Source organism: Malurus melanocephalus, unplaced genomic scaffold (assembly GCF_030028575.1).
Source record: "Malurus melanocephalus ecotype Western Australia unplaced genomic scaffold, MMel_1.1 scaffold_14, whole genome shotgun sequence".
Classification (NCBI taxonomy): domain Eukaryota; kingdom Metazoa; phylum Chordata; class Aves; order Passeriformes; family Maluridae; genus Malurus; species Malurus melanocephalus.
The window spans coordinates 4,144,039-4,270,751 of NW_026623246.1; the positions used below are offsets into that span (position 1 = coordinate 4,144,039).

A 126,713-nucleotide genomic window follows, 5' to 3' on the forward strand; every position below is an offset into this window, starting at 1 on the left:
GACTGGCAAACAAAAGCCACAGCACAGACTGTCGAGAGACGCTCAGCAGGGCGTGCCACAGGGGGAAGCCGTGCAGAGCGCGGGCAAGCACATCCCCGTCAGCAGCGTTGCCCCTGTCCTGAGGCACACCCAGGAGCCTGCAGGGCCTCAGCCTTCCTCACAGGAGCAAGAAAGTTCTGCAGCCAACTTCAATCAGAYTGTGCTGAGACCCAGAGTGTCCAGAACAAGCAGCGTGAGCAGCATGGAAGAGATGGATTCTCCAGGCGGCTCTCCCAGCGAAGAAAGCCCACCCACAGAAAATATCGCCTTCATGATCACCAAAACAGCTGTCCAGGTGCTCTCGAGCGGGGAAGTGCACGACATAGTCAGCCGGAAAGGAGGAGATGTGCAGACGGTCAACATCGACGCCAGGAAGGATGTGGCATCGGAGCAGGGCATCCCTGAGAGCACAGACAGCGAGGAGCCGGTGGTGTGCCTGGACAAAAAACCCGTCATCATCATTTTTGATGAACCCATGGATATTAGGTCAGCGTACAAACGGCTTTCTACCATTTTTGAGGAGTGCGATGAGGAGTTGGAAAAAATGATGACGGATGAAAAGATAGAAGAAGARGAGGAGGAGGAAGAAAATGAAGCACATGAAGTCTCTGAGAGGCAGAAGGAAGAGTCACCGATAGCTCATGATGGAAAAGCAAACACAGAGCATTCAGCGGCTCACGGTCCCCAGGAGCCATGCCTGTTTAACCTTCAGTCTGACTCTGCAGAAAGCAGACCTCCTGCAGAGGAGGAAAGCACAAAGACAAATTTTCACAAATACCGTCAGATCTATGGGCTAAACTCAGAAGCAAACTCAGACTCTGCCGATCAGTTGGGAAGCAGACAGGATTCTAAGAAAAAATTTAAGTTTAAATTCCCTAAAAAGCAGCTGGCCGCTCTGACGCAGGCGATACGGACAGGAACCAAGACRGGGAAGAAGACCTTGCAGGTTGTGGTCTATGAAGAAGAGGAGGAAGATGGGACCCTGAAGCAGCACAAGGAAGCAAAGAGATTTGAAATCACTAGGTCTCAGCTTGAGGAGAGCGATAAAAATCCTTCTGGGAAGCAAGAGGGACCCTCTGGAGCTGCAGTGTYCCTGTCTAGGACTGATGAAATTCGACAGAGTACATACAGAACACTAGACAGCCTTGAGCAGACTATAAAGCAGCTGGAAAACACCATCAGTGAAATGAGTCCAAAACCTATCCCTGAAAACACATACACCTCTGAGGGAAGCACTGCCCCCTTCTCTGCCCACATAGTACCAGAGACCCCATCCCGAGAGCGTGTAGTGCTGGATGAGAGCCTTGCTGGCGTAGAGCCCCCTGCATCACTCCCAGCCACTTCACGTAAGGTACCTTAGTCCGAGAAATCAAACCTCCAGCTGCTTTCTAAAATCTGCAATAATCACCATTAAACAARAGGGTCTTGTGATTTGTTTGCTTCCTTTCAGGTGGCTTGTTGGGGCTCCCCACGAGGTGTCTAACAGCTAATAGACCATTGGTTTTTGGGGTTTTTTTAATCCTTGCTGCTGATTGGTGATGGGCCAATGCAGGGGAGCTGGGTCGAATAATCCGCTGTGTGAAATGACAAGCGTCACTGACATGAAATCCAGGCTGATCAGTAGCTGAGCAGTTTTCTCCATTTGATTCTGGAAATTAACACYTGCGGTGTGAAGCTCCTGAACTTTCCCTGCATGTAGTACTGTGGCTTTTTTTTTTGGCGCATGGTGTGCGGTCCTCTCTTCAAGCACTCAGGTACTGACCATGCCTTCTTCTCTCCCCTCCCTGCCCCTCCACTCGTTTCCACAGGGCTCCAGCTCCCAGACAAGCCGAATGCCAGTCCCCATGGCTTCAAAAACTAGACAAGGAAGCATGGAGAAATCAGGCAAACAGCACAAGCTGCAGGATCCACGCCAATACAGACAGGTAGTTTTACCCTAAACCCGGTGTTTGGATGGACATTTCATGTTGTTTGTTTATTTAAAAACTCCAGTAAGTGACTGAGATTATACCAAATATCGGATGCCTGAGGTCTAACTGGACGTCCTGGATCCTGGGGGCATGACAGTACTGATCTTTTCACCATGCTTGTGCATGCATGTCTGCAATAAAACACTTGCTGCTTTTTTTTTGGTTGGTTTTTGGGTTTGTTTTTTTTTGTTGGTTGGTTTTGNTTTTTTTTTTTTTTTTTTTTTTTTTTTTTTTTTTTTTTTTTAACTGTGTTATCCAGCTGTAATTTTAAGACGTCAACTACCTGTTTACTTTCCATTTGGTAAAAGTGGTGGTTCCTTAGGAGAACTGGGAATGCTTCTGTTCAGAGAGTCTTTACAGGAGGCCCTGGACACACTAACCTGCGGTGTGTAGGTGGCGGTGGGTGCGCGTTAACCCCAGCGGGACGTCTGTCACGCGTTAACCATGGCTGGTGTAGTGCCTGCGCTGTAACACGTAGGTCRCGCCTTCTCACCGCGCTCTCTCGGCTCTGTCTCTATGCACCCTCCCTTGGGCACTTCGGGTTTTCTACCAGGTCCAGTCCATGGCTGCAGGACTTAGCTCAGGCCTCGAACTGTTAGTTCTGATCCTCTGTAGGGCTGTTTCCCCAGGTCCTGTTGGTTTATCGTGTTACTAGCTTTCTGACAAACTGTCTCCTGACATCTTTATTTGCAGGCTAATGGAAGTGCTAAGAAAGCTGGTGGGGACTATAAGGCTACTTCTCCTACCCTACCCGCTTCTAAGATCCCTGCCTTTTCCCCCACTTCTGGGAAAAGCAGCTCAGCACCTGCTTCTAGCGGTGACAGCTCTAACCCTCTTAATCCACCTACTAAAACCTCCATTCCTTCCTCCTCCCTTCTCGGTCCCCAGGCAGGTCGCATCCCTTACTCTACCTCCCTCATCCCCTCTGTCTCTAACGGCTCCTCCAAGTTTCAGAGCCCCACTCACCCAGGGAAGGGTCACCACCTCTCGTTCTCGCTGCAGACTCAGAATGGCCGACCACTCCCTCCTTCCTCCTCTACCTCCCCRCCCTCCTCTATCTCCCCTCCCTCTCTGAGCCAAGGTATGAAGAGCATCAGGACAATCCACACCCCTAGTTTCAACAGCTACAAGGCACAGAACGGGAATGCCGGCAAGTCCGCCCCATCCACGGTCAAGGAGCCATCCTAAAGGCTAAGCACAGCACACCTGCCAGGTCACCAAGGCTTTTTGTTCACTTTCAAAGAATCCGCAGCCAATATTTTAACCAGGGAATGTAAACATTTCGCTGTATTGCTGGAGGCTTAATACTAATCACGTGCTAAATACTGAATTACTACACTAGGTTAGAGTGAAGCTTTTTGGAAAACTGTTGCTGTTGTAACGATAAAAGAGCATTTTCTTTCTATAGGCAGCACCTCTTACAAAAAGTGTGAAGGTGTGTGAGTGAACTTGACTGCGTGTGCACAGCGGTGTACTGAGCACGGAGAATTGTATGGTTAAAAATTTACTAAGTTGTTTTGTATAAAGCTATTTTTCATTATGGGTCTAGAAGTGAACAGAGATATACTAAAGTGTGATTATATTCAACTGTAAAACTGAAACTAAAGTATTTTTCTTTTATTTTGGTGTTATTTAGCTTTGTTACAGATTTCTATTTTTGTCAACAAATGTCATGGTTCCTTTCGAGATCTTTTTGCCAAAACATTTTGATACTATTGTAATGTACATTTGAAAGTAGTATGCTGGACAGTAAACCTCTGCACAAGAAACAGAACAAGACTGCTCTTATGTGTATGAGGCAACTCAACTTATTGCACTGCCATTCAGATTATATTTAAAAATTTGCCAGCCAAGGAGAAAAATAAATTGTTTTACACATATAGATAGTTGCTGATTACTTTTTTCTTAGCTAAATCCACCCTTTTTCCTTCAGTTTTATTTTACTGAGACCTGGTAGCCCATTAACGTATTGCATTGTGGATTTTRAAATGTACACTTCAGTACTGTTCTGTATACTGGCAAACTTTTGTAYATATCTATAAATACCTATAAATAAATAAATACTGTATGTGGCTGGGCACATAGAGTAGTTTTACCACACCAAAGTAAATTTTTATGCATGCTTAAAAATATATATGGGGAAGGGTTGAAAAAGATGGATATCAGTTAAATAGGAGAAGAGTGAGAAACTTGCATASCTAATGGTTTTGTAAATAAATTTATTTGTATAACACCATAATGTAATATAMAGAACTATGATAAGCAAAGATCTTTACAAAAATAAAGGGCTGCATGCTTATATATTTGTATTTTGTCACTAGTAACTTTCMAAATGGTCTCAATTAGCTGTTCAGCTGTTGGCCTGAGGGTGTTAAACCATTAGGAGAAAACCTGACTTTATTTTCYCCAGACTAAGGCCATATATATTTATTATAATGTGGTCTTTCAAATTTATATTAATAAAAGCTTATTGCTGGAACTCCAMGTTAGACAACCAGCAATCAAAGACAAACCATTGAGTGACTGAATGAGGTATCATCCCTTCCATCTTGAGGTATTCCTTGTTTTATTTCCCCTGTGAAAAGTGAAGTTTCTTGGAAGCATCMTTCCAAGGCAGTGCCCTGGGACGGTGCATCACAAGCAGCTGGAGAAACTAAACATTAACCCGTACCCCAGGAGTAGAGCACAGTCTGCCTCCAGTGGGATCGTGCCCAGTGCCATCCCCTCCTCTGGCACCGGAGCTTCAGTGCCGGGCTGAGCCGAGCCAGGACAGGCTGGGGCTCTCCAAGGCACAGCGAAGTGTGAGGGATGGTCAGAGTGCCCACACGGAACCCTGGAGCCAAGGCAGCTCCCTTCCAGCCAGGGTGGGACAGCGGGGACTGAGGGCTCCAAGGTCTGTGCTCTGCTTTCTCTCGCTTGGAGCGCAGGATTCCCTGGCCGTGGGTTGTTACCGAGTGCCCAACACAGAGCACACACAGGGCACCAGCAGGCTGGGGACCCTGCTCTGTCATCACACAGCCACAATGTGACCTCAGGCTAAATGATGGACAAGAGCAAGATCTGTCCTTAAACTGTTTGTCCGACATCTCCAAAGGACGGGAGCATGAGGTGTCCCCCATGAGCAAAGGCACAGGCAGGCACGGTCCCCAGTGGCTCTGGCCCTGCTCTCATGGCTGTTTCTCAGGGCCTGTTCAGATGAGGGGCTACAGCAGTACATTCTCTGTGTGTCACGGGTCAGTGGCTGTGCAGCTTACCAAGAACCCGGCACAGTCACTGGTGTGTGCGGGCAGGGTGTGCTCACAGCCGGTGCTCAGTGTGAAAATGGCCAGCGGGCAGCAGACACTGCACCCAGCTGAGGCCTCACCTGCTTTGAGACTGTGCTTTTGGTGCTCCTGCTCTGTGCCGGGGTGCAGCACCCACCATAAACCAACCACAGGCTCAGCCAGTCATCACCCCTGCACAGGCTGTGCTGCAGCACTGTCACCGGTCAGGCGGTGTTTATTTCCTCCCCATCCTGCTTGTCCAGCAATGCAGCTGTCAGGCTTTCACAAACACGGGCAGGGGAGAGCTGTACGCAAGCTGTAGCTCAGCACAAGGAACATCAAGTCTGCAAGTAAATTCCTTGCATGCAGAAGRAATCTGAACTGGACAGTAGTGAAAAGGATAGGTTTCCCACTGCTAACCAGTTATGAAAAGCAGTTTTGGTGGAGCTGGGTGCTGCTGAAGTTTGGGAGAAGCCATGGGCCAGGTACCACTGGAACAGAGGCTCAGCCCCGAGCCTCACTGCTCCAAAATGCAGCAGTGAAGCAGCTGGAAGGAGCTGGAAGGTGAGCAGAACCTTCCTGCTGTCTGTTGTAGTCAGAGCCAACCAAGGACCCCACAGCACAGAAAGCACCACGCCTGTGTCAGCCAACTCCTCCTGCAGGGAGGGACAGCAGCAGCACCAAAGTGACACAGCACAGAGCCCTGCACTGGGCAGGACACGGAGGTGGGAAGGCAGAGCCAAAGAGGCTGCACAGAGCAGGAAAAGGGACTGATGTGCAGGACATCTGAAGTGTACAGGRCCAAAATCCATCTGATCCCTGCAGACAGGCAGCCCTTCCTGCATGTCTGAAAACTCATGGATTCAATAGATGGTTGAGGCAGATTTTTACAGTCTCCTGCCTGGGAGCCACAGGTACCTGAACCACTTCAAGGATTGCAGGCCTGCTTGAAGCCATYCCCCCTCCCAGCCACGCCGAAACCCCTTTCCAAAGGCTGGCACAATTAATTGGTTGATTACCATCTAGATGTGAACAGTGTTATGATCTGGCTTTGGAAACAAAAACACAGCTTTTTGTAGTGAGGCCATTTCAAACCCTTTTGTCCTGCCTGAACAAAGTGGAGAGGTTGTCGGAGGCTGCGCAGGAACCTGAGGCCTTTATGTGCAGCTTGRCAAAGAATTATCCTTCAGCTCTGCAGCAGCATAAATTATGTTATGAAACTGTCTGTACTGTGGGCATGTCTTAATTCCACATCAACAGTGCTGTGAGTGATACTGATGGGGACCACAACAAGCCCTTTAAAGTCTTAAAAAGCAGTCGCAAAGCTCCTTGCAGCTACCACAATCCAGAAAAGGCAGCTTAAACGAAACCACTGATCACCAATGAAGCAGCAATTGCTGTTAGGAACCATTTAAAAAATCCAAACACTACATTGCTACACAGTTCATACTTAATTATTTCTCTACCAGATCTCAGCTTATCCTATCCCTAACCATTTGCAGCTTCACAGCTCCCAAGAGTCCTCAGACCAGAAGTACTTTCCAAGCCAGTCTGAATCCTTCTGATTAAATACAGAAACAAAGAAAGGACACAAATGGCAATGTTAGGAAATTCTGTTTAAACATTAAAAAACCCTTTTTGCTCTATGACCAAATACTGGCACAACTTGCCCAGGGGGGTTGTGGAGCTTTCATCCGTGAAAATATATTTAAAACCCAGCCCAGAGCAACCTGACCTGGCTGCATGGCTGAGCTGGGGGTAGACTCACTGATCCCTGCCCAAATCATCTGCTCTGCAATCCTGTGGAGCTGCCCATCCCMCTGAATCCAGCTTCCACAGAGAACACTGACACTAAGTGTCTACTTCAGGACAATCTATTGTGTGCAAACACTTCTGTTCTTGAGTCAGTCAATCAGACTGCCATCCTTCTCCTCCACAGGAGGAGGGGGAAACCAGCAAGAAAATAACAAAAAAATCCCCAAACCAGTAAAAAAGCACTGCAAATAAGGGTCTGGGGTAGTTGCTGTTACAATCAGAGCATAGCAATGACTTCTAAAAATGTCAATCTTCTCAGCTGCCACAATGGCTGAAATTTAAGGTGGTACCAAAAATCTTGGCAGTGTCCAAGAAGCAGGATTCGTGTTTTTCCAGCCTCAGAAATGCAGTCGCCCACTATTTTCTTCAGGGGTAGCTCAGTAACCTCTCCCAGATGCCCCTGGCAGATGCTCCCTGCATCTCTCCCCCTTCAGTCACGGGTTTCCCCTACAGGTTCCACACTACCATGCAACAGCAGAGAATACCAGGGAGGCTGATGAGGCTGAATAAATTTGTACTTGCACCGCTGTCAGCCAATACAAGTCATGTTTTCCATGTTTGTTTTCTAAGTCCCTGATTTTTCATAAGATCTTGTGTTCTTCGTTTAACACCATAGTGTGGTTAAGTGTGACAGCCATGTGTCTGGGTTCAGGAATAAAATCATCAATTATCTATAAATACAACAAAATGGAAATTAAACTATCAAAATGGCTGTCCAGGTAGAATAAGATGCAGACCTCCAGACCACCTCCCTAAGTACACTGCTTCACTGAAAAGATCTGTGACTCCCTGTGGATGCTCAGCACACTCTTGACAAGTTTCTGAGACCAGTGATGGGACAAAATGCAGCTCCAGTAWAAGACAAGGGGTACTCGCTGATGAAGCATTAGGGTCAACACAACACTATTGTGAAATCCCTTGGTCAAATACACTTTGCCATTACAACTGAAACAAAAATAATCCTTAGCTGCTCTGCCCTTGACACCCAATCCTCCTGACACTGCACACAAGACACTGCTAATGCACCCAACCTCCTGTCTGCTCTGAAAGAAAAAGACATTTTAGTTTGCACAGAGACCACAAGAACACAGCTCRTTTTTATGGGACCTGGTATTAGATGCACCCAATTATGTGGTKACAGCTTTCACAGAGGTCAGCTGCCATTTCCGGGACTTTTCTTCATGGCCAATTTTTATAATGATTTCTCACAAGGATCAAAACCCCAGCAGATCAAAGCACAGGATTGTTACAGTCCCTCTGGAAAGAAATGAGGTCTGCCTAAAAGCACATCAGCCTACACATCCCAGCAATACTGTTCCTTCTCCTCACAGTAACTGGCCGTGTGGGTAAAGGCTTAATCCTCTGCCAAGCAAGAAACAGTGTAAGACATGGGGACACCCCAAGTGATGAACAGCTGCTTTGTTTTCAAGAAGGTGTGCAAGAATATAGAACAAAAAAATACAATGGACAGAGCTCACACACAGGTGAGTTTTCAGGGTAGAAAAGCATCTTTTTAGTTAAAACTATAAAAAGTCCAAGACCCAAACTATAGTACTGGTCTGATTGGCAGACACTGATCTTCAGTCTGACTTCACAAACCTGTGCATTAAACATAAACCCACGCACTACATACCTTAGAATCAAATTAYGTATCAAGATGAAAACATTTAACCAACTGAATCCTTCTCACATGCTGACCTCCACAGTGTGGCCCCACAAATGAAAGACTAATGAGAAGTGTCCTTCATCCAGGAGCAACTGCCAGTTTTGTGATCTTGAGAAGGGTAGCTGACAGCAGCTTATAAACGTGACATTTCACAACCATTCACCAGAAAGAATGCCAATCACACAAAGAGTCACCAAAACGATTTTATTTCCAGTGTTTAAGTGGGTATGCACACAGGCATGATACAGGTTTGGATTCATTAGGTCTTCATGCAGAATTATATTCTCGATAAAAGAAACCAGTTCCATCCAGTATCCACTATCTACACGCCTATGTTACAACATTTATATCAAATCTGGTATCTGAAGAAAAGATACACATGTAATATGTACAGTTAAGTTACTTATTTTACAGAAAGATTAGAAATTCAAGTCACATAAAACTCAAAATCTGTATTAAAATTGGAAATATAAAACTCCAATATTTACTGGAATGCCTAAGGAATGGAAGCTCTGTAGCCACCTGTGTTAACATTTGTAAAATGTAATGAAACTCGTTAACAGTAAAATGCATTCATTTGTTTGTAATAAGTTTCTCTAATTTAGCAATATGGCACCCTAACAAACCAAATGAATTCATAATGAGGCACTTGTTAGTGACTAAACCAAAAGAACAATTTTCCTGCATACTAATGCCAGGCCAACTYTCAGTCAGAAAACCATGTATACACTACATAGCATGTCGCATCAGATGCTTTGTTCAACATTTGTATGCAGCCATCAAATATACTTTTTCTTAAAATATATATATATACTTTAACTTTAGTGTTCTTCTGGCTGTGGTAATGCACTGTGAAGACGTTCCACAGAGCACATTGATGAAACCAGCCCAAATGAAGGCTGCATAACAACAACAGTACAGGAAAAAAATATTTATATATGTACACACACACACACACGCACACACACACACACAGAGTTACTGGGAAGTGTAACAGTAAGTTAATGAATTGCTGCAGTGGACATATCTCCCCATTTCAAAGATACTGGTAGAATCGAGATCTGACCACTTGGGTCCCAGACAGTTTATGAGGATGGGCATCAACTGCTGGGCTGAAGTTGTTTTTGTTCACGTTCTGATAATTTTCACCGTTTACCTGGTCTGGTGGCTGAAATGGTCCCGAAGGTGGTGTTCTATTAATTGAAGTCAARCTGCTGGAAGAGCTGCCTTCATCTGCCTGCATCTCTGCAGATGAGGGCAGCTCTACCTTTGATACCTCTGCTAAGTTAGTGTTCTCAAGTCTGGGCTTTCCAGTTTCACCCGTATTAAGGTCAGTTGTGCTAGTGCGTAAACGTTCTCGTGCAAGCCAGTCCGAGATCGAGAGGTCCTGGGCTGGACATTTTGGCTTCAACCGAGTCACAGCTGAAAGCTCAGATTCTCTCTCTCTACTTTGACTTGGTTCTTGAGCTTTCCAAGCATTCAGGACACTTATTTCAGCGAAATCCCTCTGTCCCCCAAGTGTGTGCCTTCGCCTGATATTCTTTCTCTTTGCAGTCTCTGCAGAGTTGGCTTTTTGATTCCCAACTCCAAACATGTCATCAGCAGATGATTTGAGTCGCAGCTTTAACCTATCTGTAATCTTAAGTCTCCATGTAGGTTCTTGTTTGTCAGCCTCATTTTTGGCTGATGTAGCTAAACTGCTTGTAGATCTTCCTTTTTTCATKATGTCAAACATTTTGGTCACAGTAGGCAAGTCCTTCTCACTCTTTACATCCCCTGACCCCTCACTGTCCGTTTTGTGCCGAGCAGACTTTCTCCTGGAGAGTGTATCACATTCAATAAGTTTGTGTGAGCTAAAAAGTCTGCGACTCTCTAACTTTGGTGTGGAACTTCCCTCAGTACAACTTACTTCGCTTTCTTCGGAGTTCCTCCGACTGGTCTTTACCACTTCTGAAACTTTCCCTTTGGACAGCCTTTCGGCAGCAGCGCTGGTAGCAAAGACAGGGAAGTCACTTTCACTGTCCGTCTCCATAGGACGCCCTTCGCTGATCAATTCACTTCTTTCATCATCAGCTTCTTCTCCCTTGCTTTCTGTCACTGACTGCACCTCAGGGCTCAGCATACTGGCATCTAARCCAGTCAGATACATGGTAGATGAAGTAGTTGAATAATCTGAGGTGATGGAGCTGACATCWGCTGCTAAAAACTCATTGTGTTTAATTTCAGGGCTGGCTACTTTTTTGCATGAGTATCTGTGCTGGGAGGCCTGGGAGGAAGTGCTTAGCATAGTGCCAGAGTCAGACACTGTCTCCTCAACCTGGGAAGAAGATTGTGAAATAGGCATTTTTGGGTTATTTTTCTGCATGGTTTGCAGACAGTTGATATTCAATGATTTTGTACATTTTTCATGGTAAGGCAGTGAAGGTTCCTCTGTCAGGATATTTTCTTTCTTTAATGACTTCTTTTCATCCTTTACAACATTCACATCTTTTTTACTGCTGTTCTCTTTTTCCTTCAGGACAAACATCCTTTGTTTTCTCCCTATCTCTCTCTCTCTTTCATATTCCCCTTTAGCTGTGTCCTCTTTTGCTGTGTCACCACGAGATTGTTCTGCAAGCTCCTTCTTGAAAAACACATTATCCAACTCATCCTCTGAGCTACTTGGTTGTGGTTTCTCTTTAGTTTTTTTCCKCTTGCGACTAGCGGCTGCAAAAATGGAGGACACAAGCAGTTCCTTGCTATACTGATCCTTTCCAGAACCCCAAGAACCCTGTTAAAAAAATGGAGAGAGCAGAGTTAAAAACCAAAAAGAAACATTCATTAATCTGGGACAGTTTAAAAACATATCCTGAGCTTCACAGTAGAAAATGTGTTTTCATTCAGGAAATATTTACATGCTCTTTCTGTAGTTTAAATGACAGTGCCCAAGAAGTAAATTTTTATCCTGAGCATTCCTTATCTGAGTCCCTTCAACTTAACAAATACTAGTTTGTGTACACAACTATTTAGTTTTTTGACTGACTAATAAAGCAGGCCCCCCATTACAGTAAGAAAACCTTTTCAGGACTRATTTGCAACTACTTCACAGATGTGGCCCCAAGAGATTGGTTTCAATCCCTCCTTTCAAGGTCTTACATATTCAAAATGGCTAATTGCTCAGTTTTTCAGTTAATCTTTAACCTTTCACACTGAGATTGTAAATGGTATCAGTTAATCACTGCCAATAAAAACCAAGTTATTTGCAACTAGATTAAGTGTAGAAAATTACCAAATAAACTTTCTTATTTTAGAGGAATCTACCTTTAAAATGGTACAGAAGCAATAAAAAGACAAGCCAAATTATTCCATTTTATGAATTAAAAACTATTTTCAGTACAYTGACAAACATTACCACCTGGCCCCTTCAAAGCTGTGCACCTTTCCTACACATTGCCCCACTGTTACAGGCAGCATGACGTGGTGTCCTGGAAATTGGGCTATTTGAGGAAATGGCTCAGCCACCAAACATCCTCACAGAGCAGCTGTGTTGGCATCTCCCCAGTGAACCACAAGGATGCTCTGAGTCCTGTTCTCAGCTCCAGGCCTGGAATGCAGGCCAGCATAAGGCTGTGCCATGCACTCACCGAGGTCAGCTGTGTGCTGTCCTGTCACCCGTCACCCTGTGCTATAGACACCCAGTGTTAAACTACTGAACTACAGCCCGGGAGGCAAAGAATTGTCCACRTGGCAGATGAGAGYTTTGTCATTAAACTGAGGACTGAACAAACACCAACGTTCCAGCCTCATTCCCCTCCTTCACAAGCCTGTCCTCCCAAGCACAGCAATAATTCTGAGATTCTGCAGAGCAGCCTTTAACCACAGCCTTTGCCTTCCTCAAAAGAGGAGGAGCTATTGCCTCCTGAAGAACAGTAGGCTGAATTCTAAGTCTACTTTTGTCAGTGAAATAGAGAACCATAAATACTCTTGGTTACTATTATGTCCCCCTGTGCCAACAACAGGGAACATACTGTATATACATTTACCTCTACTAAATGAAGTGCAAAAAGGAGGTAARTGCCCTCAATTGTAAGAGCTTGGATCAAAGCTGTTGCTGTGTGCAGCTGACTGCTTTGGTAGATGCAGCTAACTGCACGAGTACTTTTGCAATGTCACACTTCAAAAATAGGTTATGAGAAAACAGTACTACCTCTTACTCAAGAAATTCTACATAAGCTCTACCGTACATCAGGGTATCAGTGATTTAATAAAGCAAGCACCTAACAAATTTCAGAAGCTTGTAGCTATATAATATCACAAAATTATTTACCTTAGATTTTGCTGAGTCACTAGTAGCTGAATCTGTGGAAAAATAAAAAAAAARTCCKCTCAGTTCTGYGCAACTTYTTTATTGTTGCTACAGACAMTGCTGGACTTATGAAAAGACAAGCACAGAACAAGATGTGAAGCAAATTAAAACCAGAACAGAGTGAATAGTCAAGAGCTCACAAAGATGCAAGCTGCACCACAGAAAGCCACCGCCATGAAAGGATGCTGTGAATTGTAGGCAGAATCAGCTCAATGATAGGAATGGCAAAGGAGCCCTGTTCTTCAAAATAAAAAACAGAAATACTAATGTTTATTCRATGCTTTAAGTATACAGCCCCTGCAAAACCGCAGCTGAGAGACCTTTTCAGGATGGCACTGTGTACTCTCCTGAGATTCAGGATACACAAAGCAAAATTGGGTGTCTGAGTACAGTTGGCTCCTAGGTACAAATCATGTTTCTTGTAGTTATACTCTTTTTGTGAGGTTTTTAATGGAATTAAGTCATATTTTGTGCGTAAAACCCCAATTATACATCTCTCTCCACCTCTTACTACATACAGGCAAAATTTTCCTTTTAAATTGTCTGGATGTCAGCAGCTACCAGTTTTGTACTTTCCCATAACAAGCGCTTTTATGAAATGAAAAATGGACACCATAGTTTCACTGTCTCGCAAAACCCAAGATTATACAATTATAAAGGGGGTAGGAAGGGGCTAGCACAATGACTAAAAAACATGAACTTGGGACTTTCTCCCTGGGAAGAAAGAGCTGAGCCCCCTGCCACACCCCTTTTTGACACATGGCTAAATGCTTTATGACTAGAAAGACTGGTAGACCATACCATGCTATTTCTCCTCAGGGTCTGCTTCAGAGATAACAAGAAACAGCAGAAAAACTTTTAAAAAGTAGCATTGATCTGTTTAAAATACTCTTAAAAGAAAATTTACAGCACAGATCAACTTGGGTTTTTTTCCATTTACAAGAAACGGGGGTTTCTGCAGACAAGGCAGCTACAGTGTGGGCAACAGTCCTCCTTCTTCCTACAGTTCCAGTTGTCCATCAGTGACATCACAGAATCCACTAATGACATCACCGTGTGATAGACTCCTCCCACTTCGCCTGTTACAACATCAGGACAAAGTGACTGTTTCAGTAAGTGCTGAACAACCCTTTGAAAACTGAAACAAAAGCTAGAGACGAGGGATAACATTCGTGGGATACAACATGCTGGGTTAGTGCAACAGTAGAGTGAAGGGAGGAGGGGAAAAATCACCAAAAAAGAGCCTGTAATGCTTATCCTTAGCCACAAAAGAGGATGGCATTTATAAACAGAAGGAAATCAGCTTTAGTATAAACATACTRCAACATACTTAGTGTCCATCACTTGACAGGAAAACACAACTCAGTTTTTTGCATTCCTAACACTGTGAAGGAGCAATATTAGAACACCACTTAAGATCAGTCTTTCTGCCATCACAACAAACCACTTTATAGCAGCGTATCTGCTYGGCCTCATAATGATGATTGCATGGGTTACTGTGAATAAATAAAATACTATGTGCAAACTTTATCTTTTAATGATTAAATTCCTGTTAGACAAAAAAGTTTTCCAAATTATATCATGCATGATTATCAACAGTTCAAGTCTTTAAGGATAAATGATCTTTTAAAAAGAGAAAAAAGCATTTTATTAGTAAAAGAAAATAGGAAGAGAGTTACAGTGAGTTAAGAGAGTAGGTTATTCTAGCCTATGGACTAACACTGTCCAGGCAAGATTACCTGATACGTCTCCAGGAGATACTCCCGTTCTTCCAATGTTGGTGAGTAAATGATCTATGTTTGGCACTGGCTGAGATTCTACAGTGTTTTCCTCCTGAACTGCTGTCTACAGTTAATAAACAAAGATCTCTTCATCATCGTTTCACAAATAGTTCATTACGATTCAACAGCATTTAGAAAACTGCATTATTCACCTGAAGAACACGAGGAAAGCGTGTCCTATTTTCCTTTATGGTTTTAAAACAAATGCATGGCTTGCTTTTTAAAAAAAAAATAGAATTCATTACTACAAGGTCTGGAAAACTAAAAAGGTGCTTCTGAAGAGCAAACCATACAGTGACATAGTAAGAAATACAGATATTCTAGAGGCAGCAGAAGCAGGTTCTAAACTAAGACAGTTAAAACACAAGCATTTATGCCATAATACTTACAAGAGGTTCTTCAGCATCATCTTCTGTGAAAAACCAGTCATGCTAAAAATTAAAATAAAAAAGGTGAAAACTCCACAGGAAATACAAAACCCAAATGTGGCACAATTGAACATGGGTGTTACTAAAAGTGAGAGTTTGATAGATAAATACCAGACCCAAACTGGCCCAATGAGAGAAAAGCTGGYTGATCTGTGTACGATCTTATTTTTTAAATAACGAAATGCATGCACTTACTTTTTGGATGAGTGTTTCTACAATTTTATACTGGTCTGGCATGTGCGTAACCATGTGTGTCATGTTATCATCAGATGTCCTCACAAGTGTTGGACCAAACACTATTGCCAGGTTTCTTGGTTCCATCTAAGAAATGAAATATTTCCACATCATACATTTACAATGAGAAAATACAGTAATATGTGCTAAGTACATTMATATAATACTGCTAACAAATATGAGAACCATTTTCAATAAGGACATTAAAAAGTTTTTTAAAAATATATTACTGACTCAGGTAGATGTTACACTACACCAAAAATCTCCTATATGCAGCTGCARTAAGTATATCCCACATTTCTGCAAATCTGAATTCCAACTTTCCTTAACCTGCTGCAAGCAAATGACTCCACAAGCACAGAAAACTCATGAACTCAGATATATCCTTTCCACTTTCAGGGARATATTTTCTTCTTTCCTCAAAGAAACATTGATGCTTGGAAACATTGAGAAACATTTAAATTTTTTTTTGTTTTGTAAAATGGCATTGATAGCTCACTGTTTTTTTTCCTGAAAATGGTTACATGACACACACAAAAAATTAAGCTGTATTTTATATACTGACAAAGACCTCATTCAATGTGCACCAACTTCGGAGGAGGCAGCAGAACAAATATCACAGACCCATAAAATCTACTTGTGAGACAGGCTCAGAGTTATGTGACCAGGTCAACACTTTAAAAGAGAATTAAGTACATGACTGATRTAACATCTCTCAAAAATAATTTCAAGAAACGGCAGCAGAACTTAACTTCCATTTTGGCTTATTTCTTTAATTCTGAGTTTACCATTCTGGTACAGAATAGACCAAGAATATACAGGAGGCGGGGTCTTAGTGCTTACCAGAAGTAAGTTGCAAACATGACAAAAGCCCTTAATGCTCTGACTTCAATTGTGTCATTTGACAAGTCACACTTGTAATCTCATTCATCTAGCATTATATGTCATATAATATTAATAGTTCTTAACAACATTTATACAGTCCACCAAAACCACAAAATGACCAAAAAAGCTTCCTTTAGGCACTGCACCTAAAAACTAAACTTACTATAATTTCCTTACATCAGCTGAAATTTCACTAAAGTTGAATGTGTTGAATTCTTTTTTTTTAACACAAATATTTTTCTTTCACATTTAACTTAAAGGTATTATTTGCAGAACCTACCATATTCACCTCAACGTATCTCTTAAATTATTCTAATATTTTAAATTATTTAAGATTTGCCACAGGCTYTTCCATATACCATCAGTTACATCTAATTTTTTCCTGTACCCTCCATAYTGGTAGCCAAGCCACCATGTTCCCTGAGGTAAACAACCATAAGCACACCCATATTATGGACAGCTTTGCACTCAACTACCCCTCCCTGAGAGCTGAAAAAGGGGACATGATTATTTGTATTTACTGTAGGGTTGTAGCATGCACAGAAGCACTTAACACAAACTACTTCTTTCCCACCCTATGGAAATGACAAAAAATTTATACTTAGTGGTGGAGAAAGTTGATCACTACCAGGTCTATCATCATTTAAAGTATGAATTTTCTTTCTTAAAACCAGCCAAAAAACATCTATAGGGTAATCAAATATTCAAGTAACTACAGGAAATCCTGGTCTTAAAAATTTTCAAGCATCCGGAAGCCAGGCTTCAAAGAAAGCTGATGTGACAACCTCTGTCAGCAAGTTTATTTACCTGTGCCCTGCCCAGGCACAATCTTACTGGTGTCTGGATTGAAGTACAGGAAATTTACAGACTTGGGACAAATTTAGGATGCAAGGAGTTATTCTCAAAAGAATGAATACCAGTTTGGATAAACTAAATTCACACTAAACAGGTGAATATTTTCCAGAAGTACTTAGCCTAACCCAAGAATCTTCTCCACACAGCAAAAGTCCCTAATTTCACCTACAATAATAAATTATCACCTTAATTGGAAATAATCCTGCACAAAAATAATATTTAATGAAACAAACCAAAATGCATTACATTTTTCTTTCTAATACCTTGTTCTTTTCTGAGTTCTCTGCTACTGTCTTCAGGTGTGCAGAAAGAAACTTGAGAGTCTCATAATGATGCTCAGGTAAATCATGGATCTGAAACAAAYAATCACTATTGAGAACATAAAACATTAAATGCTTATTTTATAGTGCACCTACAACACAGCTGATTTCAGTTTACCAGTCTCTTCAGTGTTTTCAGACGCTCAACAGGATCTTCTTTTCTATTGGCATCTATAAAATCTGCATATTTGTCTGTTAAAAAAGCAGAAATTAATCATACATATATATATGAGTTGTTATATCTATGTATGTGTGTATACACACCTCCATCTCCCAGCCCCACTCCCCCTTGAACACAAGCAACATAGATACAAGAATGACCTCTGGAAGTCATAAATTAGCCTATTATATTGCATGTATAYGAACAGAATGCCAGTAGGGGAAAAAAAGCCAGCTTTCATAGAATACTGCAATAAAGAACTGAAAATTTTACTCTTTTATTTGCATTTTCATAATCSCTTCACCATCAGAGAAATTCTATTCTAGCTGTCATTTTTAAGATGACCACCATGATTCCCCACTCTTTAAGAAAAATAACACTTATTGCAGAGTGGGGATGATTTCACCGAATTTTCTCTCAAATAATCTGAATGTTGTAAGACCACTGTTCAACAGCAGTTTTTAAAGACAAAACCATAATGAAACCAACCTACCATTGGTAAAGAGGGGCTCTGGGAGCTTTCGGAAGAAGGATTTCAGCAAACTGCTGATCACGTTCAGGTCACGCCATTTCTATGTGTKTAAAAGAAAAGGTCAGACATGCTTTATATTTCTATAATCACAACACAAGCACAAGTTTTGGGGAAAGCAGTATGACATTAGTGCAATCAAAGACTTACATCGTCATGAACATCAATGTCAGTCATTCCTTTGTTGAGCTCTTCCTGCATACTTGAGATGGCAGCGTTATTTCCAGGAACTCTGTAAATACCTGTGTACTCAAGACCTCTTTCTTCAACCAGTTTGCAGCATATATCAACAATCAGAGGAATATACTGAAGAAAAAGAGTTTTATGGATAAGTAATTGATTTTAAAAGTTATTTTACATTCATAGTAAAATAAAGAAAGAAAAACTCTACTTCCATACTTTGTTGGTATGAGCTGGGGGACAGTCATCTAGTCTRACACCAAATGTTCCAACAGCAGACGGCTTCTTTTCAAATGTCTTCCTCATAATGCTTGGAATGCCTTTTCTCCACGTCCCYTTGTCTTTTGGTGGACTTGTCTCATCTTTTTGTTGTTAGGATAGTGAAAAAAAGAAAATAAAGAAGGAAAATAAGAACATTTATSCCACAAAACTGACTGTAAATATAGGTAACAGATTTGCAAAGAGCAGGTGACAACTGCTGCATTTTAGCTTTTACCAGCCTGGTTTTATGCAACAACTCATTAAACATTAGTCTGTCTTAAACACAACTTCTGTTACTCTTCAGTGGTTCAAAAGATAAATCCGAACATTCTCATACCCCACACTTAGAAAAGCAAGTAGCTGGATGGTACTGCAGCATTGCAAGATGAAAGGGATAKAAACTACTAAATTTAAACTTTAAATTTATATTAACTACTAACTTTTAAAAAAAAATCTACATTTAGGAGCATAACACTAAGACTGCAATCACGCTGCTGTGTAAAATACCCATCAAACTCTAGCACAGCTTGTGACATCTGATGGAGTTGTTCAGATATTGGTTCAAATTTGCAGTGCCAGGAGATCAGACTTTCCCAGAACTCAGGAGGCATTAATTTTGCTCTGCAAAAAGTAATACAGGTTCACACCTGTATTTTAAAAATTAAGACAAAACATCTGTTCTTCTATAGTTTCGAAGCACTTGTGTGGAAAAATTTACCTTGTCACTTCCAAGTCAGCTGGTGACAAAGTATGAATTGCACATAAAATTATTTCCAAAGCTTGGCAAAACTTTGCTCACAAGAAGCGTAACACCTGTTTTTTTACTATTGTTAGCCCTACATGGAGCTGTAGGGAAAAAAAGCCACAAAAACCTCTTGAGAGGGGACTAAAATTTTAAGTTTCAKGGATCTGAGATGAAGTAGTTCCTAGAAATGAGTGACCAGAGCTACAGCTTTAAAAGGCCTGGCTAATACTTGGTTTGTTTCTGTATATTCATGAATTTGAAAATGCCTGAGAAGGGCACTCGATGGCCTTGCACTGGGGCAGAAGGGAACTGACRAAACACACAAAAGATACAAACCTTTAGTGAGCAGCTTCCTTTCAGACTCATCCTTAGGAGAATGCGGACTCTGAGTCCTCTGTTCTGCTTTGGTTCCAAGCAGAGTTTGTCTGATACTTAGACTCTGGCGAGGTGTTTTGGGAGATGGCTCTGTTTTGCTGCTTGAAGAACTGAACAAGAGATACTACTTCAGTCAAAAGCAGTTAAATAAGAACTCTTTAAAAATTACTGGCAATATATAATTCACCTACCTCATCATTGTACTGTACTCTTTAATCCTTCGACTAATTAGATCTCTACTAGTAACACCAGTATCCTATAATACAGATTGAGAAATACTTTATAATCTCATAAAATAGAATAAAAAAATTTTGTCCTTTCGGAATTACTATAAACTCATATAGGATTCATACATATATAATTCAACATTTCAGTCTACTTACAAAAGCCCCACATCTCCAACCTAACCAAACACCCTAACAGGCAGTTCTTGAGACCAGTAAAGAAAGAACATTTAAAAACCACAAGGATAACAAAAGTGAGCTATTTACGTTGTGTTTTTTTCGAAGCAATATGATCTGATTAAATCCTCCTAAACTGAAAGTAAGTTTAAACAGAAAAAAGGCAAGCCAACATACACTACTACTCTSAAGAATACAATCCTATGTGCACACAGTTCTCAGAAAATATATTTCTACTACAAATATAGCTGAAAAAGCCATGCATTCAAATCTGCTTTTTTGTCTATTTGTGTAATACTCTGGATAATTATTTTGAATCTTGAGCAGATGTGCATKACCACAGACATGAAACTATTCCCCTGTTGCTCATCACTGCAATGAAAATGCACTGAGGACAATATGGGCACAGATATTGATACCTTAGATTGTGTGCCTTTGGCAGTGAGCAGTAACTTATTCCATAGACTCATCAGCATTTAACAGAGAAACAGGCATCCTTCAAAGTTTCACTTTTTAACTACTGAGAAACTCATCATATTCTACTACTGCACACATCACCTTGCAATGCAAGTCTGAAGAGAGACCACACTCCTTCTAAACCACAATTATCCTTTAAAAAACATTAGGTATTTTTGGCAGATCAGTTTCCTATAATGTGTATCTTTAGTCAATCAGCAATGTCATTAACCAATTCATTTCAAAAGTCTATTCTCTAATTATGACTGTATCAACCTTTTTTTGAGCTCCATTAACTTACTCAGTTACCTTTGTTTCACCTCATTTTCTTTTAGATTTCTGTATACAATTTGGTCAATTGGCTAATTAAAAATTAATTCATCTGTTCAMGTACTAATTACAAGAAAATACATTTTTAATTAAAATACGAGAACTATGACTTCTGCTTTATATAGTACACAATTACCTCATCATTTAAGTTGCTGTTGTCTTGTATTGCTTTAATCCATGCTAACATATTATCTCTGTCCTCAGCTTGAAACAGATACTCGCGGTCTGATGTGGTGAGTCTAAATACATTTTTCCTCTTGGTTTCACAGTACGAGATGTCTATCAAGCAAGCATTGATGCTTATAGGTTGTTCTTCCTCAGAGAGTGTCACTTGTTCTTTTTTATCCTTGTACAAATAAAGCGAATGGCCTCGAAGAACAACATACAATTGCTTCCATGGCCGAATGCTCCCACCAACTCGCTGGAAAACAGCAACCCCTGTGTCAGTTTGCTTACTTGTTACACTCAATTGTTTCTGGATTACAAAAACTACCTCCAGAAGTTCTGCAGAGAAAGACTAGGCACATAGCTGGCAGAAAGATTACACAAAGTGGGACTCACTAACTGCTCTCCCTTAGAGGAGTGAATTGCTCCATAACCTGCCCTCCCAGACTCACTGAGTGTGATGACAGCAGCAAGAAACAGAATGTGACAATTTCTGGTCTGCTGTATAGGGAACTCTAGCCCACACCTTTTAGACTGCTTTCAAGTCAGAATGGCATTTTTACACCACTGCAATTCCAAACTCCCAATTTTCCTTAAGTGTTAGTCTGTATTTGTGTAGGAGGTTAATTTCAACTCAGTAACATTTACAAAAATTACAACTTTTTTCATTATTAGTAAACTACACCTACCAAGGGATTGATTCCTATTATTTAGTTAATAATAAGGAATTAGTTTACTTCAACAGATGCTTTGAAATGTGAAACTAAAACAGTTTGGAACGCAGTCTATAAAAGAAGCTGAAGAAATTACTCAAGTCAATTTTTAACAAGCCTAAAGTTTTGTCAGTCTTATTGATGATCTTAGCCCCTACAAAAAAAAAAAAAAATACCTGAACAGAAGGGCTTCAAGTTTCTTATCTTAGTTTGTCACCAACTTAGCATTTGTTCTAGGTTACAAAACCCAAAYATGATAGGTACCTTTCCTTTGTCTGTAAAAAGTTGACGAAAATGGAGCCATCCTTCTTTGGAGGCATCACCAAACACCTCTGAAGCAGAATCTTTTCGGGAACCAGAGTCTTCTGAAGATTTCTGGCTGTCTGGGGCCTAGAGAAAACATCACAGAAAAGAACCTATATTTCTCACTTTAAAAATATCCCCAGCAATATGCTCCTTGGAAAATATAATCTCCAAGGTTTACACACAACAAGAGTGACTTTACACATGRCAAGAATACTTTTGAGAAACTTCAGGAGTCTTAGACTCTCATTAGTGAGTTTTCACAAAAKTCCACCACATTTAATATGCTTTGTTAACAGAGATTGTGGGAAATGAAAATCAAGGACCATGTGATGAGTCCAGGAAAAAAAAAAAAGACCAAGTTTATTTATACGATGCACACATCAGCAATGCAATTACAATAARCTTCCTCTCTGTTTAGCACATCACTCTGTATATAGCTCATATAATTTGTCACAGCAGTATGGGTAACGTTTAGGAGTTGCTATGTATGTATATTTACCTACCTTAATCCCCTTTAAACTAGATACATGCTTAATGGATCTGTTGGAAGAAAAAACAAAAGTTAAAATGAGATTTTAGACACTTTGAAAACAGATGTCCAAATTAACTGATTTTTTTAATGAACTCACGATTTTCCCTCTTCTCTGTAGTCATCCAGTCCTTCATCATACGACTTTGATCTCTCAGTTTTTGTGGCAGGCTGGCTATCCAGGACGCTAGGCCGGATGGATTCTACAAACAAACAGAAATTTTTGAGTATGCAGGAACCTGACTCAGGTTTCTGCATACTCAATTTATCTCAAGCAACAAAGAGTTTACAGTTTTCACTCCTGATCTCCAGAGTGTGAAAGGAAAAAAGTTGCAAGAGAAAAAGAAYGAAATCAACGCTCACCATGATCATGTGAAAGTTGTCGCCGAATTAAAGGGATTGGAGATGTAGGACTGGGAGGAACAGTTGTTATAGCTGGTGCTTGAGAAGCAGATGCAGAAATAACAGCAGAAGCAGGAATGTGTGCAATATCATGGTCAATACTAGGACTAGTCGGTTCATCTACAAAGGTAATATGCCATATATTAACATATTAAACTCATTAATCAAACCAAACCAAACAGCTGTCTGAACTTCTCATTACCGGGATATCAGATATCTTAAAAACATCAAGTCATTCTAACAAATAAAAGGATCCAATTAACATACACTGTCAAATGGACTCTTTTTTCATGAAGAGAAGCCTGTTTCGTTTCATAGGAGTGTTAACTGGTCAACAGAGATAAAGGCAWAAAACATCATAGATGTTGTGCGTAAAGAAACAGGAATTATTTGCTAATCTCTCTTAACATTATTTGCAAGTCAAGTGTTTTTGTTTATATGCATAAGCAAAAACCACACATTGCATCAGTAAATCTGAACTCAAGAGATAGATAACTGCAATAAAATTGGGCACACGACTGAAAGCCATTTGGTTTAAACAAGTGGTCAAATAAAAGAGCCAAGYTACAACCAAACAAAAAAAGCACCTTAAGCAGATATCTAGCAATTCAAAGAACCAATCCCCCCATCCTCCACACGTTCAAACAAAGAAGCAAGTATTCAGACTTTTAAAAGATGGGACRACTACATACCAATCAGCTCTTCCACTAATTGTTCATAGAAATGATTGCATGCCATACATGCCCAGCACCTCTCAGTCTCAATAGCCACAAGGGTCATCACGAAAGATTCCAAAAAGCTTTAAATATTCTAGTATTTAACATGTTTCTTAAAAGATGGAAAAAGSCAAAAGATGCATTTTCCATCATTCCRTAAAACAAGCCATAATATCTTCTAGAACACATCACTAGTACTAGAAAACTCATTATACTTCATGGTCTGGTAGAGGAGGGGATGGAAAAGAAAAAAAAAATCAAGTCACGAGCAGGGGCTGAACTGTACTGCTGTAATGAATATGAATGTACTCTAGGTGCTAAGAATTGTAATATGCAGAGCTACTGAAAAGCCTATTGAAATCAATGAACACTCACAGACAGAGGTTTATTCTTTGCTTTGTGTGAACACAACTGCGTGTGCTGCATTGTGCTGTTCCAACAGTCACTAACAGTTCTGTTAAGGCAGCACTTGTACCATCAAAWTTTGGCCATGTACATTTAGAACAAGGCAATAAACAACATACAGGACAATTTAGCAATAACGTGTCTCTAAATTGTCTGAGGTGGAAAATAACTTTTGAAGTTAAGAAAGCWTATCCCAAAAAAACTAGCTGCAAACTAGAAACCTAAAGAAAAAGGAAAAGCAAAAGAATTCACACCAAACCATGACACTACAATTAAAAAATGTCCATGTTTTACTTGCATCCAAAGCGATGCATTAGAAGCATTTACAGATGACTTCAATATAACAACTAGGGCACAAGAACCTCAGCTGCACTTCCATTTCAAATCTACAGCAGCTCAATTTCCTATTGCCTTTTCTATCTGCTCAGCTTCCCTGAAACCAACATTGACTAAGCAATACAATCACTCGCTGTGCAATTGATTGATTTACAGCACACATTAAAATTGCTCAGGTTTAAGTTATTTATGTTTAACAGACATATCTCTAATGCCACAGTCTTTACTCCCAACAGTTATAAAAACACTAGCACTTGAAATAAATCTATGCAAGCTGTGAACACAAACATGCTTGGCAACACTATAACATTTCCCACAACRTTTAAGTCCAAGAATTCATATAAGGAAATACAGTTTTTTAGTCCTTGAAAGCAACAATATTATTCAAATCGTCACTACTTCACAGTGAATCTAATTCCCAGATGAATCAAAATTAAAGTTGTTTTAGAAATATGAAAACTTCAGAGGAACTGCAAATGACATTGGTACAGGAGKGCCATAACTATTCAATCCCTGAAGAGGTTAAAGGTCAGTTAATGGTAAGCTTTTACATAACATAAAGTGATTACATAGCAAATTGTGACATATGCCCACAGGAGTTTCTGCCTATTAATTTAATGCACTAGCAAATATCACTGCTGCTGTCCAATAAGAACCAAAACCTAAACAACTACAGATACTGCCTGTATTTTGATCTTCCTTTCAAGTGCTTGCAATATTTGTATACCTTTTCAGTTTCCTTGACTGACATATTTGCACTCCAAAACTCCTTGCATGGCACGTGAAAGGATGGGTTCAGCTCACCAAGCAATGAAAATGACTGGATCCAAAATGCAGCAAAGCACACAGAACAAATAAGCCAGAGGATAAACTACACAAAATAATTCTTTTTTTCAGTTTGCTACCTCAGATTACTGCTGTCTCTTTAAATATTTGCAACAAAAAGGTCAAAGGCTACGTAGAAAAGATTATTCTGGGAGGTACTGAAAAACACCTGGAGGACAATGCAGTCATTGGTCACAGCCAGCATGGCCTCATGAAGGGGAAGTCTTTTTAGTTGAACCCGATTTCCTTCTATAACAGGGTAACCCACCGAGCTGATCTAGGAAAGGCAGCAGATGTAACCATTTTGGACTTCAGCAAAGCTTTTGATAGTGCCTCTCACAGTGTCCTTCTGGAAAAGCGTCCAGCTMACAGCTGGATAACCCCATCACACAATGGGGGAGCAACAGGATCATGGGTTGGGCACAAGAGTTACAGTCAATGGGGGGACATCAGGCTGGTGACTGTCACTAGCAGGGCTCCACAGAGCTCCATCCTCAGCCCAGTTCTTGTCCACATCTTCATTTTAATGACTTAGACACAGAACTCAAGGAACACCAACTAAGTTTGCTGATGACAAGAAATTATGAAATTCCCTCAAGGAAGAAAGGCCCTGCRGAGGGACCTGGACAGAACAGAGGGCTGGGCAGTCAGTCATCAACCACATGAAATTCAACAAGGGCAAATGCCAGATTCTGCACCTGGGATGGGGCAACCCTGAGTGTGTGTATGGCCTGGGGAATGAGAGGTTGGAGAGCAGTGCCATGGAAAGGGAGCTGGGGGTCCTGGTCCATGGCAAGTTAAACATGACCCAGCAGTGCCCTGGTAGCCAGGAGGGCCAACCCTGTCCTGGGGGCATCAGGGACAGCATCGCCAGCCGGGCAAGGGAGGGGATTGTCCCGCTCTGCTCTGGGCTGGGGCAGCCTCACCTCGAGTGCTGGRGGYAKTTTTGGAYGYCGCCATACAAGAAAAATATAAGAGAGCATCCAAAGGAGGGCCYCAAGGATGGTGAAGSGTCTGGAGGGGAAAATGGGAGGAGCAGYKGAGGTCASTTGGTTTATTCAGCCTGGAGGAGACTGAAGGGAGACATCATAGTGWCCTTCAATATCCTCACAAGGAGAAGAGGAGGGGCAGGTACCAATCTCTTCACTCTTGTGASCAGTGACAGGACTCAAGGAAACAGCACAARGTCAAGTCAGGAGAGGTCACCTGTCACTTCTGGTTGCACATGAGCATGCAACTGGTCAACAGATGAAACTAATGATTTTCAGGAACAGCTTTTCAACGCAAAAACATTTATGGGGCTAAGACACCGAAAACTTGTAATAAATAGGCAATCAAACTAATGGATCCTCTGGCTGAGGCAGAGGAAAATTTATGTATCACAGTATGCTTGTATTGCTGTGCAAGTGGAGACTGGGAACCTACAAAGATAGGGAGAATCTGTACACAGCGTAGGTGAGCTGAAAAATACTGACTGCAAACACACAGGTTTACATGGAATGTGCTCAGAGGCTGAACCAGAGATGTCAAACTGAGGACTTCACGGGGGAGAAAGCATGACAAAGCAGAAATACTACACCCATTATGTGAATGAGGAACTAAGGAACAAGTTCCTTAGTTTATCAGATATTCAAAGGAATAGACACAAAATCACTGAAAAAAAAGCAGATCCATATTATAACCTATTAAGCTGCTACAATACAACTTTATCRTGATTAATGTAGCATTTCATGTCATTGTTTATTACATCTCCTGAACAGTCTCTTAAACATTCAGGCTTGAAAGGAACAACCTAAACATGAAAGGAGGCACTCAAAAGTAATTTAAATGAATCACAGAATTATTCAGGTGGAAGCAAACCAAGGAAGGTCTCTCAGGCTCACATTCTCCACAAAGCAGGATTACTGCTGAATTCAGACCACGTTGGTGAGGGCTCTTGTCCAACAAGAGCCAAATATAGGGGAAGAACTCCCTCAATATCCTGGCTGTGTTCTTGTATATTGATATAGACCAGTACAGTCTAGTTCGGTGTTGCCAAGTGTGATAYGCATATCCCATCTCCTCTCTAGGTCATGAATGTTAAACAAGATGGACCGTGAAGAATGCCACTTGTAACCAGCGTCCAGGCAGAATACGAACTCTTAGGCACTACCCTTCAGACCTGATAATCCAGTTTTCCTATGCATCCAGCAGTACCAGCCATCTAGAGTATGGCACAAGGATGGTGTCATTGAAGAGCTCAAACCTCTTGCTAAAGCCAAGACTGGTGACCACCTTGTGTCTTCCTCTCATTCACAGATCCATTCATCTCATTACAAAAGACAATCCCATTYGTCAAACACTTGGTAAATCCAAGCTATTCCAAATAACCTTCTCCTTCCTTTGCCCAGAAATTAGTTCCAAAAGGACTAACTCCATGAYTTTCCTAAGGAGTGAGATGAAGTCATATGACTGCCTTTCCTGAACTGTCATTCTCATCATTTTTCAAGATGGGTCTACCATTATCATTTTTCCAGTTACTAGGGACCTCTTCCAGTTCTCATAATCCTTCAAAGATAGACAGTAACCATGCAATGACACCAGCCAACTCTGTCAGCACCTTCAGATGCATTTCACTGGGCTGCATGGACAGGTATAGGCTGAGCTGCACTGGAGCTGTCTTAAGAATACCCTCTTTATCCAAATTGGTAATGACTGTGGGTTTTGTTTGTTTGCTTGTTGTSAAGCTTTGGCTGGTTTGTGGTTTCTTTTTTTTTGGTGCTGGTGGGGAAGCAAGGGACAGAGGTATTTAARAAAATGGCTTAGTTAACTGAATCATACACACATGGGAAACAAATTTACAGACAGACTTTAACACAGACACCATCAGGGATGCTTTAATAGGGRTTATTAACAGAGAAAGGTGATTTCTCCTCCAATCCACAGGGGTTCAGTCTGCCAAAGCTTTTCTTCACTGGCAGTAAAAAATTACTGGGGAAAAACAACTTCCCAAGGCTAAAGTCATCCTTCACATTTATTCCCCTTGAGACATGGCAGTCTTGCAAGCAATATTTCAACATCTCAAAAGACTGTAARAAGTAACTGTGTTATTTAGTAAATATATTGCAGACCACAGTAACATTTAAAACACTAACTGGGCATCTCAGTTTAAACAAACAATGTATGTTGGCTACAAAGCTTAATYCCACAAGTATGTACTTTATCAAAGACTATTATCTGATTCAAAGATTCAGATCATAAATATAACAACCGTGTAGTAACACACACTTAAACAGCTTTACATTTCWCATGAAAAATGCTCAGGCAGAATGCACTCCCAGAAACAAAAAAAWTGTTCAACATACCATTTCCCATACTGCATGCATTGAAGGAGATAACTGTATTACCTTATATAGTTACAGAAGCATTTAAATGGTATGTATTATTTTAATATTATTGGCTTTCTGACAACCATACCAAATTCTTKGATGAGGTATTTGCTTATAGATGCCCCTGTAGTATTTAATGCAATTTTGGCTACTCAAATCTTGTGTAAATGTAACAGTGATCGATTGTAAAAAGACCAGCCTTCTGCAGAAGGCTGGGGAAAGGTAGCTCATGCTGCGGTCTCCAAAGCAAAGGGCTGAAAGTGTCATTAAAAACATTATTTTCATTTAACTGAGGCACAAATGTCAAGGTTCCTTATAGACTCATATGGCATCTACCTGACAGCCATTACAGTATTATAACAATTGCCTATTTATTTCTTCAATAGTTCACTCAAACAGGCTATGGCTTTGGGAGGCAATTTAAGAATGAATCTTACATGTCAAATTAATTTGCTTATGTAAGAAAAGAAGGAACAAACAATCAAGTACTCATTAGTAGAATATAAAAAATCCTTATCTTCCCTTTATGGAAGGAATGACAGGATGTGCCAGTAACCCTGCAGCAGGACTGGCTTTAGAGGCATTGCCTTCCTGAATTTCAGCCCTTTGTCAACAACTGTTTTGCACTCCACATCCTTGGCCTGCCCAAGWACTCCATAGTACACAATATCACGACAGGCTCCGCACTGTCGTAGTGCACAGCAATACCTTGCTCTGAAGTGTTCTTCCTTTATACAGTAGATAAAAGCTTTAAAATGTTGTTCTATGTCTAATACCCACTYTGTGCCTCTCAGGTTAGATTTGCTCCAGCTTGCTATAGGCAGCAATTCCCTTTAAAGCACAGCCAYGCAGACCAGATGGCCCTTCCTTTACCTTGGCAGCAGGTGGGATGTGAGGGGTCGAGAAAAGGCTGCTGAGGCATAAGCAGAGCAAGGGAGAGCCCAGCAGGGGGACAGCRACTGCAGGGAAGTGGCACCAGCGAGAAGAATAAAGAAAGGAAGGAGAGAGCATGGACAAGGTAACAGAGGTTAGGGAAAGGATCCTCATACACACACAGACAAGGAAGTTAAAAAAAAAAAAAAAGTCTATCTCCAAGAAACCCCGGGTCTATCTCCAAGAAACCCTGGAAGAAGCTGCCATAAAAGTAAACACAGACACACTAACGTAGGCTGTTTTTCTTAAAAGCCTGTCAGGAAGATGAATAAAAATACCATGTATACAATTTCACCAGTAGTGAGGAGGCCAGAAACAACCAATAAACAAAAGTGAACTGTTGAATCAAAAATTAACTATATGAAACTAATACTGCTGTAATACAGGATCGCACAAAGGACTAWTAAATGCCCCACAGCAGTGATTTCTTTTTATAAATCTTACAGTAGAAGCTGCTCCATCTTACACTTAGGGTAAAGTAAGCAAGGGTAAAAAGCTSTGGTAGGCATAAACTCCCAAGGCTAAAACACGTGATTTGGAAAAAAAGATAACGCTATTCCCTGGATTCCTCATGACCTGTTACCTCATTTTTTTAAGAAAAGAATCTTTAAAAATATATTCTTTTGCTAGTTTTTAAGTACTTCTAGCACTGGTAGCACTAATTGTCTTTACAAAGAACTTCTTCACRCATCTACTTTACGTAATTATCCTCATGTGGCCAAAAGAATAGAATGGAAACATGTCTGCATGCTGAGCACATTCATTGCTCTAAGCCCCAGAAACACAGGACTGGAACAAGCCTCCTGAATCATCAAATCCAGTCCTCTGCTAATGCCCTCATGTAAATAATATGTTCGTTATACTGACTGAGTTTCACACAAACAGAAAAGGCTTCCCAAGGTTATTCTTCAYGTGAGACTATTTTGAAAACCGTATCTGTGAAAGTCTTTTGTTTATTTCAATGACAAACAAAAGTTTAACTATCTTTCTACACAAAGCAAAGGGTCCTGCTTGCCATATTTCCCCATCACACAAAGAAGCACAATTCTCAATACACTTATTTTTTTTTGCCAAGAACCCCGAAAGCATTCCCTCATTACTTGCAATTATTATTTGAAGTTMTAATGATACATTAAAGATGATTTATGCTTTGAAAATGTTACTCATTAAACAAATCTGATGCTTCTACTCAGTATTAAAACTCTTCTAAATGCTATGGATTATTGCTCTCAATTTTAAGTTTTAAATAAAAAATATTTTTGAGTTACAGAATTATTTGAATAGTATTTAAAACACTAATTTGTAATTTTGTGTTTTGGCCTCTATACTTCAGAATACCACAATGATTTAAAAATTGTTCTTTGGATAAGAAACACTGAAATGCTCAGCCTGGAGCAATAGTGATTTGGCAGGCCACACAGCAAAACCCTGGAAAAAAAATAGAAGACTGATGCTTATCTTAGAATCACTGATGACATGTTAAAAGCTGTTCCAATGCTATCACTATAATAATGGAAGAAACAGTCCTCAAAAATGAACATCTGCCAGCCCTAATCTCTACKGCAATTGCATTTATATTTTCATAGTTTGGAATAGCTAGGCAGTAACTGGTAGGAAAGAAAATTATCACAATTGCTGAAGATTTTCATCTCAACTGTTAGCAGTTTTTCCTTAAAACACACCATATCAACCATCTATATTCAGTCACCATTTGCCCTGAAGGTATCCACACATTGTGGCTTGTCAACCAAAAATCTCTGCTGGAGAARGCTGAGGTTTTGAATTTCTCTCTGCCTGATGCTTCTCTCTTCTAATAAGGAGAAAACAGAATGAGTACATTCTTTCAAATGAGAATATTTCTGCTTGTTTCCCCTAACTTTGCCTATTCCTACGATCATAACCTTTTCTATAGTGTGCTGTGCAAATRTATAAATTCATTCTTGTTTCAATTGTATCGAATGTCATTTTCCAAAATCACATTTGTCAATAGGTCATTTTCCAAGCCTCAGCAGCCTGCAGAGAAAGGCACTAAGATATRTAGGGAAGACATGGAAAGTATTGCACATACTCCACAAAGACAAGACAGTAAAGTCTTTGTACTTTCCAAGAAGTACTTGGAGTTACATGCATGACCTAGGATTTGAAGGTAAGTATTGATAAGGCAAACCCTATACACCCCTACTTCCAGCACTAGAAAAGATGATTGCAGTCACATGTACAATAAAGTCACCTGAAAAGTTTAATTAATATTAAATGGTTTAGAATGTTTCAACTCCTAATTTCTTAGTTAATGTACTTTAAAAAATACATAGTAACAAAAAAAAGAAAAAAAAGAAAAAAAGAAAACAGGGTTGAGCAGAACTCACTGGAAAGCCAGGTACATTTACCCTATCTGCTAATCAACAAGTACCCAAACACTTTTATTTATGACATGTTTATAGAAAAAATAGGTAATGAAATACAAAAAAAAAMCAAAAACCAAACCTAAACAAACAAACAAAAAAACCCCACAAAACCAAACAAATAAAAACCAAACAAAAAATACCAACTCCACCAAACCAGCATAATCAAACCAACTTTTTCTTTTTGAAAACTAGCATGAAGTTCAGCTTTTAAAGCAAGGGGATGCCTGATTACTAGCACAGAAATTGCTGTGCTGGTTTGCCTGCACCAAGGGCAGAAGCAACAGAGAAATTTATTGTAGGGGTGGTGAAGCACTGGAACAGGYTCCCAGAGAAGCTGTGGATGCCCCATCCCTGGAAGTGTTCAAGGCCAGGTTGGATGGGGCTCTGAGCAATCTAATGGAAGGTGTTCCCATTGATGGTCTTTAGGGACCCTTTTAACCCACACTACGAATTTRGACAGCAGGAAACACATTTTAGAAAAACACATACACACTCATATACAAAGGGACTAAATACCATGCAGTTTAAGCTGTGAAACTTCTGGCAAATCCTTGTTTAAATCAATACAGGGTATTGGATAACAAAATTTTACTGTCGTATGAAAGAGAATAGAGAAATTTATGGTGCACTTACAATCATGTTTGGCTCAAAGATGTTATAAAGTGCAAATAGTAGGAGAATAGAAGGTACCAACATTAAGCATCACCTATCTTTGTCCTGTTCCTGTACCTTTCCTTAGATATGAGTTTCAGTTTGAGGGAGAACACTCATGTAATTTTTACAACGTTTTGGTGTTATAAAAGTCTGGTCAGATATTTTTATCTGGCTAATCTTCTCTCAGGTAGTCACAAATTAATAGTGGAACAAAGTGGCCTAAAATTTTTCTAGGGTAAGGATGTACTAAATATTTTCAAAATGGGATCATACCTTTGAGGAAAAGCCTTTGCATGTAAGTGATGCTACCACATGCCTAAGAAATAAAGCTCTATAATAGGATGCCTATGAACTTGATCTTATTTTTAAAAAATGTTTAACTTCAAGATAATGTTTATTTAGGCTAAGGCTTTTAAAACATATCCATTTAAAACTAATTTTTACGTGACGAGCCACAGCGAAGTTGAAAAGAACACCCACCCGCCAGTGAAGACCAAAGCAGGAAGCTGGCCTGACAGCTAAACATGCTGCAATCAGGTTAAGCATTGAAGCAGCACCTCCATTTCACTCCTATGGGTAGTTCATTCAGCTCAATAGGGGAGTTGGATTAACCTCTTATACATTTCTTTTTACTCTACAGCAAGCAGTGTGAGAGGCAAAAAATATTTTCAACCTTATTGCAAAACTCAGACAAGGATACTAGACACTGATGTCTACAAAATGTATTAAACTAACTATATTCTGAATCAACATTTTCTCAACAGTTACAAAAAACATACAATGGTTTTGGTTGGAAGGAGCTCAAGCCCCTTGTCCATGGGCATGGACATGGGCATGGACATGTCCATTGTCATGCCCTGTCCATGGGCAGGGACACCTTCCACTAGACCAGGTTGTTCAGAGCCCCACCCAACCTGGCCTTAAATACTTCCAGGAACAGGCACCCACAACGACTCTGGGCAGCCTGTTCCAGTGCTTCACCACCTCACAGTAAAGAACATTCTAACATCTAATCTAAACAATAGTTTAAATCCATTGTCCCTTGTCCTGTCACCACACATTYTTGCAAAAATTCTCYCTTCATCTTTCTCATAGKCTCCCCAAAGCCTTCTCTTTTCCAGGCTGAACAAYYCCAACTCTCTCAGCCTTTCCTCACAGGAGAGGTGTTCCACCCCTCTGATAAACTTGGTGGCCTCCTCTGGACTTTCTCCAACAGGTCCATGTCCTCCCTGCTGGGGACCCAGAGCTGGATACAGCAGTGCAGGTGGGGTCACACCAGAGCGGGATAAAGGGGCTGAATCCCTTCCCTTGACCATCTGCCCACAGTACAGAAGTGGTTTAGTCACAAAATAGTGCTACAAAAGCCAACTGTTCATGGCTGAATTTCTACCAAAATATGTCCTGGCTGTATCTACTACTTCTAATAAGAAGAAAGTGGTGATAAAAATAGACACATCATGAAGTATTTTAAATGGCAGTAATAYGTAACCTTGGAAGATATTTGTACATCTCCCTCCAGTTTCTCCAAGTATCTACTTGGAGTACTTGGAGTACTACTCCAAGTATCTACTGTACAAATAACTTCAGTAAGTTTATTTATTAAATTAACTCTATCTAATAAAAAGCAAGAATGCAAAAAACCCAATTGTATTGATGTAAACAAAAGGGGAGTAAAGCAGCTGCCAATTCCAAGGTATGTCTTCATTCAAAGTGAGATCCTCTCAATCATCAGAGAGAAGGAAAAAACCAAAACAAAAAAAAAACCCTTAAACCAAAACATAAAATTGCCTGTGATTTTCCATCTGAAGAGTTAAAGAGCCTTTAACTGAATTTCAAAGCAGATCTAGGGTTTTATCCGCCTGATTAAGTACGGCTTTTAACAAGTGAAGTTGTAATTAGGCGTAATGATAGTAGAACAAGCAAAGTTAGAATAATGCATAAAAATTCTAACTTAAAAAGTGGTCCACTTCCATAACATTTCATGTTTTTCCTATTCAGAGAGGGTTACTTCCCCTTCAAGGTGCTAGAGAAACCCCAGCTCTTTCTACAGCACCTGTACCCATACAATTTCCTGCTAGGAAGACAGCCACAAGCACCATGCTGGCTCAGAGGGTGCCCAGGCTCTATAAGCACCAGTTTTCAGTATTTCTGGAACCTTCAGGAGGTTTCCTTCCAARAGGCTTATAAGAACTCAATCCCATGAGGTGTTACACCAAGAGGCTGCAATGGAGAGTTACAATTTTGTTCCTTCTGAACTGCTCAGCTGCTGCCAAATGCAGTGCACCTGACACGTTTAAGGCTTCTCTGAACTTTAATCAACACATCTCTCTAAAATATGGAAGCAAGTCACATACATAAAAGTTCATGGGAAATCTCTGTCAAAACCAAGATAGCAGATGGCACAGAAAAGGTTGGGCTTGACTTGACCTATCTTGGTCTGACTTTAACATGAYGTTTGAACTGTATGGAATTAGAAYACTCCCAGCAAATACAGTATGTAGCTATATCAAGAGCCCAACATGGTTTTTAGGCAGAGTATTAAAAAATCCTGCACAAAGATCAGTTACATGCATTACAAACTTGTGCTAATCCTTAAAGGAAGATTGGCTGGGTCTAAAGAAGAATCTAAAATTATACTGGATACTGATGCATCCAGTAATARCAATGAAAAAAATCTAAAACACTCCCATTCAAAATGGAAAACCCAACATAAGAGCATCTGCTATAGCTAAGAAAGCACTTTATAATGTCTTAGCAGTATTCTGTCAAAATAACAGAGTTATGGTATTGTTTCTATGATTTCCATTCTCTGATGAATACAAAACTTTTTCACTGTTTTTCGGTTATTCACTTTCAGCTAGTAGCAAATATTATAGATAATGCTAAGGGACAAAAAAATCACTGCTTCAGATCCCATTAGAAAGAATAGTTTTTCACATAGATGAGCTCAAGAATCAAAATTCAGGATTCAGTATTTWCTGAATACTTCTTATACAAAACTCGAGCACAGACAGCCAGGTACAAATCAACTCCTGTGGCAAATGATTCACAGACATCCAGACTATAAAGGATTAAATCAGCCACAACAAATGAAAATCCAACCCAACAACAACAGCAGGGTAAAGACAACAGAGGCATTGACTGAATAGAACAGAAATGCTTTGCCACTGTCCCTTCAGCAAGACACTAATTCATCACACATCCAAAATTCAATATAATTTTATATTTTTCTACTATTTCCATTCCTTTCTTTAGTTCTTTCCTTCTTCAGCCCCCTTCCTATAAATTCCCTATAATTCCAACCCTGTTTGTGCCACAGCACACAGGCAAATCCTTTTGCCTTCTCAAATTCTTCTTCCACAAACCCTTTCATTCATATCCACATTATCWTCTTTACTTACAAATCCACTTCTTTTTATTGCTATTGCTATTTCACCTGCAACAGCTTTCATCTATTCCGAATCTCAGAATGCTTCCACCATACCTATTCGGCTGAAAAATTTTTTTTTCCCCACAAATCACCCTTATATGGATTTGTATCTGTATTCTCTCTTTAGTAGATTCCAAATACATTCTATATTAGAGAAGTAAGAATATTTATAGGATACTGCAAATGCTAGTTGTCCATATACGTAACATCAGAACATTATACGGARTGATAACCAGATGCAGTTATGTAACACAGATTTATCCAGAGGGTTAAGGAAAACTCTAGAAAAATACTACATCACTGTAGGCTTTTTTACACTCATTCTCCAGGACCCCCAAAACAAAACAGAACATTCTGTCTTCCTCCACTGAAAAATATTTTTATTTTTACCAACCTAAAGTTATTCTAGATGAGAAAAATCTCCCATGCCCTTCAAACTCAGCGTTTACAGGAACAGCAGTCAGCTACCTGGCATGGTGTTCTTCATCACCTTTAGCACAGAAAAAACATCTGATATACACTGAAATAATAACTTAACTCACCAATAAATGGAATTGAAGCCAAAGAGTCACCAGGTGGGCTGGAACTTGATGCTTTCCTTTCCTCTATTCTTTTTATGTGCACTTCTCTCCGAGCATCGTTAGGTAACCAACAGGTAGTGTCTGAGGCTGCCTCTTGGTCATTTACAGCAAGAATGTAGGACTGATGCCTCAAAGGCTGRGGAGTTTGGTGGCCAGATGGTGATTTGTCCCGCATGACCACCATGTCTTTGTCATTTCCYTGAACATCCATTTGCAGACATTCAGACTCACGAACATCTTCCCTTTCAAAACCATGAATCTTTTGTCTGATGGAACCATCTACATTGTCAGAGGTAGTTGAACACTCACTTGCCGGCTGAACAAGTTTGGCGGAAGCTGGAGACAGAGAAGAGGGTGGGATAGTTTTACCAGTTTCCGTTTTGTGATCTGGGGCACCTTCAGCTCGGATCCTTGACTGTTGGTTTAACACACTGCTCTGATGCAAGTGATTTACTGTTCTTTGGTCTTTGCTGGCAATAACATCCAGGCCCTGGCTAAGAGGAATCGATGGTTTTGCTGCATAGGGTGCTGAGTTCTTCAGTGAGCTACTTTTAGAACTTCTGGCTGGTGTGAGAGACAACCTCTCTTGTGAAACAGCTGCAGGTTTTGAAACTCCCCCAGGAGTCTGCAAATCGCGAGAAGCCTGTAGCATTTTAATATCTGGGGAAACTTTCTGAAAGTGTGAACCAGGCAGAGAAGCTCTACTACCTGTTCTCCTGTTGTCTGAAATATAAGCACTCGGAGCAATAGGAAAATTTTGACCTCGAAGGGACATATGAAATGCATGTTGTCTAGATCGGTCATAAATACCTCGCCGATCATCTTGTTCACTAAACCCTGTCCATTTGTAAGTCTTTCTCCTATCTCCATTTGCATCTGCAATCATATTCTCAGAATGAAAATTTTCTAGCACTTCACCCTGTTTGCTGAGATAATCCCATGACCGAGCCCTGTGATTCCTAGCATTGACTGAAGGTGAAGTTAGAGTATCTTGTGAAGCACTTCGTGGCCATTCTTTCATCAACACRGGATCTTCAAGCCTTTCCTGGGATACACTTCTCTGCCGGATCTGGACAGACTGCGGAACCCTGTCATGAGAGGTGCTCCTGCGCCGTACCTGAGAAGCAGTGCGATTTGGCACCACCTGATTATACTCTGTTGTGTTCTGAGAAGCTGCCCTTAAACTATCTAACCTTTCCTGTATCGTTCGGGAGCCATACATGTGCATGCGCCTGTTATCAATGTACTCCTTGTAGGTTTTGTAGGTCTTCCAGTCTATATGCTGGTGGGAGGTTGGAGAGCTGTAGTGATTAGTAGAGACTGAGGGCGAGTCTGTGGCTTGAGTAGAAGGTCTAGTGCTTGGGATGCCTTCTGGACATACTACGTAATTTGAAGCTTTACTCGCTGTTCCAGTTGTATCARCTGGTCTTGTTATTGGAGTCTGGGGAAGTACAATGGCAGTGGACACTAGAGATGGTGGTGATGTGGTCCGTGCTTTTAGACTGGTTTGGTCTTTTAAGCCGTATCTTACTTCCTCTGTCCTGTGCGATGGACCGGCRTGATTATTTCTGCAAGACGGCAAATCTACAGCCTTCTCAGAAGGCACAATAACAGTCCTTACAGTTTCATTGCAAACGCACACGGCTGTGTTTGATTTTGCAATGTCTGTTGGTGATGGAGGCACTTGTATTTCCATTCTGTAGGCCCTCTCTGGCTGTGTCAATGCCCGGACTGGCCTACTGACTTGCTGTTTCCCCAGCAAGAAGTCAGAAGGTAGCTTGTCTCCAGCTTGTGCCTTAACAGAGGCTGCAGATGTCAGGCGTGGATAACATATTGGTGGTGGTTCAGGGATGTTGTGGGCATTACCACTGTAAGCTTCGTTGCCTTTCAGGTAGGCATCTTGGGAATATGCCTGTGGAGAGAAGATTAGGTGAGTGCTCAGTAGTGAGGGAAKGGAAAAGTTCACCATCAAGTACTGCATTATCAAGCTTCAAGCGAGGGGAACACAGGTTCAAAACTCACACTCCCTCTAATTTTATGCAAAATGTTAGCTGGAAAGATAAAAACAGCATTCCATCCCCTTAGTGAACACAAACAGTACAAGCAATATCATGACACACATTCCCTCCCTCAGCAATTAAAAACCTCAAGTGATGACCAATTCTAAGAAATACTGCAAGTAGGACASTGAGGCAGGTTTCTCAAAATCTATGAGCACAAAACGCATTATTTTCCTCTCCCTTAATTTTGCTTTTTAACACGTTMGTTCACATATTCTTCCCATTTAAGCTCCCATTGCTGGAAACTGGAATTTCACAGCAATCGACAGGTTAAAATGCTGCATAATAAATTCAACCAGCACTAGAAAATTCTCTATTCACTTCGGGTATAAAACAAGTCTGTTCGCTAAATGCAGTACATATGAAAAGTGCAGACAAATAAATGCACATACACACACACTCCTCTAAGATGTCTTCTACATAAAAGCTACTGTTCTGAAACATATAATGAATAAATTGAAGCAGTMACATATTGTTGTGAGCCAACACCCTATAAGTCATCTTATATTTTACAGAAGACAGCAATTACATGATACACAAATTTTACTGGAAAAAATATTAATGATATTTAGCATTTTTAACTTTGAGGTACAAATAGTATGAAAATTCATGCATATCCACTACTGTCCACGCACTACTGAAACCCAAACTGAAATCTCTAATTTCCTTAGTGCACTTTGCATCTTCATGCATAAAACCTGACTCCTAAGGAAAAAGACAGTTATGTTACACTTATTATGCTTCTGCAGCATTTCTAAAAAGCAGCATTTGTCATTGTGAAATTAACAGAACAGTCAAAATAAAAAATTGATGAGAAGCATACAGAATACTTTAACAATATTCTATTATTGAAAAACTTTAGCATGACTTTGTTCAGTTTGAACATAATGAAATAAAGAGCCAATGCAGAGCCTGCCAATGGAACAGACGATTAAAATAATTTCTCAGGGCTTTTACACGCTTAGGCGTGGTATCATATCACAGCATTTCCTGTTCAAATCATAACATGCTCAATTCCAGTCTATCAATGTGCTCTGTCTTAACAGTAGACAGTTATAAAAGCCCAAGTGCAGCCATAAAATTAACACAGAGCAAAGTACAGAGGAGGGCGAGGCATTTACAATACTGCTGCAATGTTACACCGAGCATTAGTGAAGTGCAGAATATTAAAGCACACCGAGAGAAAACAGACCAAATAACACAGGCACAAACCACAAACCAAGATATCAGCATTATGAAGAAAATTCAGCTCAGACTATCTAGCCCATTTCCAAACTTGCTGTTTCATATTCTTGCTTCTCACAAATCATTAAGAAAAACATGCCTTACAAAACCATCAGAGAAATGGCTACTGTACATTTCTTACCAGTGCTGTGACATCCTTTGTAAACTGCAGCTGGCAGAAAACAGGAAAACACAGTAAAAACTGCTTACAGATGTAAAGACAGAATTATCTTGTCATATTGATRTTGACTACAGCAAGCTAAAAATACAGCTACACTGATTTCACTGGAAGGTACCAACAGACATAAAGGGCAGTAGAGCATAAAAAATAACTTCACCCTCCTTGTGAGCATGTTCATCTCAGGCTTTTATTTGCTCCTTGCATTTATCCTGTGCCTTTGCAGAAAGCAAAATACATTTGTGCCATTTTGCCTTGGTGCATCCTTACAGCTGCCTGCAGAGAGCTCTGGCTCCGTGCAATGAGACTTCCCTTCCACTACAGCAACATTACTGTCTCTCATTTCCCTGGGCTGCTACCATCCAACCCTGCTTCCTGGTGACGAAACAACAGCTTTATTATGCATTTAAAACAGCACGCCCCTTCCTCACATATATCTGAACACGACCACAGACTGTCAGCTGACTGCAGCTGCTTTCACGCTGTACATCTGAAATTAGAGGAATGATGCTGCAGAAACACYCTCCTCATGTGATTTGTAATTTTTTTTGCTCCAGTCATAGTAAAAATCAGGACAGGCTTTCACTGACACATTTAATGGAGGGAAGGAACATACAAAGACAAACATTTCTAAACCTTTAAATAAATGATTATTCAAGATATTGATGGGCTGTAAGAATTAAACAAAAAAATTTGAGGAGATGCTGAAGACCCAGAAAACAGATTGAGCAAGATCCTTCTGGCATGCAAGACAAAATTAAAAAAAATCATATACTGCCCCCAATGAGAAAATAATGATCAATTTATACAACTGATAAAATAGTTGATATCCCACCTTCTCTGGGATATGCACACATTACAACAACAGAAAATACACCCCATTTATGTTTTTGCAAAACATTCCCCTGACAAACAATGCTTCATTGACTTTGACAGCAGAAAGGCTAAATTCCAAAGCTGGTGTGATCTGATTGCAGCCAAAGACTTCAAATAAGTATAAAAATAAGCTCYCAGCTTTTGACAAAATTTATCACAGGTATTACAATATCACCTTCAGAAGACAGCATTCCCACAGGRTCCAAAATGAGAGCAGCTAGATTTTCTCCTCCCCAAAAAAAGTATTTTTCCGTGATTGCAGATATATCCAGACAGACAGACTGCCAGTTCTGTGTAAGACAGTTACTGGAAAAAAGGTTTTGATGATGGAAAGTTTCAACCTCATTTCACCCACTACCCAAGAAATCACTGAAACAAAGCTGAACATACTCCTAAGAGAGTGAAAGTTTGTAGATGGGACTGTGATATTTCCGTAAAGAACATTTGGTATCTTTGTTTCATAACTCTGATTAAGGGCCTACAAAAAATAATGCAACTTACAAAGCAACACATGGATCTATCCTGAATAATTTCACGCTGAAGGATGCATAATCAGTCTTTTTACAACGAAATATTTTAACTGCTTTAAGCATAAAATTATGATATTTTTAGAAGAGGTCTAGAGACTAAGAAATGTGAAATAGCCAATATATTAGTTCATATACTGCTTTGACATTTAACATATTTTGTAACCACATAAAACATACTTGAGTATTTCTCTCTCTCTTTAGTTTCTCTAACAATAAATCCTGTGAAAATGCTTCCTCAATACCTGATTGCAACAGGATACATTCATAAAACTGTCATTAGGGTATGGCTGAATTTTAAGTGTTTGTAGTCTAAAAACAAAAAAAAACAAATCAAACAAAAAAAGGCTCACAACTTTGAAAAGAAAAATTTTAATATCCAGATCAGGGATACTCCTGATTCAGACACCAGCCAAGTTTTCAGTTTACCATTTCAGTTTCTACAGAACTGGATACTCAGCAGTTATTCAGAAGTCCCAACATGATCCAAAAATCAGTCTTGATGTTTTATGAGCTATTTCCCACTTTCTCAAAACAACGGTAGTTTTAAAAGACTACCATACAAATGCAGCAATTTAGAATGACATTAAATGCTCTGATGGATAACAGCTCTGCAACAATTACTAAAAGAAAATTGCAGCTCTTACAATAAGAACTCAGCATGTTTCCAGTTATTTGGTACCATTTCTTCCCAYCTTGCAATCTGGTTTTGTTTGCACAAAGTTTGCAAACTCCTATGGTAAAGGATTAATTTCTTACTGCGAGTTTATAGAACCAACAGGGGTTTAAGTCCTAAGGTAATACGTTCATGCTGTATGACAGGCAAAACACATTTCAAGCAAATAAAGCATTTTACAAGGTAAATTACCACCTGAACTTCAGCTGGTCCCATGTTTCYCCCCTTGATTTTATGCCCTTAGATACTAGAACAGTAACAGTCAAATGCATGAGGATKCCTCTCAGAAAGAATCATGGAGAAACCCTGTCCTTTCAAGAGCCCAAACTGAAAATATCCTACACCACTTAGCCCAGATCCATGAAAACAAGCAGCCCTGTATTTCACTACGGATAGGTGTGCTTCACTGCACTTCACTACAGGATGAATAACAACACTGATTTCAACACAACTATTCACAAAATTGGTGAYAAGCATTTTGATGAATCAGAAGGTAACGTGCTTAACTCCTTGCAAGACTGAGCTCGAGGCATTTTTCTTTCCTTCTCCAACCAATTTGGCTTCAGTTGATATTTCTTTACCACTGAATTATTATCTTCCCCAGTCCTAACTTAATCCCACAGTCATCATGAGTATGGGAACTGCACACCAGAAAAGGTTTACAGCTCTCTTAAAAGGAAACACTTTCTAGTTACAGTTTGYTCTGGCAAGAATGTTAGTAATACAGCTCAAGTTCTTTTATTTTACTCTGAGAAAACACTACRGTCAGATAACATTACTTGAAAAAAAAACCAAAAATGCACACCCTTTCCTCCCAAACGCAGTGCCATTTTAGTACACAAAATGTAAGCCCTTAGGCCMAATAAATTTTATTTCCAAATATAAGCTGTGTAAGAGACTATCTTGTAAAGTCTGAATTGTGATTAGGAGGATTGATGCAACGGGTATTTTCTAATATATCCAGTGTTTGATAACAAACTTCAAGTCTCTTCTTCAAGGAAGTGAAAGAGTGTTCCAAGTCTTTGCATTAAATACAGCTACTTAGGAAAATAACTCTATCTTTATTAAAAAATAAAGTAAACAAAAATACTTCACAATTTGCCAATGAAACAGCCATGTTGCTCCACTAGGTCTGATACAAACGGATGGTCTCAGGAAGAAAAACAGTAAAAATAATATGTCTTTAACATTGAAGCCAGCTGTGGACAGACCTGCAGTCACAGAGATACAAGGTTACTGGGACATGTAGAACTCGAGGATGCATTTAAATTGCTTTTCTTTTTGTTGTTGGTGGAGGACTTTTCTTTACTGGTTTTTTTTTTTTTTGTTTTTTTTTTTTTTTTTTTTTTTTTTTTATAGGTGCACCACTGGCAATTTCAGGGTACTATAAGGCCTTGAAAGCCACCAAATTCCACAAAAATACTAAGTTCAGAAAGGATAATGCAGCAAACTCTTCTGCACAGATCCAATATACTGAAAATTTCCATATCACCTGACTCAAAAGAAGGAAAAAAAAAAAGATCTATACTTCAACTGACTTTTAGTTATTTTCCTGATCATTCCCATCTAGGATTCTTGGTTCCCCTACTATCTATGACAAGAAAAACATTTCTGTTCAAATGTGGTCAGCTTTCAGGTATTGATCTGCAGCATCATTGGTCTGTAACTCTAAAGAATTAACTATTCTTATCTAACTTGTCAGAAACATGGCAGTGAACAGCCCCCCTTTTACTTCCACATTTATCTTTATCCATAGAATTCTAAGTAACATCTTTCTGTAAATGAAACTGCAAAGTTCTTTCTGGAAGGCTTGAGGCACATTTCAACAGMTCTGCACATTAATTAAATTTAACGGTGACAACACCTAAGATCAGAAGTAACCTTGTACCTTTTGGGGTGATTCCTGCAGTAAAATAGTTTTTTAGAAATTAAACTATTGGAGGTAGGCTAAAAGTTAGGTAAGATGAACTTTTGAGTGCGTAGTGAGAAAAGTGCTAGAAAATGATGTGAAAATAAGGATACCTTACCTATAGCATGTATGTTTATACACAACATAGTTATATAAATCTACAAAATAATATCTACATGTATTTACCTATAATAAGTACTATATGTAATGATTAATGTGCTACATTACAAATAACCTTCCAAATAAACGGCTCCAATGCAGATCATATTAAAGATACCTTTTTCCCAAAAAATAGTATTTTCAAGTGGCTGGTACTTAGAAATTCACTGATTTGTGGGCTGTATTCTTTTTTACATCCATAACGAACAATTAGCAAGTAAATTCCAATGTGAACTTTCCCTGAAAAAATGATTCAAAAATCCTGCATACTAAGGATGTGCTAACATACATATGTTGGACACAACAAAGTCTATTGACAAGACTCATAATAATGCACAGCTGTAAATAGGCTTGGAAAACTCAATTTACTCCATGGAGCACCACTAAATTCAGTATCTTCCACACAGCACAAAAAGCTTTTGAGCAACTGCAAAGTTGTTAAAATTTGAACAGCATTTTAGCATTAAACTTGCAATCCAAAGGCTACAAAACAGCAACAATTTCATTGTACACACTTGACAAAAATGAACTATTTGTAGTTGACCTAAATGTGTCTTCCCATTCTCATGATGTCGGTGGTACTAAAACCTACAAGATAGCAAAATTCTGTCAAAAAAGGTTGAGAATGCTACAGATGTTGCACATGGATGCATCACACTTGAAACACCAAGGATAATGTAACTTAAAAATAATCCTCCTCTTCCTAGTTTCAAAATGGTCATATACAAAGAAATGTCTCCAAATCATCTCTTTTGATAAATTTAAGTAAATTAATTACTTAATTAATCTGAGGACAAGCATGCAAATTACAACATATAAGCAGTTGTCAAAAGATCAAGCTTTCATCATGGACAGAGATGTTTTGAATCCCCTTTTCCCTATGCACAAAGTGACATTTTCAACATCATAGCAGTGAACAAACAAAGAGGGCAATGGCCTGTGGATTGTACCACTTCATTGTTACCACTGATGAATGGATTTGAAGCCCTGTTTTCAGGAAATTCAATACACCAAGAGGTTCACGGACATATATGGATATTTCTAAAGACGAAAGGTTTATAAATAGGAAGCTAAGGATAGAAACAAGCAACTGTGTTTCTAGCCATCAGTCATGAGCATACAGAGCAGACTGCCAAGAACTATATAACTTAGCACAACTAGCATAATTCCTGAATATAATGAAACTATTCCATCCTCCTTGCACTAGATAGACCATTCATTAGCTCACACTACAATATGCAGTAGTGCCTTGAGTTTTTCTATTTTTAACATCAGTTTACAATGAGTGATACCATCTGAAGGCATTTACAGTGGAATATATGACATATCTCACAGAAAATAACTAAGTTATTTAGTTATTTATATAACTATAATAACTAACTTATTTAACATTCTATAATAGCTTACATAACTTCAGGTGTAAGTTTCTCCCCTATTAATAAGGGCCCTGTACCTTACCATTTACTGCTCACTTGGCAGTTACACTGACAATACCACTACCAAAGATCTTCACCAATTTCGCAGTGAGAACAGTTTATCCTAACTATCTTCAGAGGAATCGCATAGATTCTTCATTTTACTAAAATGACAGAGAATGCACTGTCTCAAAAGACTGCAAATTATTTTAGAAGTGCTAAAATCTTTCCTCCTCTGTGGTGGCCTAAAACAGATACAACTATAGGCCACAACTGACAGACTCTGCTCTAAGATGCAATTTATTTTTGTCATCTGTTTCTTCGTAAGTTGCAGCTCACCATCMAAGATSGACACTTGGAAACAYACACACTGAAGTGTTCCATGACAGGACTGAATGAACAAACTGCTGTGTCAGAGGTCATCTCCAAGCACAGGAGTGCTCACCCTCACCAACRCAGGAAACACCTGCCTCTCCATGGCTTCCTCTGGAAAATGCTATGTGCCACTGCAAGCACTCAAGACAAGTTCACTTTTCCCCAAACAAATGAATCCTAGCGAACAGTATGTTCTGTATCATGGCCCAACACAGCAGAGAACAACTGAAGGAACTCACACAAACTACAGGGTCAATGTAAAGCATTTTTTGCAAAATGATGACTTGGCCTCTTGAACCTAATCCTCCTTCTGTCTTCAACAGAGCAGACTCACATGCAAAATTCATGACYCTATCACATATTACAATCCAAAAAGAACTTTTGTATAATGACACCTGAAGATTTTTCATATATCCAATCTGTTTCTAGAACTTCCATGGGCAGATTTTTTTTCTGTTTTCTGTACCCCTCAATCTCCTCAAGGAGAACAACCTTCTTTTCTTTTTGTTAATATACTTTCCTAGCCCAATGGCAACAATCATCCTTTTCTTTCCCCTCTGCCCTATCTCAGCTATTAATCTAACAATTATATCCAAACAATGATTTTTCCTCTCTACTTCAACTGAAGGTTGCACTTTGTGTTTCACCAACAGAGAGGATGTGTCTAAGCCCTTTTCACCCAGACAAATACAAATGTTTARCTTTAAAACTACAAATCCTGCTTTGCCCAGATTCTTACACTGCTATGGCCACAGGACTGCATGTGGCATTCAGATAATTTAAATGTTAGCATTATTCCTGCATTTGTATGTATTCACAGTTTCCATAAAAAAAAACAAAAAAACAAAAAAACTAAAAAAACAATACCCTACAAGAAATGCAAGCACAAAAAACATCCCAACAGCTTTTCTCTTCCACTTATTCATGCAATCAGAACTCACACCCTGCCCCCAATGTTTTCTGTGTTGGARTACTGAAATATTTTTTTATCAAATATTCTCAAAATATCACTTCTATTCTAATAATCTTGGCTTCTTGTCCTAGCTGGAGAGATCMTACACTAGCTTCTATCTTCACTTTRATGCAAAACAAAGTTTTTTTKGTCTTTTCTTTACCCWTTAATTTGACCCTTAGTAATGGAAAACAGCTACTGAAACCTATATGTTTTTCTTAACACCAAGTCATCTTACTATTTTTATGTGGATTAGAAAATACACTTATCCAACTACTAACAAGCAAATCTAACCTGCTTGTCATCTCCTTTCCTTTGCTTCCAATTAAAATTAAACTAAGCCATATCAATGTATCAGGCATTTTTCTGATTCTTCACAATATGCACTTATGTATAGTCTATTATTCAAGGTTCTTTTGAACTTAGAGACACTTAATGGGAGATGAATTATCTTACTACATATGCAGGACCTCAGTTCAAATCAAGAACAAACAGGCTGTAACAAAGCACTTACAGCAGTCACAATTAAAAAACTTGGTAATAACCTTCAGCACATTCATCACATTGCTTAATCCACTCACAATTAGTGAGTAATTAACAAAGGCTTCATATGCTAGTTTTTCAATTCAAACTCTTTAGAACTGGACAACCTAGTTAAAGGAAGCAATCCAATTCATAAATTTGAACATAATGAAATTAATCCAAATTACAGTGAAAATATAAACAAGATATATTTTTCAACATGTTAGAAATACCATGTGAAGACAGTACTCCCTATGTTTGGATTCCCCTGAAATTTCAGGCATGGCAAGGAGGTTGGAAAATATCTCAGGAGTGGCAAAGAGATAAATGTTAACTCTAATTATTTGCTGACAGCACAGTTCAAAGACTTTGCAACCAACAACAGAACATTTTTGTTTAGCCAATATACTCTCTGAACAGAAACTTCATAAACATACCAATTGAAGGATGTCCTCATCTTTTGGCATAACACTAAGTTCCAATACGCTGTCACTGAAAGAAATGGAAAAAAAATATCACACATGAACTTCTCATGAGATTTTCAATTCTTGTTACAAAGATAATCCATCTACTTCCATASAAGAAAAGTATTAAAAAACTCCAACACTCAGCTATTATGACAAATACGTGAATGGCAAAAATAAACACTGATTTCCACTATAATCTTAGGAAGTAGGAGTAGAAGAGAAATCTGACTGAACCAGTTTATTGAGCCAACACAGTGGTTTTGGCAGTTTTGTTTCCTTTTTTACTTCTCGGACAAAATAATGTGACAAATCTGTGAAGAGAAACTAAAASTTCCCTCTTTCTTAAATTTAAAGCTAAAGTCACTTAGAACTCCTCAAAATTGCTATGGAGAAGTTGTAACCACCACATCACGTGAAAAGAGGAGCAAAACCAAGGCAGTACTGATTTAGACCTTTTTCCTCCAAACACATCCTAGCAGAATCAATTTGAACAGTCATCCAGATGACATCAGAAATAAGGATCAAAAATGCTTKCTATTTGTACRTGCTGCATYTGYCAGTCTGAGCTGCTGAAACCAAAAMCAGCATCCGCATAAGGATCCAGGAATCCAGATAGTTCAGTCAGTGTGACTCAAATACAAGCAAAATCAGGACACCAAATGAACAGTGTACYGGTTATCCAGTCTAATATTTTAAAAACAGTGAAACTCATATGTGGCATCTGCCAGAAATAAGGTATTATCACAAGCAAGAAGGAAGCATATGCTTGTAACACTGGATACAGAATAAATGAATTTATTATCTCATCTGACTAAATGGATTCATCTGTTCACATTCATTTAATGTGAAGTGGAACAGGTACAGAGAAGGCCTACAAAAGACTAATGTACAGTCTATTATAATGAGGCTGAAAAACCAGAAAATGAAGATACTGTGACCATTACTTAGAAATCTTGCAGGTYAGAATTAAAAAAGGGTATTTWAAAAAACCTGACCAGTAACAGCRTAAGAMAAAAAGGCATAMAGCCTAACTGGGTTGGTCAGAAATYGACCTGTCTGTACTGGTCAGGGTAATGCACAATGTGAGGAAAGATAAAACCAGAACAAAGACTGGCCCAGCAACAGGGCACACTACAGGGGCCAGCTACAGGGACTGTGAAACTCTGAGAAGGACTTCAGTTTGTTTCTGCAGAAAAAATAGCCATAATCTCAAAACGTAATGTGTGATTTATTATGCTTTCTTATATGAAAAATGTTTCTATTTTGTGGTTCCTTTTCCATTTTTTTAGCAACCACAGACATAAGGCTGCATTCAAAAATAGCAGAGTAAGGGTATTTGGTTTCACAGTCTTTTTTAACCATTATTCATTTTGGTAAAGAGCATTYTCCAAGCAGCATAAAACTAAGTTTAGTCTTAAAACTGAAGATCACCAGTTATTTAAGTTTTTTGTTTTTAGGTCTACACACATCTGGGATAAAATGAGTCTTCACAAGCCTTGTGAAGATTTTTTTAAAATACTGAGTTATAAGAAAAAAARGAGTATTGACTTTACATGCACTTACAACAGCATTTCCCATATTGMCTGAATGCATAAACAGCTTGAGGCCTTTTTAACAGAAGTGTTCAGATTTCAGTTCTACATGTGGATATCATGTATGTACAAATCATATCAGGCAGCTGCTTACTTGCAGGATGAAGACTTTGGATGTCAAAAATATGATAGCATTGCTCCTCTTGAAGTACTTTTATATAAAGAAATACAATTTGACACAGAACAAACCATACTCATTCAAGTACTTTGCATGTTTTCCCTTGTCCCCCCCCCCTTTCTTTAAGAAAGTGATTTCTTAATCCATTTAYACAATTAACATCTTTTTAGTAGACATTCAGAAGACTAAAGGGGTCCATTCAGGAGCCATGTTTTATATGTAATTCAAATCACTACTTAACCATTCTATTCCAGTTTGAAGAACCTGATGGACACCATTTGGWTCTTCCTACTTTATATTTTGTGACAATCTCCCAGGATGTTTTCTAATTCTCAGAAACAAAAAGTATGAAGGAAGACTTTTGGTTTATTGTACKATATAGTGTAAATGCAAATTATGAACTAGAAAGTGCTATTAAGAACCACCACACAGAATGTGATAAGTCTGCACTGGAATTCCAGACACAGTACCCAGAATTCTGAGTTATTCATCATTCCAATTACTTTTATTACACATTCTGAGAGTCGAATTTAAATTTATTGATTCCAAGTCATCAAACTAAAACATTAATCATAAAGACTATCTTCTGATACATTATTTTCTATTAATGAAACAGATTCAGTAGCTAAACTCTGTACATTTCTGATTAATCCCAACRTTTTCAAGAAGAATTTGCAGAGAAACAAGCAGAATTGACAATCATTCAATCTCCCCAGTTAAAGAAAAAAGGGGAGAAAAGAGAAGTTGTAAATCAGAATCTGTTTCTTCTTTTTAGAAGAAAAACTGTTAGAAATCTSAAGAAAATCTGTCTTTAGATTCTGTTTCTTTTATTTAGAACCATGAATAATTTACAGAGTTCGTTAGCCATCAACACATCTCCAAGCTGATTATGTATGTAAACAGATAAGAATAAATTCTTAATGGACCAAACCAGCAACTGTTTGTAAAGAGTAGGAAATGTAGAGTTAGAAGTGTACTCATGACTAATCTTACAGGACTTTAGTTAATTCCAGCAACTCTTTTGAGGTGTGCCTTTCATCTCCCAGAGGAAATAATCAGTGYAAGTTTAGCTTTGCTATCTCCAAGSAGAGGAAAATAGAAAGCATTCTAGACACAGCTTGAAACTTTTCTTGGAACAATACAACACATGGCTGAATTATATTCCATCCATAACTCCCACTGGAAGATATGGGTATCATTTCATCTAAGGAAGCTAAGTTCTGATGTCTGCAGCATTATATAATGAAGACAAGCAGCTAAAATTGAACAACTTTTTAGAAAAATAATACGCAGCTATGAAAATGGAGCCACAGGAGTGATCTAAAGAATCTGTAAGCCCAAACTGAATTTTATTGCAAACAGCTGAACAGTGAGTGATGGGGAAGCCCTCTCTTTATAGAGGAGAGAGGATAAAATGTGTTGTAACCCTAAAAACTACTCTGAAGATCAGAAAAATGACAAAAGAATAAGCATTTACATCACCAATATGTTTGAATGAGTAATTTAAAACAGTAGAAGTACAGCAATTAAAATATCTAGAAAACAATACACAAAATACTATGAAGGAAACTGTCTTTAGTCATAAAGAAGATTTCAGCTGACAACTCAGCTTTTCAAAAGGCTTGTCAACAACTTGCTTGCACAAGATCTACTGAAGAAGCTGGGGTGYGCTGGATGACAGAACAGCTAAGATATGAAATACAGCAAAAACTCTGTCACTGGGTGTTTTTAATGTGAAGAGTTTAAGTACATGCAACAGTGAATTTGTGCAAGACCAACCTATGAAGAATTACTCAATCAACCAATGAAGATAAAACTTGTGGTTTAGCAAATTCCTTCAAAAAGAATTTCTAGAAAGGGGGCTGGCATTATCTGACCACTCAATCACTCTATAGTTTGAGTATTTTCATGGACTCCAAAGAAATCTTTACTGGATATTATCATAGAGGATAATGACATAACAGATCATCAATCTGACCCAGGTGGCAATGCTAATGAAAGAGCAGCATGTACAATAATGCAATTTTACTTGCCATGAAATGGCAGCATAAGAACTAAAACAACCCTTATGTTCAGAAAAAAAACTGCTCTGAGCTCAAAAATACTGTTTTCAAGCAAAGAGTAAGAGACASCTGATTCTTCAGTTACATGAGAAGTACTGCCTCTAAGCCACAAGATACACCTGATCTGGAGTCTGAGCTCTCTTTATGGATCAGAATTAATATTCATCTGTTTATCCTAAGAGGTTCAGCTGTAGACTTCCTGATGGTTGTATCTGCTGTATAAAATGCTCAAGGATACACATGACCTTTTGTTACAGTCTTCTGTGATGTACACATCTGGCTTGGGAAAACAAAACTGTTCTCTCCTCACAAACAATAGCATCCCTTCATCCTCCCTGCACTCATGGAAATTCAGGGGACAGATGCAGCAGTGTGCTGTACCACTCCTGCTTGCACTAGATGATCACTCACAAAGCCTTGCTCAGGTGTCCCAGCTTATCCACAGTGGGCAGAGGCTCAGTTCAACTGAACGGTTCACTACCTACAATCRCTGAAAACAAACTCRATTCATGGGCACACCYAGAGTTATGAACTGCTGACCACACAGGCCACTCAAAGATGTGATGTCTCTCTTTCTTGGATAAAGAGAGTTAATTGACTGATCTACATGGCTGGGCGTGTAACCTCTTGGGTATACACATTGTACAACARTGCTACTTCTAAAAATACAAAATAAACAATGCATAGCTAGTGTTATGTGCAATAAAGGAAATAAAAAAGCTCATCTGTCCAGCTCTTGCACAGACAGTATTAGTGAGACAAAACATGTTTCAGTCTACTTGCCCATCACAACTCTGAAGAGTCTTTTTTCTTTCAAAAAAGTAAAACAAACAAGCCCAAACCAAAACAAAGCCACAAACCACCTGAGATGTACACATTTTGAACAAAATCTTAAATAAAGACATTGCTGAAATCGGAAGATCAGAATCTTATTTTTCCTATTTCAAACTGTAAGCATATCCAAGTCCTAACATGTGACAAGCCACTAAAAATATGACGTGAAGTGTACTTAAAAACACTTTCATGCTGATCATAATATGTCTTTTTGCTACATAATCGAACATTACATYGGAAACTTGTTGCCATAGAACAGAAACTGACACCAAGAAAACTGTAAAAACGGAGGTAGATGTGAGACATGAAAACTAGTATCTAGACTCATGCATAGACATGATTTCAWAAGTGCTTGTGAATTGCAGGAGCAGTAAATATAAGTATTTGCTCAACTCCGTGCAACGTTTGTAATTTGCTGCAAAACAGAGGAAAGCAAAGACTTAAYGCAGATACTCTGCAAGTGTGCACTAGAATAATTTTTTTCCTTCATCAGATACACTGATTTCTAGTTGTTCATTCTCATAAGCAAGGTACATTTTATAACCTTCTTTTCAAATTGACACACGTATGAATACCTAATCTGTGTATTTTAAGTTCAAACTTCCTCTGTAATACTTGGTATTATTTGCTAACAAGGGACAAGTACTTACAATAAAAGGACCATGGTACAATTCAGCACACCTATTCTCAAACTTTTCTCAGCATTCAGCAAATACATGAAAAAAGAAATAATAAAGCTGAGTGTGTGTTAATGAAAATTTAATAACATGATGACTTTTCAAAACTCCCATAAGTGGTCATTTTGTGCTCAGTAYACAAAAGCGTGGCACATAATGAAGTACTAGTATCTTACCTGTTCTGTATTAAAGCAATGACTTGAGAATATGTCTTYCCAATAACACTTTCTCCATTGACTTTTATAATTCTGTCACCTGTAGAGCAAAAAGTTGTAACTGAAATTAGTTTGTCTAGACATAAACAGTTTTTATTTTGCACTTCAGTACCTCACAATAATCAAGAATATCAATGTAACATTCAAGATTAGTCTTGCTTAAAAATAAAAAAACACAGAAGATGCACAATACAACTACACATAACCCTACACAAGATGCCAAATTTCTCCTCTTTTCCCTTGTTAATCTTACTCTAAATTTTCCAATTAATAACCCAAGATATCGTATAAAGAAAACTATAAGCAGCTGTAGCTACACCAGAATCTCACTTATGTTTTCCATCTTCACAATAAAGCTATCAGTGTATGGTAACACACACTGACAACTCTGCCCTGTTCCTAAATCGTAAGCAGATACAATTCCCTGGGATTAGCCCAGCTGGTCAGAGCAGGGTGCTAATAATGCCAAGGTCAGGGGTTCAATCCCTGGATGGGCCATTCACRTAAGAGTTGGACTCGATCAATCTTGTGGATCCCTTCCAACTCTGAATATTCTGTCAATCTGTGACTTCATTCCAGTGYTTAACCTCACAATAAAACCTAACTTTAACCCTCCTTTAATAGCAGAAAGTACTGCAATTTTGTGCTTCTTCCTTATTAGAAATAAAGAACAAACATTTTTAAAGGYTCCAATTTCCTGCCTTCTCAGAATTATCTGGGCTGTTTCCAAGACATTACTGTCTGTTCAATGAACCTTGGACAATAATAAAGGGTTATTTTGAATTCATACAAATCAATCTTTAGCTCTAACATCACTTTTATAAGATTTCTCAAAATAGTTTGTTACACCTTTCTCATTAAGAGCTTCATACATTCTCATAAATTAAAGATCAAATATACTGTATACAGCTATTTTTARCTTGTCATGAAAAACCTATCCCATTCTTTTGACCAAATAATATTTAAGACACCTCTGATCACAAGAGCAGAAAGGTATCTTGAATTTTCTAATGAGGAGAAAATGGTCTAAAGGATTATAGGTAGGGAGCTTTGAAAAAAAGCTGCTAGAGGAAGAAGAGCTGAAAGAAAGGACCTGTGCAAAGTGAGCCAAAGGGAATGGCTCTTTCAACGCTGCTTTAGAAACTGAAAGCTCTTTTTGTGTTTCTGGCACGATCAAATCAAAGCAAGGAAAAAGCTGCTCATTCTGAATACTCAGCCTGACTAGAAGACAATCAGGCTTTAAATGCTCATGCTCTGTGTTCACTCCCCATACAGACCCTATGGATTAAGAAACAACACAAATCTGACTTTTTAATTTGGTCTGCACACATAGCATAAACTTCATGCAAAAAATTCATGTGATGTTTTCCACTTCTATAAAAAAGTGTACCTATTTCCTTTCATCCACAGGTTATGAACTTTTTGCTTGCCTGAAAGAACTTTTCAAGTTTTATCTCCTGCTTCCTAAGCAGTGAAAGCAAGCTTGGTGGCAAAGAAGCTCTGAACCTGTCCTGCTAGGTCATACTGCTAAACTTCCCCAGAACATACCAGATCCTTCTCTGGAACTTTAACAGGCTCTTTTCCAGGCTGTTTAAGAACAGCCTGTAACGTGGGCTACATTGCCCACAGATGTAGATCTTTACTCAGTATTCTCACGAAAAACTATAATTAGTAATATCTTTAGAGTACATAATATATTTTATCTTGTGCAGCYTTTATTTTTCACAGAAGCAGACGATTACACACAGCAGTGAAACAAGTCTGCTTGAAACATGCATCCAATTAACCTGCCTGGTGGGACACAGTGGTTACATAAACGSCATGAGCACAGACAACTCTGCAAGTACAGCTTCTTTCTATTTCAAGTACACAAAAAGGGCAAGTCAGTGCCTGTAGTGCAAAAAASGACACCGAAACATGAAGGCTTTTTCTTACAGCTCTCCAAGTCTGGTGGCCTGCTACATATTTTTGATCGAACTGGAAATGAAACAGATTGCACTTTCCACACGTTAGTTCTTTATATTCTTGCATATACATAAATGACCACAYGAAAACCAAGACATGGGAAATGTAGATCTGTTTTGGCTGTTTGTATTTCASTATTTTGAATATTTATTAACTCCCAGATACATTATTTTTAATGAAATGCCTCAGACATTAAGTATGGGAGAAGTATTATCCTTCCAAACAAAGATGATTTTACAAGAGTATTCAAAAATACTCCAGAATATATTTAAGATACTTTTCCAACTTTTCCATAATGCTAATATTTCCAAGAAATTTCAGGTTTTCTGGTGAGTAGCAGCCAAGTAAGCTGCTGAAATACAACTCTTTTATTATGGGTGATGAAACTTATGTTGAGACTTTATGTTGAGACTTTCAGTGTTACAAAGGACTCTGAAAGCACTAAAATAAGAACTGACAAACATAACTTCCWAAACTCATACTGAATTTTCAAGTATTTTCATTTGTGTGATCATGAAACAGAACCAAATTCCATTAGRAAAAAAAACAAACAAAACAGTCGATTCTACAAAATAAGAAATGTATACAGTGTCTGAATCAGAGGTTAAGCAATGTACCTGGCTGATTATTCCCTGAGTGTTTTATAATATCAAGACAGGGATACAGTAATATATTTCACCTTAAAATTAATAAACAATACTGGCATGACCTAATTAGATATAATTGCTATAAGCAGTGTGTTTAAAAAGAATATTCTAGCTTATAAAAATGTATTTTCACATTTATTTTTCCTCTTTATTCTGGGCTCCTAAATATCTTTTCTATGACTAAAAATAAAACATTCTCTACAGATTCATCCCTCTCAATCTGGCAAACACTGAACAGAGTAGAAATTAACATGATTCCTCTGTAGAAATTCAACATATGCTGCGTTTTATCAAGCCAAAATATTTCTTTATATAATAGCAATCAAACTTTGCCAAAGTAGCCCTTCTCTAAATAACTATTTAAGGAGGAGTTAAAAAAAATAACCCTAAACCCTTATGGTGTACAAGTAAGATCTAATACTGGTTTTAAACTGATCAACCTAGAAACTTCATATTTCTTTAGAAAAAACATATAAAACCTATTCTATTCCAACCAATTAGTTGTACATAAGTGTTTTTAAAAAAATATATCAACATCTCATTATTGACACAAGCAAAAGTCTTTCACGGAACAGAAGTTTTGCCATATTTTTAAGAAACCTGTGTTCATAGTGATATCCATCTATGTATGTAACTTTATCAACTGTTAAGATTTTCTATTGTAATACAATCTTTTTCTTCCTTCAACACTTAAGTAAAGGTATGACACACTTCACAAAAATCCCCATATTTTCTGCTTTCTAGTTTGATTAAATGAAAACCTGATCTGAATTTTATAAGAATAGAAAGACTTGGACCATTCCTATTTGATTTAAAGGAGGTAAAGTAGAAAAATTTAATTTAATATACAGAGACCTGAATGTTTTCAGATTGCCAATTTGTAAAAGACCAAAAGAAATACAAGTTTACAGGTATCATTTTCCTTTTTTTTTTTTTTTTGCCTTTTCTTCACTTATTTCATTATTCCTTTTAAGAAGTAAATCAAAAAGACCATGACTTTAATGCCTCGATAAGCAAAACAGTGCTTCCAAGGTGAAAAACACTGGAGGACAACTTAAAAAGTTCCTGAAGGAAAGAACAAGGTTTAAATGGAYGACAGAACTCTACGTAGTAGCATAAAACTGTAAGTATTTTACATCATGTACACAAACATGCTAYTGAACAGTACCTGTGCACAGCCCAGCTTCAAAGGCAGGTCCACCCTCCTTAACTTGTTTAACGAATATGGTATCCATTGGCTCCAGTCTATTCCTTTGTTTTCCTGGGAAAGAAAGAATATCTCTTTACAGCATTTCATTCTACTGCATTACTATGTTTTTACTTAGAAAGTATTTTGGGATGCAATCCTGCTGCATTCATACAGATATACGGAGAAAGGAATAGTAATATAATGGAAACTGCAAAATAATTTTTTCAACCTTCCCTTAGAAGGAAAAAAAGTAATTTACAGTCCATGTGAACTATAATACACTGTTTTTCAGAAGTGCCAAGATGAAGCCTRAAGTTCTCTTGAAGATTTATCAAAGTTCAAAAATAAATTTATAATTCAGATTATATGCACRGTATATGTCTGCATATGCTGTACATATCTGTATATACTCAGCTTAGAAGTTAATGTACAGTAGAAACCATGTACAGCTGTGCTTTCATGCTTTCTCAAGACACACTTAATTTCAATGTTCCAGAAAAACAGAAACACATTTGCTTTCACATGCCTGTCACCAAAGTAAARTAATTCTTTATTAAGTAGCCACAGCTTCTGAAAATGAAGATAGGAGGGTGGGGGTGTGTACAGTAAAACAACCAGAAACAAAAATAAGAAACTCTACAGTTATACTGCAGGCTAAAATACAGTGTTGCTGTCCTACTTTTGCACAYAGCTGGAGTAAGGCATTCTACAGTATCTACACAGCCTCGTTCATGGAATTATTATGCCAGTGAAGGTAAAAAAAACCAAAATCAAACCAAATCTCCCAGAAAACCAAAACCTGCAACACCCCCTCCAAAAAACACCGCCCAGAAATAATGAAAGATATATAAATAAAATAATGTCCCTACATGAACCAGTGCTTACAGAAGCAATGGCAGAACCTGAAAGACTACAGCCGGATACACAGAGTCTTACAGTGCCACTGCTGGCTTTGACAGCCTTGGTTCCTTCCCAGCTCTTATCTCCAGTTACTATCCCTGTTCCACCCCCTCAGCTAAGCAAATGCCACCTTTGGAGGCTACATGATGAGCCAGCCCAGAGAACTGAYATGGTACRAAAACAAGCAGGGTCTGTGTTCCASTTWRGSAGGAAACCCTGGCAYAGTGGAGAGAGAGGGGTTGAARCTGCAGGAAAAGAAGGAACAWCTGGAGAGAAGAAAGGAACTGCTTAGAATTGGCATTGCTGATAAATGAAACAACTCCTTAAAACCAGAGAACTAGGTTCTAATCACTTCTGCAATTACTGACCTTTGACTCAGGCACAAATGGCCCTGCTTTTGGAAGWACTTTCCCTATAGCTTTAAATACCCATCTAAACATGTTTAATAAACCACAGCAGTATTTGTTGAATATGAATAAGGTGCCCTCCTTATCTATTTCTTAGTTCCATTTCCATGTGGAAAAAGTTCATTGTTTGAAAAACTTTATAATAAAGCTGCAGAAAACCAGACCTCCCTCTGATGCACATTTTTCAGATACTAGTTTTAGCCTAATGCCTTTATTGTGCAAATCCTCAGTGTCCTGCCATTTTACCATCAAACAGATCAACAAAATGGCTCACTCATGGCTCCAAATGGCCTTCTCAAAATAGTTCCAGAGTGGGAGCGAACAATCAAAAAGTTTATTTCATAGAATCAGATAAATACTATATATAAAGCAACTGAATTACAAATCAAGGAACTCCAGCTGGCAGCTCAGTCCCCAAATACTTAAAATTTGATTAGCAGGATACAGCTACAAGACATACAAAATGCTCTTTGTGAGCCAAAGTTAATATCTGTCATTTTTAATCTGCAGATTTAAATAGACATGGAACATATGATGGGTCTTGTCCTTTAAAAAGCCTGTAACATTTCAGCAAGTTTAGAGAAGCTCCAAGATTAATCTACCCAGATGCCATGAACAAAAGGTTGTTTCAACTGCTTACAAAAGTGAAATTAAAATATGACCTTTTATAGGACTTTCAAACATTCATCCCAGTACTGCTACTTGTCTTTTACTAAAGATACATACATTTCCAAAAGTGGCAAGAAAAATAAAAATACAGCTCCCACGGCACATTTAATTTATCACACCTCAGTTCCTTTGTAAAATACTCTTCAAAAATTGTTAGTGGCCTACTGGTAGTTTGCTGAACACTCAAGTGCTGCTTTATGCCTTGTTCACACCTGAACATGCAAATCAAGAGGTCAGGCAGATAAGGCTACTCCCTTTCAGTATGCAATATACATCTCCTTTAGAAGACTTGGGAAACTTGCAATGATTTATGGAGACCAGAGACTGCAGGGTACCCTGATATCAGACTTCTRACCTGCCTGTCAGCCAYACCAGSACATTAYGGGCACCCACTTCACAYTGCCACAGCTATTTTATCAATCAAKTCAGGAAGCTAATTGCACATTAARCCTGRTTCTTTGACCTACTTGCAAAAGGAGGGTATATTAAACATCCATTCTCACTTCCTAAAAAAGGTCAACCACCACACTAAAAATCAATTTAGGGGCACAAAATCAGGATAAAAATTTCAACATGTTGATTAAATTTGCAGGTTCATTTTACAACTCAGTAATAGCCAAATACAAGTAAAAACAAGAAGAAATCTTAGAACTCTCATGCTCTGGTAGATCAATACATGGTCTTCATTTCACTTTGATCCTTTACACATCTGGACACAAGCCAAATATTTTTTAATCAGTAACATATAAATTAACTTATTTGAATATATAACCTCAAAATGTACAATTATACTTTCAGTTTGAAACTCAAGCAAAGCTAAGCAATATTTTTTGACAGCAGAAGCTAACAGTACTTTCTTCAGACCAAGCGAGGGGGAATAAATCTTGTAGATGTGMACTCCATCATCATAGAAATAAATCTCAAGTAAAACAGATAAGCTAGCAATTCATCTCATATCTCAAAATTTAACATTCATCAGGCTCCAACTTAATTGTGCCTAAAYCTCCATTTCGTCCTGTCTGCACCCAATCACCAGGCAAAAGCAAGATGCTGTCTAGKAATGTGAACTTAAACTTTCCTCCTAAACTCCACAATCTAGAACAGAATATCACAGCAAAACTTTCACACTAAGCTCTCCAGCTCTGCACTACGTACTGTCATGATTTTTGTTTCTAATATTGAAAAGCCCAATTTTTTGAAGCATGCCAGCAATTCCTTACAAGGCAATTTGGATAACATCACTAAAGAGAGTCGCTGCACTGCAAGGAGTATTTTAGTTGCTCTGTTAGCAAAACTACACTACTGCCTGGGCAATAACTTGCCTTTCAACAGTGAGAGCAGCTCAGACCTCCAGTTTGTACGACACTCAAGCCTTATCTGTGCTTTTCCAGTGCTCATTACAGCATATGATTTTGCCTCCTTCTTCCCTCTCCATACTTTTGTCAACAACTTTGTAATTGAGCCTAAGTTTGCATACTACCAGCAAATAGGACAATTTCTGCAARTGAAAAATAAGACATCATATACATACAAAGAACAAAAGCGTGAGCTGCCAATAACACACTCACATGTGCAAGAAAACAGCACACATGAAAAGCACAACTTCTGTAAAARTAATTTAATTTGTACTTCATTTCTCCATAAATGTAGCTACAAAGAGAAATGTGATCTTACACAAGAGCAGTAAAAGGAAAAAAGCAAATGAAGATGTTAAGTATACAACTGAACTGACCAGAAACTGAAAAGTCCATGAAGTTATCCTTTCCTGTATCAGTTTTGTAAGCGCACTGATTTCCAGAATGAGTAAATGGTCACTAGTCAGGATAAATTGAAAGGCAAGTTATTGCCCAGRCAGTAGTGTAGTTTTGCTAACAGAGCAACTAAAAYACTCCTTTGCGGTGCAATGACTCTCTTTAGTGATGTTGTCCAAATGAAAACATAACTTTAGTGTAAGCAAACTGGTGTCTGAACTTCTAATACGGAGATTCAGCATCATCAGAAATAAAGAAATAAAAATAAATCCCCAAGTACATAGAAGGCCCAAGGCAAAAATTCTTTGGCTTAAACAAGGATAGCAAGGAATCAGGAGAGTCTTCATAAAAAGGTCCTTAGTCTAAATTACCAAATTTAAGAAAAAGTAGTCTGAAGATGCAGCAAACACCTGAAAATCAAATGCAAGACAAATATAGACAACCAGTTTATTGAAGCAAGGTTTTTCTAAGCCAGTATGTTTTACATAATTCTATGCAAATCCTCCAATTGATCATATAAAACATGCCACCTTCAATAACCAGTGAAGTCACAGTAAAATCTACAAAACAAAATTAATGTCTTGTCTTGACTTTTGTTCAAATATCTGAAAAATAAAGACTTTATCCACAACACATATCATGGAATCATTTATGACCTAACCTTTATACTACCTGGGTCTATGAGCTGAGACTTCAAGTCGATAATGCCTTCACAGTCTAACAGGAGAAAGCAAGTCTCCCATTGCAAAGTTACAAGGAAACTCTCCTGACAAATGTTTAAGAAGCCAGAAGTGGCAAAAGGGAATATGTCGCACTAGCAATCATCACATTCACAAAATAATAAAATTCAAACATGCTCTCCCTCCTCTTCCTAATAAAAGAAAATACTTTAAAAAATACTACTACTTTTAAACAGAACAGTAGAATTAGGACTAGTTAACATTTAAAATTAACTTATATCTGGGGGGTCATATTCAGCAAAGCTTCTCCTAATTCTCCCAAACTTGACATAGAAATTATTTTATCTAGGTGCCAATTCTAACATAATCCCCTAAAAATCTAGTTTGAAATACCACTGCTACAGGGAATATGGCTAGTATTATATTAAACTCAGTAATTATGTCTTAATTTTTAAACTACTCTTTGCAGACCAGACAGTATTACTGTACTGCTCTATGATTCACCCGGAAAACAAAACGACATGGCACAAGTTCTACTATCAAACCTACCAACACACTACAACATAGCAACAAGCACTTCATTCCTTTGAAGTCATTAACCTTTTGATATAAAACGCAGTCAGATTAAAACATCTGAGTCATAAAGACTAYGAAAAGGACAACCTTTACATTCTGAATAGGAAACGAAAAAAGAAAGAAAACCTCATGCTGAAGTGCTGTTGCTGACAGAGCTCTTCCTTTCTTTCGACCTGCAGGGCACAAACCTGCAAGTCTCAAGACACAGTATAATACATACTTCTTTACAAGGTGTCACCAAACTAGCCACTGCTTGAAAACACACCATTTCYCCTCTTCCTCAAGGGGAGAACAGTGTTGAACTGTGCTGAAAAATCTGCATAACAGGGATTCAATAAAGTCTACAGAGGTTTGTAAGCCAGCTTTTTGTAGACATTTTTACTCCCAACCCTATGCTCAGCAGACAGAAAAAGGATGACTTCCACTTTTCAATGTAAGAAACCAGCCCCATGAAACACCTTAAATTAGTCAAGACAGTCTCTTATGTATATCTTTCTGACTCAAGAAGGAGGAACATTCCTCTTGAGCATGAAGATCTACAAGTATGCTTTTGGGTATCCAAGGCATTTGAACTCCATTGGTTCRACAATGCTGAGTGGWCCTGATTCTTGGGATGCCTTTCAGRMAAACGGAGGGGAAATATGTAACAGATACAGCAGGGCAAATGATTCAAATTGATTACTCCAACAAAAGCCTGTTAATCATTTCCCAAACTACTCAAAAAGAGATTGTCAAARGTACAGCAAAACTTACATTTATTAATTGAGATTTTATTTCATTAAATTTAAATCACAAATCTGTCATGACTATATCTAACTCACGGAGTCCAACTATAGATATTTCTGCATATTATAACCTGCAAACTGAATTTCATACACAGTAAGCATTTCTCCACTAGCAATTCACTGTGGAAAAGGAGCCCAAAGGTCCCAGCCCAGACCCAACAGAGCTTATTTCACCCACTGTCAAGCACAAAGCAACTCAGCTAGCTGAARTACAGTGCCAGGGATGAGCCTCTGAGAGAGCATGATAAGTAAATTAGTGCTGTTGAGTCATTCAGCAGAGAAACACCTGGCCTTCTCTAACACAGGAAAAATACACTCATTTCTCAAAACACCTCTGGCATTTTGATTAGGTAACTCCAAGATGGTATTTCTTCTTTTGCTTACTTTTCTGTTAAATCATTTGACTAATACAACCTCAACTCAATCTTCATGCTGAGGTAGGGAGAAAAGATGAGAAAATAATTTGGCAATGTTATGCAAAATATATAACACACTTTCAACTTTGTGACACACTCCCCAAAACTGTTTTTTCACTGCTTTATTTGCCATTACTGTGACTTTATTCAATTCTCTCAAATCTCAAATTAAACCTTTTCAAGTTTAATATTTAATCTATKATTAGTCTGGAGGATTTACTATACAGCAATACATTTTTCATCTAAAGTCAACCTATGGACTCTCCCTTAAATCCCTGGAAATTACATTTCATGTTTTTATTAAAAGTCAGATGATTTGAACTCAGTAGTAATCACTGAGAGACATTATACATGTGACAAGTTGGAAAACGAATCCACTGGATATCCTGGATGTATTATAAGGGAACAAGGAATCATCATGCTCTRGTCTCAGGGGCAAACTAAGTGAGTYCTCTTTYAGCATTCTCATCATTTAGGTGTTAAAWAATTAACTTGGATCAAAAATCCACCAAAAAGAGCAAYTTAYTGTCCCACTATCCTAAAGCATTAGYGTTACATACCTCTTGCYTCTTACTCYTAATTCTATTATCATATACCTTGKACCGTATCACCCCAGCCATCTATGACCTTTCCAAGTCTTTGCTTTCACATTCATTCTCTTGTTCCTTATCTACCTTGTTTCCATCATCACAGGCACAATATGTTTATTTCATAACAGACTGAGCTGACAGACCAYGATGTTAAAAACCATGGGATTAAATTAAATCCTGGGAGAACACAAACTGCATTACAGATACCAACAGTCTGTTTAAAGAAATTAAACATTAAAAACTCCAGGCCTTATGTAAGCAGCAGTAAGGAACAAAAACCTTTTCCTTCCTTTTTTCMACCCTTCCCTCAAAGGCTCTACCCTGTCAAAGCAGACTTGCACAGAKCTGAAGAAGGCTAGATAATAAATTGCAACTATTTAGTGTAGAAAATTCAAGGGTAGAAACTTCAATACATACTTAGGCACACTAAAAAATAATTTTAAAGCTTGGTGTTCAAAGTTTAATGTTCTAGAAATCTCAGTGAAAATACGTCTAAAGTCTCATCAAWAAGTGCATACTGAGTCTCTACAGAAAAGGACACTGAGCAATACAAACTTAAGTTGCCTGTCACTTTTATGGGCAAAAGAGCTYCTAGTTGCTACAGATACTTCTACATAGAAATAAAGATAAAAGTGCAAAATGCAAAAATATTGTATTAAAAAAAATATGCTGGATTGTAAAAATACTAGATTTACAGGTACTGTGTTAGACACAAAATAGCTTAGAGTGAAAGAAATTTCACTTCAATTTCTTTTAATATAACTATTTCTTTATGCTTATCACTGTTCACTTTAATCATGATCACCAAGCCAAACATTTTTAAAGAAAAACATGTTTTAAGACAATATGCAAGAAACTATCTTTGTAAGTACAAAACTTGTATTTTGCTATCTATAGTTTTAAGTATTGTTTGAAGAACAATAATATATAGAATCATACTAAGTGCACAATCAAATGGCATGAAGAAGTTTTTCTTTAGCACCATTTATGTTTTGACATGGCAAGTTTTTAATAAAAATACTATTGTTTTTAATAGGTATAAGTATTTTTCAGTTTGTCACCGAATATTCCTAACATGCTCTTCTAAAAGACTTCTAGCTGTGACATACCACTTAAATACTTAAGTACTGAAATAGGGCAACTCCAGAAAATAGCAAGAACAGCAAACTGATGGCAAACCATCCTMAAAACACACAAATTAAATGCTCCAAGTAATTTCTTGAAGTAGTAACTCCAAGAAATACATAATATAGGCTGGTCAGTATAATGGAAATTCCGTGGAAAGCAGTAGAAGCTGATAAAAGTTTCCAAMCAGTGACCAAATAATCTGTTATGGAAAATCTGCATCTTCTGATAAAATGCACATGTCTGAGAAGAATTACAATGACTTGGCTTAAGACCAACAACCTGGAGTAGCTAAAGTATGAAAAGAACTGAAAAATTTAAAACAATAACTACAAAATATTTAGGGTAAATCTGTTGTGATGCCCTTSCCACAGATAACAGGGTGCTAAAATCCCCCCAAGGAGCAGTACGTGCATATGTGAAGCTCAACTGCTTGTTTGGAGAAAGCCCTGGCTACTTCTTCCATGAGAGGGCAGCAGCACACACCCACCTAAACACTGCCCACAAATCCTGACCATAGGCTCTAAGGCAGCTCTTGATCTATCCCAAGCCACAGCTCCACAAATTCCTGCTGTTCTCTCACAACTGGACCACAGAGGCAACTCCACCTCCATGGTCTCCCAACCTGTTCATCCCAAAGCGCCTCTCCTCATCCACAGCAGCAGCCTGGCCCTCTCCTGTGAGAYAGCCCACCACCCCTCTGTGATTTGTGAGTGTGCAGGGGCCTCAGACAGACCTTGAAAAAGGCATGAGAGCTCCATGTACTGTCCTGTAGGTTCTCTCTTGTTCATGTGCATACATTTGAGGTGGTCCCCTTCTGTCCAGATGCTGACAATGCAGTGTCTCCTATCCACAGAATCCTAACCCCTATGCCTGAGAATCCAATCTATTGGGCAATTACCTCCCTCCTGTGTCATCCCCAGTTTAGAGCTCACCTGGACAAATTTGCATTACCTTCCATTACAAATGTTTTGAAACTTTAGTGCTTTCCAAAAAGAAGATTAATGCAAGCCAGGAGCTTGATCTAACTATATACTAAAATTTTATACTAGAACATAATATAAACACATTTCTTTCACTGTTAGAACACACCAGAGTACATGCTTGYATCTTCTGCCCTCTAGACTTAATTAGGTGCTCTGCTCCATTGGAAAAATATTSAAGTGCTCTCAATGAAAGGTAATAGCAATAGAGATGTTTTTCTCCACTTACCTAATCAAATATATAAACGCTGAATTTAATAAAAAACCCACATCGTTAACAGGTGAACTTAACCTRTGAGAAGGGCAAAGCATAAAGGGCAGGTAATCATAAATTTCCACTGAAAACTGATTAAAAAGAGGCACTTCTGCACTGGCACACWCTGCCTCACAAAAACGAAATGCTTGGATCCCCTTAACTTAGTCTTTCAGAGAGGGAAGCTCAAGCGAATTAAGGGAACTATCATGTACAAACTGGAAAAGCGTTTCTCAGGAGGGTATTTTCAGTGAGTGACGGCAGGGCYCGGCAGAGGCTGCAATGCAGGAACCCACCAGCAGGTGGCTCCAGCGCCCGGCCCGAGCGCGGCTGTTCCCGGGGGAGCGCCTCCATCCCGCGCTCCGCGGAGAGCGCTCCGAGAATCCCTGGGATGGATGGCCCTGCACACAACTGCCGTGCACAGAGCTTCTGGCCACCTGCTACTGCTGAATAAACATCACTTTTGCCAACACGCAAAACGAGATGTGCGCTTTTCCTGATTTTCTCCTCGCAAGCTGCCTACTCCCCTTATTTGGGAACAGGAACGACCTGCAGCAATGTAAATAAAAACAGTTTCATCCCCCATATGTCCCCAAAGATCGTGTCAAATGCTGGAGAAGGGCGTCTTACAGACTTAGACCCACTTCGCTATTTTTAAGGGTTCAATACACAAAACTGGCAGGGTAAGTTATATTGACACCTATGTCCTCTGCCTCACAGTCGTTTCCTCTCTTTCCAAGGGTCAAGTCCAATCTTCTCTCCTTCATGAGAATGCTGTTACCTTTCAGAGCGTTTGTGCCCTCTGATCTCAGTATTGAAGCATACAATGCACTTCGGTGCTATAAATTAGCAATAGTTGAGCTATAATTCATRGGTTTAGAAGCTACACAAAACAATTCCAGAAAGTAATCTTGTTTCCACCTTCACAGGTCTCATAGTGAGCCAAATAAATATGTTTACTGCTCTTTTRTCTACTGAAAATAGCTCTCAGGTAACATTTTAGATAAACAGACCTACATTATATCTTTAGGAGCCCGAGTTCTTCCTGTGAGAACATGAATACCATAGAACTTCTTTCTCTAGACCACAAGTACTGGGTCTTCCATACTGGTTTGGCACAGAAGATCAACTCCCCCTYCTAAAGGAATCTGCCTTTTCTTTCATTATGTCAAAACAGATAAAGAATGCTTAAAGTTTAGGGAGYGATAAAAAGTAGGAAGATATTAACTTTTCACCATTTAACATGCAGGTGATGACAGCTGAGTAAAACTAGGGAGGATGAAATGATGAATCCATCTGCTTCCAAGAGAAAAGTAAGAAAGTTCAAATAATTTCATATTTCCCAGAATGTTTSTAATACATCACAGCTACACAAAGGGGAACAGAAGTTCAGACATATTCTTTGTCTCCCAACTACAGGAGGTATTTAGAGGTAYACTGAAACCAGGTACCATTCTTTGCCACAAATCATAACCCAGCAGAGTAGAAGCAGCAGTCCAGCCCACGCTGGCACCCAGCTCAGAGCATCCCCATCCCCAGGGAGCTGCACTGCTCTGCCAGGGTAGCACCAACTGAGCCCTGCACAGAACACTCAGTGCAGATAATCCCACTGCCCGTGTACCCTCATGTCGGGACAGACTGGGAAAACAGAAAGTGGAACTGGGTTCCCAGTCTGAAACCCAGCTGCCTTAAATCAACAYAGTTTTTACCCTTCGAAGGAAACAGTGAGGTATCAACAAAAAGGAAGCAAGATAATACCAAGAAAATAATACCAAGAAAAATTTAAATTAACTGGGATGGAGATAAAGCATATATTGATAAAAAATAAGGTTATGTGYGAATTAAGAAAGAAAGCAGACACAGGCAATGTGAGATGGAGAAAGCTATGAAAATGGAGGGGAACTGACTGGCACAACCTAGAATTAAGTGACTAATCAATGAGCTTGATGCTCACACTGAAGTAATTTTAAATTTCAAGCTCTTAGGTAGCAATTCAAGTCTATTACACAGCTGAAGCATTCAATACATTGGATCTGTAAGAGAGTAAAAACAAGACATACCTTGTCTATTCCCATTCTCTTCATCCTAAAGAGGAAGAAAGAGTGCATATTAAAAATTCRATAAATGGAAAAAAATGCATAGGCATCTTTAAAGATACAAAGACTTGAAGTGAACWGGTAAGGTTAACTCTGTATTTTGGTACCTCCTAGTTTCTCCACAACTATTCCACTTAGAGAATTAAGGCTTTTATTCGGAGAATGTAGGGGTAATAACTATTTTAAAAACAACAACTAAGCACAATCCTATGAAACATCCCCCCAGAAACAATATGAGCAGWATTAAGTGAAAACAAATGTACCAAACCCTGCCATAAAGCCTAATACAGTAGTATGTGTTGTTGCAAGCATGCTTTACCCTGAAAGCCAGGCAGGAAATGTTACACTTTAATCATCTCACAATTCAAAACTACATATGCAAGAGATACAAAATATATTGCAAGAAACGTCTGAATATTCTCCCTGACATTTGAAAGATCCAAGTCTGTTTTGCCTTCAGTACTACTACTACTATGTACCCCAAACACTATTTAATAACAACTTTGAAGAGCTTCCTTCTGCTCACTGACCCCAAAAATCACACAATTGGAAACTATTAAAGGAAAATGGCATACTTAAACTAAAAAAAATACATTATTTAAGTTCCTTTCTTGTCAATATTTTGATATGAAGAACATGGTTAACCTTGTTTATAAAATTCTACTGCCAGAGAGCTAAGTATGAAAATACTTGCTTTCTTTCTAAACTGTAGCCTTCATAGAGTAATCAGCATTCAATAAATATTCAAATACAATTTCTGAGACTAATAGGTAGTATTTGAAAAGTATTTCTAACAATTCACCTCAGCTAATTAGAACAGCTTAGTCCTGAAGGAAAGAAGCAAGGAAATGACCAAAAAATAATTTTTACCTGGACATTTCCTCCTACTTTTAGATGGACTAGTTCCAAATTTCTAGGTATTTTGCATTCAAAGAAAAACCACTGGTTTTCACATTAAATAAGCTCAAAGTAATTACACACTGATCTGAGCAATCCATTCAAGAGAAAAAGACTTGAGAAGGAGAGGAAATAAGACCTGGATATGAACACTGTATCATGATGAGGAAGAGACAAGCCTGTCCTAGGAGCAATAAATATCTTGCAAGACATGCAAAAGTTGTCCTGGAGCTTTTTAAGGCCTTACAAGAAGAGAACTTTAAGGAAGAAAGAAATAAAGAGTAGAAGAACTCCCCCTAACCCAAAACACTGAGTTAACAATCTAGCACATACTGTACTTTTAAAAAGCCATGATAATTATCACTGCCACCCAAACACTGTCTGTAAGTTCRACAGTCCTGTCTGCTCCAAACTTTGGTAAAAATGGCACACTAGAACGCAAGAACCATTGACACCTTATTCTTGAAGCCCTGTAACAGCCAGTAGGTTCTGAACTACAATCAGCAGCCAAGAATTAGACTAGGTTAACTTCTTCATGTTTTGAGCTGTGACCCAATCTATCAAGTGAAAAAACATCTTCAGAACTTGAAATACTAGAACTCATAGTCTGGAAAACCTGGATTACATGTATGGGAAGGTACTTGGTCTGATGCTATAAAACAAGCATTTTTGAAGAGAAAATTTAGCTAATGTAGAAACACCATAATTTATGAAATACTGCAGTGGGTTTGTCAGTTTGTGACTGGCCTGCAAAGCTCTGCTATCAAAGACAGCTGCAAAACATTAGTTTTTCATGGTATCAAGCCAATGAGATCAGGCCTTGAAAAATGGCATAGATGTTTTATAACCCAAGTGTTTTGAAACCAGCTTTCCCTTCTACATTCACCCCTAACACGTGGCAAGATATCAATATAAGCTGCCTTCACACCAGAAGAGAAGGTGTGAATGTGTTTATCGCTCACCTGCTTCTCAGACAAATGAACGTGGGAGAACAAACTTAACATACAAAAATAGTGTGTCTCTAGCAAATGCTAATAAATCCTGATGTCAAAAGCATTATGTAACATGGGTTTTTTGCAATGCTAGTTTAAGGAATGCTACACACACTCCTTACTTTCTTAAGGAAAAGGAGGGATAAGAAGCAAGATATGAAAAACTATACATAAACGGGTTATTCCTGAATGTGCAGCTATTCCCAGTTTGGTGCGTGTCCCCACAGAAGCAGAGTCAGGTACTTTTTCCAAAATGAAATGTGTTAAACCACAGCCTCAATTTCCAAGGTCATCGGTCCCTCACACAGGACTGTCCCTCYCACCAGACAACACTTGGCTCCATAACCTATCACAGTGTTTATAAATTGGTTCATGAAGGCCAATTACAATGAGAAAGAGACCCTTGATTTGTACTTAAATAGCTGTTTCACGCAGGAACACTAAAAAGGTAGTAAAACTTAGCACAGTATCCCAAATTTGGCCTAGACCGGCAGTACTACATAAATACTGAATGCTAAATTAACTACATATAATATAAAAATGTTACCTATATAACAAAAGTATTTTAGTGAAAAAATACTTAAATATTTAATTGTACCGGCATTCAATTTAAAATATGCAGAGACATTTCCCTGCATTGATCATTACCAATCATTTTCACATGGGGAAACAGTGATATTTCCCTGAATTGATCATAACCAATCATTTTCACATGGGGAAATGGTGTCACAAAAAGCAAAAAGAATCACCTGAAGTCCTGAAGTACTATTAGGAGTTTTTATGTCAAGACAGTGTGTTTTGGGACTCAGCAGTCAGCCAGGTCCTGGAGGCAGATCTGCCTGAATCGCCTTCCTTGCAGAGAGCTCTTCAGGACAAATCAACAAAAAGGCTTTCTAACTGAACAGGGGTTTTATTAGACTAACAACTAGAATGCTTAACTTCTCTAAATTTAAAAGCTCAACACCTTAAATACACCTAGSTAGAGAAAAGGTTATTATAAATTTCATACAGTAATGCCTATTCTTCTCCAATTAATACATCCTCTGGCAAGCAGTTCTTTGCTTCCAAGAAAATTCACCTCAGTGCCTCTCCAAACAGCAGCATCCTCCAGCATGTAGAAATCTTATCTTCYAATTCCTATGGAATATCCAGCTGTGGTGTGATCTTTACCACACCCTGCAGGCTAAGAATATTATGCTGTGTCCTAGCAACACCACTGCTCCCCCCTTGTGAAGAGTCTTGTCCTCTCTTCTTAGAGGATTCCACCTGACCCAGTAACAGCTCTTTGAAACACACAAACCACAAGCAACAGGAACAGAACTTTGAATGGAGACATTTTCATTTAGGTATTTCTAACTSGAACGTACAGTAGGTATTAAAAATTTTTTTAAAAAATCCACAAAGGATGTGGGAAGATTGTTCAAAGGAAAGCACTTTCAGATACTTTTCTTTCTCTTCACTACTTCTAGTAGTTTATGTTGATTTGTAGTACAATTTAAGAGATGGTATGGCAAGCTTATTGGGGGGGGGGGGGGTGGTGGAATTAAAAACCAATAAAATTAAAGGAGCTAGAATGCTTTTKATCCTGAGGTAAACAGTAAAGATTTCTTCATTGATCCAGGGAGAAAGCACCAGCATCACATTGACACTTGTGATAACAAAAGGGCCATGGCTCTGAGAAACAGTTTGAGGATTGAGTGACTCCAGCTGTTTTGCCAAGGCCATCTTCAACATGCAGGGGTAACCTCAGTCTTASATCAGCAGTGACTGCATTCTCAGGTGTGAAGAAGGGACAAGRCTACTACAAGATTCAAGACAGTTAGAGAAAACTCATATTCATTGTTATTATACTCCCTTTGAGGTGTGCAAAACAAAACATCTGTGACTTCTGAGGCACTTCTGAGGGAGGAATTATACTTGAGCTTTGAATCGATGAGAGAGACTGTAATTAGCTGGTAACCTTATCTGATCAAAGATCCTRTTGAACAGCTGAGAAATCAGATTTGTCTCACATTAGGATCAGGCTAACAATAGGTGAATTTCATTCTTTTGTACTATAACTTAAGTACATAGATTTCTACAAAAGCCACTTTATGAAGAGTTGTAAGTAACAATTTGGAAGATCTGTTCTTTCTTTCACTTCACCTTATGGACATTAAAAGGAAGAAAAGAGAATATAACCATTCAGGTTAATTTATAGAAGTATAAACCAGGGCTCTGTCTAAATGAACCTTATCTTTGCATGTAACTGAATCCACGAATAAAGGTGCTACCATATCCAATCATCTCATTATTTCCTTTTCAAAATCAGACAGAAATAGGAATGAATTAACCAGATTCTAACATCTCAGAAGAGAAACAAGAGAAAAAAATGAAGAAGGCATGAAGATCTCTCTTGCAGAAAAAGAGCATGTTAGAGCTTCAGGAYACATCTTGAGATTTACAGGTGTTGGGCTCACTAAAACTCGGGCCTCTCGGAAACCATGARATATGAATGACAGAGGAAGGAATGAGAGAGGAAGTAATGAGAGAGGAAGAACTGATAGCTCTTTTTTATAATGCCCTTCCCTTGTGCCTGTCTCCTTCTGCATGTGAAAAACATATTGACTCCCTCAGAGACATCCAGTGATGGTCTTTTTCCACAATATATCCAGTCACTTCTTAGTTAAGGAGTTTAATCCTGCTCATGCTGCTTATTTTCATCCTCAGCACAAGCAGGGGCTCATGTCAAGAGATGCTACCAAGTGCAGGTAATTCGTTCTGYTCAAGGYTAAGGCTTCCCCACCCTCCTTCCTCTGTTTCCCATTGAACTGAACCAGAGACTGCTATTACCTGTGCTCAAGGACAGAAATACTGGGATCACCTGATGCTGCTAACAGTTTCACTTCCATATAACATCAGTCACTCCTCGTCAAGCAAAAAATTTGGACACTCAGGTGCAGACCGAATAGCTCAAGTTAACTGGAAAAATGTGCCAACTTTCTTCCAAAAAGCTTTTTCTACTTCAAAAGAAATCTTACAGCCACCAAGGATAGGCAAAGACAGACAACCTTATTGAAAGACACCTGCAGAGATACATCGAGTCAATTAACTTCAYGTTCTTTGCAAAAAGCCTCAATACCCATTCCCCAGTTTGGTAAGAATCTATTATTTAGACTAACTGGAAAAGCAAAACTGAGGAGTAGCATGGCTCATGAAAACCATTAAAACTTGATGCCTTTAAAATGTACAAACATTATTTGAACTCACTAGGAAACAYCCTCTCTCAATTTTCAAATTCCTCTCATTATTAAATGGACTTTTACTCAACCCCAGGTACTACAGGAGCTTTCCAAAGGTTCAGTCACCAAAGAGAACATGTACATGCTTTGAGCAAGGAAGATCAATTAGCTACTTAACATTTACATCTTCTTGTTTTACATTTTAAAAAATGTAAAATACATCAAGAAAATTTTCTTTTAATGTAGGCCTGTGTGTATTTTGTGTGTATTTGTCTCTTGACTAACAGAAAACTGCAGATACTCTTTTCAGCAGAAGGAATGTAACATAGAAACACAATCTGTCTTTCTAATGTACATTGATTTTAGGATACTCAGTTAGCAACAAAGGCAAACTAATGTTTCTTCATTCCTTAGTATAACGGCATGACAAACTTYAATTTGGGAAGGGGGGAACAACAACAACAAAGAAGAAACCCAAACCTTACACCCTTGAAGTCTACACTTTAAAAGATGTACAGACTAATTAATGACACTGGCATAAGGGTAAAAGAAAAATCTGTGCAGAGAAATACTTTCATTTTCTGTGATGACCACTGGTCTTACCTATGGTACAAATATTTTTAACTGACTGAYATTCTCAGTCAATTCCCTTTYATTGYAACAGGTTACCAAACAGCTCTTAAATAATGCCCAGTCATCTTACAAGGACCCTTTCATCTGTGTAAGACAGATCTATGAACACATTTACTTCCAAGAAAGCTGGATTTTTGACAATAAAAGGTACAAGGGTTCAAAGGTATGAAGTGCTTCATTATTAATTCCACTTACTTTAAAAGAAAACTGAACTGCAGATTCCGGAGGGTAAACTATGAAGTGTCTTAAGGTGAAGCCAAAACCCTGAGATGTCCTCCTTAGCATGACAGTTTTAGGMCCAGGCCAAGAGAAAGTTTCTTCCTCCTCCGATGGCGATACAGCTTCACTCTGCTCTTTYCCATCTTTATTTTTTGATGCCTAAAGAAGAAAAAGATATGCAGAAGTTTTAATCTGGATCACTGAAAAAGACAACAAGAATAAGACTTCCTAAACATTCCTGTACACTTGAAAACAGAATTTTTCCCCCCAYAAACAATRTAAGTTGATGATCACGAGCATTTTCAAATGTGTATTCTAAAGCAGCACCCATTACACCACTGCATCTCTGCTCATTATGCACATATAATAACTCTTAAATTTTAAAGGAAATTGTATATTAAAAAAGTTAAATGTTAACAGTGAACGACTTGAAAGGACCACAAGAAATACGTACAGCTTGCATGTTTTATTTGCCTTCYATTTTAGAGATAAACACATGACTTCTGGGACCCCATTTCTGGCTGTACRTGTCTCTCACACACACAAGTACAAAATAAACTTCTCCTTTTCTCACAATCCAGGCATGATTCTTTTGACTAGYATCTCCTTATCTAATACAAGTAAAACAATGCAACTGGTGAGGCTTCCTTAGCAAGACATTTTCCTCTAGTCATATCTATGAATTCACCTTTGCTTTTTCCACCCTTAGCTAATTTCTCTGAACATTTCAGTATGCAAATTTTAAAYACAAATGTAAAAAACTCTCCCTTCCTTTTACAGTCCTGCTGCAATCCTTCCCCTCACGAGAAAGGAACAATCTTGGGTGGTTTTTTTTTTCCTTATGGCTAATTTTATATACCTATCACTCAAGAAACATATTACAATATTTATCTTCTCAGCCTTACATAAAATCTTCCATTTCARCTTTCAAAGTGAGTGCCACAGCAGCACTCAAAGCAGGAGACATACAAAGAAAGCATGCAAAATCCTATGACCCTCCTCTAAAGATTCTAGTTCAACGATGCGTGAAACAAATTTAGATACCAGAGCCTATAGCCTATTCAAAGGGTATTCAAACAGAAATAATAGTCTTCTTGTCCTCCAGTAGCTCTGCTGCTGTGGCTCAGCAACTGGCTGATCTGTGTCAGACTTTATTGCTTGGTTTTCTCCCTGTCCTACTCCAAAATAATCTGTTTTGCTTCAGTCTTAGAGCTGAAATATCAAACTGCAATGCTTGCTGGCAAGGTGGGCTAAGCCAACTCCAACCAACATCTACAAACAAGACAGCACATTTCCACTCTAACCACAATTACAGCAACATGCATTACTACAAGGAAAATACTGCAGCTCTTTGGTGAGAGTTAAATCACAAGAACAACATTTTGCATTCAGGTATGTAAAACACAATGCATTTGTCCACAAATGCTACAGTTTGTCCTCAGAAACCCCCATCTTGCTATGTTCAACAGGGAGAACCAGAAGATACTAGCTACTGCTCCAAAGACCAGCCTCCCTACCTCCAATAACCCTGTTTTCAGCAAGAAAACAACATGCAAATGGAGAAGGGTCTTGACGCTACAGCCAAGCCAAAAAATGGAGCTGCTTCAGAAACAAGAAAACATGGAGAATCCAAAGCAGCCTGACAGGATCCTGCTCTTTCAGCCAGCCTTGAAGAATTAACTTGATTTTGGAAAGAACAGTTATMAATATCAAGGACTCTATCTCAGTCTAGTCTGTCCTCATCTATCATCTTCATTCACATTTTAAAGTGTTAATGTGAAACTGAGAAGCCTGTGCAATTAGATGACTAATGAATGAAAAATTAGTGAGCAGCGCAGAACTGCCAAGATGACTGGCTTGAGTTTAAAGTTCAAACAATGCAAAGATTAGGGTAAAATTTACATAATCCTTTAGCCTAAGGAAGGAGATTGCTATTGAGGTGTTCCCARCCACTCTGTTCAGCTTCTGTGCACGACAGCATTTTATCAGATCTGTACAAATAAATGTTCCTTTTCAGGCTTTCAATCTCAGGACACAAGCAGAAACTGGAGCCAGTAAGAACATTTTGATCCTAGTAAACTGGCAAAAGAAATAACTCCTAGTAAAAAAAAAAAAAAATCACTGGCCTCTAAAAAATGACAGTGATTTCCTCCATCAAGTGACTCACAGCAACCCATCTATTTAATATTCCCTTGCAGTCTTTTGTTTTKCCTCTCAGATTTTTATAGGCAATGCATGATGCAAAGTCTCAAATGATCCAATAACCACAGATRCTGAAAAATGTTCACAGGCAAACACCCATAGTTAAAAAGAGGTAAACAGCAAGCCTAAATGTAGCACTGAAAAATCTAATTCTACAATATACTTGYATCTTTTTTTTCTAACAAAAACCTCYTTAATTAGCCTAAAGGTAATTTTATTATGTGTAACAACYGATCAGTATACTTTATAAACAGAAATACTGTAATCTCAGTTCAAAATAGAGCCCTACAGAGCAGTTCACTAGCTTTGAGAAACAGGAGTTGCAGCATTTCAGTGCAGTAAGAGAACCTCTAATTTTCTGGTAATTTCATGTAAACTTTTAGCATTCACACAAGGCACTGAACTAGAAGTTATTCATAACCCACAGTCAAATAATTATTTCTTGAAAGAGCATGCCAAAAGGGAAAGGTGAACTTAATGTCAAACCTTGGACSCCCTGCAAGGTCTGACAACAGGGTAACAGAAAAAGCCAGTATCAATAACAAATGTGAGACAWGTTCAGTAATAGCAAGTTTCAGACACTGCTATGAAAAAGCAAGAATCTGATTTATAGGGAGAGTCAACATCTGTTGAGTAACCCTGGGACATTTCCAACCACAGTACACACACCAGAATACCCCTTGCCAGAAAAGGCTTTAAAAAAGAACAAGAAAAGTTCTCATAAACATAAACAAAAGAAAGATGCAAGACAGCAAGCAAGAAACAGATGATATTTAGCACAGGCAAATACACACYACTGAAGGTGAAGTCCCTACACAGTTTTCCTTGAAAATCAATTTACAAATACGTACGTATCTATATCCATAAGGTAATTTGCCTTTTGGGTAGAGTCATTTGTTTTACAAGAGATGAAAAAGGAATGCTTCATTTTCATATAAGATCTAACAAACCAAAGATTATTGTGCCATATTCCTTACTGAAGATCTGTATGTTTATTTCTCTATAGATTCAGTCCTCAAAATCAAAGTCAGAATGCATACAATCAAGTTCAAGGACTGAAGAATCCCAGGCTACTAAAAATGAATCAAGCATCATTTCCCTCAGGAATTTTTCATACAAGGTTTCTGCACAAAGTATCTCAAAGCATCATTTCCTGTTCTATGCAATTGCAAGGACATACAACAGATGCTTAAGTGCACTGCAAAATGCATACSTTGTTTTTAATATTGTATTTAACCCTTCTTTCTGAGCAGTGAAAGCATCCATGAAAAAAACAGATGACACCATAAAAAAAACTACATGAATCACTCTAAAAACAAACAAAACAAAACATAAAAAAACCACCAGCTCCCAAACCAGCCATACCACTACCCCCCACAACAGACCATCCAGGGGATTTATCAGTACCTCAGTAACAGAATGGAGACAGCCTGTGCTAAGCAGCACCTGCTTCAGCTSCATTTACATATGCATTTACAGACTTTTAGCTAGTCTACCAAAAAAAAAAAAAAGATACCTGATATAGCAGTTTAGCTAGACAGATATATGCTGAATAGGAAATGCTCAAATGTTTCTCAATTTCACTGATTCAAAAGCGATCATGATTTTTAGGGCTTTTTAAGTAACTACTGACATAAGCCACAGAAAAAAAAGCATAGTTAGTAACCCCTAAAATCTTGCTGAGACACTGACAAGATATTCCAAATGCTCTTATAAATGCTAGACTCAAAACCAGGGCTGTTTGTTATATTGGGTCATTTACTTTCCCCAGATTTTGTACCCAGATGCTATCACTTAGCTAACTGGCCTGTTAAATCTACTTTTGCACAGAAAAAAAGGCGTTTCGGGAACAGCCTGGCCTTATTTTAATGTGACAACGCATTAGGTTCTTAAAAAAACTAACAAAGAAGAAATAAAAAYGTCTTTTCTGGCTAAGACTGCAGAATGTGTAGGGAAAAAAACTGCCTATAAGACAGCCATATMAAAGATTATACAACTTTTTTCAGAGATACATTATCTCCATCCTCATTTGCAGTACCGGAAGGTATATCCAACACACAAAGACAGACAATATTTTATCTTAGCAGCATGGGAAGCAGGATCACTCACACAAGGTGTAAATTGAGTCTTTTTCTTTCAGTTCTCAGGATAATAAACCAAAATTTCAAGAGAARTGGGTCCCATTTATAAAGCCAAATACTATGATCATGTATTGAAACAGTCTAAGATGTAGTGAGGTAATTTCTAATGTAACTTTAAATCAAACTGGAATGTACAAACAGCATCTTATACAGAAGTTATTCCCAGCTGAACAAAAGTAATTACTGGCAAAAGGTGACATTTTAAGTAAATCCATCTTTCAGGTATTCAGAGCACAGCCTTCTTCCCAAAACAAATAAATGAGTTCCATCACTTTTAGCCTCAGGAAATATATTACTTTCTTACTGAAAAAAGGAGACCAGCAGGAAAACCAGAACACAGAAAACCCCAAACCCACACAATCATTAGGCCTCTGTGTCAAATATCCACCTGTCCAAACTTCYGACTGACTTTTATGCTTACCAAAATTTGTAATCCTGCCCTGAACAGGTAGGATGTTGAGAAAGACAGAAATTCAGGCAGGAAATAAAACCTGTCAGTATATTCATACTGACAGTGTCCTTCCCTCAGGGAAGTGTTTCATCATTTTATGTCCTTGAAAGATGGCTAGAGGTTTAATCAACAATATTCTCCAAACCGACAAGGATGGTCAGAAATCAGTCTGCCACATTGGTGACATATGAGCAAATCTATAAAAATCCTACATGTAAGATTGTGGATGGTAGCTGACACCATAAAAAAGGCATCTAGAATTTGCAGAAAGGAAGAGAGGAAAAAAAAAAGATAAAACCACCAATTGAATATTTAACAGCTGTACATGCTAGACTTGTTAAAAAGCTCTAAGCTGAATTCCAAAGAAACATTCAGCAGTGCATGCGTAATACCAAAGCTGCCCCTTCTTTACTAACAACAAAATGAGTATGCACAGCTAATTAACAAATATCCCAAATGTTTCAGTATTTTGAGTGTCAAACTGAAGCATTCACTTTTGCATGATACGCCAGCGTCACCCTTCACACTAAACAAGCAAAACAGTTAAAAGAGAAATTACTAATTAATGTTTAACTTATGTACAGATTTAAGCTATATTAATTTGCTGCTCTTACCTACATGCTCTATCAACTTCAATCCAAAAGTACATCCTTTTTCTTGTCTACTTTTTAGAAATATAAACATTACTTGAGCATGGCTGAGTGTAATCAACTCCTGTCAAAGYGAACTTTGCCAAGTAGAAATAAAATCACTGCAAGTTAAAAATAAAAGTTTCCCTCTATCCAATGAGTTGAACCTCAACATACAGCTAAAATGCAATATATAGTCACAGCCCAATATACTCAACCTAACAGTATTGACCATATATTTAAGAAAGTATACTCAACCTAACAGTATTGACCATATATTTAAGAAAGTATACTCAACCTAACACTATTAACCATATATTTAAGAAAGCTGCAGGAAGGCCTTGGTTGCTCAGTGCTTGTAACTGCAGAGCCCGTTTTCAGTAGTTATCAAAATGAGGTTGCCTTTCTTTGAAGCACCTGAAAGTGGAAATTGAGATGTAAACAAAAGCTCAAAGCTCYAAAGATCAAACAGCTACAGAACCACACTCACCACAAGAGAAAGATGAGATGTGCAGATAAACACAGCCTGAGTCCACACACATAAAACCATCATAGATAGCATTAACAGAGACAGTTAAAGCTGGTCTAGTCAGGGCTCTCATTTTGGAGTCACTGCTGTCTAGTTCTGGAACTGGGGGCATAGCTCTTCTTCCATGCTGCAGCTCTTCACGGAACTGGGGGATTTGAGGTGGAAGAAAAAATAAAAGTTTCCAGAGGAAGACTTCAACTCCCAAACTCAGGGGAAGTGTCAGCACACAGAGTCACGGGGGTCCCCATTCACCTGTTACTGGGCAGGTGTTATGCATGCATGAAGCATAGGATTATTTGCTGAGAAACCCCAACAACTAACATTGTTCTTGTATTGCAGCTGATGGAATGCACTAACTGGAAAGGGTATTCAAGGCAAACAAACTGAAGAAYTCAACTATCACTAGAACAAGACCCAAATCCTTGATGACTACAAGTAGAGACTTTTACTAGAATTAAAGATTCAATATGAAACAACAGAATAACAGAAAGAGATYATAAGGGACCACCAGAAGACTAAGGGGAAGATAAGCAATGCCATTCCTCGTTTGCTGCTCAGCTGGCTTGGTGAGGTGGGACCCAAGCAGCCACCAGCAGCAGCAAGGTGGTCTCCATGAGCAGCTCTCCCTCTCTCAGCCCCCTCGTGGTTCTTGCTGAGACCCATAAGGAGACAAGACAATTCAGAGCAAGAGAAGGCAATAAAGATGCATCACTGGATGGAGTGMCCATGGGTCCAGGTGTGTCCCTCACAGGAGCTCACTTGTTATCTCTATAATGCACTACTATAGCACTAAGCCTGGGTCCTTTTWGGTGGGCTAATCAAACTTAATTCAGGCATGTGTTAGAACATAATCCTGGGAGCAAAACTACCTGTCACAGGACTGTGAATGTCACCCAAATGGAACAGAAGCCTGTTTAGTTCAATAACAAAGACACAGGCTGCCTGCCTGCAGCAGAGGTTAGTGAGGACACCAAAGTTCGAAGTGTATCTCAGGACTTTAATTCTAATTAGAATACTCTAATTCAATAAAATACATAAATCATGCCCTCAAACCAAGACCAGGTAAGGAGAAAGGTAACTGAGATGGCAATACACCACTACTCTCAGTGTATGAAGTAAGTGGGAAATCTGCGACCTTTCAAAACCAAAGCAACTGTGCCAGCATGGCAGATGGCTGGGAGGCACAGGGAAGGAAATATGCAATTCTGTCAAGCACCATGCAGGCTACAGAGCTGGCTGGGGTTGGAAGGAGGACAGAGGGATATGTGTTTCTGTGTACTTTCTGTCTACTTCTGTACTACTACTGTTGTAGTCAACATAGTCATTCAAAGGAGAAACAGTATTTTCAAGATAAAGGATTTCAGTTCTCATAAAGGTCAAGGCATACACAGAAAACAAACAGTATAAACCTCCATGTGTACATGTTATTACACAGCTCAAACTTGCCTTACTGTACTCCACTGTTCATGCAAGGCAGCTCTGTAAAGCAGCTGGTACTAATGTCAGTCTCATCACTGCTTCAAAAGACCTAAAAAGCAAAGCTGAAAGCTATCYACAAGAAGGATGATTTCAAAAATGTTTCCCCCCTGTGTCTGTTTTTTACTTGGCTCTGGATCAAAAACAGTTGACACCCCAAGTGGTTCAGCAAGCTGAGCTTAGCTACTAGACAGACTAGCCTGAATGAAAGCAGCATTCAGCTTCCCAGGCCAGGTGAGACTCAGAAAGAGTTCTACTCTGAAACAGGGAAAATCCCAACCTACTAAGTCTGGCTAGACTTAAAGTAATTTTTGTTTTTTTCCACAGCATAAACTCTGGTTTTCTCATACTGTAGTTCTGATAGGTGGACTTTCTGTACAATACTCTTAACTTCACCAAAACCGAGATCACGTATGGTATGACTAGTGCTCCACCACTGCTCAAACAAGACTTCTCCACAGTTAGCCCCAAACTCCTGAATTATCCACAAATAGACATGAACTAGCTTCTCAAATCTTCTTTTAAACACTAGGTATTATCAAGTTTAGCATATTTTAATTCATTAAAGTGAGCCTAATCTACTATATGTTTATTTTATTTTTAWACACGTATATACACACAAAAAATTACACTGTGTTGTGTGTGAATATACATGCATACATTTGTAGTAGCTTGTACACATCCAAAAAGTGTACTAATCGACTGGGACTCTTTGCAGATTAACTGCAAAGATTAATCAAGTGCATTTCAGTTTAGAAAATATTTTATACTTCTACAAAGTAACAGCTCATTTCAACCACAGTACCGAGAAACAGAGTAAAAAGTATATGGACTTTGCAGGACAGAGATGCAGGCTATTTTCACAATGTGTTTTATTTATATCTTGAATTTCATTATTTACAACAAGCATGGAGTTCATAATATTAAATTTAGTCAGAAAAACATTAACAACAAAGAGAAATTGAGAGCTTCCTTGTTTTCTTATAGACCCATTAGCAAAAGCCTCCCCTCTTAACAGCTACATCCTTAAAATGGAAAGAAAGGAAACATCTGCAGGGCTGGTAGCTAGCACAACAGCAAAATATCATGTGATCTTCATTTAGCTAAATTGAAAATTTTCCTTCTCTGCTTGTTCTGYCCTTGCTTGTTAAGAATAGGAAATTCTTTGTCCTCACCTTATAGTGTAATCTGGAAATATCAGAGACAGACACAAAGAAAGCATGCTTCTGCCCCACAGAACTGAAAAAATGTTTGAGGTTACTCCATGCAAGAAAAAAGAACCTTCTCAGCAGTCTGACAGAAGTGGTAAGAGTGGCTTGCACAGTCACCAGCTGTGACTAAGTCAAGAGCTGCCTCACACTGCTTCTTTCAACCTATCGGAATTTTTCCAGATCCAAAACTATGAGTTGCCCCATGACCCACTCTGCTTCCTACAAATGGGGAGAGGACAATAGGAAAAGCCACCTATGTCCCCAGCTAAGTACACTACTGGAAAAATAGGAATGAATTCAATGAAGTTTGTACTCTTTTTGTTTTCTAGAGTAACACAGAGTTTACCAAACGCACAAGATATTAGACAGCTTCCACTACACTTCCACCATAGTATTAACAGAAACCTATTTACATGYGAAATAGCTTTGCAGAAGCCTTGAAGAAAACCAAAATCACGGTGTAATGTAAAATCACTAAAATCACCTGCACAGACCCTATTTCAATGTGATGCACCACACTTGAAACTATTACCAGCCCTGAAACTACCTACAGATTTCCTTCCCTTCATAATGTTTCTCTCCAGTGTAGCCAGAGACCATGTCTTGAATCAAAAAACTATTAACGCTACATGGGACATGGTTAAAGTTGACCAAACCACCAAAGAGAACAACCACTTTTCCACAGCTTCTCTGTCACTATGGCAAACCTCTGTGTTTGGACTAGGCTACTACAGGATGTAGCTACAATAGTGAGTAAGGGCTTTACTTTGCTTTTGGGCTGAACAGTGGGACARTGCTTACACCTTACATCTGCTCTCTCTACATTCTCTATACGTAGACTATATCTACATTCTACATGCTAGAATGTAAACATGAGGCTGATCTTCTCTTACTGAAACCACTGAATTTTTCAACATAAATAGAATATGCTCATTCCTGTTCTAAAAACAAGAAAATGAGGTCATTTAGAGATGAGGCACATCAGTTTCTCTGCATAAACACATCATCATACCTGCTGGTAATTCAAGCTGTTAAGGCTTAAGCTTATTTAATTCTGCAATACTGCAGCTCTACTTGGGATTTTATTTCATGTACATCAAAAAAGTCTCTGACCTTTCCAAAGCCAAACAGAAGCATTTGGAAGATGAGGGATTTGATCCTTCAATGTCAAAACCTGAGCAGTAACCTTAAAAACATGGTTCTGGCAAGTGGGTTGTTATTACAGAGTTTGACTCTCCAGATTTATCTAAGCATATGGGGGGAGTTTTAAGAACAACTGATTTAAGAACAACTGTTTGGATCAAGGCTAAAAAACATCATAGAAATTTTAACACACAGAATACGGCTCAAAAAACTACAAAGAAGACCAGTGTATCAAGATTCTTTACCTTCCCACATACATAGCTTCCCTCCTCAAAAATAACCTCTAAATTAATCTACACATAGCTTGAGGTAGTGTTAAAGCTTTCTAATACAGTCACCATTAATAAACTCCTGCAAACTCACCACTTAGAAACAATCCTAGTCTTGTGTTTCAAGACATTTTATTTCAACATACTATATACTGCACAAATCAACTCACCCTTACATTTCAAACCCTAAACTAGGAAGCCAAAAGCCTATCCTTTGTACAGTGAAATAAAATTAGCATACACAGATACAAAGCCACATATCCAAACACCCAAATTTAATTATGTCTGACCTCTAAATTTGTAATCTATTGTGCATATATAACAGAGGAAGAAAAGTAGACTTTTCAGTGAATAACTTCTTTTACAAAGATACAATGCACAGGAAAATGCTTTAAAAAGGACTGTGAAGTCATTAACCTGAAAAAAAAATCTTAAATCTTCATGCACAGAGATGTCACTAAGAGGATAAAGAGGAGAAAGTTGTCCATGGGATTTTCAGTTTAACTGCAAATGCAAAAGCTTCTGAATGTTGCCTTACGATGTGATCATATGTGACCTGYATATTTCCTCACAGTTTGTACTGCATATGTCAGTAAGAATAGTTGACATAGATAACTAAATCTACATTTGTTGCTCTGTCTGGAATTTGGAGTGGAGAGTGAGCAGAAAGCTATTTTAACACCAATCTATTTGCTTATTTAAGAACTACTTGTCTTTGCATGCCTATTATTGTGGCTTGAATTGCTCACTGTTGCCAAGTTATTTCCCTGTACTTCGGGATATTACAAAATGTTTCTCCAGCAGTGTGAATTTCCACAATGAGTTAAGTCACCAGCTACTTCATGCAATGATTTTATACCTTTTAGTTAAACTGAAAATAGCACACCCTGCACTGCTACCAAGACAGATTTTTATCATATTGCCTCCCTCCTTCTCCAAGGCAGCAGATGAACAGAGGAGGACAGTAAGATAATACAAATATCACATTTCAAAACCATTATCAGCTGCAAATATCTCAGAAGGAATGCAGACACCTTTGTTATTTCATCTTCCAAGTGACACATTTGGAAGACTGAAAAGCATTTTTCATGTTATTGGAGATTCTCCAGAGGAAGGGAAATAGCTGCAGTGCAGCAGCTGCTGCAGTAGTGCTGCATTCTGGGGCTGGAACGAAGGTGATGCGAGAGCCGGGCTGGCACTGCAATAGCTCATTCTCACACTCTGCCTGCAATAATGAACTCCAGCTAAAAGAACAGAAATCAGACACTTGGCTGCTATGTCACCTAACAAACTCTCACATATATCAACACAGTCTTTAATGAGAAGGTTTCTCCAAGCCCAACAATCCAATCAATGGTGAGGCCTACCCTGTGCAGTGGAATTTCATCAACTGCAAGTTTACAGAACTTGAAAAATACTTTCCCCTGGCTTAAAAACCCAAGATTTAAGTGTTTACATGGCTAAAAGAGCATTATTGTTATTTTTAGAGGCTAGAGWGCAGCAGTAAGATTAAAAAAAGAAGCCTGATGCCGTTCATCAAAGAACCAATGCAAACAGCACACGARAAGATCTGATCTGCTCTCCTCAAACTAATAAAAGTCTGATCAGAGCATAGTGCTGACCTGTGCTCAGCTGGTAAGTGTTGATCTACACTCAACTTGTGTGAGTGGACTACTGTTTGCCATCGAAAACTTGAAAAAAAGGCATTTGTGATAAATAGAGGGAAAAGCACCAAAACCACTGTCTTGTCTACTTTTCATTCCCTACCTGTACTTCTCYCAATCATCTGAAGCAGCAGTATTTATTGTTTTAGACATACTTGYTCTAATATATCTCACCATGGCCACAAGGTCAACTGACAAACCTAGCATCTCCAGCGTCTGCTCACATGCTGGAGGCTCACAAAGGACATCCTTACAAGGACAGAGGGGGTAGCTCCCACTGCATCTTACTGAGGATGACCCTAGTTCACATGTTACTGAGGAAAAATATTACCTAGCTCTTCCATACATTCATTGRGGAACATCCTTGGACCACAGCTAGCTAAGTTATCCCAAGACTACAACTCCATAAACACCACACCATTATATGAAAAAAAAAATTTGACTTTTTAAGATACACTCACTCTCTCATTCTTCTTCTTTAGAAAAAAGCACTACAAATTCCTTGTTTCCAATACCAGAATATATTAATAACAGGATTAATCATCTATGATAGTGTCAGGGCAGTCTGGGTAAGTACAGAGAAATTCGCACATAAAGCTGTATTTACCAAGGTCCCCCACAGGATACAAATTTTTTATCTACTACTCTGCTTCACTAGTTCTACATTTGCAATCATGCTGAATTTCTGAATTGCCAGTAAGACTCTCACATGTAAATATACCCCATGTCCCACAAGACAACTGTCACAGACAACAAAAACAAGAAGCAAGACACTTTGTACTTTGCAATAAAAAAAAAAAAATCAGAAAATGAGTTAAGACAGGTAATGCAGTTCTCCCATGAACAAAAAGTGAATTATGAAAAACTGCAAGCAATCAAATTTATTGTTGTACTCCCAGATTTTCACTGAAAGGCTTKTGAGTTAATTATTTATGGATCACCATGTGATAGCYGTAAATCCCATCCAACTTTTGGACTAAAAACTGTAGTTTACTGATGCCAACAGAACTTTACTGATTTACATCACAGAATAATTTTATTTTAGAGGTTTCTGTTTTAGTATGAAACACTKCATATCCTTTGAAAACATTCTAATACACATCACAGCTTGCTGTATCAGAGTGCAAAGGGCAACTRTGCCCAGCCATAATAACTTTTATATCACACTGTGAAAACATTTTCTAAAATTTAAACCACCATGGTACACCGAAGAAAATATCCCTACTATTTCATACTTGCTGACTTCCTGTTTTAAAAAATAAGCTTTGGGAAATACAGAGCCAAGGGAGTGAGTGATGAACAAAAAAAAAAAAATCCTCAGAATGACTGCAACCTAATTTGAGATATTATTAGTGATACAGACTTCAGAGGTCACCCATCTGCCTTCTCACCAGCAGCCTGCTTGGGCACTGGGAGGGGGAGAAGGCAGAGAGCAGCACTGCTATGTAGAGCAGTGTGCACCTCTCCCCAGGCCTGGCACCTTCCACTTCTGCCATGGCACTTCAGGGCAGCAGGAACAAGAGTAGCTGCACTGTAACATCCCATAAATGAACTTACAGCTTCATTTCAAAGAAAACTATCAGCAGCAGTTCATKAAATTGTATAGTTTACAAAGACTGGACTTYAGTTAAAGCAAACAAAGCWACCCMAAACAMATGTAACAATTGCAGTSTGCTTAACACTTCTACCTGAAGCATGYAATTAATCTGGGGTATACTGATCACAAACTTGTTTTCTCTTTCCAGACTGGTAACAGTCTTTCGATTATGGGAACCCTGTTCTGCATTGGGGCAAGCAGTTTCTGGTGCTTTTTGGTTGTTTGAGATTTTTTTGGTTGGGATTTGATTGGAGATTTGATTTCTGTGAAGTATGGGAAGCAAAAGTCATATTGCATTTGACTGGACAGGTGAATCCTTACATGTATGTAAGCAAACTAGATCAAACAGTTGGGCATCTGTAAAAATCAACAGTCTAAGAGAATCCATTACATTTCCTCTTCTTTCAAATGCAATAGAGGATACTTTTTACCTGTAATATTAAGTAGATTACTTGAAAAACCCAGACACTGTGAATCAGGATTTGCACCATTAACTAAAGGACTAAAACAAACAGCACAAACAAAATCCAAAATCAAACCACAGCACCATCACACAGCAGCATATTTTCCTGATTAAGAGGTTTTGGTACAGATGAGACATACAAGGGTTGTAGGCATTTTCAAATGGCAGATTATTTCAAAGGAGTTCTATGTTTGGTGGAAAAAATTTCTATCACCTGCCTCTAGTTGCTGTATTGAAACACAACTTTATAAGCAGTGCTTACCCCCATCCCCTTACACCAAATACTAAATTTTCTTCAGTGACGGGCTGAATGTTATATGAGAAATACAGGTAATATCTAGAGCAACTTTAAAGCAGTRTTACAACTGCATACATGACTAAAACATCTTTAGTAAGTGGATTCTATTTTAAATAGTGGATTCTATTTTTAAATATTTAATATTCAAAATCCAGGCTACCTTTTGTTTGTTTGGGGTTTTTTTCCCTCCAGTTCTGCAGCAAGGCAGTGAATTAGAATTAAYTGATCTGTCCATCTTGAGAACAGAATAGCATCCTGTGGAGATTTATTTTATCCTGTATTTTTTTTTTAAAAAGTAACAACCTCCCCCACACACATTTTTTTAACCCTATTCATGATCAAATATTTTGAAATAGTCAGGATGCTCAGTTTTTTTAAAGCAGGAAGACAAATCAGCTTTATATTTATTAACAACATAGTTTATCCTGGCATATCTCCCCCCTCCCGCAAGTGATATTTACCTTTTCATACAATTCATTAAACAAAACCCCTCAAAGCACAAGCCTCTAAAGAGAGCAAACTAAAGTACTTAAAGTGTTAAAAAAGCAGTTATATAGTCAAACCATGCTTTATATGCTTACATACTGCATGAAAACTCCTTAGCAAATAGCAGCATTACTAACAGCTCATCCTCAGTAAGACTGAGGGTGGGGAGAAGAGATCAACCGGAGCCTTTATGTTTTCCCCTTATACTAAAATATGTTATCATCTTGTATGTAAGGATAAACAAACAACAAACCTGATCGCTCCACGCACAGTACAGGTTACATATGAAACTCCAGTTGTGATTGATCATGCAGTCCAAAATCCTGAACTGGGCCATGCCTTGCTGTAGCGCAGARTGCTGCTGTGCTCTGACTCAGCTTTTGTCTGGGTGATCCTCGAGGATATGAGAGCTATGCAGTAACGACATTCAGGAACAAGGACTTTCCTTCCTGTTCAGTCTCCTTTCCCACCCCAACTATGTGTCGAGTCAACAAGATTAATTGACAGAACTGCGTAACATTCTTCAAAATAATACTTCCGAAGCTGACAAATTATGCATTCCTGTGAATATATGGGAAATAAGAACATCCTAAGAAACCACACWAAAGCTAACAGAAAGGCACTCTCAAACTGCACTTGWGCTRTTCCCTAACCCCTTCATTTSTGCTCCTGCTGAAATCAKGCTAACTATCAACAATTTAGTGTCATAATTCATATCATATGAATCTTAAAACTTCCTTAGGCACAGTTGTAACGAAGGCTCCCCATACTCTACACAAGACTCMAGATTAAAAAGCTTAGGATACCTATTGTAATTGCAAAACAGCACAATACGAGCAACTTTTCAAAGTTAGGAGAATGTCACAGTGTTCATATAAATCATATGGGTTTATCTACTTTGTACTCTTAAACAGCAGACTTCGCCTTAAACCTGTGAAAGTACTGCTAGCACTGCACAGAAACGCTGACTGCCTTCTGTAATGAAGGATGGCCACCCTATTGGTCAGAGATGCAACACCAGAGGGATCCTTGATAAACTGAACAAAAGTTGGAAAAGTTTCTTTCTCCCTTCATGTATTCCTTTTTTTGCAGTCTGCAAACAATAATCCTATTTTAGCATCAACCTCACTTACCTCACTTGACTGCTTACCTAGTATTCCCATTCCAAAGTAAGACTCAGAAATACAGGAAATGTGTTTCTGCAAAAATATACACTGTTTATCTGGTGACTACCTGAACCATTAGACTAGTCACAGAACCAATAACCTGCAGTTTAAATGACAAACACCCTTGAGATGCAAGGGACAGTTTTCTGTCTAAGGAAAAGATGGAGGAATGGCTAAGGGAACAAGTGGCCAATTCACCCTTTGGTTCAGTAACGGCCAAATGACTCAAAAGTGCTTCAAATGTCAGAGAAAATGTGTGCTATAAAAGCAGTCTGGAAATAAAACAAAGTTGTTCATGAGGGTCAAACAAATGGTGTGGCCAAAGAGCAGCTCTGACTTTGAAACAGTTATACAAATAAGGCCTCATTTGTTTTAACCAAACCAAATAAAAAAAATCTTGTTCCAATTTCTCATCTGAAGGACTCTGGGAATTAATACCAGAATCCAAGCCAACCTCTTCCCTTCTTGCCAGTGTGAATAGTCTGAAAACTTCCAAGATCCAGTTGTGTAGAAAAAAAAAATCTATTCTGGTTCATTTTATRATATAAAGGGCAGGAGATTCTCTATTACCTTTACAACACCTAATTGTGCAAAAGGGAATCAGCAGTATCAGTGCAACATGGCATAAAATGAATGTGTTCTCCAGTGAAAAAAAATTAGAACAATAACATCTGCACAAACAAGTTAGATGGTCTGTACTGAAGCAGTCTGTGCTGACATGACATGTGGCTGGAAGAAATGTCCTGCTTAGCAACTATTACTAGGTGGAACAGATATACTTCCTCACAAGAGACACCAGAACGATCCAAGCTTGAGAAATCTTGGAGAGGATGTCTGGGAAGGTTYTACAGAGCAGGGGGTTACTGCAGAGATGCCAGAGCAGACTGAGGCAGTAAAGTCTCCAGGACAGCAATGGTGGAACGAGGAAGGACCCGGCACCCTGCAGGACCGGCAGCAGGGATGCTGGCAGAGTGTGTGGGGCAGCCTACACATGGCTGGAAAAGCAGCCAGCTGCACATTTGTTGGCCTGTGGAAAAATGCTGTCATCAACTAAATAAGGCTGAGGGAAGAGGGAAAGTAGATCYTGAAAATTAAGAGAAGATTGCTGTTCTATACTAAAATCAACATCAATCAAGTTCTTCTTAAACAGTGTTTTAGTACAATTCTGCAGTGATTGGTTTCACTATCAATTATTTACTTTTAGATTCATAAAATAGCACACCATATTTATTTCCTATAAAGCACTCAAACTCCTAATAAAGTATTSAACATATTTTATTAGAAGTCTCCCACTGTACAATATGTTATTATTAAAAAAAAATCAGTTACAACTCAGAATCACATTTGTGTAACCTTTCCATAGTCAGCAGCCTTTTTTTGCCCATTACTTTCCATTTATTTTCAAATCTGTTTCAAAGAAATCCTGAAYCCATATTTTTCTCCTACAATCTCGACAGTGCTTATACACCACTGCAAAATACAATGTGTTATATAAAATATAAAATATATAAATATACCACCTATGCAAAGTGTCTAACTACTGCAGATAAACACATGAATAACAATATAGAGCAGTAGCAGAACATTTGCATAAACAGTCAGTCTTGGCCTGTCAGCTGCTGCCAAAGGTTAGTATCGAAATGCTTGTAAATTCCAATAGGTACAAGAARTAGGTGAGGACCAAGGTTTCTGCAAATTAAGTGCCTCAGGTAAAAAGAGTTCACAAACTGCTGCAAGAGCAGGACCTTCAACAGTAAACTGCAGTTACTGCTGAAAATGGACTGTCTCCAAGTCAGTCTTTATAGTTGTAGATTTGACTCTACTGTTACTGAAAGCTGTTTCTGATCATCAGACAGCTTGACAATTGCCCTCATTTACAAATCTCCTTCCTGGCTTGATGCTAAATCAAGTTCCACTAGTTCAGCACTACTTCTGAACTAGTGGAATTTGAATTAGTTCTGAACTAGTTCTAATGTTGTTTTCTTTAGTGTTAATGTGGKTTTTTGGGAGCCCATTTTTACTTTTCCTAAGCATGATTACTATGTATGAAGCATCCTTAAAGCAGGCATACAATGAAGAGATGGCTTCCCTTTTTGCCGTCAACATTCAATTTACCAATGCCTTCCTTCAAGAAGTTAATGTAGAAGCGAAACAGAAATAATTTTTTGTTGTAAACATTAAACTTGTTTAAAGTTTTGCTTAAAATTTAAAAGCAAAGCTTCCGCACTGAATTTCCAATTTGGAGGTCAACAGAGCATTTAAAAATGCTATGAATGAATAAATGAAAATGAGAATACATCAACATTAGAGAATGAAAAAGACATACATCAACATTAGGAGGCACCAAAGGATTCACTGTCCAATTGCTCAGAGAGCTCCATATCGTACACTAAGCTTTGACTGAAGAACCTATAATGGTGACATACAGTTTTGAAGTTCTATTGCTSGTCAGCTTTCTGCCCATTAAAATAATGAAGGGACCACTTAGAATTCCAAGAACACAATGAAGTTGACCCTCAATTATGSTATTTATTAAATATAGAATCAAGAGCCTATCCAATGTCCTCCCACATCTGCTGCCAAGTYCAGTGTTTTCTCCTGGCATTAAAAAAACAGGTCTAAGATCTCAATGCTTTGAAGCAAGTAAGCTAAAACAGGTCAGAAACTACTCCTTCAATTCTTTCAAAACCTCTCTGTCTTTGTATGCAGATTCTAGAAGGTTAAATAGAAACAGCAGAAAAGAGATACAATTTCCTTAAAATTGTGCCCCTCAAATATCTACACWTCTCTCTAAAAGCTGCAGTGAGCTTTCTGAAAGAGCAAACAACTCATGCTGGCAGAAAGGAAGGGCCTCCATTTCCCTGTAACTCCGGATACTTTTTGTACGTGAGCAAATACGCAAGCCATASACAAGGGTCAGCACATCAGAGCACACAGTGAACCATGCGTGTACCAGAAAGATGCTGTTTAGAACCTGCAACACAATTCTTTGAAAGGGTGATTCCTTTACCAGCAAAGCGTAGACTGATAATGATGATGGTGAAGTCCTGGTGGAAGCTGGGGAGTTTTTAAGCAAATGAAATTGAGAAGTGCACAAGAACAAAAAATGAAAAATGTATCTGAAAAAAAAAAGTGTTTTCATTGCTCAGGTCACCAAGACTGACAATGAAAAAAGTTCCTACAAACCAAGTCAACAGCAGGAAGAGGTTGAAATATGATTCCATTCTGAATTCTTTCCTATCATTGAAATTGYTACAAAAAGCTACAAACATTAAAAAAAGGAAGAAACAGTAACTACAAAAACCATCTCTCTCCATAGTGGAAAAAAAAATATCTGGAGTGTTTCCTTCCCTCTATATCAACTCCTTTTTAAGATGCAAGACAGTTCATAGAATTAGAAACACAAGAGATCCTTAGGGGGAAAAAATGGAGGGTATGACAGCTGGCACAGTATCATTTCAGGCTGTTTAACACATTCATACCAGTCTGCTACAACTCTACGGGAATTTTAGTCCAAGTATTGAGAAACTAAGGGAGTACACAAGACACATCACTTTTCCTTCAGAAACTAAGGGCAAAAGAAAATAACTGAGACTAGCATAACTGTCATWTTTCTTCTGCATAAATGCAACTTATATTTTATCAATGTATAAGCTCATTRGATGAATCCAATAATGTATTTTGTAATGCATTTTGTAAACAGCGCCCCACAAACAAATTCACAATATCTAAATCATGTAAGGAGAGTTGCTCTAGCAATTGTTTTAAAAACTCATGCAGTGAGGTAGTYATCACTTTGACTGCCTAATTCTTCAGAAATTCTCCTGGATCCACTCTCAATACAACTTCCCATCATGTTTGCTTCCAAGAATAACATGGGATAGYAGTATTGATCTGTCAAGGGCCAGTCTGAGTCATGACAAAAAGTTATTTTCTCTTGAGCAATCAGTTTAGTTCACCGGTTAAGCTCAAGTACTGCCCACTTCCCTGGATTTTGGGCAGTTATTTTCAGTGGACTAATTCTTTGTTTCCTTTGTCTAACTAACTTTTAGCATTTTCTCTTCTTTATCTGACATATTCAGCCACAGATCTCTCTGCTTCAGCAAACAATCAATATCCAAACAAAAACTGCCTTTTTTTTCTAGCTTCAGCTACAGAAAAATATCATTTTGTATGCTATGCCATAAAAATGATTATACTGGATATGAAACAGGATCTGATTCTTCAAAATGAACTCTAGTAAAGCAGTTGGCAATCTTTAGAAACTGGAAGCAATCTTCCAGCACTGTTCCATTTAAGAAATGCACAGCCAAGTTTAGTGGGGACTGAGTAAGAAATGAAAGCTGTATGTACTCTTACACAAAGTACACCTCCGTCACACCATTAAGCACTTAGTAACATCGACCGTGTTAATGAGATTAAACTCCTGAGAACATGTAAGTTTACTCAAGCTATCATCACTGCTACCTACAAGCTCAATGTCTGCAAGAACAGATCACTTGCTCTCCACCTGCAAGTTCCTGGATGGCAAATGTACTGCTCTGTGGAAATTCCTGTTTGTCTAACCCAGCGTCCACACAACTGTATCAGTTCTGTTTCAGTGTCCACTCACTCTTACCATCCTTAGTTTTTAATGCTGGCAGAGCACGAAAACAGCAAAATCCAGGAAAAAAATTACAAAAGTCTATCAAAGTCTATGTTAAATGCATTTTAAATCACATCAGTACGATTCACCTGACTATTTTACCTAATTTCCACTGTAAGACAAAATGCAATTTAACTTAATTTGAACTTTCTCTACATGGTTATTTTTCCTGTTCAAGCAAAACATGGAAGAAAAATACTGCAATGTTTATTATTACCATAATGTACCACTCACCAYCATTTAATTTGTCCTCACAAAAACAACTCTAAGATACATTACTAATTGTTTCTAGTTTATGGGTGAATCTCTAGAAGACACTGTACACACCAGCAATGATGCAGCCATGACCAAATTAGAAAAAAAGGCCGGTTTTCCTTTTTTTTTTAAACCTCCAGGAATGATGGTAAAAGCATCTAAATTAAATTGTATCAAATGTAATGGCTTTGGTATCAACAACACACACATTTTCTTTYACAGAAGGCTTTTTTCTTACGGTATCAGTGATCCTATCTGAACACACACAGGCTCACAACTGGCTTGAGCACCACCACAGGAAGAATTCCAGCAGGGACTTCCTGTTACCTTCCCATTCTTCACTACACTGCAGTGCCATGTGTTCAGCTGTTATTTTCTGATCCCAGCACAAAGCCYGAACTAAGTAAGTTACTTGCCTGCTTAAGATTAGGCTTCAGAATCCTAAAATTTCCATCCAAAAATAAAATTAATGTCCATAGAAACACATAGGAAAATACAGCGCTAGCTCTGCTGAGCATAGAGAAAATCCTTTCCATTTACTGGGACATTTATTTAGACATCAAGTCTGTTATAATACAGTTAAGTCTTCTCAATAATCTAGCAATCTCTAAATACAAGGCTAGAAYAAAGCTAATCAGCAATTGTGACCACACTGAAGCACCTTAACTTASAAGCCAATACCCTCTTACTGCTACCAGGGGGTGTTCAGAGGCTGAACTGTTGGTGTGCAGAGACACAATCTGAAAGACAATCCCAGAAAGCAAGACCCATGTCACACCAGACACAGTGCCAGCCTGATCAGAATACAGACATATTACTGCTTTCTCTGCATTCAGACTGTAAGAAGAGAACCAAAATTAAAAATTATTACTGTAGGTAAACACAAGAACTATTGAGTATTAAGAACTTTTCAATAAAATCCTCATATCCCGGTAAAACAGAAGGCTCTCAGTACTTAGCTACACAGTCTACTTCAAAGCAYAACTCCGATACATAAGTAATAACAGAAATGTGCTTCAACACCAAGTAGAAATGCTGACGTTAACATAGCCTTACTAACAGGTAATCAGAACAGTCACACTTTCTGAAGCTAGTTAAAAAAATAAAATCTTCATTAAAATAAAATTACTAGAGCATGTGTGAAGCAACTCGAGTTTATCAGCTAGCAGAAATAATCACCKCTTCCCCTGACTTCCTTTTCCCTCAGCTGGAGGGCAGTCCACCAATAGAACAAGAAAGGGACTGTATCAAGCTCTCAGTCAGAAAGGTAAGCTTCAATTTCAGAAAGCTGAAGTCTAACMTCAATTACAATAAAAAAATTCGCAACATTTCTTTCATTTAACTAATATCATTGACTGAACTGAAAACCAAAAAACAAACCCAGAAAATCAGTTTTGGTATGCTGGAAAACATATTACATAGTAATTCATCTTATTTTTCACAGAACATCTTTATTTTGCTATTCTTAACATAGAGGTTTTTTTCCATAATRAAAATATGTTTTTGTTACATGAGAACTTAACTTACCCTTACAGATTGGCAATCTCTATCATTTTAAACTTTACCATCTGCACTATCAGAGTAAAAAGACATCAAACTCAGCACTAGTTCTTCAAGGTGTTAGACTTSMGAATGACAATGTGAGTTTCTTTTARAATTGCTCTCCCGAAACTCAAGTAATGATCAGAGTCATTGTACACATGTCCTGAAAATCCTAGGAAGAAACTTGTAAGTGAACATTACATTTCTTAATCCCTCCCTATAGACTTTCCCATAGCAGCAGGAGCCCTAAGCTCTTAGAGCAAACTTGTTTAAGGCTGCTGCACTCCAGCTGGTGAGGTCCATGTACACTGAACACCCTTCTCGGCCACTTCACCTCCACAGCAAGAGAGATCTCAAAGCACTCTTCACAGGTGCCTTTCCAAATGCCTTTCTCCTGTTCCCACCTGTGGTGTCATAAATGTAAAGCTTGAGGAGAACTCCCACATCGTTAATGTTATGCAAATGCTACAGAGAAAGTTGCCATGTAGAAACATTACASTGAATTACTCAGCACAGTCTGAAGYCCTTTGTTAACACATTTTCTCCTGGGGGATGCATGGGCAGGGCACAGAGAGTCTAAGATACTGGATTACTAATGAGAAATATCCTTCACACCTGCACTTTCACTTCCCTTTTGTAGGGGAATAAAGTGTAAATATAGTAGCTAACATATGCTACAAGTAAAGCTACTCCAGGTTAGGTTTTCAAATCTGTCAGGCAATTTGTTGTATTGATTACAAGCAACATAATGCAGTGCAGAGAAGTCACACTCAAGCTACAGAACCAGCAGAGAAACAAGTATCAGCACTTGTCACTCCCAAAAGAAGAGTTAAATAAAAGCAGTTTGTTAACCACCACAGTTTGSTGACATGCCTAGCTGTCTCTTCTGGCTGTCCCCAATTTTTGTAAACTTGCACAGTGCCAGAGGTTTGTCTAGAACTTTGATGAAGCTTTCATTCCTTTGAATGAAGATAAGGAACCTCAAACAAACAACAAAACCAAACATCCCTGTTCCCTGTATATAAAGTTTACAAATAAAATTTTAGTTTAGACCCTATAACCTTGCTTTCATATGCTGTGTTTTCAGATGCTTAAACTCTAATTTTTTTTTTAACTCCAAGATTAATCTCTACAATATCTAGTAATCTCTCTCAGCAATTTACATAACTGGAAGAGAGCTAAAAATTCAGATTTTCCTTCAGTTTTTCTATAATCCTTTTCTAYGCAGAACAAGCCCAGCTTTGCATGGACAATGTTATCAGATCAGCCATGTGACATAATGTGAAACTAACTTTCATTATTWCCAGTATTTTTTGTTTTATAAAAAYATGTGGRTATGATCAAAGCCCTTCCCCACCACTGTGCAAATTTCCATCTTTTCTCTAAAGCCTTCATTCATCCAAAGGTAGATTGACTTGGAGGAAAATACCATTTAAAAGAAGTTAACATATTTTCCAGAGAGCTTTGGAATTCTAAGAAGGCTTAAGGTTTATTTTAGAAACAAATTAAACATATCAAGTTGCTGCATGAGTAGTAGAACTGACTTCGGCCTCATACATCTTGTATCTCCCCCTCATCTTCTTTCATCCTGTCAGATCCCCTATAAAGGAAAGAATATATTTCTGGCAGTCACGCCTATGCTGACTTGCCACAAGAGCTCCCCCATCTCACCTTCAGAGGCATTAACTGGGGCTTCTCTTCCACCTACCTACTGAGAGGCTCTGAATTTCCAGGCACTTTATTATCTTTGACACCTTCTTCCTGCCTTGAAATTTTACCAAAATTGGCCAGGAATCTCAAGAGCAACTGCAGAGCAACTGACAGATGGGCAGACCGATGCCACGAACAAGAGAAATCAGATTCAAGAATTTTTACTTCTCCACTCCATTACATCACTTGCTTCTGACACTGTCTTTTGCTGGAAGAAAACGAGCTTTGTATTTTCATCCATACTGCCTTCTGCTAATTCAGCATGCAGTTATCCTACAGAAATGCAGATATTGTRATCTTTTCATCAAAAGAAGAAACTTGCAGAAGTGTAAGCTAGTGCTTTTAATACATTTCAATCCYATAATGCTTATATACATGCTTTAGGAAAAAATGTAACTGAAAATTATAAAGTTAGCTATATTCTTGGCAAAGAATTATGAGTAGAGATAGAACAAGAAACTTTTTTTTCTGATCAACATTCATTTTTCAATAGATTAATCTGTACTTTTCCCATTTTCAGTATGTCTGCAAGAGTTAAAGATGTTGTTTTTCTAGGGGACAAGAGCTCAAATTCACAAACTACAGCCAGAGCAAAGACAGTGCTGCACTTCACTTTATGGGGTATAGCTCCAAGTCTAAGCATTTAGTTAGAAAATTCAAAACAATGAWGTACAGACCAGGCAGATGCTGAAAGCAGTAATATATTATGCTGAAGAAAGGAGTACATCCAAAATCCCACTTATTTTTACAGTTCGGACAATGGAATGTACTTTTTCAGATGAAATGTGAAAAGCACTATGTAAAATTACTGCAATGCCTAAATTACTGCAATGTCTAAATGATCAAAGGTGCAGAGAAGCCAGGTGTCTGAATTTGTCTGTATGTAACAGGCAAATTACCTGTGGCATGAAAGAGATTTGACACTTAATAATTCTTTCATATAATGAATTTAAAACCTTTTTATTTCTTAACCACAGGATGAAAGGAACTTTTATGAAAAAAACAAACAGTATGCAAAATACTATTCTAGTACTGGCAAAGACCTGTTTTTCGTCAACTAGAAGCACTGCCCCATTATATGTACAGAGGAAGTCAATGGCTTCACCCTCTGGCCTCAACATTTCAATTACACTGTGAACTGAGGGGTAATTTTTAGTGCTTACCACTGAAGGGGAAACACACTGATTGCAAGAAACCACAGACTCAACACATGTAGCTCCGCAGGGATGGTATCTAGGCAGATCTTAGTAATGATGTGTCGCTTAGAATTATGGTCTTAAACCTCACTATGCTGGTGGCACAATTCATCATTCTGAAACTCTAAGAAAAAAAAATCAGGGCATCCTCTGAAGGGTTAAGACAAAGAGAACATTTGCTTCCCTAAATGCAGGAAGCATCTTAAAAAACAGAAGTTTGCTCATATTAGCAYATTACCATTCATCACCACAAAAAAAGCCAACTAATAAGAAGTAAGTTTCACTTTCCAAATGATCTCTCAAGCCTACATGACATTTCTAGAAGTGATGGGCTTGGCCAACCTAACAGCTTACTGCTTGCCCCTTCACTGAACCACTTCAGCTAGAGACTGCTAAGAACACCACCAGAAATGCAGCCAGGCCTCAGAGGAGATGCATGCAAAATTTCCTATGAACTAGAAGGAACTGGTTTCTAAGCAGTATCATCTTTGCTCAATTTGTAACAKAAAATGAATAAATAGAAAGCCTCATCTGAAGCCAATTCTAGAAGCAAGGWCTTACTCTGATTTAGTCAGTGGGGAGTGGAGATAGAAGTTAAGGGAATGTAACTCAATACTGTTTTCCTTTCAACTTTCTATATAGGAGAAAGCTGTGCAAAACCTCACTTTCTTAGCTTACAAATATTTTTGGGGTGTTTAATGAAAGGATATAAGCAGTGCCACCAAAATTCTGGCCAACAGGGTACCACCCCACCAAGTTGAGAGCTACTCACAAGCCTATCTTCAACCCCGCACACAAACAGCCACATAACTGATGTTATTTGGAAATCAGTAATAGCATCCACTGATCTCATTAATAAATAAAGGCCAAGCAACAGGCCAAGCCTGTGGTACAATGGCCTAAATCACAACCTCCTCATTTCCTCCAGGATTTCTCACTCTTAGAAGCACACTGATATCGTATGTGCTTATTATGATCTTATTCCCAAGATCTTGACAGAGAGAATTATTTACACTAAGAAGTTAAAGCACGATGAGAAAAAACAAAAAGGCTTTCCAAGAATTTAGTTTAAAACACAGTCTCTGGAATTCCCCAATGTAMGGATAAAGTAAGAAAGAAAACTCTAGAAGGCAAATTTGTACCTTCATGTTTCCAGAGCACTGAACCTAAAAAAAGTTGTTAATACAGGAACCACACAGACAAAACACTCCTAAGAAAGTTGACCTCATTCTCATTTTCTTTACCGAAACTCCATCTTCCAAAGTTCGCTAATAAAGAGGAACTGTAAATTTGACCTAAAYATCACCCTAGTAAAAATTTATGCTGGGTGATGAAAAGCCACGTGCTGTGCAGTCATCTCACTTAATTTCTTGAGACAGGCTTAAGACCAAGATCCACACTCTGTTTGGGTTGTTTCTTATCCAGAAAACACCTTTRTCTCTGAAACAGACTAGTCCAAAAATAGCACTTTTGCTGAGCTTTACTTTATACAAAAAATATAATCTTCACGAGGTACCATATATGTGGGACTCYGGGAGAAAAARAGAAAATAAAGAAAAAAAAAGCCCCACACCAGTATTTTGCAGTGAACCTAGTTCCATTTTCCCAATAATTTAAAAAAGTCTACAGGCACAGACAGGTGCCCTTTTCTTTGCACAACTATATTATGAAAAACGTCATTTTTATTAGAAAGGACATGCCAGTGAGACTTTTTACAATGTAGCAGGCTACAATGTAGAAGTTTTTTCTGAGAAAAAGAAACAAACRCACAACTCTAATCATTGACACTGGAGACTACTGATTAAAAGGCTGCTGAGGCCTTTGCACAGTGAAGTCCCAGAAGTCTCCAAAGAGGAAGGTTCCAGGACCTCTCACAACCTGTTCCAATGTTTAATCACCCTCAACTCCTTCCATTCAGCTGGAGTTTCCCTTACTGCAACAGTTCTCTCRTCCCTTCCCTTCCAAGAGGCTGAATGCCCCATCCAGCTGCCTCCTCCACCTTCCTTCCCTTCTCTAGGCTGAGCAAGGCTGGTGTCAGTGGTCTCCCATCCAGGCAGGTGCTCCAGGCCCTGAACACCTTCCCTGTCTCCAGTTTGCCATGTCCTGCAGCGGGGGCCAAGCACGGGCCATGGTCTGGGCGGAACAGAATGTTGGACAGATGGGGAATGACACCAGCACGTGCCAATGTTGTGAACAGTATTACCAACTAGACACGCTACGCAACCACACAAACAACAATCCCACCACCAGCACTACTCAGAGCAATTTTTTCCCCTCATCGAATTGTTTGAACATTGACCTCCAGAGCCGCAAAATCAGCATATAATCCCCTGGCTTTTCTTAAGTTGTCTGCTCTTYAAAGGAGGAAGCCTTGCCACACACTAAATAATGGAAAGAAACCCCAACAACGGAGGAAGTAACAGTTCAGTAGGAAGAGAACAGGGTGAGAAGGGATGAGAGAGAGCATTAGGTGGTCATCATTCTTAAGATGTATTGTGATGGTGTGATTGACAACATGCAAAGGCTTACAAAGACTTAACCAAACATGAATAATCTGTCACACGTTAAAAACTTACCTCCTTATTGAATACTAAGCACAAAGTACATTAATGAGTAACAAGTTCCCATTCTAAAAAGACTGGATAGAATAAAGGGTCAAAGGTCTTTTTTAAATTTTATTTTTTAACTGGAAATTTCAGGGCTACAGTGCAAAACTAATTTAAAAGATAAAAAATCCCCACTCTAAAGACTCTTAGTAAATATGGAATAAATCTAGCAGTTAAAATGTCAGAAACTTTTAACAACTAAATGCTGAAACAAACAACCTGTGCCAGAAATTCAGGTGCACAATCCCAGGATATGGTACATAAATGCACCTGAGCCAGTATATTCCAACAGACTGAAAAAYTGTTCACCCACCAACACATTTTCTGTATGTAAAAGAACACAAAATGCCATCAACAGGTTCTAGACAGTCTGTGAGAGCTACATTCGAAGTCTGAAATTAATGTGCCAGTGAAATTTAATGAAATTACCATTTCAAGAAAAACATACCATTTTAACAAGCAAGTTCTAAATCAATCATATCAGGTATAACACTTCTGTCASTACTCAGGGGAGTACTAACATCACAGCCAAAAAACCCTACAAAACAAGTTATAGAAAACTACAACATTCAAAAAGAAATTAAATAAAAATGTATCTTTTATTTAAATAATTAAATAAAAGCATATCTGAGTGCGCAGAACAGAGGGAAAAGCAACATACTAGCAGAAACCAAGAAACAAGCAGGCGGTTTATTAGCGGAAAATTACAGGTTCACTATTCACTATATAACAAACAAAGTCACATGAATTAAATTCAGAGTTGCTTATATTTCAGCAGAAAGTCTGTCTTGTGCCACCACAAYCTTCTTTCAGCCAGCAGCAGGTCTTTCAATCCTGAACAAAAAATTCACCTAGCATCATATTAACCTAATAGTGTAACTTAGGAATGTATTTTACCAGTCTTGTCCAAAGTGTTAGTACACACACTGTGAGCCATCAATCACAAACTACTACACAYATGCCAAGCTCCTCATTACGTAAGTGACAGGAACGGGACAGTGCAAAAGTATTTAGTACTAGAGAAGCAGCTCTCCTCTGGAGGCTTTTGCTTTCATATTTTACTATATCTGTAAAAAGGACAACATATTTCCTAACCTCATCTTTCAAGGGAGAAATTATTTTTAAAAAAAATCACCATACAGCAAGTTCAGGTCAAACGGCAGAACTTCTATGGATGTGTTTGCACAAAACATCACATGTCAAATGATGATAAGAGACCTGCACTCCACTAAGATGCAGCAAGACATGAAGACAGCACAACTTAATAAAATATTTCAACCAGATTTCAAAAATGAAACTGACATCAAACCATCACTAAAAGCTACTTAACTACAGGAATGCAAGCTTTTGTTTCAGTTTTATTTAATAGTCATTTTCCAGACTTTTTACTGCTTTTCTTACCAAATTTATATCTTGRCTTTTCAATTATGTTGTACGATAAAACAAATTAACCCTCTAATGAAAATTCCTCTTCTCTGCATTTAATTCCTCTGTACAAGTTCCTGGCCAACAGCCTGTAAAGTCTTTATGTTGTTCAAGACCAATTCAAAAGGTATACACAAAAATGTATGCAATAAAATATGTAATCTTTTTAATAATTTTATGAACACCACAGCAGAACACAAGCAATCCAGTAGGTTTCCAGAATGTGCTAACACTTGCTTTCTGACACAGGTGACTGAGATTCCAAAAAGGAATCAGCAATCYACTGCACTTAGTATTTACAGAAAAGGAAGAATTCTTGGGAGCATGAAGTTCAGGGACCACCTTGGCTACAGTGACTSTGAACAGCAAGATGCAGGATCCTGAGAGCAACAAGAAAAGCCAAATAACAGCATTACAGGCCTGGAGTTCCACAGAACAGGACTGCTCAATGATCAGCTTGGAAGAATTTCAAAGGAGGCTGTCCTGGAGAGCTGTTTGGTTTTCACGATTCTCCTCCTACAAGCTCAGTAATGGTCCTTACCAGGGTGCAAAGAATAAAGCAAAGGTGGCAGGAGGCCTGCATGGACAAACAAGAAGCTTGTGACTGAACTCAAATGTGAAAACTGAGTGTACAAGGAACACAAATGTGAAAAGTGAGTGCACAAGTGTGATCCAGGTGATCCAAATGAAACAAAGACACTGTCTGAGCACACAGTGATAAGGGTCAGGAACAACAAAGCCCTAGGAAAATCCCAAGCTCACTTGGATGTTCATCTGGTATGGGACATGAAGGGCAAGAAGAAAGGCTACCAAACACACAAGGACAAGAAGGTGGATTTATCAAGAAGAATAAAACGTACTTAATCAGCCTGATGGCATTTGTAAAGAGTTGGCTGGCTTGGTGGATGAGAGAAGAGCAGCAGGTGTTTTTCACCATAACATCAGRAGGGTTTTTGACACTGTCTCCCATAATGTTCTGATGGACAAACTAATAAAGTATGGGGCAGATATAAATGGACAGTGAACTGAACTGGAAAYTGAAGGGGTTATGAACAATAGCGAGAAGTCCAGCTGGAGGGCAAGTATGAAACTAGAAGAGACATTAGTTAGAAACTAACTGAGATAGAGGAAAACCCATTTAAACATAACCCCTCCCCCCAAAATTTTACTATAAGCATGATCAACCACTGAAACAAATTGCCAGAAAAGCTGCTGAATTCTCCATACTTGTGGTCAAAACCAGCTTGGACACTATCCTGGACAGCCAGGTCCAGTTTACTGAACTAAATGATCTTCAGATGTTCCTTCCAACCTCAATGATTCACTGATACTTAAAACTGGTTTTAAATGTGTGCCATATTTTCAGTGATGAGAATACATTTTACAGCAGCTACACAAATCATAGCTGCAGACAAATCAGGTTCAGACTATTTTAGGGGAAGTGTTACATTCTAGCTCAAATCCCTAACATTCTCTACCTGCTCATGTCCAAAACAGTCTGACAATAACCTCTGCTAACATGCACACGGACTTTCAAGGTGTAAAATGTGTTAAAGTGTATTATCCATTCCTTCTTGGCTATTCTCATTTAATTTATGGAAACAATGTGATTCATGCAATTCCCATCATTTTCTAAAACTTCTGGCTTCAGCAACCACTTACAGGATCTACAGTTATAACATATGATCACATGTGTATATGGAAGGAAGGATAAAACAGAAGAACAAATTCACCTYAATATTGATCTCAGAGTGCCAGAAACTCTCAAGTCATGGAAAGTTCTAATACCAAAGAGAGATTGCAGCAGGTACAGCAGTGGTTTCCAGGTTTCTGTGGGAACTACAGAAAACAAAAGCACACCAGGAAGACAAAATTCTGTTAAAACAGGCAGAGTTTCTTCATGCTGGAAGGAGAAGTATAAATATGTATACTTCACTAGATGAAGTATAAATATATTTCAGTCCATGACTCATTGTGGAAAGATGCTCACAAATTTCTTTTACCTCTGGTTTTGTTTTTTTCTTCCTTAGATTAAATTTATGTTTTTTTAAATTCACAACTTGTACTACGTTTACAGCAAAGAGTCTTATTTGCCTGGTTTTGGAGACATACCTACAATTCTTTCAGGTTGCAGACATTCCAAAAAGCAACCTCACGCTTCACAGCTTTCCTTTAAACAGACATGCTTTTTTGTCCTCTAAATGTGAGGAAGAATAAAGGAGTGGTAGAAAAAGATAAGTTTGTTTCAGGAACAAACAGTTTATCTACTTCCACTGTGTTTAACTTCAAAATATAGTTGTTTTTACAACATTCTTCATGTTTTCATGTTGTGACTTCACATGTAAGAGCATGACAGGTTTTCTATAGCAGATGTGGTCTTGCATTATACAAAGAACTGGCATTTGCAGGGATTTTATTCTAACAATGGAAAAAAAATGTTAGTTGTTTGGGGTATTTTTGTGTAAACCTGACTCGTCAAGTGACACCTGACACCTGATCTCTYCAAAAGAAGGTCTGAAGAAAGTACACAATTCAAGTTATTTACTTATATTCTAGCACATAATACAAAAAGCAGCTGGCATTAAAGAACGGAATAGGCATAACTGATTTTCACAAGAATGAAATAATTTTTTCAAAGACTCATTTATTAGAACCACTGATCCAAAGCCTGCTGGAGTCCAGAACAATCTTCAGCTGAAAGGACTTATACAGGCTATTTATGAAGTATGAATGAGTAATTTTCCCCCATTTTAGTATTTTAAATTAGACCAAAAACTGCTTTTCCCAATTATTAAAAAACGTCTTAATTATTAACGTAACACAAGATGTCTTCCTACATATATTTTTTTATCATTTTTGAAATCATCTAACCTAAATCTGCACTAAAGAATAAAAATAGTCTGGACTTCAATCATTTAAACCAATAAATACAATGGAACTTCTTAGAATTCATTGGAACTCAAAGTACAAAATATAATAATGGAAAAGTAAAGCCTTTACTGCCACTTTGTAACGGCCATTTGTAAAATCAGGCAACASAGAAAAGCAGGCCTGTGAAATAACCTGCACTTAGGCCAGAAAGGCCTTATTGAGCATTAAGAATAAACTGGAAGATCTGTCTGTAGTGAGTCATTCTAAAATGCAACTAGTTGTGTTTCTTTCCCAAATGAGAAGTGACTTTGCAAGAAAGAAACCAAGTTCCACCAAAAACAACTGCACCATGGGATAAAGAATACAGAGGAAGAAAAACCACTGCTCCTCACGCATTGAAAAGGCTAGTAACACTCAGCTGAGGACATATTCTTGTAATCCCAGCTTTCTTAATTACAAAAGTAGGGAAGACTACAGGCACTTTCCAAGGAATGAAAGCTCAAGGTATCTTGGGTCCTAAGCAGGAAAGAGAAATCTGCCAGACCAGATTATCCAAGTGGAGGAAGTCACCACAGTATTAACAGAATTTAAGGTCAAGTTACTCCCACAAATCCTGACTTTAATCTCACACATAATGCCTTCCCTAAATTCATTTGGTGGCATTAAAATATCCAATAACCACAAACAAAAAAAAAAAACAAAAAAAAAAAAAAAAAAAAAAAAAAAAAAAAAAAAAAAAAAANAAAAAAAAAAAAAAAAAAAAAAAAAAAAAAAAAAAAAACAAACCATGCTAAAACATCATTATTCACTTTTCTGGCACCATCCAAAATAAGATGATTGTGGTGTTTGTGATTAATCTCTCCCACAGCAGACACAGAACCTAATACAGATAAAATTCTGTTTCCAAACTTCAGATTCCCATTATGAAGTGCAAGGAAGCTTACAGACAACAATTACATCACATACTGATGTTGCATCATCCAAAATTTTAGCCACAGAATGCTGGCCATGAAATGTATAAAGGTTAACATGCTGAGGGAGTTGCAAGTGGAGAATCTTTTTCCCCAAATAAACTCACACCGGGATAGTGTGAAAAACAGCCATCACTAAATTCTGAAGGGAATACAAGGTTTTTTCCTAAGTTTATACAACTCCCCAATTTAAATGAAACAAGGAAAAAATGAGTCTCTACAGAAAAACTTACCAGTGAGGACTGTTTACCCAGAACACGCCTTGCTGAGTAACTGTCTAATATTACCACTGTCTCTATTCACTTGCATTAAGGAATTTAGTTTCTCAGTCATGAATCACTGATTACAAGAGCAGAAACCATCTTAGCCACAGATGCCTTTTAACATTTCAGATCTAGCTTTAAAAATAGTTTTTGGGGGTGGAGGTTGTTTGTCTGCGCACCCACAAAAGACAAGAACTCCAACTTAACTATTTTTGTGGCCATCCCATTTCACAGTTGTTTAGGTAGAAGTTTACCTTTTTTTTTCCATACCTTCTAGATCACTGATATTCATGACTGGTGAAGGGGAGAATTTTCACTTTGCCAGATGGAGCTGCTCCCTCCACTCTTTTCCCTATCTGTACATCACTCAGTCTCCATGTCTTTGGAGATAWGTAGCTTGCTGCATAGCCCCTGAAAGTGGTATTTCCTTTTCTTAAGCTGAAAAATTGGAGTGAAAGAGGAGTAACTATTCTACAGCAAAAGAAATATCAGCAGCATCATTCACCACAAAAGAAGAGAGTTTTCCACAGGTTCTATGGCATTTACTGGGTTTGCTGTTGCAATAAGACCAGGAATCAAAAATTAAGTCCTGCAATTTAATGCAGTCCACTAAAAAGGTGTTATAAAAAGCTACTGCACAGGCAAAAAAAAAAACCCACTTGCCTGCAAACAAGTAGAAAAGAAATGAAAGCATGACAGCATATGTAACTTCTGTGTACAATCCCCAATGACCTTGCATTCTCCTTCAACTGGGAGGGGGGATGGAGAAGACTTGGAGTGAACACAGAAGCAGGTAATGGTGCATTTCATTTTAGCTTATTGAAACTGGAGAACATTAGACCCATATGATACAACAACTTTAACAAAAGCAAGCAAAAACAAAGACATAAGTTTSGTATCTTCAAGAAGCAAAAACAGGCCCTGTCCTGAATATTTGAAAAACTCTATTTCCTGTTGCTGATCACCAACAGCTGCCTGTTTCATCAGGCTTGGTACAGAACCTCCCAAAAGCAGAAGGAATCCGGATGAGCTATTATGGAATCAGCATTGCAACATGTAAGCACACCTGTAGATCAGATCAAAGATGCAACTAGGCCAGCTCTTACCACAACYGAATGCAGATAGTTGTGAATAATTAGGAAAGAACACAAAAACAAGCATCAGTAGACTATCCTCCCAGCTTTAATTATTCACAAATCCATAATTCATTCCACTGCAAGGGTACCGTGTAGCTCTAAAGCATCGGTCTTTCAAAAATACGTCTGAGTTACACACATGCTTTTAGCTTCCAAAATAGTATGGAGCAGAGTAACAAGCTTAATTAACTTTTATGCAAAGGACCATCTCCTTTTGCTTGCTCTCACTCCACCATGCTCAWCTGACACCTCCAAGTTCCTGGTGTAGATAGTAAAAAGCTGATCCACAGAAATTCAAGAGGCAGATGGAGAAAGTTACATCTCAACATCACCCATCTGTCTCCAGTCTCTTCTTTCCCAAACTGCCAAGTCCTAGCTTCCTTTTTTTTTTTTTTTTTTTTTTTTTTTTTGTTTTGATGCAGAAACAGCTCCATATATGCAATTATCATAGTTACCCTTTCTCCACAACTTTTCCAGCTCTTCTGTATTGTTTCTGAGATAGAGAAAAATGAAGAGATATGGTACCTTGACACACCAGCTTCAAATGCACTATGGATTTATATACTGAAGCATAACAGAGAACACTGTCTGTTCAAAATTATTAGGAAATGGATGACAATTTGTTTTTTTTTTGACCAACAGTAAGCATTAAGCTGCTGTTTAATCCTTGGAGTTGCCTACCACAACATTTAAGATTTCACCCATGAGCTCCTGGTTAATCATTACCTCCCAGTATTTTATATGTGACATATTACGTTGACATTTATGYACATTTTGTATCAACTAGTGCTGAAGAAGATCCTTCAGCATTTCTGCACAGACAATTTATCTTCGCTAATCTGAGTAACCATCACCATGAAAAAGTTCACCACTAAACTAAAGAAAGATTTTTTTAAAAAAAGCACTTTACCTCTCCAATGCTATTTAACTCATGAAAACAGCAGAAAGTTATCAGATCTATTTAGATATACAGCTGAATTGTAGTCTCAGTCACAATGCAAACAGAGAGAAAATTAGTCAAAAACATCTACAGTTTTGAACTCATGCAAAAYAACACCTAAAGGGCATGGGCTATGAAATGCTAAGACTATTGGCCAGCATCCATTATACAACATAAGGTTTCATAACACTTTCATACAGAAAAAACTCATTTGTTGCACAGGCTCAGCTACAAGGGCTGTTTTGATTCTGTACGTAGCATTTTAAAAAAGCGGGAATACTACTCAAGTTTTAAAAAAAATTAAGTGCTGACAAAGGAGATGCAAGCAATGAGCTTGTAAGATCACYTCCATGACATCAGGATCAGAATACCAGCTTGTCAAACTACTAGCAGCTACTGAATTACTCCAGCATCTGATTCAGATGCACAGATTGCAMGTAACACTGAAGGTTATTCATGTTCCCTTGTTTCACTCTTCCAAATTTCATATTATYGCTGATTTGGCAAGATGGGAAACTTTAATACCTCCCAAGCAGAACACAAGCCATTCATTTGTCTTTGTAAAGAAAAGATCATGTTTAAATCCCACCTCCCAAGCAGCTCCAAAGCAATTTCTCCAACATATTTAAGAAAATAATTAAAGCATACAGAAAATGTGAAACTGTATTTAGAAAGACCCATRCAAAAACAGTGTAAATACAGAGAATGGAGCAGAAGGCCTGTAAAATTGCCATGAAAATTGATTACTCCGGGCAAAGTTTACTTACTCACCTTTTACCATGGTGACTGAGGATAATAAAATTTTAAAATGCATGCAAGAAGGAACAAGTCAGATTTTACAGCCATTGATGAATAAGAAATGTTTGTGGCTATACATGGGAATRCTTTTCACTGGAGTCACAGGCTCCCTATTAAAGTTGCATCAAAATTAGAGACCTGAGAATAAAAGCACAACAACAATAACAAAGCATGAACTGCAATGGGACAGATTGTTACACGAAGTTGTAACCATAGCATTTCTTTTGGAGATAACCCTAACCAGATCTTTATCTTACAAAAAACAGGTCAGAACCCACAGGTAAGAAGAGTCACTTGCTTCAGGAACACATACTAGACCCGCAGTTTCTTTTGCTGGCAAAAAGAACAACAAAATGTTTCAATTTTCAATTCTTGCATCAACAGGAAATTGTGATAGCTTTCCATATTCCTGCAAGCACTGATTGACCTCTACCTCTCTTAAACACTAAGAAACTGAGGACATATAAGTTTAAACATGTCTAAACTACAAAGACTTTAATTAAAGAATTGCATTTAAGTATCTGTCAAGTTTCTTAGGAAATCAACCACTTCCACATTCTATTACACCAGGACAAGACTTGGACAAGTTACAATGTTGTGTTTTTCTCAAAAACAACTGGAATTRTATTATGTTTTTGAAATCCACATGACTTGAGCTCTATAAACCAGTGTTTGAACATCATCTTTCCATGTGCAGTCTTCCAATATAAAACCACAACTTCAGTTGTAAAATGAGATCARTTTTAGTTATGAAGATTGAGGAGTTCACCTCAATGCTGTGAACGTATCAGTCAGCATCTGTCTGCCAAAAGCCAAGTGATCTGTAAGGGATTCTTGCAAGTTTAAAGATTCTCTTTTATTTCATCCCAAGGTCAGAACAAGTTGTATCCAAGAAACATTCTCATCTTGATGTTTTAAATTGCACCAGTCACATCAGTATTTGAATTTTCTGCCCTTGCACTTAGACTACAAGTACACAGATACATTCAACACTAACATTTAAGCAATTTTAGAAGCCTAATTTTTTAAAACTTTTTTTTTTATTATTATTGGACTGTTCACTCTCTTATGTCTCAAACTTCGTAAAACAAAAAGCCCAACATATTTAGATGAAAAACTAAACAGAAGAGAACAAAATACAGTCCTTTAAAGAGTGAGTGGTTTGCAATRAAGTCTCAATAAGAAACAGTGCTACATCGATGTGGACAAAGAGCTATACATACATACAAATAGGAGGGCACACTGCCATTTCAATTAGGTAAAAAACCCAACAAAAAACAAACAAACCCCCACCCCCCCCAAAAAAAAACAACCAACCAACTAACCAAAAACCCACAACAAACAAATAAAAACCAAAATCCCTACACAAGTTCAGGTTTCTCTTTCCAACTTATTTGTCCCAACCGCAACTGTTACCCATAAGCATTTAAAATCTCTCTCCTCAATACAGTTTATATGGTTTTCTATTTGATTTCTTGTCCCTGGCCCTTCAAACAGACAAACATAAACCACAAAATTTAAAATACGGAAGATAATGTTATCCATCCAWTTCAGTGATGCCAGTGCAAGATTATTCCGCACAGCATATTTGCTAGTGCTTAATGTAGTCCATACTGTGTGTCCTAACACATTATGCAAATGACACACACATAAAAGAAAATGTCTATCTCAGAGTGCCCCCCTCCACCAACAGACAATCTGTAATTAGCCATGTCCCCTAAGGAGGCGCCTCATTCATGCTCACCAAAGCAGCAGCTGCTGGCAAATAGAAATAAAGAAATTCAGAACAAAAATAAGCCTACTACCTAGACTCCCAAAGGTGTACACTCATGGTTGCAAGCCAGAGCCAAAATCTTAACAGCTGTTTGTATTTTTCCAGAATGCCCACACAGAATCTCTCCTGTCCAGCACCTAATATTTACTAACATAATTTGTATCAGGCTTTTTCAAACATGTTGTACAGAGAGCTGCAGCAACAGATCCCAAGGYTTCACTAAAACCCTCCTGAACTACAAGCTCTCAAATGCAAAAATCTAGAACAGAAAATATGAAGCAGCAACACTTTCTGGTGAACACAATTCACCAACATATAGAATAACATGGTACACCAATTCAGAAAAAATACAGTATTTCTAGCCTCCCAGCACAGTAGAGTCAGAACAAAGCACAGTTGTGCCTAATCTTTATCATCCCATTACCAAGTGGTCCAGTCGCTAAATTCTAGTATCACCTCCCCACAAGAGTTCTCTTCAAATCCAACAGCAGTCATCAAACAGTAAATTCAGGAAATTGTTTCCCCRTTAACAAAGTAAACAAGAATTCAGAGAGTAGCCAGAGTTCCCATCTAACTAGAGCAAATGAAAAATGCATTTCACCACAGTTTAAAAAAAAAACAAACCAACAGACCAACAAAAAGGTAAAGTACACCACAGAGGAAGCCTTCCCATTAAATAACCTTTATGTACTCAASAACCATATAAATGAAACACTTTATCCCACCTTGCAGCTCTAAGATTATGTTCTGTCAGGTTTACAAGATGTATCAGGCCTCTGATATGAACACAGTCAAAGCCTGTTCGATGTCACTGCTCCCACCCATTATACTTCTACAATGTGTGCCTACTACTGGGTGATGGGCAAAAAAATACCATGGAAGTGTCTTTGCAAAAACAATAAAAATTACAAGACATAAAAGGGCCTYGGACAACAGAAATGCACAGCACTTACAATAATCTACATTTCTTATTATAAACAGGCAAAGTGTTACAAGATTTATGTAAAAAGAAATCAATCTGACCAGACAGCATAACTCACATCCACTGTCGGTGTAATGTTTAGCATAACATATTTTAAGTATATATATTTTATCTAATGTGGCAGGCAAACAAACACTTCCTCTACAGCAGGMCCTAAGTTCAAGGTTTTGACGAGATTGTAGGCTCTGACAGCTTCCACAATCATGGAATTGTACCTAATAGCCCACCAAAACTGACTTCTGGAGTACTGTCAATTCACTGTTTCAACGCCACTTTAGAAGCCTCAGCATTTATACCAGGGCTAACTCATGTTTTTGTTTTTGGGTTTTTTTTTTAAAAAAAAAAGATTTCCACTCACCACAAGAAATAAATCTTGTTTCCATTTAACATCACTTTTTTCATATATTTTTGTAACTGCTTCCTATTCTATGCAATACACAAACAACTGCAAGAAAGAACTGCACACAACCTGTGAATGCTAGAAAACCTCATTTTTTTCTTCCAGTTCTTATCAGAGAAAGAAACCAAAACATCAGCTACAAAGCACCAGTATATATTCCTTACAGCTTAGCCTAACACTGCTACTTAGACTTCTATAGAAAGATAAACTTTCTCTATTAGTAAGGTTCACAGGTTGCACGTTTATATTATAATCATCATCTACACTGCCACATATGTATGCATTCAGACAATTAAAAAAAAAACAAAAAAAACAAACAGCTTTTACACTTTTCAGGGCCATACTGTTCAGTTATGATTTGGTTACCCACCTATAGTAAGATGTTTTCAAAGATTCAAGAGGGACAAGACCACAAATGCAGCATGTGAAACGAATAGCTCCTCTTCCCCAAATGTTCTCTCAACTGTTTTTGCATGTAGTAAATACAAATGATAGAAATAATATATCTGAAGCATCAAATGTTATTTTTGCATTTTAATAATAGAAATRATTGAATAGCTTATAAAGAGAAAAATGTCAACTCAGTTCTTTGACGTTTGTCAAACCCTGCTAAAGAAAAAAGTTCTGTTGTACAATGCATATAGTGCATGTAATAAATGCAATTATTTCATATGGACACAGTTCAAGATACTACCTGTCCATTTCATTTTTCTTGCAAGAATATTTTTTTCCATACAATTATATTGAAGTCATACAATCAACAAAGTTGTACAACTGAGAAGAAGTCACTTAAAAAAAAACCCACATCAAATGTAGTTACATTTGAAGGCAGGTACCTTCCTTTTCTTGAAGGAAYTATTTCCTACTTTATATTGTCACTTATCAAATACGTAACATTTCCTCATGGAAGAGGTCCATGTTTTGTCAAAATATCTTAGACTTACGCTGACATAAATCAGAGCAGAAGTCAGAGTTAAGCTTGCACAATTAAACAGGATTTAACTCAAGCTTTTTGAACAGCTGCAACCAAAACTCCTGGTAAGGCTGTATTTATGCTGMATTTATTAAACAGAAGCTTCGCGCAGAATTCTCTATCACCCTAAGCAATGTACACTTTGACAACCACTATTGTGTACTATTTGATAAAAYCTTACAAATGGATTTCTCTAATTCTGATCTTTAACATTATGATCAAAACTCCCAAGGTCTGAATATCAGGCATAGAAAAAGCACCAAGACCCAACAACACAGAGTTCCAGAACAGTTCACATGTTTACAGGCACAATTACATAAAGACTGACATTCTCCCCCAAYGGCAGAGATGCAACACCTTGGAGTCACCACTTGAAGTTTACCAATGTCGTAACTGGGCTGCTAAAATAGTAAACGATCTATTATTGTTAGCGAGAAGGCAAATGATTTTCTATTTTTAGCGCCATCATTGCCCTTCTCTGGTTCCTGACCCAGCACAAGTTTACGCAGTTGCGCTCTTCCTGATGAGGTATAGGAGAGAGAATATTGTGGGGTTTTCTTCTTCTCTGAAATTTAACAGTTGTGATTATAAAACAAGTACTGCTGTACCTCTAACTTTTGTTTTTTAGAAATCTTTGGAAATGTATTCCTAACTTTTGACAAATACAGAAGCTCTTGGGAATCACTAAAGACCATTCACTATTCCTAACAACTCACCTGGCTAAGCAAAACAAAATCATGTCACAAAAGCAACAAAAAACTATCARTCTAAATAAAATTATTTTATAAAGCATTTTTAGTATTCATATTAGTATTAATAAAATGAGGAAACAGTATYGTTAAAAATTAAAATTTGGCTTTTAAAGCCATACACACTGTGGGTCAATATTTTTTTCAACYTGCATTTAATGTTCTGAATGTAATTTTAATTCAGATTAACAGTTAACTATACCACAAAGAGACACAGCAATTCTTTAAATGCAAAACAGTAAGAAAAGCAAAAAAGCTCCAAAAAATAAAAGCACTTTTTGTTGTGCCTTTCTAGGCAAAATATGGGAAATTAAATTTACACTAACAAAGATACCAGTTCCAGCCTTGAATCTGGACTGGTCTGTAGGTGGGATGTTGTGACTGAAGCAGTACTGCCTGTACCTCAGCAGGGTTTAAACTCTCCAGCAAAACACCACGACAACCTGATGGAACAGCGATAGCGGATGCCTATTAATCTAAAAGCCAGAAAGAACACGCTCTCACTTATCTGYCCTTATGAACATAAGCCCAGCAATTCTTCCATTTGTAAACGTGTGTCAGATTTCAAACAGAATGGCAAACAGCCCTGAGAGTCCCTGGCCCTCTCTGCCAGCTCCCCCAGGAGCCCAGAATACGTGACCTGTCCCTTTGAACAGGCACTCCATGTTCAGACGGGAGCCTGCAAGCCTGAATGTGCAATCTTTGTTCTCAACAATCATTTCAGTGAAGGGGCTCTGAACCGAGAAAGACCACCACRTACAGTGTCAAAACGAAAACCAAAAAAAAATGAAGTGAAAATAGAAATAGCAATCATGGCAAGGCATGACCAGACAGAACTTAACATCAGAGCAGACAGGCATCCAGAACAAAACACCATTATGCAGCAACGTATGCAGTATCTAGCATACTCAAATCACACGTCCTCTATTCTCCTACCTGTGTACACTAACATACACAGAAGCACCACTTCTCAGTAAGACATCCCCTTTCTTAATTTGACCATTATCTTGAAGCTAGAGGACAAGTTTTTCTGTTCCTGCTCAAACTCTGACGATTACAGTTGCACACTTCCAAAACCCTAAACTGGTTAAAAATCCTAATTTCTGTTGCAACTCCCTTGACTGTGGTGAACACAGGCTATGCTTCGAGTCTTCCTCATGACAGCCTGCTAAGTATAAAGGTCTACAGCTAAAAATTAAATGTAGATGACTTAATTATTGCATTATAATGCAAACACCATATGGGATCCAGTGTCCCAAAAACATAAATCATTTCCCGAAATTACTAATACCTTGCACATCAATATTAGAACACTACAAACCCATGCAACAGCARCAATTTTTTGGAAAACCTGAAGTCCCTTTTTTACAGTAACTGTCTTTCATTGAAGGTATTTTCTGACTTMTAAAGTATCAYGTCTTACTGTTCAAAACAAGCAAGAGAATCTTCAGTGAAGAGAATCATATAGCACATGAAGCACTGTACACAGTAACTATTCCATCAACTGAACTGAGAGAGCAGATGCCAAGCCACAAATCCTCACTCTCTTGGCATTTTACACRTATCTATGAAAATCAAGTTGTAAGAAAATAAACTAAACTTTAAGACATGCAGCAATATTACACAAAAGCAACAGAGAATGCACTGCAACCTTGATCAGACATTCACCAGGGCTGTCTAAGTTCAAGCAAAGATTACATCAGGCCTGCTGTGATTAAGGCAATCACCAGTGTGAGCGCATGTTTTCTAGCAGTTACATTTTAACTCCAACATGTAAGTACCTGGCAAAACAACAGGCAGAGCAGTCCATTTTGCAATTCCACACCTACTAGTTGTCCCCAATTCGACCGCTTTAACATCATGAGCTCCAGAAGTGCYGCAGGCCTTGTTAGGGCTTACCACCATGGGGAGAGGTAGATTATGAAAAGGGCCGGTGCCAAAGACCAGAAGTTTCAATATGACAGAGTAAAAAAGCATATTGTAATTTTTACCATTAGACATACAGTTTCCTACTTCTTCCCACACTATCTTCAATACTATAMTATTGAAGAACAGGTTCTCCAAACATGGCACTGCTTTTCAGTTGTATTTYATCACAAAGTCTTAACATCATCTGTCTTAACATTGCTCTTAGTTAAGACTGCGATTCTATCCTCACCTAACCCACCTGCTTTAACAGACTGTGTGATTCTCTTAATTCACGTGATAACAGAAAGGTAAGTCCTACAATGCCATATGTGCCACTTTCAAACCAAGGCAAAAGGGTAAATTCAAGATAGCAGTGTCTAAAACTAAAACTCAGTGTCCTAAGGAAAAAAAACAACAAAAAACCACACGAAACAAGAAAAACCACAACCAATCCAAAAACCACCCACACTTTTAATTCAAAGTTCTGTATGTTTAAAAATCACTCAACTGTATTTCAAKTTCAGAAAACAAAAGGGGGAGTATCTACATGAAGGGCATATATGTCATASCCCTTTGTAAATTTAAATCAGCTTTTTCTTCAGCACAACATACTCTAAACTTTGAGAAACATAAAATCGTTTGTCTTTGTAAATAAAGTCTAAGACAAATCTTAAAACATGTCTACGGAAGGTGTTATATGTATTTGCTTGAATCTGAAGCTGACAGTTGTTACAGAGATATTTACTACTATTAATAGGGAGCACAGAAGGAAGGATCAGACATGGTTCWGTGTTAAAAGTTTTGTCTTGCAAGTCAAAACATGCAATGGTGCCACCATAGGGCATGCCATGAAGTTTCTTAACTAAACACAGAGAGGATCGCTCCAGCAACAAATGCTATGCATAGAGATACCCTTAATATAAGCTRCTGATACGTAGGAGAGTGGCAAGCACTGAGTACAAACAGACAGAGGCCCGATCCTTATTTCTATTAAAATCACCAGGGTAGAAATGTGACAGGGACGAAGCCGTCCCCCTGAGCGCCCAGCGAAGCGCTCCCGTCCCTCCAAGACGGACAKGTTGGGCGTGGGAGCGACAAACCACGCTCTGCCCGCGGGGTCGAGGGGTGCGAGGGGCACGAGGGGCGGCCCCGGGGAAACCTCCGAACCGAGGGCGAGGGCGGCGGCCGCTCCGCGRGGCGGGAAGCGGAGTCACCGCCCGGCCCGTGGGGCAGCGAAGGCGCCGCCGCCTCCTGGCCCSGGAGCGGCGCCCCGAGTGCGCGGCGAGCGCTCGGCCGGGCGGCTTGCTCCCCTCCACTGCCGGGGAGCTGCACCACTCCCAGCGTCCAACTCCCAGCAACTCCGGGGCGGGCGGGCAGGAAGAGTGGGAGGGAGGGAGARCAGGAGGGAGGGAGAGCGGGAGGGAGCGGCCATTAAGCCCGCTCCAGCCAAGCCGTTCCCCGCGKCGGGAGGCGGCCGCCCGGCCCGGCCCGCGCCCCGCCCGCCTCCGCCGCTCTTACCTGGCCGCCGGCGCCGCTGCTGCCGCCGCCCGGGGGGGGCTCGTCGTCTCCATCTCCGCCGGGTGGCCCCGCTGCCCACCGGGTCGCCATTATTTCATTCCCGGTTACAAAGRAGGCGCAAATCCTGTTGAGCCCACATCGGGGAAGGAAAGGGACGGGAGGAGAGAGCCAATGCTGGAGCCACTCGCGCACAGCAGGCGAGGCTCGGCCAGCCCAGCCCCGCCGCCGGGGGACGGGGGTCGGCCCCTTCACGCGGTTGCCATAGGGAAGAGCACTGGAACGACCCTGAGCTTCAGCTACGCTCCCCGGCTTCTGCCTTCATGGCTAGAGGAAAGAGAGCAGATGTCAGTCCTGGGCGCGGGGCCGCTGCCGCCGCCTCCGCCGCCCGTCCCTTGTTAGGCTAATTGCACCCACTCGTCATCTTCCTCTTCCTCCAGCTCCTCCTATCCAGAGCCCCAGCCGCGGGGAGGAGAGGGCAAGCGGGGAGAGGCGGGAGGTGTCCGCTCCCTCCTACTTCGCTACACGCCGCCGGAGGGAGCGAGGACGGGGCAGCGCTGTCCGGGCAGCCCCAGCCGGCGGGGCGGTAAGGGCCGCTCCCCGCCTCGGCCCAGCCGAACTTTGATCAACTGGTGGAGGAGCAGGACGGCACCGGGGGCCGAGGGGCCGCTCGCTCTTCGGGCCGGGCGGAAGCTGCCGCCTGCTCACGATTCCCGCCCCGGCTGTATCCAGCGGCGTGCCGGGGCGGGGGACGGCAGGGAGAGCACACRAGCCCCGGTGAAGAAGCGGCAACAAAAGACTCCTCCGGCAACAAGCGAGGCCGTGCCGGGCTTTTGTCTCTTAGGCGAGTCTGCCTCGCTCGCAGGCGGCTCCCTCCCCCCGTCTACGTAGCCGGAGCCGTTCGCGATCAGACCACCGCGCCCCACGCCCCGCCCGCGCCCCTCCCTCGGGCCTCCCCCCGCACAGACGTCGCTTCGCTTCGACAGCGGCAGCCTGCGGCCGCTGCGGCCCCGCCGGCGGCAATTAGGGCGTCTCGGTGCTGGGGCCATCGCGCCGCGCCAGCTGCGCCCTCCCCCGGGCTACTCCCAGGGCTCCCCCGGCTACCTGGGCACCGGCCCGGGCTCGGCGAGGGGGGAGYGGCGGGGCACTCCGGCCAGCRCCCTCCCGAAGGCGCGGGGCTGTGCGTGGCCGCCCCCCCCGTGCCGCTCCCCGCGATCGCCCCCCCGGGCCCGCGCACGGCCCCCGTTCTGCCCCGTACCGTTACAGCCCATCCCCGGGCAGGCCCCGCCCTGGCTAGAGCCGGAGTGACCACCGCCCCCAGCCCGCCGGGCTGGCAGCGCGACCCCGCCAAGGGCGGTGCCGCCTCACCGCCCTCCAGCCGGCCCCTCTCACTCGGCGGCCCGCGGGGCTCCTGCTCCTTCCCTCGCCGCGGCGTTCCCGGCTCCCGCTGCCTCTGCCGGCGGGGAGCATGTCCCCTTCCCCTGCCTCCCGGCTTACGGTTTCTCTTCCCTCCAAAAATCCACCCACCTTCTCCGACGACACCGCGAAGGCAAGAACTGGCTCCCGGCTGTTGTCCAGGGCACCCGCCCTGCGGCCGGGGAGCGCAAAGCCCCGCCGGCCCCCGCCCGTCAGCACAGCCTAGGGCGGCGGCGTTCGCTGCTGCTTCCCTGGGCGTTTTCGAGGGTGATCACAGAGCGACGATCTCAGACTTTCCGCCCTAACGCAGGATTTGGTGCTTCTGCCGCCAGCTCCACCTGCACCTGGCCTCGGGAGGACCGACACCGTGACCGCCTCTTGGCTGGCTCTGGACGGTCCCGGCCCAAGTCCCGGGCCGCCCCTGGGCGAGTGGCGGCGGGGGTGGAACTTGGTTTTGTTGTAGCCGCGAAGGCGGTAAATGCAAATATTTTCTGTACTTTATCAGCATCGGAGTGTGTGATTTTTATTTGCTTTTCGGTTTTTAGGATGGTGTTTTCCAGTGCAGAGGCTGGACAAGTAAGGGAACAAGGAAAGGGAACTGTAAAAGGGAACAAAGGAAAATAAAGCATTTGTAAGAATTGACTGAAACGAAAGGTTGTGTCTGGTTTGTAGTAATGTTTTGGGTTGTGTTTTTTTTTTAGTGTGCCACCCTTGACCATGAGATCACAATCTCTGAAAAGAGGTGACTGCCCTGGTTATCCATCAAAACCTGCATCGTCAGCAGGGATGAATACTGGCATCCAGAAAACTGAAAAGAGAGTTTACTTCCAGTAGCTGGAGGAAAAGTCTCAAGGCTCATATGTTCCTTATTGTCAATCAAGGTCACATCTGCTAAGTTTAAAAGGGTGTTACAAGTCACGGCCTGTCGTACTGATTCAGGTGCTTGCCTACAATACTGTGTGTTGCTGTGGATTTCATTAGGCATACATATAGTTAAAAATGTGTGGTAGTTTCTGAATTTGAGTTCCTCATTAATTTCTGCTGTTAAAGACTACTTTGAGGCTGAATCTGACCTGGACCAGAGATTACATACACATATTTTGAATAAGCATACTGCTGTCCAACTGGCAATCTACAGAAGGGTTCTGCCCAGGTCCCTAAACATTTCTCACTGTCCTACAACATTTAAAGATTTATTTGACATCCAGACCCAGAGAAAACTGTTATAGTTTGCACAATGGTTGTCAAGAAGTTGAAAAGACCAGAATTAAAATCACTTGAGATTTTTGAAGGGTGGAGAAGGGGAACAGTCGAGGCACTTCTGTTGAGACTGTTATCAAGCAGAACCAAGAAGTGTAGCTGTGTGCTCGGCTGTGTACTGTTCTCTGCACTGGAGTCATCACGCCAATCTGCAGAACATCATCAAGAACCCATGATGTATACAAAATCAGTTCATGTATTCATAATAATATTTTTTCTATAGAAGCCACAATGCTGACTCCCAATCTAAATTAGCATCATAACTAATACCCATATAGAACACTGTCAGATTTACAAACTGTCTTGGAGAGATTTAACGACAAATGGACTCTGAGTATAATGTCTAACAAGACTCTCTATCAGCATAGCTACATCAATACAGTGTCAAATTTTCCAGGTTTACATTTTTTACATTGCCAATCAATTTCTCTAGCTTTAGCTTTCAAACGTTAACAGGGAGATGAAAATATCACAGAGGAAAATTTGATYCTAGAATCACATATTACTTACTTCATTGCTAAGCTGAGGGACTAGATCTCATTATTGACTCTGAGACATTTGTATTTGTGTATTTTCAAAAGAGAATTCAAGCTATGCAAACCTTTTAAACTATGTACCTAATTTTCTTCTTCATATTACAGTGTTCTGGTTTTTAGTGGCAGATGTTTTTGTTCAAGACACTGTAGAGTGTTCTTAGGACTTTCCTGTATAAGACTATCTTGCTGTAATTTTTCATTGTAAATATGGTGTCATAGTTACAATAAAAGCTTAAAGAAGGACATAAACTTCTGGAAACATGGTCCATATCTTGGATTCATAAAACAAGCAAACCTTTGAGTCCCTTAATCATCCTTGAAAGTGATTTAATAGAAGAGGTTGCAAAAGCAGAAATAGGGTAATTGAAAGCTATAATTTCACTTTCTCGCCTTCCAGTCTGAAGGTGTTGACACATACTCACTTAGCAGGCAGCTGCAGCAGCTTAAAGTGTTAGCACCATCCTACTGTTTATTATCACTCCTTGCTAAAGAGTATCATCCCCACAGGAGAGCTGCTGCAGACATCTTTGAGCACATCTCAACCACTTCAGTGCAAAGTCTAGCAACTAATTTAAATTGCCAGGGTAGGCAGAGTTAAGCCTGTCTTACAGTCTAGGGGCTAAGGTGTATTTGCTGAATGAACATGTTGATGTATTGAGAATATAGATATTCTACTGGCCAATTTGTGGACATCAAAATTCATTTGGCCAGGTAAACTGGAGGACTGAATTTCATTACACTAAATATGTTTTAGGTACCTGCCTTCTTTCCAGATGTTTCATACCACCTGCCTCTGGCAGGGCACAAGGGGATGCCTTTCTCTCACATGCACAGACGTGTAGACATGTAACCTGCACCCAGGTGAAGCAACTCACTTGCCAAGCAGTTCTGTTGTCTTTGCCATATTGAAGGCKCTCTCATTTCTCATCTCCTGCAGCTCATCACGGTATTTCAAACCTGAGGTGCCACAGGCACTGAGGAGGCTCAGCCATAGCTAGTCCCAAATGCCCAACTTTTGGGTTAGACAACAAGAGGAGTGGAGTGAAAAGGAACTTAAAGCAAGAGCAGGTTTTTTACAGGACCCTTTAGATTAGATAAGTGTGAAGTACCTGAGTAAAATAGATTAGATAGGCAGCAGTGGGAGATAGCAGTAAATCTTGGGTATTTTGTGCTGGGATAAGGACTTCTCTCCTAAGGAGAACTCTGAAAAGTTGGGGAGAAAAAGGTCCAAGTTTAACAGGGCCTGAGTTTAGGGATGAAAGGGAGAGTGAGTGGGAGGAGATATGCCTCGRGCAAGTAGATGTTTGTACTGATGTTTGCCCTCAGAAACTGTCACTTGCAGGAACTGCTGAGGTAATCAACATTCTGATAAGTTTTTCTGCTATAGTCACCAGTGGCTCTTATCTCATGATCAGGGCCTGCTTTGAGAGGTTCAGGCTGAACCTGGACACCTCTGCTATGTTCTTTAATTTGATCATAAGAAATACTGCCTCCCAGAAAGTGTTTGCAAGCACCACAGTGTGCCTGGCTACAGGCTTTTCACTGCTAGCATCAGCCTAACAACGTCCCCTCTCTCTGAGGATGCTGGCAGAGAACAAGTCATCAGAGTCTCTCCAGAATGGGAGTTTSAGGAGTGGATTACACATACATTTTTCATTCATTGGTATTTCCAAGATACTGCAGATAGTAGTCTGTCCCTCCTACACATGTAGAGGCCATGAAATCATTACTAGAGCGGCACAGTAATGTGACCGTTGTGTGCTACTGCATTTGCTTTACAGATTTTTGCATTGAAATTCTTGTGATTCAGTCATGATACAGGCATCTGTTTCCTGTCCAGCATTAGAACASTATTCATCCTACACATCAGTAGTGATGGCTGTTTTCTTGGTAAGAGTATCACAATATTCCCTTCTCACTCTATGGATGTTCCTATCACACACACTCAGGTGACAGAAATAAATGCCATTGCTGCCATGTCTACGTCTTGGCTCTCTTTTACACTGAACTCTGACAAATGTGTCTCCTTTCTTTTACTTCAATATTCTCTTCACAGGAGTTTACACCTACCTGACTTGGCCCCAGACACTGATGCTTTTAAAATGCTCCAGAATGCTTCCAAAGAGAATTGCATCAAGGCCTATCTCTGGGTCCATAGTAAGAGACGATTTTGACATGCTGAAGTTTCTCAGCTGTCTCCATCAGTCACAGCGTGTTGGGTAATTCCTCCTAGAAGTAACACCGTTTGAAGTGCATACAGTACTCTCCAGGAATACTCTCAAGAAAAATTACTGACTGGAGTGCCAACAGAAGAGTAACATTGCAGCTTGGGTTGAAGTTTGGGCACCCAGTTCTATCCTGCTATACTCTTGGGAGAGAGAATCCATTTGGCTTCTGGCAGTTGTCCACTTTTGGGAACCAACTACCTATGCTATGAAAACCAATGTCTCAGATGATGTGTCTTCTACTCATCAGTGTAGTCTTCTCAGATAAAAAGTTGAGRTGTAAAAGGAAACCTGTGTCTGTCAGGATGCTGCTCCTGATGTTGACAAGTTAACAAAGTCCAAAGCAAAAAGACAAGCCAGGAGGTGACAACAAGATGACTGTTCCTCCTGGCCAGCATCTCCAATCTATCCCCAGTCTGCTAAGCTGGACCCAGAGGTGTTTGTGTGCTACCGAGGGGCACCATGGCAGGCTGGCACAGCTTTCACAGCAGTAAACCTCAGCTGTTCACACTAATCATCCCTGCTATTCTGAGTCTGGAGCTGGATMCATTTTGGTGGGTTTGCAGCATTAGTTTCAGCTCAGACTACAAACTTGGTACTCTGTAAAGGAATACAAAGTTGTTCAAGCCTTCAGGAATTTACTMTCATCCAGCCAGGGACAAAAACAATTTCAAGTATAATTCAGTGAGCCCAGGAGAATGGGTTGCAGTATAAAATTTGAGCAAGCAAGATTATGGTTAGGAGGAGCCCAGCAGAACTCAATACTTTTAACTTGGGTTCCTAGCAATGAAAATCGACTGACACACTCTGAAACCATGAGCAATGCAAAACTTGTTTTTTATGCTTTGCTGTTGGAAACTGTCACTGTGGAATAACAACAGTGACAATGTTTCTGAAGATGCTGTGCCTGTTTATGGAGGATTTGCTAATTTTTTTAAGGTCAAGGGAAAAAAAATCACTCCAATCTTTTCTGCATTCACTTAAACTATGTACATTCTTTCATTTGTTTTAAATTAGAGGAGCCAGAGTCTAACAGATAAAGTCATCGGCCTTAGTTATGCTGAGGGTTTATTCACTTCAGGTCAAACAATGTTAACTTGTTTTAGAAAGCCAGCAGAGACTATTACATGTGCAGCATTTCCCCTCAGAAACCCTCCCCTCCCACACACGCACAGTTTAAAAGAGTTCAACACAATAAATACCCAAACTATTTAAAACTGGCCGTGACAGGAAAGGTTTAAGAGAAATGACAGAGAAAAGTGAAATGACAATTTGAGTTACCTTAGCTCCCCTACTGAAATAGCAGCTCTGTATTTGGTTCTATACTTCTGACTGGAAGGTAATAAATCAGCCTTATTTTGTAAAATGTTTAGTTTACTACTGAGCTGACAACTTAGGTGGAAGTAGCTGGTGATGAACTGAYAACAGTGTTATCATTTTCTCCTTGCTTTATCATATAATCAGCAGCTTGATCTGCTGATCAGTGAAACCTTATTTTAGTAGCAGAGAGGTGCTAACAGCCATCKCCAAAATTCAGGTTTACCCATCTTGTATTTTTCTGACTATCCACAGTTTCCGTCTAGATGGACAAAGTGTGGCAGCTTTCTCCTGAGCTCTGCCATGAAACAGATCTTCCTCTAGAGCTGGGCTAGATCAAGACATCTTTTAGGCACTGTGGAACACTCAGGAGTAAAATTTAGATGTATCAAATGAATATGTTGATTTCATTCAAACCCTCCCTCTTTCCAAAAATGATGTGCCCCACCCAAAGGCAATGTGTCAGTTGCTGTACTCACATTTTACCTACTCCTTCCAAAGAGCTTTTGCTTCACTTTGTGCTCATCAGAACCTCACTGCCAGACACCCTGTAGAACCCAGGTACTTGGCTATTACTGGCTTCCTGACCTGACTTCATGTGCAGCTACTTATACCAACTGACCGCTGCTCAGCTCTATTTTCACTGAAGAGACACAAGAGATGTCCTCTAGGACAGCAGGAGTCATCCAAAGGCCAGAAGGTGTCTAAACCTGTAAGCTGATTACTATTTATGGGGACTAGGCTCGGAAAGTGATATTACACTGGGGTGGGATGTTTTGGGTTTGTTTTTTTTTGGTGTTTCTTTTTTTTTTTTTTTGGGTTTTTTTTTTTTTTTTTTTTTTTTTTTTTTTTTTTTTTTTTTTTTTTTTTTTTTTTTTTTTTTTTTTTTTTTTTTTTTTTTACCTTCTTTTCTAAAAAGAAAACCAAGGGAAAAGT

At 39.0% G+C, this 126,713-nt stretch overlaps 2 protein-coding genes across 20 annotated transcripts in view; one reads left to right on the plus strand and one right to left on the minus strand.

Moving 5' to 3' along the window:
• KIAA1217 (KIAA1217 ortholog) overlaps window positions 1–4,433 on the plus strand; it is a 332,780-nt gene extending 328,347 nt beyond the window's left edge. For 11 of the 16 annotated variants that reach the window (XM_057383857.1, XM_057383895.1, XM_057383827.1 and 8 more), the window contains 3 exons: window positions 1–1,390; window positions 1,848–1,964; window positions 2,703–4,428. The exon at window positions 1–1,390 is cut by the window's left edge and continues 293 nt beyond it. In XM_057383857.1, coding sequence (XP_057239840.1) covers window positions 1–1,390; window positions 1,848–1,964; window positions 2,703–3,197 — 2,002 coding nt within the window. In that variant the 3' untranslated portion in view covers window positions 3,198–4,428. Of the gene's footprint in view, window positions 1,391–1,847; window positions 1,965–2,702 lie in introns of all 16 variants that reach the window. The other 5 variants (XM_057383945.1, XM_057383834.1, XM_057383849.1 and 2 more) reach the window with 5 other exon arrangements.
• A 4,491-nt stretch (window positions 4,434–8,924) lies between these two features.
• Window positions 8,925–120,605, minus strand: ARHGAP21 (Rho GTPase activating protein 21). Of its 4 annotated transcripts, none has more exons than XM_057383981.1 (25): window positions 120,551–120,605; window positions 119,027–119,350; window positions 74,616–74,798; window positions 68,642–68,666; window positions 57,426–57,518; window positions 53,607–53,685; window positions 48,117–48,171; window positions 36,768–38,718; window positions 23,115–23,273; window positions 22,852–22,954; window positions 22,726–22,762; window positions 22,181–22,306; window positions 21,175–21,459; window positions 20,043–20,107; window positions 19,813–19,961; window positions 18,690–18,832; window positions 18,441–18,596; window positions 18,255–18,333; window positions 17,720–17,793; window positions 17,545–17,634; window positions 15,503–15,628; window positions 15,269–15,310; window positions 14,838–14,943; window positions 13,060–13,091; window positions 8,925–11,523 (listed from the first exon to the last, which is right to left on the minus strand). In XM_057383981.1, exons 2-25 carry the CDS (start codon window positions 119,114–119,116, stop codon window positions 9,790–9,792), a joined length of 5,982 nt encoding a protein of 1,993 aa, XP_057239964.1. In that variant the 5' UTR covers window positions 119,117–119,350; window positions 120,551–120,605; the 3' UTR covers window positions 8,925–9,789. The 4 variants fall into 4 exon arrangements, with proteins under 4 accessions (XP_057239964.1, XP_057239957.1, XP_057239949.1 ...); XM_057383974.1 differs by lacking the exon at window positions 120,551–120,605 and adding an exon at window positions 119,441–119,642; XM_057383966.1 differs by lacking the exon at window positions 120,551–120,605 and having other exon boundaries at window positions 119,027–119,434.
• Window positions 120,606–126,713: the final 6,108 nt, after the last annotated feature.